Raw genomic sequence first — 144179 nt, 5'->3', positions numbered from 1 at the left:
GAAGTCTTACCGCCAATCCATGTTGGCGGCAAGCCCAAAAATACCATCAGGGTGACGGTCTTTTACACGTCAAACTTAGATATATTGCAGCTGAGCACATCACTCACTACACTTCCCTCTACCTCACAATGCCAAACGCAGCACACACATACTGACTCACACACACACCTCAAGGCACAGCATGACATGTACAAGTTCCCATCAGCACAGTTGACAAGCGTGAATGTACCATCATTGCGGTGTCAGCATTCATTTGGCAATGAATACTGATGCCATAATGACAGTTGTGTATGTGTTTGATTTGTGTTGTGTACCACTGTGTCCACACCCATGTCTGACCTACCCTGGTCCCAAGCATATGCATGTCACAGTAAAAAAAATAGAATTCCTGTAATGACATGTATATGTCTCCAGTGGTCCCTTGCCCGTGTACAGTGACCCCCCAAAGAAAACAGTTGAAAGCCAACTCCAGCCTGTATTCATCTATTCCACGCATGTCCTCATGCTACTCTTGTCTCCCTTGCAATATCCTCTTGCAGGTGCACTCCAAAGAGCCTTCTTTGTGTCCCGGCACCCCAGTGGTGAGTTCAGTCATTTACGAGTGGCTGACATTTTAATAGCGCGCCACTTATTTCATTAAATTCCTGCTGACAGAGAAAGCTGCAGTAGGGACAGGACAAAGATATCATTGGAAATATGCCCTCGGACTTACTGAACTGTACTGCTTTATTTTAACACTGTGGAAGCCTCTTTCTTTACCAGCACAGTGACTGTGTTAGAAATGGGGTTTTTGGTTGGCAGTCAGGTTGCCCTCTGTCCAAGCAAGAACCCTCACTCTAGTCAGGGTAAGTCACACACAATCCAAAATCAGCCTGTGCTCACCCTCCGGTAGCTTGGCACGAGCAGTCAGGCTTAACTTAGAAGGCAATGTGTAAAGTATTTGTGCAATAAATCATACAATACCACCATATAGCACCACAAAAATACACCACACAGTGTTTAGAAAAATATATAATATTTATCAGGATAATTGTAGGTCAAAAAGAATAAAGTTGCAATGGGAAATTGTAGAGATATCACTGAAAAGTGATATAAAGTGTCTTAAGTCTTTAGAATATAAACAAAGTCTCTTTCAAGCACAAGTACCTGGTTTAGAGTGGAAAAATCTCCTCAGAGGGCCACAAAAGGAGAGGTGCGTGGAAAAAGAGTGTGTGCGTCGATTTCTCCCCAGCACACATGGACTTGCGTCGTTATTTTCCATGCGGGGAAGTCGTGCGTCGTTTTCCGGCGCGCGGACAGTCTCTTTCTGTGGATCGCGGGGATTACCAGATGTCCCGGGTCTGTGCGTGGATTTTCCTGCTTGTTTTCCCGCTGCGCGTCGTTCTGCGGGGCTGCGCATTGAAATTACGATCTCACGGCAGGCGTCGCGTCGATTTCTCCTCTAGAGGTCGGGCGGCGTTGTCCTTGCGAAGCCGTGCGTCGGATTTCCGGTCGTCCCCCAAGCGTCGCGTTGCTCAGCGTCGGTGTGCGGCGTTTTTCTCGCTGCGGAACAAGCTGTGCGTCAAAATTTTCAGCGCACGGAGCGTCCAAGTAAAAAAGGGAAGTCTTTTTGGTCCTGAGACTTCAGGGAACAGGAGGCAAGCTCTATCCAAGCCCTTGGAGAGCACTTTCACAGCCAGACAAGAGTTCAGCAAGGCAGCGGGCCAACAGCAAGGCAGCAGTCCTTTGTAGAAAGCAGACAGGTGAGTCCTTTGAGCAGCCAGGCAGTTCGTCTTGGCAGGATGTAGTTTCTGGTTCAGGTTTCTTCTCCAGCAAGTGTCTGATGAGGTAGGGCAGAGGTCCTGTTTTATACCCAAATGTGCCTTTGAAGTGGGGGAGACTTCAAAGAGTGGCTAAGAAGTGCACCAGGTCCCCTTTCAGTTCAATCCTGTCTGCCAGGGTCCCAGTAGGGGGTGTGGCAGTCCTTTGTGTGAAAGCAGGCCCTCCACCCTCCCAGCGCAGGAAGACCCATTCAAAATGCAGATGTATGCAAGTGAGGCTGAGTACCCTGTGTTTGGGGTGTGTCTGAGTGAATGCACAAGGAGCTGTCAAGCAAGCCCAGCCAGACGTGGATTGTAAGGCACAGAAAGATTTAAGTGCAAAGAAATGCTCACTTTCTAAAAGTGGCATTTCTAGAATAGTAATATTAAGTCCGACTTCACCAGTCAGCAGGATTTTGTAATACCATTCTGGCCATACTAAATATGACTTTCCTGCTCCTTTCAGATCAGCAGCTGCCACTTCAACAATGTATGAGGGCAGCCCCAATGTTAGCCTATGAAGGGAGCAGGCCTCACAGTAGTGTAAAAACGAATTTAGGAGTTTTACACTACCAGGACATACAATTACACAGGTACATGTCCTGCCTTTTACCTACACAGCACCCTGCTCTAGGGGTTACCTAGGGCACACATTAAGGGTGACTTATATGTAGAAAAAGGGGAGTTCTAGGCTTGGCAAGTACTTTTAAATGCCAAGTCGAGGTGGCAGTGAAACTGCACACACAGGCCTTGCAATGGCAAGCCTGAGACAAGGTTAAGGGGGCTACTTAAGTGGGTGGCACAACCAGTGCTGCAGGTCCACTAGTAGCATTTAATCTACCAGCCCTATGCACACAGGGTGCACCTTACTAGGGACTTATAAGTAAATTAATAGTCCAATCAGGTATGATTCAAGGTTACCATGTTTTAAGGGAGAGAGCATATGCACTTTAGCACTGGTTAGCAGTGGTAAAGTGCGCAGAGTCTAAAAACCAGCAAAACTGAGGTCAGAAAAAGAAAAGGAGGAAGGCAAAAAGTTTGGGGATGACCCTGTCAAAAAGCCAGGTCCAACACTGTGACTTATAATACCTCAAGAGCGGCTGCCATTTTGTTAGCACGCTGCTCATACTTCCATTTTGGGCACAGATTCAAGCTTTTTCTGAGAAATTAACATGAACAAAAATCTTAAGCCTGCATTTCTAATGCCAATATATATATCACTTTGGTAGACCTAAGATTGAAGACAATGATGTGATTCTGTTCTGCTATTCTGTTCCTATATCCGTCACCGTATACTTTGCATTTTTGGTACAGAATTTTGGGAGTTTTCCCTCAAGAATGGTCTGCGGCATACTTGGAATTTGGAGGATTTGACTCTCCTTTCTCATTTACCAGTCAGGCTTTAAAGATAACTTAATACTGATTTCCTATTGCTCTCTACATTTAGAGGTCACTATCCTACATTCAATTGCCCTTATATTCTTTTTTACGTCATTACTGCATTGTATGGGCAGGACCAAATACTTCCAGAAGGTTCCTCATCATAATGTTCACTACGTCAAAATGGCTAGTGACCTACCTGCCACTGTTGAAGCTGCATCTTCTTGCACAAAGTCTAAAAGGGTAAAAAATTATCCTCTGTCACTTGTTATGTCACCTCACAATCCTGTCTTAGACAACATCCTTGATGAGGTGAGGGGTCTAAAACCTTTCATGTATGCCACTAATGACAAGTTTCAACAAACTGAAGACCAATAGATCTTTATGGAATGTAAAATGACCGAACATGTTAGCAATCTTCAGGATGTGGCTACTGAAATTCTTGAACAGGAAATCCTAAAACTCAAATTACATACAGAGGACCTTCAAAACAGGACTAGATGGAATAACCTTTGTTTATATGGATTGCCCGAAGCTGTCGAAGGCCCTGACCTTCTTAGATTCCTGAAGAAATTCCTCCCAGATCTTCTTGGACTTCCAAACTCTCCTTCTCTTAATATTCAATGTGCAAACCATCGGGGTCATCCTCATACTCACTCTTCAAAGCCAAGAGGCATCACTTTGCTATTTTTGGATTACACAGATCTTCTATGTGCCCTGAAAGCTGATAAAGAAAAACATTATCTTGTCTGGCCATGGGATATTCATCTCCCAAGATATCTCTAATGTGACTAATGCCAGATGAAAGGAGTTCATTGCCCTTCGACTTCAAATGCGACAGCTCAACATCCGTTATGGCATACTTCACCCTTGCTTATGCAAAATCACCTATGAAGGCTCCTCACGATCCTTTGGTGACCCTGCTAAAATAAAAATGTTTCTTCTAACTTTCCCCTCATACTATGGACACTAATATTCAGCAGCCTTAAATACTTTGATATGCGACTGTTCTCTTGTCACTCCTGATTTTTTCAACTTTATGGCTGTTTCATTATAATTTGTACTTTTCATTTCTCTCCTTTTGTTCTTCTTCTGGTATTGACTAATCCCATGCTACTTCTCAATAGTCTTTTTCTCAGAACTAGATTTCCATCCTTGAACTGTCTCTTTTTTCATTTATCTATACTCCCCTTCCCCTTTCAATCGTCTACTCTTTTTCATTCCAATTAATGGGATAGTTAATTTGTTATACAAAATCATTATGTTACTTCACCCATGCTTTATTTTGCTGATAATATATGCTGTCATTTGTCTCCCTTTCATTTTTTGCAGCTTGTCCTCCATGTACCTGTTCCCTTCTCCTTGTAGACCCAATATGTTTAGCATTGTCTTGTGGAACATCCGTGGTCTGAGTCATCAGATAAAAAGACAAACATTTGTTTCAACTTAATTTCCATAATGGATTCCTATAGGAAACTCATTGTAATGATGTTGAATCGCTCAATTTGAAATGACAATGGGTTGGTCTGGTTTTTCTTTTCCCCTGATATTAATCACAAGGGTGGTGTTGGTATTTATTATCATAAAACATTGAAAATCCAGATTGTAGCAACTGAATGTGATGCTGGTGGATGATGGGTATTGGGCAATGCCATTATTCATAATAAATATGTTTTCCTGTTCAATATCTATGGCCCAATTAAATCTGATTCTGATTTCTGGGACACCAGTCCACTGTTTGATGTTTGGAAAACTTGTATTTCTGATTCAAATGAGTCTAAATTGTTTTCTAATGTACATCATATCAAGTCCATAATTGATTATATTTAGGTTACAAAATCCTTGCTCCCCTCTATCCAATCATCCAAATTAGGTTCCATTTTTATTTCTGACCATGCTTCAGTTCTGGCCTCCATTGATTTATCTCCTACTGACTCCAAAAGTGGTTGTTGGAGATTTAGAAATTCTCTACTATCTGATGAAAACTTTCCAGCTGAAATCTCTGCTTCTATTTTGATTTTTTTTCAAATTAACCAGCCTAGTGATATATCCATTCTTAATAACTGGGATGCTTTTAAAGCTTCTTTTTGGGCCTTTACTATAGATTGTTCTGCTAAAAAGAAACAAAGGTTTAACTCTGAGTATCTTACTTTACTTCAGCAAATTCAGCAACGCTTGAGCATACGTTCTTCAATTCTGAGCCTTTATCTGTTATATATGAATTAATTACATCCAAATCTAATCTCAACAAACTTGCCACCATTGATGCATGTAACATTTTACTTAATATCAAATCTAAATTCCATGGTTGTCTGAATAAGACTTGCTAAAATGTTGGCTAATTATTAAAAAATTAGAACAGAAAGCAAAAATATTGGTCCCATTCACAATTAATTTAATAATACCTCTTCAATCTCCAGCTCTGATATCTCCAATGTATCCAATCCTATTACAAAGCATTATACACAGAATGTACCACACTATTAGAACATAATATAAAGGCACGATGTAGTGGTCTCTCCAAACCTCCTTCCTTCCCTAACATTTCCAAAGAATTAGAAGCTGACATTACCCTTCAAGAAGTTTCAGATGCCTCTTTTTCATCATTTTTTGCCCCTAACTTATTAGGGCTCCTTCTCCTTCATTTCTTTATTTTAAATTATTTTGGATTGTTCTTATTCCCATACCAGATAATGACCCCACTCTCTGTAAAAACTATCGACCTATTTCATTGATTAATTATGATTGCAAAATATTTGCCAAAATTCTAGCAACCCACGAAGAAAACACTGTTCCTTTTCTTGGCAATGCTCATCAATCTGGTTTAATTAAAGGCAGATTTGCTGCAGATAATGCCAGGATGTTTTCTAACATTCTTGTGTTGTCTGGGAAGTCTTATCTCTAGATGCTAAAAAAGCATTTGACCACATTAACTGGCCATTCATGTTCACCACTCTTCAGTGGTTTGGATTTGGTAAAAAATTGATCTCATTCATAAAAGTATTATACTCGGCCCCTTGTGACAGTGTTTTTCTCTATAGTCATTTTTCCCCTTGATTTATTTTACATAGAGGTAGTAGGCAGGGTTGCCCTCAAAACCTTTGATTTTTGTTCTTTGTTTAGAACCATTCCTTAAATGCATTGGTTGCAATCCCCTTATCTCCGGGTTTAAACACAACACTCTAGAGATTAAGCTATCAGCGTATGCTGATGATGTTCTTATTTTCATTTCCAATACTTTGACCTCTTTGGATCCTTTTTTATTTTACAAGAAACTGAAATCTTACTAATAAATTCCTTTTGTTACCAATACATGTTGGCCAACACTTATTTTACATGGTGCCCCTCCAAAATGAAATACCTTGGTGTCCGGTTTTCTCCTACCTTCCCCAACACACTCAACCATAACTTTACTACTTTAAAATTGAAATAACAAACATTATTCTTCTAGTGATCTCCTCTACATTTATGTTGGTGGGGAAGACTGGATACTATTGAAATTATAATTGTACAGCATGTCCATTATACAATTTCCATGTTACCCTTCAAGAGCCCTAATTACTACTTTACACAAATTAACTCTATTTGTACAAACTTTCTCTTGAACAATAAACATTCCTGTATTGCCCTATCCAAACTTTTATGCCCAAAAAGTGAAAGGAGAGTTCGATTTTCTGATTTTAAGCTTCACCATTTTGATTCTTTAATTCGACAATTTTATGCTCTTATTATTGATTGTCAAGATCCACCCGTACACCGATGGATTATTTTTTAACAATCCTTACTAAATGACTGCACATTCAAGGATATAATTCATATGTCTAATTGTACTTTTATATCCAAAAATCTATTTTTTTTTATATTCTCAGCATTTGTTATTTATCATATCTTTGGCTGATCTAGATTTCCAATAATGCTTTCTAACCTTTTGGTATAATAAATTCCTCGAATGTCACCACAAATATTTTTATTTTAAACACACGAAGGAGAAGGGCATTATGCTTGTTCACCAAATGGTAACAGATAATTCTGTTATACCTTTTCCCCAATTACAAATAAAATATTGTTTACCTAATTCTCTTTAAAGAACTATTAGCAAATATCCTCTGCTGTAGGTTTAGTTTTACTTATTCATAATTTACCTACTTCCCCAGTTCCAATGAACCCTTTGACACCTTTAGATATTTTTTACCATTATTCTATTCCTAAAGCTGCTTGTATATATAAAACATTATTATCACCAACCTCTGTGCATACCAAAAACTCCATTGAACTACTGAAGGAGAATGACCTTTCCTCATCATTCTCTGTTGATTTCTGGGACACACCTTGGCTTAGAATATTCAACACACCCAAAGCTACACGCATTACACAATCTCTATCTTTTATGTACAACAGGGTTGTTATCACACTATAATGTATTTTTAAATTTGACGTATCTGCTTTTCCACTTTGTTGGTCATGTTCCGAATATAATGGTACTTTAAGTCATTTATTATATTACTGTGCTCATGTGTCTGATTTCTGGAAAGTTATTTGGTCTAAATGTTTAAAGATCTTCAAATGTGATACAGTGTTATTATTCCAAAATATTTTCTCAAGAGCTTTGTCCTCTGACTTCCATAATTTGTACCCCAATTTTTTACTGTTTGACATTTTTATTGCACTTGCTTTTAAAGTTATAATTTCTGGTTGGAAAGATACATCTAAATTATCAGACTTAACATGTCGGAACTTTATATGTGATGAACACAAAATTCACACTGTATCCTCACTCTCATTACAACAGAAGATCAAAGCGGATTTGTATTGGCTACTTTTTACTTCCTATCTCTCTTCACACTTAAAATTACCTTGATTGGATATTTTTCCCTTTCTCTCTATCCGCCTTCCCTTTTTCTTTCCCCTTGCTTTTTTCTGGTCTGCCTCTTACTTACCCACTACTTCTCTGTCTTTTTATATAAAATAATAACCATTTTTTACTTTATATAAGTTTTTCTTCTTCTAAATAATTACAGTAACTTTGATGTATAGTTCTTTTGTAATATTACTTTTCCATTTTGTTATTGCTGTGTGATTCTTCAATACAAAAAATACTTAACTCAACAAATAGCTTGTTTCAGGATATGTTTAAATAACCTCTTAAATAACATCCTTGGCATAGCACATTGTAAGTACACTCCTTAAATGTTTTTCTTATTCATGCTTCACTTTACTAGGTACGGGCAACCAGAACAATAAAACAAAAATGTCTACAGGTGCTTTGCAGGACATTACTGTGGGGTGATGTCAGATATAGAAGAAAGCATACAATAAGGATTACCAGCAAATTATCTTACCTACAATCCCCCATCTATTCTTCGCCACATTGCTGGGCATTTTTGTGGTTATTCGGGGTATTGGCTGTCTATATGATACAATAGTTTGCAACAGCTTCATATTTCATTACTTGAGCTACTTTATCTCACTGTTTACCTTATTCTGTAACTGTTCAAGTAATATAGTACTGTGTTTGCTTTCAATAATAACCTGAGGAAGGCTTTTATTCAGATACTTGTGACCCAAGCTGGATTCGGGACCATGTTGCCACTCTGTTGGCAAATCCAAACCCAATTCTCTTAGTTTTCTTCTATGCATTTAATCATGCTGGTTCTAAACTAATTATGGGAAAGGAGTGTAGGTATATCAGAGTGCACTGCCATAACCTAAAATACCAAGCTCACCACATGAGACACACCACAGAAAGCAGTCTCTTGTTTTTATAACTATTGTTCTATTTTAAACTCATACTCTATAACTGCTTGATAATGCATGACATCCCGTTCATTTGTGGTCATTTCATATTTACAGATAATGTTTCCATAGCAGCAGAAACATGAGATGCTGTTCCTTGAACGTTAAGGTATATGTTGTCATGTAGAGACTCGATTAAAGCAACTGAGACATGATGGGAGTATAGTGGGAGTATAGTGGCATATATATATATATATAAATTCCATTTATATGTTCAGTAACATCCAAAACCCAAAAACGCATTTCAAGTAGGTTAGTTCCGTGTTCTCAGGTTCTTTCCACATACCTGAATTTAATTTCTGTCATGGCATTCTGGGGCTTGTAGGTCTCTGTATGCCCCACCAGGGCTTTTCACTGGACTGTGACATAATTGATTAAATACTCACTCTCATGAGTGTCTGTCTGGGTGTAAGACTGGGAGCATCAGTGTCTTAGTGGGTGCGTCAGTGTCTGTGAGTAAGTGCTTGAGGGTTTCAGTGGGTCTGTGTGTGAGAAGCTGAGGGGTCTGTGAGTGGGTGCATGAGTGTCTGAGTGGATCTGTGAGTGAGTGCATAAGATTCTGAGTGGGCATGTGAATGGGAAAAAGCTTGAAAAAGAGAAATTGAGAGAAGGAGACAGAAAGTGAGCGGGAGAGAAAGGGAGTTTTTTAGGCTTTGGTGAATTATATACTTAGAATGAGATATTTCTGGACAAATAGAAAAGAAAACTGTACTTGTCAATTATAAAGAGTGAGATCACCTTTCAGTATGAACCCTCCACTTTCTGCAAGGGAGAGCAGTTTGACAGCCCTCTCTTGCAGAAACCGGACATTGTTTTGAGCTATCAGCTCCTGCCAAGCAAAACCAAACATCTGTGTCATGGGGGTGGGCACCCTGGGATATAGCAGGAGCCAGCCCTGGGCAGTGGTGGTCCCCAGGGCCACACAGCCCCCCTCCAAAAAGCCTAGCCATGAGGAAGTGGTGGTCCCCGGGCATGCGGGAGTCCAAAATGGACCTCCATCACTGTTTTATTATAGCCCCTGGGAGGTCACTGTCCCGGGGCAGTGGGGGGGCTGTGCGGCCCCCGGGATCATATTTGTTATGTGCCCCGGGGAGGTGCTGGTCCCCAGGGCAGCTGGGGGTCACGCAGCCACCCACATTAAATTTAATAAAATCCCCAGGGAGGTGGTGGTCCCAGGGGCCGTGGGGGCGTGGGGCACAGGGGACCTCACGTCATATTATTTAAAAGCCCTGGGGAGGTGGCCGCTGCCCTCGGAACCACAACCTCCCTGGGGCTGGATGAGGCAGGCATCCCCCTGCATTGAATTTGTTTGTAGCCACAGGGAAGGTGGTGGTTCCTAGGGCACCGTGAGGGCTGGATGGCCTCTGCATTAAAATAACAATGTCCCCAGGACCTGGCCCACCCCAAGGCTTATTAAAAAAACAAGCTTGGGAGCCTGTGCTTGTTTTTATTGGGAAATTTTCAGCAGATCCATGGATCCACAGCGACGTCCGCTGACATTTGTTTAAGAAAATGCTTTTTTGCCCTGGGGGCTCCTCTAGGACTCCACCACCAGAGCTAACGGGTCAGGGTGTCCCTACCCCGGACCCTTTTCTTATTTTGTAAACTTTTTTCTGGACTTGGCTAAAGACGAGTCCGAACATGGCTGCCAACACTTCCTTGTTCAACTGTTAGCAGCCAATCAGATCTCAGCATGAGAATGGAAGGGTTCGCAGAGCCATTGCGTCCCTATAAATACAAATTTGGATTTTCTTTAATTTCTCTAAAGCTACTGAATGGCTTTACGCCAAATCAGAAAAAGGTCACTTTCTGGACCAGGCCCTAGCATTCTGCCAAATTTGGTGTAATTCCGTCGAATGGTTTCTGCTCTATCGCTGTTCAAAATCCTTATGAAAAGTGAATGGGTAATAGTGTTTTGGGACCCCCCCCTTTTTTTCCGCTTCTGCTTGACGGATCACCCCAAAGCTTTCCAGACAGATCTGAAGTGAGTGTCCTATTCTCTTTGAATGTTTCGTGAAGATTCATCAAACAGTGCAAACGTTATTAGCAAAACAAAACAATGATTTTTTTATAGAAACTAGGTCCTAACTATAACTACCTACTGGCAACCACCACTAGGCAATATATATATATGATAAAGAGATTTATTTATAATTTCTTATTTTTATCACGTACCGAATATGGGGTTTGCACCCTGGGTGGCAACTTCTAACCAATAATTTTAATATTAGACTCCATTTAAAATGTACTTTATTTTAAATCTCAAGATGATTCATTGCAAAGAAACATTTTTCATGAACATCTTATTAATGCATTTATTTATTTTGATAATCTTTTTATTAAACACCTGCACAGTGCATCTTACATAATACTGGTACATTAGCAATAGTATCAACAGAATTGGAGGCTCAATATTAAGCGATACATCAGAAGTGAACACAATAAACATATAAACATTGCAGTACCTATACTGTTGAGTAGGTTCTCATTATCCTAATGAGGCTACTGGATTTGGGATGCAGAATCCCCTGAATTTGCCACACCATGTGACATCTGACGGCCTAATCTGGGCTTTCTGGCTTACTAGCAGCGCCTCATCTCTGCCTAAGAGCAGGGATGATTGTGGCAGCTGGACACATGACAAGAAAGACTGCTCAGGGGAATAGTGGTCGATCTATTTTCTCAGTCACATTAGCCTCACACAGGCAAAGACAGAGGCACAATGTAGTTCAATAAGGATTTATTGAAGTAACTGCATCTTAGATGAAATGGCATGTATTGCAATAACTAGGATGATAAAGCACACTAAAAGCAAAATGGTGACAAGGAGTGTGAAACACAAAAACAGTCCCACCATTCTGTTGCTAGCAGTGATATATACCTTTCCTACCTATGCTATGTTAGAGCACAGCATAATAAGTCCTAATCCACCCTTCAGGTTTCCCCCCTGGGAAGAAATCATCCCCCATACCTGAGCAAGGAAGCCTGTAGTCTAGCAAGACACTGCCTCCATATAGGCCAGGGATTCTGTAGTCTAAGCAAACAGGTGTAGCGAAGGCAATCCACATGCAGTCGTTGTCATTTGGCTGGAATCTCCCTCTAAAGTGCATGGGACAGAGACGTGTTTTTTATAATAAAATAATGGATGTTTTAGGAAAAATGTCCCCATGTAAGGATATGTATGTTACTGTGAATGTCAGAGACAGTGTACCACTTTTGCCGGCAACCCTATCTGACTGCAGCCTTCAGGAAAGCACAAAGTGCAATGCTAAGAGCATGATGCTTTCCTAGGCGAAGGAACAAATAGATAGAGAAAATAAAACAACAACGCAAATGTGGCTAATGCTAGAAAAATAAAGCAATGCTGATTACAATGTGGGCTAAAGTGCACAACAACAGGCCCAGTTTGCTAAAATAACTTGCCTAAAATATGGCTAAAATAGCTATACAACACCCTCCCCTTGCGGTTCAAAGGTGGATCAAAAGCCTAAAGTGAATAAAAGCTACTAAGAACTATAAATAAAACATATAAACATTAATGTCAATAATGAAAAGTTGGAAGACACTTGAGCAGGAGTTAAAAAGGATAATGTAAAACTTTAGTAGTAGCGCCAAAAAAAAGCCAAATTCAAAAGTCAGTGTCATTTTTAAAATCACCAATTATGTTCGGAACAATTGAAGCCACGAAATGTTCCACTTCGGCAGGTGGTAAAATATCCACATCATTGCCAAGGAAAATCATAGAGCACTCGTGTTCCAAAGACTGAGCTGCAGCTGAGGCAGCAGACTTCCATGTTGTGACCAATGTTGAGTTAAGAGTTGCATTGTCCACAAACGGCAAGTCATAGACTGCTTCCCGTAGCAAACGCACCCTCAACGCACATGTCTGGTAATGTGCCCTCATTGAGAACATCAACAGATCAGTGTCCAATGAAAGTTTGCACCACGTAGAAAGACAGACTTTCAATGCACATTCAAAGAGACACCAAAGGCATCGAAACACGAGCTGCACACACTCCAAAACCAGTCGGAATGACAGAGACCAATCACATTCCAGTAGTTCCAGGAGTGGTGCTTCGAAGTACTTCATCATGCGTTCATGATACAGTTGCACTGGTGGAAGCGCTTTCAATACTCCTTGTTGTGAAGGGACAGCCGTTGTGCAGAAAAAGTAGCAACAGCAAGATGCCACCTACTATAGCCAAAGTAGTCAGAAATCCCCTGAATACACTTGAAAATATTGAGTGTATGGAAAAAAGGTATTAAGCCAAATATAGAGGAGAAGCAGTGAATGGACCCAGAACCAACAGCCCTAAAGAAATGCGTGATTCCTTTAGTTCTGGACGTGTTGAATATCCGTCCCATGAGTTCACCAAAGTTTCTCAGAAAGTTTGTATTTAAAAGTGACTGCAGATTACTTTGCAACTTGAAGGACAGATCTTGTGTGCAGATGTAAGTGTCACATGTTTTTGAAACAATAAAACCTTGAGTCAGCTCAACTTGTCAAAATTCACATCTGAAGTAGCAATATGAGGCCAAATCTGTGGTAATTTTCATTGTTGTTTGGGGGCATAAGGACATTCCCACACCATGTGACAATTTGGGAGACCGAAACAACATAAGGTTTTCCGGCTTGCATTCCACAACAGCTCTCACTGTTAAGGAGCACATAGCTACCATTTGAGAGCACCTGGAACGCAGGTCTAATCAAGGGGATTGGAACTCCATTCAGATAACAAGCCAAGTTTGCTGTTGAGGCATTATATGCCACATGCAAGGTTACCTGTTTACAAACCATCGAATGACTCACAGAAGTCTTGCATTCACTACCGCTGAGAAAGACCTCTTTCAAGGCATTGAAACAATTGTACGAAAAGGGAAGCGCCTGTGATGTTCTCAGTAAATGATTCCGTTCTTGAATGGAATCATTTACTATGGTAACAGAACATGGAATATAGGGATCAGGAATTGAAGAAAGCTGAGGGTGACAGTTGAGAGACTTACATGTCAAAATCATTGAGTGAAGCAGAGAAAAACTATTCTGTTATTGAAAGAGTCTTTAGCTATTTTCTGGGCTCTAAGACATTTTATTTGGGGAAAAGACTTTGTGGTTTTGTCTGATCATAAACCCCTAGTTGAAGTCTTTGACAGCAAAGGTTTGAATTGCATTTCTGCCAGCATAAGAAGATGGATTATTGGATTGCAAGAATTTAAGTTCAAAGTTCTATATTTACCTGGGGAATCGAATGTGGGTGCAGATTGTTTATCAAGATTGGTTGATGCTGAGAAAACTGGAGGAAGTGGTGATACGCCAGTGGTGGAAGAAGATGTGTGTGAAATTTATGGTAATGTGAGTGAAATTACTTCTGGTACTATAACAGAACAAGAGTGGAAAGATGCTCTCGAGAATGATGCAGAATTAGTCAAGGTTATGGAAGCAATACAAAATGGGAATTTCTGTGGCTTAAGAAAAAACTTGAAATTGATAAAAAAAAAGAATTGGCAATGGATAGGTCTATGTTATTGAGGGGAACTAGATTCAATTCCACCATTTTCCTTGCGAAAGAAAATTATGAATCAAGCTCATGATGGTCATCTTGGGATTGTGAAAACGAAAGAAAATATAAGAGTTTGTGTAGTGACAACATATTGAAAACTCATAACATACCTATAGTTTGTAGAAAGTTACCAAAACAAACCATGGGATGAAGTGGCAATTGATATTGTGGGACCTTTGCAAAATTAACATTTTACTCCGTATCTAATTGTGTTAATGGATTTGTATTCAAAATGGGTTGAGGTTAAAAGTGTGCGAGACATTTCATCTTCAAGTGTGAAAACATTTTTAGAAGTTTTTAGGAAATAAGGTTTCCCTAAATCTATATTATCTGATAATGGCCCTCAATTTTGTTCAAAGGAGTTTGAAGATAATTTGAAAAGTTGCGGCATAATACACAAAAAATCTGCAATTTATCATCTGCAGTTATCATCTGCAATTTATCATCCTGTGGAAAGGTTAAATAGATATATAAAGGAAAGCATAACAGCTGGCAAGGGTAAATTGTATGAATTGGATAAGGAGCTTTTGAGAAGAATAACAGCTTATTGTTTTTCTCCACACATGTCAACTGGGAAATCACCGTTTGAACTTTTCAGAAGAAGGGTGCCCAATACCAAGTTTTGTCCAGGATGGATGGACTGGGTAAAGAAAAGTTTTGATATGGATGAAATGAACTGGAGGAGATGAGAGGAAAATACAATGATTAAAAGAAAACAGGATTTTGACATAAGAAAGAAGGTTTGTGAATTGGAAGTGAAGGCGGGTGATGTAGTAAAGATCAAGGCTCCAGTTGGTTGTGCGAATTGGTCAAAATATACCAGACCTTTGATGATTATCAAATGTTTTAGGAATGCAGTAAAAACGTCTGATGGGAAAATATGGAATTTGAACAGAGTGGTTCCTGTGAAAGCGATGGTTGAGAAAAACTTGATCTCTTCAGAACAAAGTGAAAATGTAGAGAATAAACGATCAGTAGGGTCTAATTGTAGGCTTATGAGAGGAGCTGTGCATGAAGGAAGAAAGAGTAATAGAAGGAAATTTACTCCTGAATATTTTAAAGATTATATTTTGGATTGGTGGGCATAAAATGAAGTCTTACTGTTGATGGCTTAAAGTGGGAAATGCTGTTTTCTTTTATTAGTAATTTTCATTTAGTTTTCATGTCTATAGTATTCTATTGTTAATTATCATTTAGTTACTTATGTCTCAATATGTTGATGTTTGTATTTGTTTAAATGTCGAAGAGAGATGTGTGATGTTCTCAGTAAATTATTCAGTTCTTGAATGGAATCATTTACTATGGTAACAGAACATGGAATACGGGGATCGGGAATTGAAGAAAGCTGAGGGTGACAGTTGAGAGATTTACATGAAGGTGCTTATGGATGGGGAGTTATACATATTAAAACCTACGTGAAGCATTACTACGTCTATGTTTTTCTGAACTCCAACTTTATAGCGCCCACACCTCGTATATGTAACTATCTCCCAGCCTTTCATATCTGCCTATGTGAATGCGTTTCAAGCAGGATGTGCATTGAAGTGTTGAAATAGGCAGATTTATAACTCCTTGTATTTGTCATTCAGCAGATGGTATTTCACCACAGTAAAAGGCAACTTTTCTAATTTCTCAATGTTTAGCATGACATAAGTCTCTTCCTTCTTAGCCATTATTTGTTGTTGTTACGTTAAATTAAATGTTGAAAATATATCCCTTGGGCTAAGGTGCTGCAAGGGAACGCAACCTGCTTTCAGTGTTTGTAATGTCCAACCTAACTTGCATAATGGACCTTAGCTGACTCTGTCCATAATGAAAAGATGACATGTCACTCTGTACTGTGTCTATCGCAGAAGAAACAATGTTATTTAAAGTGTATATCGAGTCAGACAGGGTGTTAATCCCATATCTACAATGGCTAATGCTTTCTGTAAGTTTTCTTGATCTATTTGCCTTAACCAGGGCAGCTGCTTGTTGTTGGGAAAGTTTCCAAATCTCACTATATATTGCATATGAGAAGCATTTTCGGCGTTGTCTTCTGGGGCCTAACAGGAAGTCCTGTAAATCTGCATCATTAGACAGGAGACTGAGGTGTTCTTTAACAGCATCTAGTGAGGAACTTTTCAACCATTGCTGGCATAATTTCCCTACTATGGTGGTCATTATGACATTTAAGGTGTACTGACTGCCACTGTTAAAGTGACGGTAATACCGCCAAGAGCCTGGCGGTAATTACAGTCAAATTAAGACAATAGCGGTGAGACTTCCTATAGACAGCCAATGTACCACACCAACCGCCAAGGCGTTAACACCACCGACCACGGAGGTAGCCACCTACAGCCGGGTGGAATTCAAGGTACCACCCACCATATTATGACATAGCAACCCGCCAGGATTTCTGGGGCGGTAGCAACGCCATCAAAAGCCTGGTGGAAATACATCACAGAAAACAAAAGACGCACCTTCAGCGACACAGAAGACTCAGCAGCCGCCATGGAACCGGAACTCCAAGTCTTCCTGATGACATGGCCGTCCTGCAGCACCAACTCCGAAGAAGACGACAACAGTGAGCACAGCCACCTAGCATACAAGGGAGGGAGGGAGGAAAAGGACAGTGACACACACACACACACACAACACACACCATACACACACACCAGACACACATAACCAGCTGCAGAGTAAATCGACTGTTATAAGACCCACAACCAAATAATGCATGGACAAAAATCTGAAGTATGAACACTGTAATTTGCTGCCAACAGCCACCATAATGAATAATAAAATCAGAATGTAGATGTCAATGTACAGATTGGGTCAATGGCCAGTCCAAAGTACCAAAGAGCCACATGGCCACAGGGCATCGTCCAAGCCCCAAGTTCACTCCTGCCATCATCCGGATTCCACTGTTCACGGGCATCATGTTGGAAATGGGCAGGCACCTCAGGAGGAATGGAGGTTGGGAGGTGGCACCTCAGCTAGAGTGGGTATCATGTCCACTGGTTCTGGAGGGGTCTCCTTGCCCAATAGTCTCTGGAGGGGAGTGTTAGGCCACAGTCACTGGAGTGGGTATCACGCCCAATGGTTATGGAGGGGGCTCCTTGCCCAGTAGTCTCTGGAGGGGAGTGTTAAGCCACAGTCTCTGGAGTGGGTATCATGTCCACTGGTTCTGGAGGGGGGCTTCTTGCCCATTAGTCTCTGGAGGGGAGTGTTAGGCCACAGTCTCTGGACTGGGTATCATGCCCACTGGTTCTGGAGGGGGCTCCTTGTCTAATAGTCTCTGGAGGGGAACGATAGGCCACAGTCTCTGGAGTGGGTACATGCCCACTGGTTCTGGAGGGGGCTCCTTGCCCAATAGTCTCTAGAGGGGAATGTTGATCATAGTCTGGAGGGTGGGCTACATGCCCTCAGGTGGTGGAGGGGGCTCCTTGACGTCAGGTGGTGGAGGGGGCTCCTTGACCTCAGGTGGTAGAGGTGGCTCATTGCCCTCAGGTGGTGGAGGGGGCTCCTTGCCCTCAGATGGTGGAGGGGGCTCCTTGCCCTCAGGTGGTGGAAGGGCCTCCTTGCCCTCAGGTGGAGGAGGGGACTCCTTGCTCTCAGGTCGTGGATGGGGCTCCTTGACCTCAGGTGGTGGAGGGGGCTCCTTGATGTCAGGTGGTAGAGGGGGCTCCTTGACGTCAGGTGGTGGAGGGGGCTCCTTGACCTCAGGTGGTAGAGGTGACTCCTTGACCTCAGGTGGTAGAGGTGACTCATTGCCCTCAAGTGGTGGAGGGGGCTCCTTGCCCTCAGTTGGTGGAAGGGCCTCCTTTCCCTCAGGTGGAGGAGGGGGCTCCTTGCTTTCAGGTGGTGGAGGGGGCTCCTTTCTCTCAGGTCGTGGAGGGGGCTCCTTGCCCTCAGGTGGTGGATGGGGATCCTTGGGTTCTTTCTTGTGACGAGCCCCCTTGGCCTTTGTCATTTGACTTGTGTCCTTGCCTCCAGGTCTAGGAGGTGCCTCCACTGATCCCCCTCCTTTGTCCCTTAGGTTTCGCCCCCTAGATCTCAGTTTTTGAGGCAGAGGTGTGGTCTTACTAGGAGTGGTTGCCGTCCTACTCAGGGGCCCCTTAGTGCCAGCAGCAGATGTCTTGATGGGAGCAGTGGCAGACTGGTTGGCTGAGTTGCTGGCCTGGGTGGTTGGGACCCTTTACTTAGGGGCAGGATGGGAGGGGAGGGAAGAGGTCAAGATGGGTAAGGAAAAGCTTCTTAGTGACTTTGGGGCGGGATGTGGGAGGAGGGATGGGAGGTAGAGGGAGTGGTTGTAGGAGGTATATCTGCTGGACTTGGGTGCATGTGCATGAGCAGTGTGCGTGTGTGAGGTGGATGGCTGTTGTGTGTCTGTGTGCGAGAGTTTGTGTTTCTTAAGGGGGGCAGACTGGGTGGGAGACGACAAACAGGACGTGTGGATGGATGTTGTGGAGGTGCCTGCAAGTGAGGTGAGTGTGCTGCATGAGGTGGTGGTGGTGGCTGTTAATGCAGTGCATGCAGGTGTGAGTGTGGATGTGACTGTGAGAGATGAGGAGGATGAGGGGGAGACAGTGGAGGTAGTGGATGTTGTTGTGTGTACAACTGTCTATTGTTTGTGTGGGTGCTTGTGGCTTGAAGTTTGGTGCCTGTGTTTGTCTGTGACACTCTTGTGTGATGTTTTGTGTGCATGCTTGTCTGTATGTGTCCATGGGATGGGTTGGGGTTGAGGAAATGGACTGGGAAGTGGTAGTTGGAGGGGGAACGGTAGGACCAGGGACACTGGTTGCCATCAGAGAGGAGGCCAGAGCCTGAAAAGTTCTCTGTAGGGCCACCAAGCCACAGTGAATGCCCTCCAGGAAGGCATTGCATTGCTGCATCTGGGATGTCAGCCCCAGGATGGCATTCACTATGGCTGACTGCCCTACAGATATGGATCTCAGGAGGTCAATAGCCTCCTCACTGAGGGCAGCAGGGCTGACCGGGGCAGGGCCTGAGGTGCCTGGGGCAAAGGAGATGCCCACCCTCCTGGGGGAGGGGGCACAGGCAACTAAGTGGGGTCTACAGGGAGGGCGGTGCTGGTACAGGGGGTGGCGGCTGTACCTGTAGCTGGGGTGGTTCCAGAGGTGTCCACCACCACCAGGGAGCTTCCTTCGGAGGAGGTTTCAGAGTCAGTGTTGTAACCTCCTGTCCCCGCCATGGTGCTCCCCTGGCCCTCTGTCCTACTGGTCCCCTCGGCATCAGTGGACTCTGCCTCCTATGTCCTGTGGGCTGCAGCTCCCTCAGTCACCGGTGCGCCTGCTCCTCTGCCAGATTATGCTAATGCACACATGGACAGGATGACGGAAGAAAATGGGGGGGGGAAAGAAAGGGAGCACTGGGTCAACACCACAGATGTCATACACATCACACACACAGGGACCAAGAGTGAGCAGTATGCACGGCACTGTCATTCCACTGGCTAGGTAGCACAGCTGGATGAGAGCCAAACACCGCCCTCTGCACCCCTCCTGGGACCTACCAAGCACTGTCTGACATGGAATGCCATCTAGCTAGCTAACCAGATTTTTCTATTCACCCATTTACCCTGAGCTGGACCATGCAGCAATGAATGAGCTGGCATTAAGGGGCACCCACTGACTTAAACCCACCACCAGGATCCCATGCCAGGCAACAAAGATGGATGTCACACACACTAGACTTACCCCCTTGTGGCTTCTGTGCTCTCCTCAAGCGCCCATCCAGCTCTGAGTAGGCCACCGCCAATATGCGGTCCATCAAGGGGGTCAGGTTCCGACAGGCACCCCTCCCTTGTTTAGAGGCCATCCCCAGCTGGGCCTCCGCAGTCTTCCAGGCCCAGCATATCAGGTCCTCCCACCATTTCCTGCAGTGGGTGCTCTACCTGCTGTAGACCCCCAGAGTCCACACGTCCCGGGCGATGGCACACCACAATCCCTTCTTCTTATGGGTGCTGACCTGCAGAGGAAGCACAGACAGGACGATACCATTAACCATACAGTCCAGCCTGTCACACATATGGCCCACAAAAACCATTTCCCCTCATCAGGCACACACATCACCCGGAACCCTGCATGTACACTACCACCAGCCATACCCCCTCCACCAATAACACACTGCCACCACACACAAATCTCCATGCAGAATTGTTGCATGCAACATCCCCATGGTGTACTCACCTGTTGGTCTGAAGGGCCATACGGCTGTTCATACAGGGGTAGGACCCCATCCACCATGCGCTCTAACTCCTCTAAAGTGAAGGCAGGGGGCCCTTTCCACTGTCACACGGGCCATGGCAGGTTTCAGACAAAGGTCACAGCAGCACACACTGTGGCGGTGTTATTCCATGGAAAGTCAGGAATCAAGTGAAATTATAGTCAGAAAATGGCAGTCACGTCTGTGACGGTGTATACCGTCACCCCTGCCGGTGATCCTCATTGGATACTCCATAGAGACCCATTTTAGCCAATGAGGAATAGCACGGCGGTGCAAGACCGCCTTCCGCCATGGCGCCCAACGCCATGAAGACTGCATCATTGATGTCAATTGTACATACATTGCATTTACATAGTCCAGTTACATACATACTCAATGTTCACTGAAGTGGTGGTTCCATTGTTCAATTTGTCACTCTCTTCTCACTCTTGTGTCCCTTAGGTATTTACCACTACAGAGGAATAGGAGGAGGAGGCAAGCCCCCGTGTGCAGACGCCTTGTGGACGTGGCTACACTGGAGGGCACGCACATAATACTCACCTATAGACTGGACAGGGCCACAATCACAGAGCTGTGTGCTCAATTGGAGCCTGATCTGATATCTGCTATCCGTCATCCCACTGGGATCCCCCTCTTGTGAAGGTCCTATCAGTGCTCTATTTCCTGGCAATTGGCTCTTTCCAAGTGACAGTGGGCTTGGCTGCAGGAATGTCACGGCCAAGTTCTCAATAGTACTGGCAAGGATTTTGTCTGCCTTGCTCAAACACATGTGTAGCTACATCGCTTTCCCTCAAGTAGAAGATTTGGCAACTGTGAAGGTTGGATTCTATGCAATTGGACATTTTCCAAATGGCATTGGGGCCATTGATGGAACACATATAGCATTCTCCCCCCCCCCCACCCCCTGGGCCAATGAACAGGTGTTCAGGAATCAGAAGAGTTTCCACTCACTCAATATCCAAATGGTGTGCCTGGCTGACCAGTACATCTACCACATCACTTTCAAGTATCCTGGGTCGGTGCATGACGCTTCGTCTTGAGGAATAGCAGTATCTCACATGTGATGGAAAACTACAGAGGCACAGGGTGTGGCTTATAGGTGAGCATGAGTCCCCACCTAATGCATGTCAGTGTATGCCTTCAGGAGTCATCCCCGATGCCATTGTGCAAGGCTAATGTTTGTCCCCCACTTCTTGCAGGTGACTCTGGCTTCCCAAACCTGCCCTGGCTCTTGACCCCTGAAAGGAATCTGAGGACAGGGGCTCACAGTAGGTATAATGATGCTCATGGGCATACCAGGAGAATTATTGAAAGGACATTCATTCTCCTAGAGGCCAGGTTCAGATGCCTCTATATGACAGGTGGATCCCTCTGCTACTCCCCTGAGAAGGTCTGCCAGATAGTTGTTGTATTCTGCATGTTGCACAACCTGGCCATCAGACGACATATGCCCTATCTGCAGGAGGAGGGGGGTGAAAATGCTCCTGTGGCAGCAGTGGACCCTGAGGACAGTGAGGATGAGGAGGAAGAGAATGAGGATGTGGACAACAGGACATTAATTATACAGCAGTATTTCCAATGACACACAGGTAACACAGTGGAACTGACCATTCCTCTAATAAATTATTTTTCTGTGTGGCTGTAGCATGATAGCAGTCACTTCCTTAGCATCACAACTGACTGTCATCTATGCCTTCTCATTTTGCAGATGTGGGTGTGGTTACAACTATGTACTGATGTGATGACTACAAACTGCTATGGCCCATTTTTTAGATGTAATCACAAAGTTCTGGACAATTGCACAGGATGATACAGTTCAAAACATTGCACATTTCTGTCAGATAAAGCACTATTACTCAAGTTGTGTTAAAGGATATTTATTGAAGTGAAAATTAAGAAGGAACAGTGCAATGGAATGGGGTGATGGTAGAGGAGAGTCCAGTGTAGTGGTCCAGTCTGTTTGTAGCACAGGTCCAGCATCCAAGGGGCCATTTGAAGGGGAGTTCAAAGTGGAGAAGGTGATTGAGTGGAACACAAGGGGGACATTTAGGAGGGTCTCATTTCCTGGCAGTGGCCTTGGTCTTGGCAAGTGTTGCTGGTGTCTTTCTGGGTCGTAGGGAATGTTTGCGGGATGGTTCACCTTCTGCAGGGGGAGGGGTGCTGGTGGCCTGTGGGTCCTGTGGCAGGGCCTCCTGTCCCCTAGCTACAGCAGATGTGGAGGGCTGTTCAGTTGACTGGCTAGTGGAAGGAGCCCACTGGTGTGATGTGTAGTCCCTCATGATGTTGGCCAGATCACCCAGAACCCCTCCTATGGAGACCATGGTGGTGTTGAGGGCCTGCGATTTTTTTCTTGATCTCCTGGTGGTGTTCCTGCTGCAGCCGCTGGTTCTCCTACATGATGTCTATCACCTGACACATCTTGTCCTGGGATTGTTGGTAAGCCCCCAGGACATTAGTGAGTGCCTCCTGGACAGTCGGTCCCTGGGCCTGTCCTCCCCCCGGCGCACAGCTGTCCTCTGTGTGTCCCTGGCCCCCTGTGCCTGTGTCCCCTGAACAGTGTGCTCACTAACCCCGGGACCCTGATTGTCTTGCCTGTGAGGTGTGGACTGGGGTCCCTGTACAGGTGGGCACACTGCTGATTGACGTGTCCTGGGGACAGAGGTGTGGGGATGTTGAGTGGCTGCTATGGTGTTGGGTACTGAGGGGGGAGGCTCTTTCGTGGAGTGGGTGTAAGCTGGGGTATCCGATTGACCAGTGGTCCCTGATGGGTCAGGGAGTTCATCCAGATCCAGAACTCCAGAGTTGCTGTCATCATGCGGGGCATCCTTCGGTGGGGGACTGGGTAGTCGTAGCATCTCCTCGCCGCTGACATTGGCTTGGGAACCTCTGGGGATGTAAGTGGTGTATTATGTTACATGTCTATGACTTATTCTGCATCCCTAGCTTCCCCTATATTGTTGCTGTTGCCCTGCCTCATTTGTTTTTATATGGTGCTGTGTATGGGATTGTTATTTCTCCATGATGTGCATGAATTGGTGGTGGGTGTACATGCCAGGCTGGAAGGGATGCGCATGCAGTGGGTATGCCATGCAGAGCTTGGCATTCAGGTAAGTTAATTGTGGTGGTGCACTGTGTGGGATGGAGTGGAGTGATTGTTGTCAGGGTGAGGGGTGGTGGTGGCATGCATGTATGTGGGATAGATAGTGAATGTAGACTCACCAGTGTCCAGTCCTCCGGCAACTCCAGTGAGTCCCTCAAGATGCAGTATTGCCAAGACTTGATCCTCCCATGCTGTCAGCTGTTGGGGAGGAGGTTGGGGTCCCCCTCCAGTCCTCTGGATACCGAGCTGGTGCCTTGCTGCTATGGAACATACCTTCCCCCGTAGATCATTCCACCTCTTCCTGATGTGGTCCCTTGTTTGTGGATGCTGTACCACGGTGTTCACCCGGTCCACGATTCTCCGTCATAGCTCCAACTTCCTTGCAATGGAGATTTGCTGTAGCTGTGCTCCAAACAGCTGTGGCTCTACCCTGACTATTTCCTCCACCATGACCCACAATTCCTCATCAGTGAAATGGGGGTGCCTTTGTGGGGACATAGGTGTTGTGTGGTGTGTGTTGTGCAGAGGGTATTGAGTAATGTGGTGGGGTGTGGGGTGCGTGACGGATGTATGGGTGTTTGTGATGTGTGTGTAGTTGTCTCTATGATTTGCGTGGCTATCTCTTGTATTTTTTGGGTGTTAGCAAAGGGTTGTGGGTAATGTGGGTGTGTGTTTTGTAGTGCTGTTGGTGGGTGGGTGTGGTGTGTGTTTCAGTGTCAGGTGTGTGTTTTTGGTATTGCCCAATTTTGTGTTGTTTTGTATTTGGGTGGCCATTCTGACCGCGTGGGTGTATACCGCCAATGATTTACCGCCGTTGAATGTCCGCTGTGGTTATTTGTGGGTCATAATGTGGAAGGCGTTGTTTTGTTGGCATAACAGTATGGGTGTTCATACCGACAGTTTAACACTAACCTTTGGTCTGGCGGATATATATTTGTGGCGGTATTCTGTGGGTTTGGTGTGTGTGTGTCATAATATGGCGAACTGATGTTCGCCTCTGCAATGGTATGTTGGCGGCCGTCACCTTGGCAGTAAGTGGGATTTACCACTATTGTTATAATGAGTGTCTATTTGTTGTCACTGTACAGGAGTGTTCTGAGGACACACAACAAGGGTCTGGCCTATTTGTTCTAAAACCCCCGTGGAGTTTACAAAACGTGTATGGCACCCATTGGTGTCTACAGGCCATGATAATCACCTACCTGGACATGAAAGTGATGTGTCAACTGTTCCATTCTGAACTCATTCATCGAGCTGATCTTCAGATGCATTTATATACTTTTGCCATTTCTAAAATTTTGCGGGCAGTAATGCTGGGCGCATTAAATTCCTTCATTTTAGCCAAGCCTACACAACTAGTTTGTTGTACAGTTTCATTTAAAAATATCATTTGAACATTATATCAGGCATGCACTAAATAAAGCTTCCTTCCCTCTTATTTGCCAATGTTTAGTTGCCTACACACTTTTCAAGTCTACTGACTTCAACCAATATTCATCGCTTTCAATAGGTAACCGGGAAACAAAGGAATCCGAATACATTAATTTTGTGTAGCTCAATAAAACATGTTGACTTTCCATTAATGGCAATTAAAAAAAATACGACTCAGCGTTTTTAACATTGTGGCCAGAAAAATATACAAGCTTTACAGTATACATTTTGGAACTCCCCACTGGTGGAGTTGGACAGTGTTCCCACTGCGTGTAATTAAAAATATTCTTCACTGTTCTTTCTCCGTGAATGAAATGATGTCCATAAAAATTATAACAGAACATATCTCCATAATTTTCTTTAGATTGATAAACATTCTCATTTTCAAATACGGTATAATTTTCAAAATCAGACATCATAGAATCAACTGTTTTCACATCCCAATTATCAGAAACTACTCCGGGTGTAAATACACTATTCTTGGAAAGTTTAAATACATATGGTATTTGAATGACTTCCGCCGGGCCATATACATTGAATACTACTTTATCCCAAACAATCTCTTCAAGAAGTGGTATAGCAGAAATGTTCACTAGGGACAAGTCTCTGCGGTCTTTGTGCAAAGAAAAATATAGTTTTAGGACCTCATCCACCAGTTCAACTGTAGAACTTTCAAACCTAATCCAAAGGACAAATACAAGTACAGTTAATAAGAGCCATGGATAATTCTAAGGAAGAATTAAATAGTTAATTTTGAGACAAATTATCAGCTTACATGCTCTTGATAGTCCTGTTACAGTAGAGGCAGATGAGTCAATGAAAGTGTCTTGATGTAGACAAAACATCCTGAAGCAGTTTGTGGAAAAATTGGAGCCGTGTTTGAAAGAGGAGAACTTGCCAAAGTCTCCCTCATGGTTTAGAGTAGACTGTGCCATCCATTTGTGTTAAATTTGAATAAAATCGATCAATATTATTGGTGTTATTTGTAGTAATAGAAATTAGTGGAATCAATGAAAGCTTATTTTCCACCCTCCCCAAGCTTGGAGAGGTGTCAGTGTTGCTGCTTAAAAACTGTAGAGGAACATCCTGGTTTATAGGGAGAGGGATTTGGGTACTATCCAGGAGTCCCCTAGGTCTGCTGTGCAGAATCGACCATATGGTGTAGCTTGACATTGTCGATAGAGACAAGGCAATTTTATTTGGAAACAGGCAGTGGTGGTACGGTGTATTCCCAGGACTGGAACCGGTGCTTGAGAAGAAGGACCAAACTCCTGTTTCACAGCAATCTTTTCATGCACTACATCCCCAACTGTTGGAATCCAGCCAGTAGATCTTATTGGTACTTCCCCTTTTCCCAAGGAGGTGGCACTGGCAGATGCGTTGTCATCACAGAACTGTTGTAAGTCCTGTAAGACAGTGGCACATTTGTTTATGTTAAAAGGTGTATCTGCCGCCTCCATTCCAGGACCATCAAGATCTGGAACATACATTTCTATTCCAAACAGACATTCGTATGAAGTACCCCCCCGGGACCTTCTGGGCAGATTGTTAAGTGCTCTCTGGACTCCATAAAGGTGTGTAAGTTAACTATGACCTGTGCCTAATACTTTGGCTGTTAAGGATTGCTTTAAATCTTGGTTTCATCGCTCCACAACACTATTTCCGTCAGGATGAAATTGAGATGAGTTATGCATTTGGACCCATAACTAAGCCATGGCGTCCCTGAAACCCCTTGAGGCAAAAGCAGGGCCCTGGTCCAAGTGGAAAACCGCAACAGCAAATGTGCCATAAAGACTTGCAAATCTTTAGTAACAGTTCAAGCATCAGCTGAGGGTTGTGGGCCAAACCCTTAGAAATCTGAAGCATGAGTCAACAGCGACTAAAATGTATTTGTATGAACTATCAGGTGTCAGAGGACCACAATGGTCCAAGTACACACATTGTAATCATTTGTTGGATATTAGGAGGGGTGTCTGCGGTGGCTGTTTGACAGTGGATCCTTTTGTTTGTTGGCAGGTGTCACTACAAAGGACATACTGCTTGGTCTGTTTGTAAAGACTTGGCCACCAGTAAAGTGGTTGTAACAATGATATTGTAGCCACCACACCAGCATGGACAGAAGCAACTCCCTCATGCGCTGCTTTGATCAATTCTGATCTTTGGTCTTTATTGGGAATCACACGATTACCCACCCTGGGTATAACTGATAGGACTGTATTGTGACATGATATGCGGTAGGAATATTTAGCAGGATATGCTTTTGGTAAGGGCATGCCATCAGCCAAAGCTTTCACAGCGGCCAGTGTTTCAACATCTAATTTTGTTCTAGAATGAGTTATGGCAGCAACAGAAGTTGTAGCTACTGCTGATTTGGCTCCCTCATCAGCCAAGGTATTGCCTGCAATGTGTATTGCAAAAAGGTGATGTCCTAGTGTATGTACAAAGACACTAGATAGTGTTTCCTTCAAATCTGCTACTTTCCCCCCACAGAAGTCTCTGTTTAATGGTGTTTGCTTTTTAATCTATGACCCCATTCTAGCGTCTGTAATGCAGATATTCATTGAAGGACTGGACACAATAATACAAACCAGAGACAATCAGCGTCAGCTGTTCAGGATCTGCATGTTCCAGTGCCATCACCAGAGCTCTGAGCTCTGCTGGTTGTGCAGTAGGGTCCCCTAAGGTCTGCGTATAGGTGTGTTATGGATGGAATTCACCATCCTTCATGTAGCCACTCACGACAGCGCAAGCGGCAGAGTTTTGATGTTTTGTGCCGATTGCTGGGACTGGGTATTCAAGTTCATACTGCAAAAATTCTTGAGTTTGTAATTTTGAGTCAAAAATATAGTCATCATCAGAGGCCACCAGAGATGTTGCCTAATGGATCCAACGTGGATGTAATGCATTAGCATTAGGAACTCTAGCTTTAGTAACAGCCTCAAGGGCTGGTATGGGGGAATACAACAATGATGCATTTCCCCTGGGCCAGAGGTCTCTCTTTAATGATAGCCATCTGAACATCAGTGAGAATGTTCTCTGTGGGAGCAAAGCGTTGTTCTGCTGTAGAGTACAAATATGATTTGTATGCTATTGAGACAGTCTCACACTCATTGAACATTACATAGGGTAAACCAATGGTACCAGCAATTACTCTGATGACCAGGTGTTTTTTGTTGTCCCTTGTATGTAAGCGTTTTGCTGCAAGCATGTCTTGGTGTAATGCTCTAAGAATGTGTGTGTGATCGACTGTCGGGTATTTGCTGGAAAAGTCAGGACGTATCAACTCATGTTTTAAAAAAAATCTTTATTGGCGTTTTATCCAAAATCTTAATTTAACATACGCATAGGAGCAGTGTACAGGCATATTACATTATTGGGAGTGTTCACACATAGGGGAATAGTGTGATCACTGTATGTCTGTATAGCCACAGGATAGTCCAATAAACATTAGTACATAACGGAATATTATTACCTAACCTCAACATTACTATGATACAACTAAAGAAACCATCTGGACATTGCAGTGTGTCACATATGCCATAAACGTAACATGATTCTAAGACAGGAAAGAAGGTGGGGAGAGTAAGGTATTCTACGTGCGGGGAGGGGTCTTGTGGCGAAGGAGATATCCCCAGGTGACAGGTCCCCCATATCGGGAAGTTGTGCATATCGGTCTCAATGGCCGTTCCGAAAGCATTAAAGGTGAACGTACATAGTCGTCTATATGTGTGCAATGTCAATTGCATAGTAATATCAGGCATCCACAGGTGGGTGTATGTTCTAATGTAGGCGGAGAGTGTAAAGATCCCATGTCATAATGGCAGTATGCCCACCGTACAATCGACGGTCATTAGTCATGGCTTGGGCTTCCACCAAACCCCATTTATGAGTAACTTGCAGCCAGTTATCTATTGTGGAGGGATGAGGTGCCTTCCAGTGCATGGCAATCAGGCACTTATAGAGGATGTTTGCAAGATCATTGAATTTCAGGTAGTGTTTATTGCGCTTTATACGTGGCAATATTCAAAGAAGGCAAATAAGTGGTGTTGAAGGAATATAGACCTTGACAATCTTGGATATCCGTGTCATGACCTCCGTCCAAGCTTGCAACAGTGGCGGACATTCCCAAACCCTGTGGATAAAAGTGGCTAGTTCGAGGTTGCATCTGGGGCTTCTAAGGCACGTTCCTGGGACCATTTTTCTGAGCTGGTAGGGTGTAAGGTAAGACTGATGTACATAGCTAAATTGTGTATATTTCAGGCATGCGTTACGAGAGACACGTTTGACCTGCATGAGGGCCATATCCCATTATGTAGTGGTGAGCTCTATGTTTAGGGAGTCCTCCCACCGTACCCTACTCTGAGATGGTGGCTTACCCCTCTGAAGAAAACATGCCTTATATGGGGCTGGTACGGCTCTACGAGCCGTGTGTAAGAATGCACTGTAGCCCTGCCGGTAAGTCCCATAAAGGTAATTCCGGTGCATATGGAAGCGGTGCCCGTCTGACGTTTATGTATCATGTCCGGGTGAGTTTGGCCATGCGTAGCAGCAGTCCACGTCTACAATCCCGCCCATCTGAAGAAAACAGCCATTTCAGGAGGCTGTCATTTCTCAGGCTAGCTCTTATCAGGCACACCTCTACCGAACCTGTATCTGCCAGCCAGTGCATAGGCCATTGTGACTGCGCTGCAGCAAAATATAATTCGAAATCAAGAACTCCTAGACCTCCCTCTGAACAAGGCCGTAGTAGGATCGTCAATGAGGTTATCATGTTTGCCGATCCCCACACTAGGGCCGTGTCTAGGCTCCGTAGGGAGTCAAAGAAGGACCTAGGTGGAATCACTGGAAGAGCAGCAAAAAGGTACAACAATCATGGGAATACCAGCATCTTGGTTTTCAATGCCCTGCCCAAGGGAGACAAAGGCAATCGCATCCAGAAGTGCATAAACTGGCATATAGATGCCAATACCCATTCATGGTTGCCCCCCACCAAGTCTCTGGAAGTATGATATACATTGACTCCCACATAACGGAAGGTGTCAAGGGACCAGGGGAGGGGTCCTCTCTGTAACAGGTCACTATGTTCTTGTGCCACCTTCCACAATGGGAATATGCTGGATGTGCCCCAAATTATCTTAGGGCCCAAAACCTACCTAAAGTGAGTAAGTAAGTCATATAAATTCAGTAATGTGGTGGCGTGATCCCGTAAATATATGAGAAAGTCGTTGGCATATAATGCAGGCTCTATCGCAATTCCCCATTATGGGCCTTGGGAGCGTAGTGCTATAGCCAATGGTTCCCTGGCCAATGCAAACAGGACAGGCGATAAGGAGAAACCCTGCCGGCCACCCATCCTATGGAAAAGGAACGTGAAATGAACCGGCATGTATGGACGCGCACTCTTGGGTCCCTATATAGGAGCATAACCTATCTGAGGAAGTTGGGTCCCAATCCGAAAGCTTTGAGGGTTTGTAACAGATATTCCCACCCTAGAGTATCAAATGCCTTCTCGAAATCCAATGAGACCCCCACTGGAAGAACCGCCTCCCCGGTCAGGGTATCAACAATATGGCACAGCCGTCTAATATTAGAGTGTATGGCTATCCCCGTTACAAAGCCACTCTGGTCACCATGAATAAGTGTACTTATTATAGGGAGAAGCCTGTTCGTAAGACGTTTGCTTAAGATCTTGTAGTCAAGGTTTAGCATTGACAGCGGCCTATAAGAGCTCACTTCTAAGGAATCCTTACCAGGCTTCAACAGCACAATGATCAGGGCTTCCCGAAGCAATTCAGGCAATGTGCCACACTGATGTGCCTCATTGTAGACCTCAAGGAGGCAAGGGACTAAAGAGGACCCGAAGGTCACATAGTACTCGACAGGGAACCAATCCGTGCCTGGTGTTTTGCCCCATGCCATCTGCTGAATCGCCAATGTGATTTCTTCTTGCTGTAGGGGCTGTTCCAGCTCCTGCTGTTGTGCTAGGGACAAGGTGGGAAGCAACCCCGCACAGAGCCACGTAGATAGTGAGGAAGGGGAAGGTGCCTCTGGGGCAGTGTATGGTTGTTTGTAGTATTTAGTGAATACTTAATTAATGCCCACCTGCGGGTTCTGGACAGTCCCTGTATGATCGAGTATGGCTCCTGTCAGGGTCCTAGATGTCTCTGTTTTCAGCAGCTATGCTAATATACACCCTGGCTTGTCTCCGTCTGCGTATTGGCAGGCCACAGAGGATTTATAATCTAGGTCATCTACCTTATTGTGCTTCCCCCAGTAATGGCGGCACTGGGCTGCTGGTTTCAGACATGCACATGGTAGGGTGATCGCCTCCATTTGCAACAAACGCAAAAGCCGCTCAGATTCAAGTACACTATGGGTGAGAGTAAAGCAGACACCCCATGTCATGGAGATACAGGCCCATATTTATACTTTTTGACGCTAAACTGCGCTAACGCAGTTTAGCGTAAAAAAATTTAGCGCCGTCTAACGCCATTCTGAAGCGCCATGCGGGCGCCGTATTTATGGAATGGCGTTAGCTGGCGCTAGCAGACCGGCGCTGCCTGGTGTGCGTGGAAAAAAAACACGTAGACCAGGCAGCGCCGGTGTAGGGGGAAAATGGCGTTAGGGCGTCTTAAAATGGGGAAAGTCAGGTTGAGGCAAAAAAATCGCCTCAACCCGATTTGCGCCATTTTTTTCGACGCCCAGACGCCATTTAAATGACTCCTGTCTTAGTAAAGACAGGAGTCATGCCCCCTTGCCCAATGGCCATGCCCAGGGGACATATGTCCCCTGGGCATGGTCATTGGGCATAGTGGCATGTAGGGGGGCACAAATAAGGCCCCCCTATGCCACCAAAAAAAAATAAAAAAAATAAAAAATTATACTTACCTGAACTTACCTGAATGTCCCTGGGATGGGTCCCTCCATCCTTGGGTGTCCTCCTGGGGTGGGCAAGGGTGGCAGGGGGGTCCCTGGGGGCATGGGAGGGCACCTGTGGGCTCATTTTGAGCCCACACGCCCCTTAACGCCTACCCTGGCCCAGGCGTTAAAAAGTGGCGCAAATGCGGGGTTTTTTGACCCGACCACTCCCGGGCGTGATTTTTGCCCAGGAGTATAAATACGACGCATTTGCGTCGCCGTCATTTTTTTAGACGGGAACGCCTTCCTTGCATCTCATTAACGCAAGGAAGGCGTTCACGCAAAAAAATGACGCTATTTGCCCATACTTTGGCGCTAGACGCGTCTAACGCCAAAGTATAAATATGGCGTTAGTTTTGCGCCAAATTTGCGTTGAAAAAAACGACGCTAATTCGGCGCAAACGGAGTATAAATACGGGCCACAATGTCCCCGCATAACCACCTTCAGGGCCTCCCCCAACCCCCTAGACGTCCCTGTTCCTGCATTTTCCTGAAAATAAGCAGAGATGGCTGTAGCTAGTGTGGTGCAATATACCGTGTCCTGTAGAGCTTTGACCCGTAGGCGCCAGGAGGGGATTGCTGGACGTGTCTTCCCCCACTGAAATGTGACTATAAGCGGGTTATGACCTGATAGAGTTCTGCTGAGATATTCAGAACTGCACATTAATGGCCAGCTTTCCGAATTGCAGAGGAGATAATTCAGACGCTTTTGTCAGGGTGACCTAGTCTCCATTCGTCATGTAAGTCTAAGCTCTTAGTCCACTGTTGGAAATGATTTGTTGCAGAGACACCCACTGTGCCCTGCTTTGGGGGCAGTGATCAATCCCAATCTGAGTTGTGGGTACAGTTAATGGCACCCCCCTAACCTGGGGCCTGCGGCTGTGACAACATAGTGGAGGATAACGTATCCAGTAAGGTGGCTTGGGCAGTGTTAGGGGCATATAAGGTGACCAATTATAAAGGGCGGCCATCTAGGGTACCCTCTACCATTATATATCTACCTTGAGGGTCTGACAATATCTTATTGGATATAAATGGAACCTCAGGTGCAACCCAGATTAAGGCACCGCTGGCATAGGATGAATAGCCTGTTCCATAAGTTTATCAACCCCATTGCTTACAAACCCTGGCTAACTCACCTTTGGTAAGGTGGGTCTCTTGAATACAAGCACAGCGAATATGGCAGCAGTGGAGATACGCATATATTTTATGTCTTCGGTTTGGTGTAGCTACACCCCAAACATTCCATGTGAGTACAATATGTGTTGCAGTCATAAGAACCATGTAGAAATATCTAAATACATGTCAATGTTATTGACCCCCATTCCGGTGACCCTTCCATTGCCCGCATACCAACATTGCATAGTCAAGGCAGTAATACGAAACATTATAACACGAACATCATAAACAACTCCCAGTCCCCCGGCCTGGGTGCTTAACAACACCATTCAACCCTTAGTAAAGAAAAACAGCAAATACCTAATCAACGCCTTACGACATGTAGGTCCTTACAGAACAGATCTCCGGGGGCAGAGTCAAGAAAGGAGCCAAAGTGTGCCCAGTGTGGGCCCGTGTTGAATAACAAGATACAGTTGCTGGGTCCTTGGCTTCACTGATCATCTTTCCCTACTAGACTGATTTGGGATCTTCCTGCATGTGTACAATATGGCAGAGGAACAGTTTCACAGGTCGTCTGCGGATCTTGGAGTAAACTGTGGCTCCATGTGGAGCGGAGTGCCAGATAACTCTGAGCTACTTGTATCAGAACCTGAGTCAGCCGCCCGCTCAGCTTCCAGGGCCACGTAGGAGTTTGTGTTGGAGAGAGAGGCCTCTGAGACGGCTTGTACATGATCCGCAGCTGCTTGATCTTCAGTTGGTTTAGCCCTGGGCGGCCTTTCCTTCCGATTCCTGGATGTGGACGTTAGCCAGTCGCTGGGTTCCAGAGTCTCCGATGGTGCGCTTACTAGGTTCTTGGCATGGAGCCAGGTCCATACATCTTCCTGGGAGTGGAAGACATGACTTACCTCACCGTCTATCACTCGAAGCTTAGCCGGGAACAGCAGGGCATATTTCAAATTTGCCTCTCGTAGACGTTGTTTCACTTTAAGGTAAGAGATTTGTTGATGCTATACCGCCATGATGAAGTAAGGATACGCTGTAATCAGAGCATTGTCCTAATGACAGGGTCCTTTGGTTCAGAGCCTCTGCAGAAGCAGGTTTTGGTCCCTGTAATTAAGCAGCAGTGGTATTATTGGCCATGGCGGAGCACCAGGCACCGGAATGGCGACCCGGTATGAGGTGCGCTCTCTCAATGGAAAATAATTTTGGTGTCTTGACTACCAACATCGTCTTTGTGAGGCAGGTTTCAAGGAAAAGCTTTATGCTAGGGACCTTGGCGCACTCTGGGAAACCCAAGAGGTAATATTATTGCATTTGGAGTGCCCCTCCGCATCCTCTGCCCTACGCTGCAGTGTAGCCATGTCATCTACCTTCTGTTGCAGCCGGGTGTGAACATCCTCCACCATTGGCCACATCGTGGCAAGAGTGGATTCCGCTTCCTCCACACATTCCACTAATTTGCGATGATCAGCGTAAAGTAGATTCAATTCTATAGACATTGCGTCGATCCAGGACACAAGAGAAGTTTTTGTAACTAGGATAGCTTGTAGCACCTTATCAAACTTCAGAGATTGTGTTTAAAGCACAGTTGCGAGGTGATGGAGACTCTCCTAGGTAGTATCTGATGAATTAGTAAAGTGCGCCACCTCACCTGTCCCTGCAACTGGTGGTTTGAGGGGTTTAGACTTTCCCATCTTGATGTGCATCCGCCTGGAGCAAGGCAGGGTGGCAAAACACTAGGACCATTGAAGCGCCTTTCCTAGGTCAATCGCAAGGTGACAACATCCATAGCAGTATGTAGGTATTCACAACATTACAGCAGATGGCCCAAGGTGTGATGCAGTGCCATCAATAATATATTTTTATCTTTTAAGTCACCAGTGATGGCCAACAGTCTCTGATCCTCTCACTCAGCCTCTTTGTTCTGTTGAGCGACCTCCAATCGCTGCATCCAGAGGCTTATTGATGCCCCACACCGTAACAGGGCCAAATCACGCACACACATGGCTTTACTAGAGCGTGAGATGTTGTCTCCTCATGTCCGGGACTGTCCTATCGAATAGTGTCCGAGCGCCCAAACTCAAGTGGGTGGTCTATCTCCAGGCGTCTAGGCACTGTGGCGAGTATAGCGCTGAGGATGGATCATGTCCACCGGCACCTCCTTCATCCTAACACCGCCCCCTGCTTCCTTTCTCTCCTCCAGCTCCAGGCAAGGGGGGAGATCATTGAGGGGGTGTTGGCGGCCTCTGCGCAGTCGCGTCCTCACCCGGTGAATCCAGTCGGCTTGGTGTCCCTCTGGCCTTGCCCCTTGATTAGGCCGTGGGCGCCCTAGGTGTCACCATAGAGTCATAGGGGTCAGGGCCGAGATTCCTGCTTTCAGTGGGGGTGCAGCTGGGGCCCACCTCTTCCGCCTGTCTCTCTACAGCCCCGGGCTCCACCGCCACACATGTTTCCCGGCTGCGACCCGCAAGCAGGCCCAGTGGCCCCTCAGTTTGCGGCTCAGTAGCCGCTCTTGTTGCTGACTCTCAAGCGACTGGGATTGGCTCGCTCAGCTCCACAGAGGCTCCCGCAGCTAGCTGCACTGATCAAAGGGCCTCAGGAATGTGGACACCAGCCTATACAGTAGGATGATTGCCAGGCCCACTTGGAGCTCCGGACTTACATGACCAGAGAGGTCGTCATCTTGGCCACCACATATCAAATCATATAAAGGTTTAGGGCCTGATTTATACCTTTTTAGCGCCACATTTGCAAACTGAAAAATGCGGTGCTAAAAAAGTATAAATCAGGCCCTAAATGTGCTGTGCATAGTCTGGAAATTAGTTTCTGCCAAAATGTAAAAAGCCCAATGAAGACTGGAGATTTTTGATGGTGTTTGGAGGTTGTAGTTGTTTCATTTTTTAGAAGGCTCTTGCCTTCATCTGTTAATTCGTATAAAAAGAGCAGGACAATAAGGAAGGCTATTTTTGCTTTTTTTAAATTACATTTGAGCCGAATTTGGCAAATCCCACAACAATGCGGGCTACCTGTCTTATATGTTGCAATAGGTCGTTGTCAATAGGGTAGATATCATCCACGTATGACAACGTCTCAGGGTCAATATTGTGTAAAATAGATGTAACATGAGCTGTTCTTGTACCCTTGTGGGATTCAACAGATTTTTTTCTGAGAACCTAAAGTGCTGATACTTGTTAATTCCCTACTTCAGGCGATATATTTTGGCAGAAAAACCCGTTGAAATTATCCAGGGTCGTTTTGTATTTTTTGTGCACTATGTTGTTCATAAGTGCTGTGCTGTGTGCATTTTGTATAGCAAATGGTGTGTGCGGCTGTTAGAAGGTCTGTAGTCTAAAACTATTCTGTACAAATTGTGGGGTTTAGCTACGGGGAACAATGAATTGATCTTTGGTCAGATACAGGGTTCAATTACGCCCTGGTACTTTTACTGTGTGAGGATTTCCCTCACGGGTGCTTTTGCTTCATGCTTTATTGGGTATTGGGTATTGGGGTTGAGGTTGGGATTTAATTGGTATTACATGATAGGGAAATATTGTATCCCTCCCTATGTGGTTGTGAAATAACGCAGGTGCCAGTGCCACTGCCCAATCAATGGCATGTATTTCTATGAGCTATCTAGGAACAAGGGGCGAGAAAGATTTTTCAATAATCTCTTCTCCGTAGGGGAGATCACTGACAAAATTTGGTCACCAATCCTTTTCGGCCAGTAAATTATCATAAATAGTGGCAACGCAGTCCCAAAAGATAGCATAGATTGTGCTTTCAATGTCTCCTTCTAATTGTATACTTACTTTACACACCTTCGGGTGTGGAGACACGTATGCCCGCAGTCTCAACTTGTAAGACGTCATCAGTTGCTTTCACCTCCAGATGCTCTTGAAGATCCCGGCCAACTGTTGTGACCTCTGCTGCACTTCTAGCAGTGCCAGTGCCCACTTCCTGTTCTTCAGTAAAGCTCTCTTCCTGAATGGCATGTCGTATTGCAACTGCTGCCCCTTTTTCCTTTTTGAACTGGGGTTTTTAGTGGGGAAGTTTCTCTTCTATCTTAACAGAAACTTCGGACGAGTGTTGTGAGTCCTTTCTCGGTTTCACATACTCTGTTCGCTGCTCTGACTGCCCACCTCCTCTCACTGTGTTTTTCCGGTGAGTCCTGAAAGGAACGTGATTGGCGTGTATCAGCATATTGATATCTGTCAGGCATTTTTATATTGTCTCTATTACTAAGATTATATCTATTTTGAGGTGTCTTCGAATACAGAGATTCTCTCTTTCTTTATTTAGGTGTTTGTTGTTTTTTATCCCAGCACTTTTTAGAATCCTCAGGCTCTTGCTTGGTAGAGTCTTTATTAGATCTACCCTGTAATTGTGGTTTAATTGGTCTGGCCCCCAGGCTATCTCAACTAATTATAGAGTAGGTCTCAGCGATAATCTTTGGCAGCTCACGTTCTTGATCCTGTGCAGGAACGTCCAAGAGCCGCATCCGTACAGCTAGTGCAACTGCTTCCCCTTATAGGTTACTTAATATTATTGAAGTCACAGTGGCAAAATTGCCCATTAATTGAACCCCAAGACCACGGCTGGGGCAGCCCCGTGTTCATCTTGAATTTGTTTTAACACCTCCGAAATATTGCCAAGTGTTGGTTTACCAAGTGCAGTTGTATAGAGCATGGCAAATACCATGCCCCATGTGTTGCAATTATCTACTGTGGGAACCAACCCAAATGGCATGCACATAGTGAGGATTCTATGTTTCTCCTGAGGATGCGTATGGGGAAAGACTGCTTCCAGCACATTTATTGTTTGAGCTAATCAAAATGGAATTTCTCCCGAATGGCAGGTACTTTACCCATGATCGAATGTACAGTTGCAGGGTTAATGCCTGGCGTAACTGTGTGTGGTTACACTGGGGCAGCGCTTCTAGGTTAGTATTTAATGTTTGCATTACAAAATGTACAGTCTGTATATTGCAGTGAGCTCTCTATATAAGCGGCAAACCTCAACTACCGCCATGGTTGCTGTTTCAGGGTTCGGTGTATATGTGGCCTATAAAGGCCAGGTCGGACCATCATTGCTCAGAGGACCTAACGTGTACCGTTGTATGTGGTAGGGCACCATCAAGACAATTATTATGGTCTTGATAAGATAGTGGTATTTTTAAATATCCATAGGCTCTGTATTTTTCAGTTATGTTTGCTTGTGTGAAGTGATGAAACGTGTTTGTGTTCCCATCAACTGCTGGAAAAGTGACCCAACATGTTTCTGTTCTGTAGGCTGAATGAGCCTCAACAACTAATATAACTTGTGTCTTAGGTAAAGTAACATGAAATGCAATAATTAGAACGATAAAACATACTAGAAGCAGAATTGTGACAAGAAAAGTGAAACACAAAAAAAGTCTCACCACACTGTCACTATGCAAGATGTGTGATTCCTACCTATGCTACTAATGTTCTATGTTAGAGCACAACAGGATAAGCCCTAATCTGCCCTTCAGGATCCCCCGGGAGGACATCTTCCCCCATACCTGAGTATCACAGTAGTGGAGAAGCCTGTTGTCTATAGAGACACCATCCCCATGTAGGCCAGGGAACCGGTAGTCTCAGTGAGCAGCTGTAACAAAGTCAGACAGCATGTGATAATGGTAATATGGCTGGAACCTCCCTCTAACATGTAGGGGACAGAGAGATGTTCTGAAAAAGTTGTCCCCACGTAAAAATAAAAATGTTTCTGTGAAATCTTAGAAATGTGGTGTACCACTTGTGTCAGAAATCCTATTTTGTTGCAGCCTTGAAGAAAGCACAGAGTGAAAGAATGTTGTGCTAAGAAATGGAAATGCGTTCCTAGGTGAAAGGACAGCAAGATAAAGGAAAATAAAGCATCACCACAAATGTGATTGTTTCTAAAAGAATAAAATAAAATGAAACAATACTAGGCTAAAGGGCACAGGTATCAGGCCTAGTTGCTCAAATAATGTGCCCACAGGCATCAGTAAAATGGCTCCACAGCACTAATGCCTTAGTAAGCACCTGCGTTTCCACATAGAGTAGCAATATAGGCCAGTATGAGCCACAGTCATCTAGGGGTTTATTTTTCTTCAGGACCACAACTACTGTTGCTAGTCTTTGGTCCTCCAGCACTTACCCTTCTCCGTAGCTGTACGGAACATGTCCAGCATGAGGCCAGCTACCAGGTCAGCAGTGCATTTGCATAGCTCCACTGGTAGGTCGTTTGGCCCAGCCACCTTTCTGGGCTACAAAGCTCTAATGGTACTTTGTATTTTGTCGGCCGTGAGATCTTGCTCAAGGGCTTGCTTATCATTATCCGCCAGGACTGGGAGGGAGATGGCTTTCAATAGGTCAGCAAATTCGGCCTCGATCTAGTAGTCTGAGAGTTAAATAGTTTTTTCATAATAGGTCACAAATGTGAATGGCAGCACCAGTGGTGAATGTTGCCCCAGTAGCATCTTGAATTTTTAGTACCCAGTTTCGTGCCTGTCTCGTTTGACTAGCCAGGCAATTAATTTTCCAGCTTTATCACCCACATCATATAGGCATTGTTGAGTCGCCAGCACATAGGCATGTGCCTTCTGTTTGGCCAGATCTCTCAATTCTTGCTGCTTAAGATGGAGCTGAAGTCTTTGATGGGAGTTATCTGCCCCTTCCTCCCGATGAAGGCATCAACAGTGATGATCTCGAGCTCCAGCACCTTAATTTGGAGTTTACATTCATTTTTCTTCCCTCCAGTTTAGGCATGGACATAGCCACAGATCACCACCTTAAAGGCTTCCCAGAGGACACAGGGAGATGTCACCGTGCCCTTGTTCTTTAAAAAGTATAGGTCCGTCTGATCTCTAACTTCATCCCTGGTGGATTTATCTAGGTCAAGCTGTGCGGGCAACTGGGGCAATCCATAGGGGCCAACCAGGACCACCTCAACAGGGGCGAGATCAGAGATACCCCACGACATGAGGTGGGTGCCTCTAAACTACAGGACATGGAGATTAGTCGTGTAGACATGGGGAAGGTCATTAATTGTTTGGCGGTCTCATGACCGCCAAACCTGCGATGGGGGTAGGACCACCACAACCCTGGCGGTCTGACCACCAGATTATATCCCTGGCGGTCGGACCACCAGGTGACCACTGCCACCGCCAGGATCAAAGATCTTGATGGGTTGATGGCGGTTGTAGTCATGGTCAGCCACTGTGGAGCTGAGTTCAGCACCACTGTGCCGATCACAACCTCCCTTTCTGCTGGCCTTTTCATGGCAGGGTCCCCGCCATGGAAAGGTTGGCATAATAGCAGTGCTGGGGGAAAACAGGGATGCCCCTGCACTGCCTACAAACATGTTGTGGGCACTGTAGGGCCCCCCTATGGCCTGCACCCTCGGAATGTGCACTGTCTGCTGTAGCAGACAGTGCACATTCCGAGGGTGCAGGTAGCACCCTCTGTGCGATGGCATTGGCCTCGGCTCCCTGAGAAACAGGCCAATGCCACTGCATGGTTTCCACTGGGATGACCGTCGGAAACCTCCTGATTTGGAAGTTTGCGAGGTCAGCCCAGTAGAAACCTTGCAATGGGGCTGGGGGAGACCTCCAGCTCTGGGGGTTCTCCTTCCCACAGGTCTGGCGGTAAGACTTCCAAACTCATAATGAGGCCCATAGTCTAGTCTCAGTGGGACTGTGTGCCTGCCATAAGTCAAGTAACCCCAGGGCTTCCACAAAGGTCTTAAGAGGTCCATGGTCTCCTCCATTTGCGGGTCTCGATTCCCTATCCAGTGCCGGGTCCATATGTGCGTTCATGTCTCCCCCAAGAATTAGTATACCTGATGACATTTGCAGCTGTGTGGCACTAAGGGCAGGGAGGGTCTCGCTGTGCAGGCGTGGCTGTACATATACCAAGCAAATGTTGAAAGTGAATCCCTCCCATGTGCCTGTATGTGCCACAAACCTCCCAAGTGGGTCGTGCCATGTGTTGCATGGGATATAAGGAACATAAGTTTTGAGTAGAATCCCCCCTGCCCCCTGCAGAGCTTGAGGTGAACCCTTAGTGGGCCACTAATTTGTGACCAAATGTATCTAATGCTTTACAAAGTTTTCCCTTAAGGTGTGCCTCTTGTAGGAGAACCAAGTCAGGGGCCTGCTTGCAGAGGTATTGCATCACTACCGGCTCTTTTGATTTTACTACACAGTCGTTGACACTCCAGGTCAGGATTTTCAAGGTTGAGTCGAAACTTGTAATCACGTCACCCCTGAGGCACAGAGAGGCCCTCCGAGTGACCTCTGCAGGACCGATTGGAAACAGGATCGAGTGTGAAGTCACCACCCACTGTTGAGCCTGTCAAGTAGCACTGAGTCAGCAGGGCAAATATAAAACGTACACAAATCGATCACAAAAACAGGTAAACCCCTGTAGAACAAGCAAAGAAGGCTGACCCCCCACAACCTCCCCACTCTCTGCTACTCTACAAAGTAGGCTCAGAACTGCCCACCTCCCCAATCTACAGAGTGCATATTGTCCCACCTGTGGAATATTGAGCATAGGGGTTAGACCACTTTGCTCAGCCAAGGCAGATGAGATTGAAGTGTCAATACATGCATCCCCGTATAGCATCCATTTTGCTTACCATCAGTCACAACCACTAGAGTGTATAATTATACGGCCCCCAAGAATAGGAGGTACGTTCATTTTCACTCTCGGGCGGAAGTCAATCAACAGCAACCCGTTGTAGTTACCACTCTATAGCCATGCATCTTCCCGGAGTTCACCCTCTGCAGAAGGTTCCTTCTCAGTGGCAGAGGGACTCGGGGGAAACCCATGCTGGGTCTCGTCGGGGTCCCTGAGGGGAAGTGAAATGCCAGGAATTGCCCTCCACCACTACCCGCAGCCGTGCTGGGTACAGCATCATGTGTTTTGGCTCCCTTGTTCACAAAGCCATCTTAGCCTTATCAAAACTGCAGTACACTTGTAAAGTGAAGTTAGGGAAAAGTCGCACTACCCCATTTTCATAATGGAGGTCTCCACCTACAAAATTGCATCTCTGTCTCGATAATTGAATACTCTGGAGATGTGTGCCCTCCCAATGGTGAAACATTTTGAAAGACACTTAGGTTTAAGAGTGTTGAGGATGAAGTCTTCCAGGAAGAGTTCAAGACTCGGGCCCTCTGCCCCTTCAGGCACCCCCACTACCCTGATACTGTTCCTGCGTGCCCTCCCCTCTTGATCTACAAGTTTGGAAGTCACCATATCCGTCTGCTTGGTCAGGTACTACGTTGTTCCTCTAGCCACTTGTTGATGGACTGCAAAACAGCAACACAACTCCGCTGCAGTGACCTTCTCAGAGAGCTTCCTGACATCAGCCCTCAAGAGTGTGACATTGATCATCACTGCATATAGCTTTGGATCTAGAGTGCCCTTAAGATCACATATGGCAGCCATTATTTCTCCAAGCGAAGGCTCAGCGTCGCCCGGGGGAAACAAGGACACCCCTAGCTTCAGTGGTCAGCCGGGCCACTGGATACTTGTCCAATTTGTTGGACTGGGATGGGTTTAGTTGTGCACCATCTCTCCCCCAGGAATTATTCCTCTGTAGCGTGTGTTCTGTAGTGTTGCCGCCTAGGGGAGAGGGGCCCCAGTATGGTAATCCCCCAGCACAACTGTGGAGTCCAAGAAGGGGCCCCAGAAACAGGAGACAAGAGCAGAGTCATTACTGAGCAGCCGCCCAGGACCCCTACTCAACCAGCTGTTGTGCACCCCTCGGGGGGGCCCTCCAGACTACCCCCAATATGTCACTATTAGTATTCTTGGGCCACAGGAACTAAGCATTAGCTTGGAAGCAGGGGAGCATCCAGTCTCACACCCAGGCTGTAGAGGTGATGATGATGGTAGGCAACGACAGTGGCACTGTCACTTACTGAACACTGTGGCCTCTCTGATTCAGGCAGCCGCCATGCGGGCCCTGCTGGCCGACTTGTACAGTCCCCCAGCCTGATCTTCCGCCACCGCTCCACGGCACCATTCTCCTCACATGTGGTGCGGGAGCAGCTTGAGATGGAGGTGGTGGTGAAAAAGGAGAGGTGGCTGCACCCCTTTGCAGCCGTGCCAGGTCCGGATCTCGCAGCTCGGCCACTACTCAAAACTGGGCTCTGGCAGCCAACAGCATCACTCAATTTGGAGGAGTTGGGCCAGGAGTGTCTTGCGCTGCCCACCCTGACCTCAAGTGTGTAGGCTGAGGCCCAACAGGCTCCACGTAGTGCACCCAGCAGCACAAGCCAACCGGGGAGAGATAGCGTTCGACTCGGGTGGAGCTCTTCAAATTCTTCCAGCATCACTGCCAGTGAAGCACTTGTTGTTGCAGCAATGATGGCTCGCAGAGAACAGGATTTTAGGACAGATGGCGGGGATTTTCATGTCGCCCATGTGGAGCCCCACTAAAGTGCGGCCATCTTGGGTAGAATTCGGCCACGCCCCTCCATGAACATCATTTTAATGTCAGGTTTATTTTTGCATATAATGTATTGTTTGCTGAACACCACTCAAAACTTTAGAGGCACAGATTAATTTTATTTCCATATTTTCAGGAAAAGATATATTATGAAATGCTTACAATAAATGCATTCTGATGAAAGCTATGCTGTACATTGTCATTTTTCACATATAAACGTCATGCGCAATGAGGAACTTACTTGTCCGTATCTTGTGTTGAAATTCATTGTTCGTCTTATGTTTAAATGTGTTTAATCATTTATATATACACTTGAAAGAGCTTGTATATATTAGCATCACATTCCAGAAAAAAACATAAAATATATTAAAGCTGTATACTTTCTTTTCTATTGTATTTTTTGTTCTACCAAAAATAAGCATTCTTTCAACGATAGCAAAACAAATATTTATGACCTGCTTACCATATGTAAAATGGACCAATATAAACTATGATTGCATTGCGAGGGTATAAAATATAATTTAGTAGTCCATAAACAGTATTGCTTTTTTACTGACCTTGCTTGGATGCCTGCAAGCCCGTGACATATATCATGGCTTTATTAAGTCTTCCAATAGAAAGAATTGGGAGCCAGAGGGAGTGCGCTTGTGATCACTGTTGTATGATGGGCGATGTTTTTCCTAGTGTGAGGTGCATCCATTTTGACATTTATGGGCTACCCTGACTTTGATATGAATTGACAATGCCGACGGCCATAATTTATATAGAGCCTTGGCATTATTCTCGACATGAAGTCAGTTATTCGAAACACATGGGATACTTTGACTCAGCATATTGTAGGCAAGTAAAGGTGTTTCCGATATTGATGGTATAATGGCCTCTTCAATACGCAGTGGTGAAGGAACTTTAAAGAAAAATTGAAAAGCCACCCGGCCAGGTGAAGATGCTAGAAGATAAGGCACTGTTTAAATCGAAATCATCATTAGCACTCTTCAAATACGTTTTAAATGTGTTTTCGTTTTTTTTATGAGATATTTTTGTCATTGTACTTGTGAGTCACTTGCAAAAGAAACAGAAGGTTGAGTGATGGGGAACTAAAGCATCTAATTTAGTGTAAACGTGTTCATGACACCTACCATTACTTTACACTAGCCTTTGTGGCAATTATTGCTGCCAGGAGTTTATAATAGCTTCTTGGAACTGGTTGTTGGTGTCTAATGTTGTTGGATTTTAGTGCTATTGTCTCATCAGTATATTTTACCTTGTTGTATTTCTAGTGGACACACCCAACTCATTGTCCAAAACTCCAAATTCCAGAACAGAACAAGCCAATTATTTGCAGCTGGCCACCAAGAATTGTCACCAGGGAATGCTAGCAAGTTGCCTCTCGAAAGGTCTCATCTGTGGCCTTGGGCTGGAGAATATCTCCAGTTGCAGAATACCACATTGACATTGGAGAAAGGGACAGCAATCACAAAGAAGAGCTGTGGTGATCAAAACAGGAGTGATAGCCGATGCAGACTGACGTGACCGAAGTCAAAACACGTCAGAAGCAATACAACTCGAAGGAAAGATGCTAATGTTAAAGTAGCGCAAACAGCAATTGCTCCCTCCCGATAATTCTTAATTATACATACACGGTTAATTAGCTTTATTGTATTCCTAGCCTCACTAGATAATCACTATATATGCCCTTTCACTACCACGACACTAGACTGAACATCTTAATAATATTTTCTGTAAAAATGTGCGATGTATATTTTGTGCATTTTTGTAGTATATGATGCCTCGTAAGTGCCACCATATACTGTTAGTTTCACATTGTCCTTGCCTGAAACATTTAACCTCAAATGTTGTCGCGGCTGGAGGGGTTGGTTGTGTGCTTGGCGGTGTGTGTATATGCATGTGCTCATGTTCAATTACCCCTAATGAAGTCGTCAGTTACATTGATGAACACAACAAACTGCTAAGGCATTTGCTCATAAACAAAGTACTGCAGGGTTACCATATATGTGCAGTCCTCAAAACATTACACTGTTACTGTACATGATGTCACTGACTTCTAAGCACCACAATATTAATTGATGTTTTTTTAAGTGCTATTCTGAAAAATTAGACACTTAGCCCTGAACGAAAACAAAGATACTTTCCTTTCTGCTATTCGTTACAAGTATTTCTGGGCTTTCGCCCGCCATTTGCCTAACAAATACTGATCCGTTGTTTATTTGCGTTTTGAGAGTTAGGTAAACGTGCGCTCCTAACATTATTCCTCATAGGTCCTCGTGGTGATGTTTTTCGCTATCAGCAACTATGAGCTTAGTTTAGGGCACGGATGCGGCCTCAAGAGCCCTGGTAAGCAGCAGAAAGGATCGCGGGCACCGGGAGTTCACGGTGCCAGTAATTTGCAGCAAATGCGAGAGGGATGGGTCTGGGCAAGGCTGCTCACGGCCCCTTTAGGATCAGTGCAGTGCTACAGTGCCAGTGAAGGAGCAGAAATGACTCCAATACACATGGTGGAAAATAAACAAGAGGTCACTCTTCAAGCTACAAATTTGTTGTGTCAGTGCCTGCTGCTACACAGACACAACTCTCCGAAAACACATTTTTGTCACATGCAAGGCAAACTAAATTCCACCTACAGTCTCGCACTGCACTTTCTAGTAGTAGGCATCGGAATAACAACTATCATAAACACAAGGGATGCTTCTTTTCTCGCATATATCCTAATAAAGTGCATGTAGTAGCGTATCCGTTGTATTTCTTGGTTAACAGCAATGTGCTTTTTTTTCCTCTTTGTGGTAATCAGTGTGCCGCAACCACTCGATGCTGAGTGAATCCTAAAAGCAGTGTTCTCGTTGAGAGGAAACCTGATACTTTTAAGCCTAAAACAGAAAATATATTCCTCGTATTTTGTATGTATCGAGTTGGTGGTGAAACGAATTGTAATATCACAAAGAACCATCATTCTATGTTGTTGATTGTGTTGCTCATAAGTGGGGAAATAACGTTGGCCGTAACATAACAAAGATGGAAATTCAGTGGGCAAAACACTTCCTGTCTGCTGCTATGCTATGAATGATGGAATCATAGTTAATTTCATTTGAGCCAAATATGATTCGGGGCATGTGGTCATTAGATTGATTTAAAATGGGTCAATCCATCTTGGGCCAGGCTTCTAATGGCTTTGCCATCCTCAAAGTGGGTCCAGGTGGGCTCCAAAACTTTCTCGTTGTCTTTGCCTCCGAAACATTAACAGTGTTTGCGTGAAATAGAAAATGTTTGGGCTTTTTTTCTTGTGAACGTTTTTCAGATCAGAAATTCAAATTAGATTTACCACCCAGTAAATGAAATGTCAGCTTGTGGGAGCCAAACTGGTTTTTGCAGTAGCAGATTTGACACTTTCCTAAAACATTTTCACAGCTGGGGTCAAGGGTCTGAACACAGGAAACCAACTGATTGACAGGTTTCCTTGGTGGAAGTTCCAGTTGACTATTTGCAGTTCATTTCCATTGGATCCAGTTGCAGCATGTATTCGCCTTTTTTCAGATAAGTTGCTCTGGAGAAAATTCTAATTGGTTCCAATTGAATTTAAAATTTGAAATATTGGTGAATATTGATTTCAGCAAGAACATTTTTCATCACCTGTAGATCTCTTTTTTCTGATATAGACATAAATGGGTCAATGTCGAAGAGACCACAGGCCAAGCTCCAAGCATTAGTTATCTATTTACAATGGGTCAGCTGAAAATTCCACCAAAGCGTGAGTACCTAAAACAGTAAATGATTCATTCAATTATATTCACTTAACTTTCAATTATACTGACCTCTTCATCAGTTTTCAGCATTTTACAAATTAATATTTAAGACTAAAATCTGCATGACCATTTTATTACTAAAAGGTCAGCAGCCTTAAAAAAAAAAAATCATAACTATTCAAGCATTTCACAATTAAAAGTAGAATTGGGTCTTAGTGCCTGTCCTACAAACAATGCTGTGACGAAGATTTGATGAGACTGTTAGAGCAATAGCCTAGGCCTATCTGCATGCACTATTGTGGTAGTTTGCGTCATGCTAGAGGTTAATACATGTAGTCAATGGTGAGCCAAAGTTTGCCAGTTGCACAACATTGGTAACTGAAGCTTTGGCTTTTTTTAATACAATTTTGAGCACGCTCAGATCTTACAGTGCCAAAACCTGCACAGGAAAAACGTGAGTTTATCTGTTTGCGGAAGGTTTTCCACACTTTGTGAGGTGTGGCTAGGATTGTTCTTCAGTCACTATCACTTGTTGATGCAGGCAATTAATGCATATATACTGCTTGTCCCGCCTTTATTCTTGTTGCTGCTTGCATGAATAATTTCACAACTGTTTTTTTAGTCTAAATTGTGCTAGCTGCTTTAAGGAATATATCGTTTCTGCCACTGAGACTTGGTTTAAACATGGGATGTGAAAAAAAAAATCAAAGAAAAGATTCTCACGAAGACTGTCATCTATTTGGGTTTTTTAATTGTTTTTTTCTTCTGTGCAGAAGACCACAAACCTTAAGTGTTTTTTAAAGGTTTGCTTTTTTAAAGTTGTTCGACATTTCTGTCCGTACTATATGACTACTTTCCATCAGGGATATTTTAAATGGCATGCTGATTCTGTGTCCTTAAACGCTACACAGCGTGTTTCTGCCAGGCAGATGACACTGTGATTTTCTTATCCAATCTCGTTTTCACATGACCACACATTTGCCTTTCAGCTTCTCTTTCCTTTTCTGCTGCTTGCTCTTTTTGCCGTCGATCTGTAGACTCACAGTCCTGCGTTTCTCCAGGTTCAGCAGCTCCTGAAAAAGCTCCTTGACATTGTGGTTCATTTTGGCCGAGGTCTCCATGAAGGCACACTTCCACTTCTTGGCCATGGCCTCCCCCTCGCTACTCTCCAGTTCCCTGTTTTGGTTCTCGTCACTCTTGTTGCCAACCAGCATGATGGGAATACTCTCCACGTCACCTTTGATTTGGCAGATCTGCTCATAGATTGGCTTGAGTTCTTCCAAAGACTGCCGACTGGTTACTGAATACACTAGAATGAAAGCATGTCCTTTGGATATTGACAAGCGCTGCATGGCCGGAAACTGGTGGCTCCCTGTAGTGTCCGTGATCTGCAAAGTACATATGCTTTTATCACAGCTGATCACCTGCCGGTAGGTGTCTTCTATAGTAGGGATGTAACTTTCTCTAAAGGTGCCCTTCACAAACCTCAACACCAGGGAACTTTTTCCAACGCCGCCAGCTCCAAACACCACCACTCTGTAGTCATTGCTTTGCTCAGGCATGGTCTTCAAACTGTCAAAGCCTTAGCCTGGGAAATCCTAAGAAAAATAATGGGAACAACAATTAATAGAGTAGCTCATTGTTTTTTAGAAGCAACAAATTCTCTTAATTACTCCTCTCTATTTTCATTTTATTTAATAAAAAGTACAGAACAATAACTTTAACGCAGTGATGTGCGATTAAAAGCATGGAGGTTAGAATTATGGTTGGATCATATGCAAAAATGAACCAGTTGTCTGGAAGTCAGTCAGTCACAGCCGTGTCATTCACAATCTCCCACGGATTAGTAAACACTGAGAAATAGTCACCCATGTGCAGCAACTTGGTCATAGAGACGCTTTTATCTTCATCATCCAAGCCATAGTATCTTCTCTAGGTCTCCATAGGTTCACAAACGTCCTTGGACATCCCCTGCTTTTCTTGAATTACCCTCTCCACCTTCATGCATCGGTCCATATCCATGCACAATTTTGCCATTGTCATCAGCAGTGCATTCCCTCATTGCCTTGCTATGTGTCTTTTTATGTGTCTTTTTCTACTATAAATGTCAAGAAACTGTTTTTTCGCTCCTACTACTCCTGAACAGATCTACATCATTCAGAACTGCGAAATGCTGCCTTGGGTGTATGTGTTTACTGATGATTCCAGAAGACTGATCCCACATTTATTTCTAGAATGTCTGGCATTCCATTATCCTGCGTAGGAAGGTGCATTGGCCCACTCTACAGTTCAGGCATCTAGCAACTGCCACCTGGACTGTCTTGTGCAATTTTACTCCTGTCATATTAGGCTGTATGCAGTATTTTCATTTGAAAAAGCGATAGGCCAGCTCCGATTGCTATTCCCATCAGCTGCATTAGAGCTGTCTCTCAATCACTATCTTCAGGTGACCATAAATCACAGATGAATTTACTCCTAAGGTGATGTAGACCCACAGGAGTTGTGTTTATTATTATCACCACACCTATGGTGAATCTCTCTAAAAGGAACCTGCTAGGAAGGGGTTAGAATCCAGCACTTTGCACCAATCTAATGAGTGAATTGTATAACATGACTGAACTTTAAAACACTCAGTGATAAATTCTGATCTCTCCGCAAACATGAAATTGCAGATTTTTGAGTCACAACCCAGATACCTCTCCTATCACTCACTGAATTTATGATTGTCTTTGACCTTGTACAATGCTCTTCTGACTTTTTGCTAGATTCACACTATAGAAATACCATATGCATACATACAAGTTCGGTGATAATGATCAAACCCTCACAGTATTCCTCTAATAGACTCTGGCAGGTCAAACATAGTAAGGTATCAGGAGAAAAAGCCCAAAGAAAAATGCAAAAAATAGTGCAGAGTGTATTAAAAACGATTCTTCATCTTAGGCCTACTTTCCATTTTGCAAGCTCAAAATAGGAGGAATTTACAATGTTTGGTAAAAACCTCACCCTGGGGGTAAGATATTTTATGCATGTGGAACATACCCCCCATATTCCACACAACATGTAATGAGGATCTTAGTATTTAAACTCTTCATCAGAGTCTAGGTCATAATCAGACTGAAACTGAGGAAGCATTTTCATGTTATCCTCCAACCCCTGCTATGTCTCCTACCAAGGAAATATCAGTAAGGTCCCATATCCTGAACTCTTTCAGTCCCAAAAATTCCTTCATCCTGTGCCCTACCCAGAGGTAGGTTTCAAGAGCCTATTCACTAAAATGTTTGGCAATAATCTGACTTTGATGTAGAGAAGTGAAATTTGAGAGTATGAGGAGCTCTTAGCCCAAGATGTTCATCTTAATGCATAATAATTAGGATGCTATATCAGAGGTATTTTGGCAGTTTTCCCTTTTATCTACCTTTTTTAAACATGTTCAGCAGATGTAGCACCACACTAAGTGACAAACTCTTTAATACTTCAGCCAGGTAGTCATTGGGTCATGCCATTTTCTCAATCTATAGCTGATAAATTGCATGTGCTACTTCCTCTAGCACTCATCCTGTCTAATTTGGCTCTTCTTTTTATTGATAGGCTTCACACTGCTATTCATTCAAGAAATTTAGCCATCTCTGTTTTCTCCTTGGTTGCACAAGCTTGTTCAACCATGTTCAAGACTCACTCCAAGAGAAGCCACTAGTAGGGTCCAGGGTGGTCCAGTTGAATCAAGCCAGCTGGGCTCTTACTGGAAAGTGGGCTTCTTACAGTTTGCCATGTCCCTGTAGCCACATAGGAGGTCAGCTAAATGTCCCTTGGAGTTGACTTCTTTTTCCTAGGTACAAGTGAGAGCAGGTCCAGCCCCTAGCATTCTCCACACAGATCTGAACAGCCTGTGCAGTCCTTCTTTTGTCTTTCACAGATCCAACAGTGTTCTGAAAAGAGTGCCCAGTAGTGCCACATTTATGCCCGGCACTAGTTTGTTGGAGGAGGTGACTCCTGACCCCTCCCTAATGAAAAGGGTAAAAGTTCTCAGGGGTAACCCTTCCCGGCGTTGCAGCAGTTCCTGTGTGCCCTATTGCAAACAATCCTACAGCAACCCTCTCTACCTAAAACTAAGATTTCAGAGCATGTCTTCCCTTGTGCAGAGCTCCAGTGCCTACCCCAAATGTGTGGCCAGGGAAATGAGAAACCCCACCCTTTAGTCATTCAAAACCAGTTCTGGAGGGTAGCTCCACCCCCATTTGGATTGGTGCCTGACTGGCTAACTAAAAGGGGGGCAGGCTCAGATGTGAGCTACATCTGCTAGAGACAGGGGAGCCCCAAGTCATCCTGTCATGGGAAGGTAAACTTCTCTCACACCCAAGGCCTTTTTCTCAGTCCTGGGAGCCAAATTCCTAGAACTCATTGGCATTGCCAGTGCTAGTTAGAATGAGTGCTGCTTCAAACAATCATGGACCTCAAGACTTTCAATAGTGAAAGGCAGCTTTAGAATCATTCACCTCCTGTGCAGAAGGCTAAACATGTACAGAAAATTGTTTCTTACCACTTCTACTACATGTACAAAGTAGGAAGATGGGTTCTGCCCATCTAATCGGCTCAGATTTTTTGTTTTTTGATCACTTGGTTTTGGAGCTTTTCCTATGGAGGAGCCTCTTAACCTGTCACTCACCCACAGTACTCTCATGGCAAATGGACTGCGCTGTGTCTGCCGCCTATGTCCACCTTTTAAGATAAGCTCAAAGAAAAGGGGCATCCCGTAACCCTAGGACAAGGGCAAGACAGTGTATAATGAGAAACCACAGTATGAAACCATCAACAAATTGGTTTGAACAGAGATCAAATCAAAAGTTGATCAATGCTTTTGTTTTCAGTAACAAAATATATATATATTCTTTTTTTGTGAAAAGTTGTTCAAGAAAAATTTCTGCACATTGGAAGTGAAAAACAGTGAAGCAAAAATGCGTAAGTGCTATGCAAAGAGCATATATACAGGTGACTGATATGGATACAATTGTTAGTAAATGCTAGACTATGTCAGAGTGTCATCATCACTTTAACAACAGTCCACTAATATTTTGTTTTCGATGTTTCGACCCCATAAATAGCAAATATTTATATTAGGGTCATTATCACAACAGAAAGGAAGCACCAAAATATTTGTGGCAATGGCTCAGCACAATGTCATCACGTAGAGAAGTGAGGGAAAAATCACAACCACTGTATCCAGCGGTACAAATCAAACATGCCCATCTAAGAGTGGAGCAGATTAGCACAGCCCATATATCATCCTCGTGGGACTGATATGTCAGCAAGGGTCAGAAAATAAATTATCTGATCAAAGGAGGTTATTGAAGGACTCATCCAGAGATAAGGAAAAATGAATGCCTATCAATAGTCAAAAAAAGCCACCATCATGTGAGCGATGCAGCAAATTAGACGCTGTGCTCAGCCATCTCTCGTACTGGCTGTGGAATATTGATCCTGTGATGATGATATATGGGCTGTGCTAATCTGTTACACTCCTAGATGCGCTAGTTTGATTGGTACGCGCTGGATACAGTGGTTGTGATTTTCTTCCTCTTCTATACATGACACATCTTATGGGTCATCCAGGAATGTCATTTTTCTCTGGCTCAGCTCAGGATCAGAGTTCAGGCCTTTTGTTACCCTGCTGGGCTAGGTTAACTACTTTTCTCTTCAGTGGCAGGTACAAAGGCCTTTCCCCACAAAGAGAGTAATTAACAGTGCTTAAGTCAGCTCCTGAGGAGGAAGGGGTTAGGGCTTACTACTCTGCATCAATCAGCCAGCTGTTACCCTGTGCCAGTAAGAGAGCCTGTCCAAGCCTACTAAACAAAGAAGGGAGCCCAGACCTCTAAAGCCAAACCAGGAGGGAGGCTTCTTTAAAGTTTTGTTGGGAAAGGCCCTGACAGTGATGTCAGCGAGGGGTGGAGCTGAGACCCCCAGAGCAGATGTGGCAAGTGACTCCTGGGTGACGCCGTTTTTACAAATCCCAGCAGGCTTTTCAGGGAGGTTGGGACAGGGGCGGAGAGGTGATGTGGCAGATCAGGATAGGTCAGAGGTGCATCCCTGCCGGAACCTCCCACCCCCACTTAAAAGGTCCTGCAGAGGGGAGAGAGCTCTCTTGCTTGTGCTTTTCTGCTGGACACCGGAACTGGAGGCAGATGCCATGGACAATTGTAAGAAAAAATCCCTGATGTCCATCTGGGCTAAGGCCTCTGACTCTAATTGACCCTAGGGCCAATGAGGCACTCACTAGGACCAGGAAGCTAGTCCCCTTAGAGCCTTTGAGGACTAGTTGGGGGAAAGACTGGGCTTCTGGGCCAAGGAGGAGAGAGGCTCAGAGGAGAAACAAGGAGAAAGTGTGGCACAAGGAGCGGGTGAAACCAGCTCCCTGCAAAGGATGTCACTTTTGAGGCCAGGAAGCCTAAAGAAAGTGCTCCAGGTGGCTAGGGATTACCACCAGGAGCAAAACAAGACCAAAAGCAAGTAAAACCACCCAACGGGGTCTGAGATATCTGTCTAAGGAGGATTTTGACCTTTGACCCCTTTTTACCAGGGACAAAGCACGTGGGGCTCTGACGTCTTTTACTGTTCAATCAATCAATCAGTTTTTACACAGCGCAACTACTCAACCGTGAGGGTCTCAAGGTGGTGGAGGGAAGGGGGCTTGAGGGGCAGGGGGGGCCAGAGCCTCATTCGAAGAGCAATGTGTTGAGGTTTTTCCTGAAAATAGTGAGTGATGGGCTTTGTCTGAGGTGCAGGGGTAGGTTGTGCCAGTTCTTTGCTGTGAGGTAGGTGAAAGACCTTCCTCTGGCGGTGGTTTTCCATATGCGTGGGATGGTGGGCAGTACTTGCAGAGTGGAGTGGAGGGGTCTGGCGGGGTTCTGGAAGGAGTCTTGGTGGTTTAGGTAGGCCGGTCCCATGTTGTGAATGGCTTTGCAGGTGTGGGTGAGTAGCTTGAAGATGATTAGTTTCTTCACTGGGAGCCAGTAGAGGGTCCTCAGGTGCTGGGAGATATCTTCCTAATGGGGGAGATTCAGGACGAGTATGGCGGCAGCGTTTTGGATGAGTTGCAGCTTTCTGATGTTTTTTGTTGTGGTGCCGGCGTAGAGTGTGTTGCTGTAGTCAAGCTTGCTTGTGACCTCGGTCTTGTCCGAGATGAGCTTTAGACAGCTTTCTCACATCCAGGCGGTGATGCCTTCCATTCCTGTGTGGAAGTTCCTCTTGGCCTCGTCCGGGTTTTCTGTGAGGGATATGATGACTTGTGTGTCATCGGCGTATGACGATGCTCATTCCGTGGCCTCTGACAATGGCTGATAGTGGGGCCATGTATATGCTGAAGAGTGTTAGGCTCAGGGAGGATCCCTGAGGAACTCTGCAGCTGACTTCTGTAGGTTTGGATGTGTATGGTGGGAGCCTGACTCTCTGTGTTCTTCTGGAGATGAACAAGTGGATCCATTTTAGGACTTTTCAGTGGATTTTGCCCCTGGCGTGAGCCAGGGCCCAAGGGCTGCCCCCAGTAGAAAGAAACTACAGGGAAGTGCTATCACACTTTCCCTGTGAGAGGAAGAAGCCCAGAACCCAGTTCCTGGGCCTCGAGAGACAGTCTGCTGCGAGGGAGCACCATCGCGCTTCCTCTCTTAAGAGGGAAGGGGCTCCTTAATCATTCATGGGGCCTGAGAAGACATACTGGTGAGAGAGCACCATCGCACTACCCCTGCGATGGTAGGAGAGGATGCAGGATCCCATTCCTGGGCCTGATCACAATCGAAATAGAGGTGAGTCCTCCCCCCACATGGCGGACACACCTCGCTCACCTTGTCCATGACTGAGGGTAGCGGAAGGGCAGCCACAAGCAACACTCCTGCCCACTGGAGCAGGCAGGCCAGAAGACTGCTACTGGCTCCCTCAGCAGCACGCTGGCATGCTTTCCGCACGGGGAGCCTGTGGGGACAGTCAGGGGTGGGCTCCCTGGGCTGTCTGTCCCCCAGCATGGGATACTGAACACATGGTGCCCAGGTAGGACCAGCACCCCAAAGTAAAAAGAGAGTGGCACAAGGCTGCAAGAGAAAAAAGAAACATAAGGAGAATCAAGACTCAGCTCTACCTGGCTCCGTGGGAGAGCTGCTGATAAAAAATGCAGGCTCTCGCTGAGGAGTGCCCATAATGCCCTGTGGGGCTCACCCATATTTTGTTGGAAAAATCAGTTACTTTTGGCTTGTGGTGGCCCCAGGAGGGTGGAGTCACCTCACCAATCTCCAAAAGTGCGAGGAGAGCTGCAGGAGTAGTGCAGTCTCCCCTCAAACAGATTTTCATAGTCCCCATCCTAAGTTGGGTCGGACTCCAAAAGCATCACTTCCAAGGATCTTCCCAGGATGCAGCATGAGCTCTTCAGCTGGGGGTGCAAAGCCCTCTAGAGGCAAAGTCTATGGCTGCATCATGTGGCCTGATGGTGTTCGACATGAGTTTTCATGCTGCGCAATGCCCTATAGGAGCATAGGTAATTGCACATGTTGTGATTATAAATGTACTGTCCTTTAGGGGCTACATTTTAATTGTGTATTTCATGCAAAAATATGTTGAGTGAACAAATCATTCTAATTGTTTTACTGAAATAAGGATGCTGACAGCCACGTGTGATCAAAGTTTGCAGGCTTTGTTGCCAGTATTAAGTGCGGTCATTCAATGTTATTGTCAATCATTGCATTTTAAGCACAGGTGACTTTTTTGACCTGTGATTTGTGAACTAGACCACCTTTGGGAGGACTAAGAATGATTATGCAATGCCATCTAGAAGTATTTCCAACAGCCTATGTGTATTTGTAAATTACTGCATAGTATTGAGTAGTATGTGTGTAATAAATGTAGAGATTGGAAAATCATTTATTGAGTGTTATTATTGTGCTCCTGTGAATGGTGATTACTAACCCACACCACCTCTTTGAGTAGACCTTTGATTGCTCTGCTTTGCTCCCCGCTGAGAGTCAAGTGCTACAACATGGTGTTAGGTTCCCAATAGAGGACAAATGCGCATCCATTGCTTGTGCAGGCCATACAGCTAATGACCCGTTTTCTTACATTCATTCATGAAATAAATGAGTCACCAAAAACATAGCTTTCTATTTGTTATTACTTTGACCTTCCAAGTCCGAAAATTGTGTAGTCCATGACAGTATTCACTTTGTTTGGAAACAGCAGACTCATTGTTCTGTCTGATCTTCAATGTTATTTATTTTAAAATATGTTTTAAATAAATACCAATGAAAGCATTCATATATAACGAATGGAGAGGAATATTTTTTATAGGCAGATATATATTTTTGAGATTTGTAAAATCATTTTATTTTAGTAAAATCACAATAAAAATATTTTGGAGCCAGTGCAAATTAATGCAGAAATATGAAAAAGGGAGTGTGGAAAAGTAAAAAGAAAATAAATGTTTAAACCGCAACACACTAGAAGCACCATTCTATTCAATTTTAATTATGAGATCTCTCTGTGAATAGCTTCCTGTACCTCTAAAATAATCTACTCACATACATTTAAATGAAAGATTAAAACATCTTCAATGTCTACCAAATTGTTACTATTTTTAAAATTAGAGAGATATTAAGTGACAGAGCAGATGGGTAGCTTACGTAAGAAAATAGAGGAGGGTGATGCTTGACGTAGGTAGGGATCTCTATTTTAGCCTCTTTTAAAATATATTATGCATCAAATTACTAAAACTCATGTTTATCTTCACATTTACTTTAACCAATTGATTTTATACCTGCATTAACTCCTCAATGTTCATTTGCTTCAGAAGAAAGATTTTCAATTCAGAGGGTCCTATTTCAAAAAGTAGCTTTCAGTTGGGTGTGACCCCTGAATATTGAATCAACAATACTGACAGGACATAATATGGAGAACAGAAGATCAAAAATATTGACAGGGAAGTCTAGGTTTTCTATACCTAACTCCATATATATGTACCTATGTGCTACATTCATTTTCGAGGAACAAAGATTTGGAGTTAGGAATAGTAAATCTATATTTTGCCATATGCACATATCTTTGATATATTGTCCCTTGATAATGTATCCTTGATATTAGCAAGCCACAATATTGTTGGTGTAGATATTCAGTAGAACAATCATCCAGGAGTATTTAACTTTTATGCTGAACACAGACTGGAGCTTTAAATTACCACTTGCTGTTTGTAATGCGACTACACACTTCTCTCAGCATGCCACTTTTTTTTTCTGACAAAGACAAGGAAGCCATTTGTATTATAGGAAATGTGTTCTCATTTAGTTTTGTAGAGCACAAACCATAATTTCAATGACAAAATAAAACTCTATGTTTTGTTCAGTTATTGCAGTCTCCTCCATTAGAAATGCTTTCAATGCTGCAGTGCTAATCATAGCAACATGGTGTTCTCAAATGACTGAGAAAAATATTTGTAAACTTACAGAAAATGTGTCCTCAGCTTCGCTGCTGGGCACACAAAATAATTTCCATCCAGCAAATGATCTATGTTTTTCACAGGTTAAAATCACCTTAGAACTCACTATGGTTCCTGAAAGTAGTATGGCACCACCAACAAATGAGTCATACTGTGACTAAAATCTGCTATCAATCTTTCTTTTTGCTCCTTTTTGTGCCCTCAAATGTCCCTATGGATACAGGGAAGTAGTTCCAGATCATTGGTGCATAGATGGAAAAGGCCCGCTGCCTTGTTTTTTTTAACACTTCTTAGTCTGCAGTGTGATGGTGTCCTGGCTGCAGGTGTGCCTAGGAAGACAGTGATTGGCTGGGTTCAAGCCCTGTTAGATATAATATCTTTTGTGACAGCGTGTATTTGTGATGTCTTAGATGGGAAATAAAAATGATTGTAATTGCTGAAGCCTAATTTTGAAATTTCTTCCCCTATGTAAGAAGAACTCTATTATAATCTCTTGCACCTCTGAAAAATGCAAAAGACTTGTTTCGTTTACATCTCTGTTTTCAACTGAAGTTTAAAGGTAAAGTAGTCTGAAACACAGGGGCGGCAGTGTTGCCCACCTGGATAAGAACCAGCAGCTGTAAAATAAAATTATATTTCATTATCGTTTTATTTTACAGCTGACGGTTCAGCCAACAGCATGTGCAGGGAGGGGCGGGGCTGGGCCATGGGAGGGGGAATAGAGTCTGTGCACTGTGTGCATGTGTGTTTGGCAGGCCGTCTTAGGCCGGCCAAACACACATGTGCACTTAGTTTTCTCCAACCCGGCTGTGAAAGTACACAGGCTCTAGTGTGCTGTCTGAGCGGCAGACCAAGCCACTCAGACCAATCGTAGTTCTGATCTCATGATAGCTTTAGCACGAAAGCAGTGCCAGGACTGCTGGGGGCCTGTGCTGGTGTCCCAGGAAATGCTGCACACCAGAAGAGAAGAAGAGCGAGGCAGTGGCGTTGGGAATGGTACATTTTTTAAAATTATGTATTTCCCCTGTACCTGTCATCCAGTCCAACGTCCCCCTAGAGGTTTGTGGCAGCCACCGCTGCTGAAACATATAACGTCACACATGAGCTCTGTAAACTTTTTAATTAAAACACATAACCAATACTGTGTCGCTGGGTAAAAAGCACAAACTACTTCTAGCTAATGTTAAAAAAGTATTAAATGCACCAATAATGATAAATTCATGTACCTATTTTGCCATTTTTCAGAAACATAGAGCAGGCTAAGGGAGTTCTATGATTTTATTATGCAAGAAACAATTCTGTTTTTTGGCTACCTATGATCTGTGGAGTTTGAAGCTTTTGTCACATTTGGACCGTTGTAATTTTCCCTCAAATAGCAATATTTCCTCACATGTGTTGGTTGGTGCCGAAAACGTCCACAGAGTTTTCTCACACTATTAACTTTAAAATGAGTTTCTTGACTATGCATTAGGTAACTGTTTGTCATCTTTTTTTCTCAGAACATCTCAAAAAGGCTTCAAAATCCATAGGTGAAGAATGTAATTTATGACCATTAGAGGTGTTTACGAGGATTACCAGAGGTCTGCCATAAAAAACAGTTACATTTTTCTAGACCAGGCCAAAGCAGGCATCGTCAAAGTGTGCAATGATCTAAGGGGTCATTGAGAAATAATGAAGAAGAGACAATACAACTTAGGCCAATAAGTGGGGAAAAGGGGTGGGGCAGCGCTTGGCAGGTGGTAAACGGAAAAAACAAAAAACAGTTTTAAAACTCACCTTTCTCACTGTGTCGCGCCATTCTGATCTGCTTCTCTGGCTGCTAGAAGTTGCAGGCACAGGCCCCAGCCTGGCCTGTGGCCAATGCTAAAGCTGCTTTCATGCTGCTAACAGCATGAAAGCAGCACTAGGATTGGACAGAGCACCACGACTGGGCACTCCAAGGCAGAGTAGAAGTCTCTGCCTGCTGTCTCCAACCTGGCAACACAGTGCTGGGTTGGAGAGAGCCTAGTGTGAATATTTGTTTGGCTCGCCCGAGACGGGCGTCCAAATATACATGCGCACTGAGGGGAGTGCTCTGCACTCCCCCTAGGTCCCTGTCACACCCCATGGCCCTGTCCCTTTTACAACAAAACAATAATAAACACACTTTATTATGGTTTTGTTGTGAAAGTTTTGCAGCTAATGCTGCTGGCGGGGGGAGGGGTGTGACGTCCCTTGTGATACAGGTAAGGGTAACGAACAGGTTAACTGGGTGCGTGATGGCTTTGGAAATGTGGAGGTGGAGCAATTTTACGTTGACTAAATTGTCTTGAAGAGATAGATTTTATATATATATATATATACATATATATATATATATATATATATATATATATATATATATATATATATACATACACTAGATATACATAGGTTAGATATACATAGGTTGTGCAAGGGGAGATAGGCAGAGTTTTCAGTGCAAATGTTTGCTGGAGAACAAGCTGCTCAGCGTCTTGCTCTTAGTGAAGTCTCCAAGGTGTACATAAACTGCCTGGTTGAATCATTTGATTATATCTTCTTTTACTTTGAAACGTATGGATAACAATAAAACAAAATGCTGGGCCCTACTGAGAGTGGATATTATAAATCAATCAATTCACATACATAGTCACTGTTAGAAATGGCGTCTCTAGTTGCCAGGGGTGTACACCCTTGTCCAGATAGGGACCACAATCCTAGTCAGGGTAAGTCACACACAATCCAAATTATCCAGTGCACACCATCTGGTAGCTTGGCACTGAGCAATCAGGCTTAACTTAGAAGGCAATGTGTAAAGTATTTGAGGAATGAATCATACAGTAACACAGTGAAAACACCACAAATATACACCACACAGGGTTAGAAAAATATATTATATTTATCTGGTTAAATAATGTCAAAATGATAAAGATTCAATAAGCACAAGTAGAGATATCACTTGTGCAAGATTAAAAAGAGTCTTAAATCTTAGAAATCAACAGTTGTCTCTTGTTTGCACAAAGTATTTGGTTTGCGTAAAAAATAACACACATGGAGACCGCAGAGGAGGAGATGCGTGAAAAAATAGGGTGTACGTCAGATTTTCCGACGCGGTACAGATGATGCATCGTTTCTTTCCACGCTGCAAGGGGCTTCGCGTCGATTTCTGGCACGCAATCTTGGTTCCTCACTGCGATGCAGGGATCTTTTTGATGCCCAGTGACAATGCAGGGAAAATCACGGGTGTGCAGGAAGAAGTCACAGGTGTTGCGTGGTTACGGTAGGCGCTGTGTCAAATTTTCTGTCGCACGCCAAGCGATGCATCGATTCTTCACTCAGGAAGTCAGGCTGCGTTGTTCCGGTTTGGCTGTGCGTCAATCCGGTAGGCTGTGTGTTGAATTTCCAGCCGCAAGGCAGGCGCTGCGACTCAGGAAGTTGGGCTGCGTCATTCTGGCTTGGCTGTGCGGTGATTTCGCACAATCACTGTGCGTAGTTTCCAGCAGGCTGTGTGTCAATTTTCAGCACACAAGGAGTTTCCTGAAGAGATTAAGAGGGTCATTCTGACCCTGGCGGCCGGTGGCCGCCAGGGCCACCGACCACGGGAGCACCGCCAACAGGCTGGCGGTGCTCCAACGAGCATTCTGACCGCGGCGGTTCAGCCGCAGTCAGAAGCGGAAAGTCAGCGGTCTCCCGCTGACTTTCCGCTGCTCGTTTGAATCCTCCATGGCTGCGGAGCGCGCTCCGCAGCCATGAGGATTCTGACCCCCCCTACCGCCATCCTGTTCATGGCGGGAAAGCCGCCATGAACAGGATGGCGGTAGGGGGGGTCGCGGGGCCCCTGGGGGCCCCTGCCGTGCCCATGCCAATGCCATGGGCACGGCAGGGGCCCCCGTAAGAGGGCCCCGCAAAGTATTTCAGTGTCTGCCTTGCAGACACTGAAATACGCGACGGGTGCCACTGCACCCGTCGCACCTTCCCACTCCGCCGGCTCGATTACGAGCCGGCATCCTCGTGGGAAGGTCGTTTTCCCCTGGGCTGGCGGGCGGTTTTTCAGCAACCGCCCGCCAGCCCAGGGGAAAACTCGTAATACCCGCCGCGGTCTTTTGACCGCGGCGCGGTATTTTGGAGGGCGGCATCCTGGCGGGCGGCCTCCGCCGCCCGCCAGGGTCATAATGAGGCCCTAAGTCTTTTTGGCACTGAGACTTCAGAAACAGGAGGCAAGCTCAACCCAAGCCCTTGGAGAGCACTTCTCAGCAAAGTGAGATGGCAGCAAGGCAGCAGGGCACAGCAGGGCAGCAGTCCTACTCAGCAAAGCAGTCCAGATGAGTCCTCTGGGCAGCCAGACAGTTCCTCTTGACAGGTTGCAGGTTCAGGTCGAGAAATGTTTGATTTGGTGGGGTCAGAGACCCAGTTTATATACCCCAAAATGCCTTTGAAGTGGCTGAGACTTCAAAGAGTGGTTTTGAAGTGCACAAGCTCCCCTTTCAGTACAGTTCTGTCTGCCAGGGTCCCAGTAGGGGGTTTGGCAGTCCATTGTGTGAGGGCAGGCCACTAGCCTTTGAAATGTAAGTCTCAGGCCCTCCACCCTTCCAGCCCAGGAAGACTCATTCAGTATGCAGATGAGTGCAGGCGTGACTGAGTATCATGTGTTTGTGGTTGTCTGGGTGAAATGCACAAGGCTGCCAACCAGCCCAGCCCAGACGTTGATTGGAGACAGGCTGTAAGGCACAGATGGATGTTAAGTGCAGCGAAATGCCCACTTTCTAAAAGTGGCATGTCTAAAATAGTAATATAAAATCCAATCTCACCCATAAACAGGATTTTCTATTACCATTCTGACCATACTAAATATGACCTGGTTACCCATTTCTGATCAGAATCTACCACTCAAACAGTATATGAGGGCAGCCCTAATGCTATCCTATGAAATGATTAGGCCTTCTAGTAGTGGGAAACTAATTTAGATGTTTTCCACTACCAGGACATATAAAAAAAACACATGTCCATGTCCTGCCTTTTATCTACGTAGCACCCTGCAATATGGGTTACCCTGGCCCTACCTTAGGGGTGACGTAATATGTAGAAAAAAGGGAGTTTGAGTCTTGGTAAGTACGTTTAAATGCCAAGTCAAAGTGGCAGTGAAACTGCACACCCAGTCCTTACAATGGCAGGCCTGAGACATGGTTAAGGGACTACTTATGTGGGTGGCACAACCAGTGCTGCAGGCCCACTAGTAGCATTCAATTTACAGGCCCTGGGCAAATGTAGTGCACTTTACTAGAGACTTACAAGTAAATCAAATATGCCAATTGGGAATGAGCCAATGTTACCATCTTTAAGGGAGAGAGCATATCCACTTTAGCACTGGTTATCCATGGTAAAGTGTGCAGAGTCCTAAAACCAGCAAAAAACAGTCAGAAAAGTGGAGGGAGGCAGGCAAAAAGTTGGGGGATGACGTCCTAAAGGCTGTCAGGTCTGACAGTCACTGATAGTCTTAGTATGCTTTTAGGGATATTAACACTGTTCTAAGGTGTTTAATTATTGCACGAAATAGAGCAATTATTGTTGAACTTTATCTTTGGTGAGTTAACTATGCTTTAACTTGTCACCTCATTTAGAGAGGCGTCAGTGCAAGCTGCCCAAAGCTAATAAAATAGTTTTCTGTAATTCCAGAGAAAGTAAATGATTATAGGACGTAATATTTTCCCAACTACAGGGACCACATGGGCATTATCACATCATTTCCTCAATCCTTTAAAAAAATATTTTCTCTCAATAACCAGATGCATAAGTTTCTTATTCTTTCTTCTGAATCCCAGTACGTTTGCCTCTCTTTTATTCAATTTCATGCAGCTAGGATCCAGATTCATAAACCTATTATACCTCTAAGTGGCACTAGCATAGTGAAAATTCTGGTTAGTGATTTTTAAGTGTAAGTGTTAGAAATGGGGTCTTTGGTTGGTAGTCAGGTTACCCCCTGTCCAAGCAAGGACCCTCACTCTAGTCAGAGTAACTCACACACAATCCAAATTATCCTGTGCCCACCCTCTGGTAGCTTGGCACTGAGCAGTCAGGCTTAACTTAGAAGGCAATGTGTAAAGTATTTGTGCAATAAATCATACAATAACACAATATAGCACCACAAAAATACACCACACAGTGTTTAGAAAAATATATAATATTTATCTGATTATTTGCATGTCAAAACGATAAAAGATGCAATATGAAATTGTAGAGATATCACTGAAAAGTGATATAAAGTGTCTTGAGTCTTTAAAAAGCAAACAAAGTCTCTTTCAAGCACAAAGTACCTGGTTTGGAGTGGAAAATCTCCGCAAAGGGACGCAGAGGAGGAGTTGCGTGGAAAAATGGTGTGTGCGTCGGTTTCTCCCCTTCACACACGGACTTGCGTTGTTATTTTTCACGCAGGGAAGACGTGCGTCGTTTTCCAGCGCGCGGACAGGTCCCCTCTGTGGGTCGCGGGATTCCCAGATGTCCTGGGGTCTGTGCGTGGAATCCTGGACTTGTTATCCGGCTGCGCGTCGTTCCGGTGGGCTGTGCATGGAATTTTCTTCCTCACGGCAGGCGTTGCGTAGATTTCCTCTCTGGAAGTTGGGCGGCGTTGTCCAGGCGGGCCGTGCGTCGAAGTTCCGGTCGCACCGCAGGCGTCGCGTCGATCTTTTCCTTGCGGGTCGAGCGGCGTCTTTACGGATCGGCATGCGTGAATTTGTCACCGCTGAGAAAGCTGTGCGTCGAATTTTTCGGTGCACAAGGAGTCCAGTTGAAAGATGGAAGTCTTTTTGGTCCTGAGACTTCAGGGAACAGGAGGCTAGCTCTATCCAAGCCCTTGGAGAGCACTTCTGCAGCAAGGCAAGAGTTCAGCAAGGCAGCAGGCCAACAGCAAGGGAGCAGTCCTTTGTAGAAAGCAGTCAGGTGAGTCCTTTGAGCAGCCAGCAGTTCTTCTTGGCAGGATGCAGGTTCTGGTTCTGGTTTCTTCTCCAGCAAGTGTCTGAGGTAGTAGGGCAGAGGCCCTGTTGTATACCCAAATGTGCCTTTGAAGTGTGGAAGACATCAAAGAGTGGCTTAGAAGTGCACCAGGTCCCCTTTCAGTTCAATCCTGTCTGCCAGGGTCCCAGTAGGGGGTGTGGCAGTCCTTTGTGTCAGAACAGGCCCTCCACCCTCCCAGTCCAGGAAGACCCATTCAAAATGCAGATGTATGCAAGTGAGGCTGAGTACCCTGTGCTTGAGGTGTGTCTGAGTGAATGCACAAGGAGCTGTCAACTAAACCTAGCCAGACGTGGATTGTAAGGCACAGAAAGATTTAAGTGCAGAGAAATGCTCACTTTCTAAAAGTGGCATTTCTAAAATAGTAATATTAAATCCAACTTCACCAGTCAGCAGGATTTTGTATTACCATTCTGGCCATACTAAATATGACCTTCCTACTCCCTTCAGATCAGCAGCTACCACTTCAACAATGTATGAGGCAGCCCCAATGTTAGCCTATGAAGGGAGCAGGCCTCACAGTGGTGTAAAAACTAATTCAGGAGTTTTACACTACCAGGACATGTAAACTACACCGGTACATGTCCTGCCTTTCACCCACACAGCACCCTGCCCTAGGGGTTACCTAGGGCACCCATTAGAGGTGACTTATATGTAGAAAAAGGGGAGGTTTAGGCTTGGCAAGTACTTTTAAATGCCAAGTCGAGGTGACAGTGAAACTGCACAAACAGGCCTTGCAATGGCAGGCGTGAGACAAGGTAAAGGGGCTACTTAAGTGGGTGGCACAACCAGTGCTGCAGGCCCACTAGTAGCATTTAATCTACAGGCCCTAGGCACATATAGTGCACATTACTAGGGACTTGTAAGTAGATTAAATAGTCCAATTGGGTATGATCCAAAGTTACCATGTTTAAAGGGAGAGAGCATATGCACTTTAGCACTGGTAACAGTGGTAAAGTGCGCAGAGTCTAAAAGCCAGCAAAAACAGTGTCCAAAAAGTGGAGGGAGGCCGGTAAAAAGTTAGGGGTGACCACCCTAAGGCATGTCAGGTCTAACAGTAAGTAAATCTCACCAGAGGGGTGTTTGTAGGTGTTTTGTGTGCGGACATTCAGAAAACGTGGTCAATACTTACGTGGCTACCAGTTTGTCAGAATGCACAAACCTTTAAAACCTTTTGTAGCTGGTGTCCCTACCGAACAGGTCAACAAATTAACATAGGAAAGCTTGTGAAAATGGATGATTCACAACACTTACCCAAGCCGTGCACTTTCCTGGGGCCTGATTAACAACTGTCTATCTTTTCATGTGGGGGACTCTCCACCACAAGAGACTCCGCAGTTGCATGTATATTACTGGTAAAAATGTTTTGTGAATTGCAAAAAAAAAAAAAAATACTTACACAAGAGTGTAAGTTTACCTTTGGGAATAAGCCCCTGGTGTCTTAGTGTTGCATCTAGTGTGCAATATGGATATTTATGAATAAGTGAAAGCAAATTTACCATGATGTGTGAATTAGCCACTTTGAAGGTATAAACTGACACTATGACATATATTGGCTCACACAAGAGCTGTAGATGATTCACTTTCAGGAACTTAATTCAGTTGGTTATAGGAAATGTCTTTAAGAAGTAGGAAATCTGACTCCATACTTTCTTTATACAGGTCCTATGAAGAAGAGACACAGGGGGTCATTCCAACCCTGGCGGCCGGTGATAAAGCGGCGGCCAACCCGCCAACAGGCAGGCGGTCAAAAGAAAGGTATTCTGACCCTGGCGGGAACCGCCAACACAGCCCGCCACTTTAACACTCCGCCTGCCACGGCGGGACAGACAAACAGCTCGGCGGTCACCGCCAACAGCCAGGCGGCAGACAATGTACCGCCCACCCTATCACAACTCACCAATCCGCCACCTTTTCCGGGGCGGGAGCCCCGCCGATAACAACACGGCGGAAACAGACTACCAACGGGAAAACGCTCACCTATACACACTCCACGAGGAAGGAGGACAGCATGGAGCCCGAATTACACATCCTACCGGCTATTGTCTACCTGCTCATCTACCACGAGTACGAACGCCGGCGCAGACGACAACGGTGAGTACTGCACCTACGACACAGGGGAGGGGGGAGGAGGAAAGCTTACGGGCACACACATATGCGACCCCCCCCCCAACTATCTACACACCAATGCAGAGCACCAAGTCACAGTGACACCACCCAAACCCCCCGGAATAATGCAAAGACATAATTAAAGTGAGAAACAAAATTTATGTATATAAGAGGTTCTTTGAAGTCATGGTAAAATAGCAATATGAATAATAAAAAAACAAGTAAGAAAATTTCGAAAACAATAAACATAGGCAATAAGTCCTGCCCAGTCACCTAAATTTCCACTGTCCGTGGGCCAAAGTGTATCAACACATGGGCAAAGCCCACACAGGAGACCTGAGTCCGTTGGAGAGAACACTGCTGGGGCATCAGATGACAAAACTACAGGCACCTCAGGGGGAAGGGAAGGGGGGGCACCTCAGCCACATGAGTCCACGACGCCAGATCCACGAAGGGTCCACCATGCCCACTGTGCCATCCTGGGGAGTGCAAAGCCACAGTCTCACAAGTCTCTACAGTGGGTGGATTGCCCACTGTGCCATCCTGGGGAGTGCAAAGCCACAGTCTCACAAGTCTCTACAGTGGGTGGATTGCCCACTGTGCCATCCTGGGGAGTGCAAAGCCACAGTCTCACAAGTCTCTACAGTGGGTGGATTGCCCACTGTTACATCCTGGGGAGTGCAAAGCCACAGTCCATCAGGTGGATTACAGAGACCACTGGTCATGGAGGAGGCATGGTGGGCCCAGCGGAGCGGTGCTTGAGACGGCGGGCACCAGCGGAGCGGTGCTTGACAGGAAGGACCCAGCGGAGCGGTGCTTGAGACGGCGGGGCCCAGCGGAGCGGTGCCTGACAGGAAGGGGCCCAGCGGAGCGGTGCTTGACAGGAAGGGCCCAGCGGAGCGGTGCTTGAGACGGCGGGGCCCAGCGGAGCGGTGCTTGAGACGGTGGTGCCCAGCGGAGCGGTGCCTGACAGGAAGGGGCCCAGCGGAGCGGTGCTTGACAGAAAGGGCCCAGCGGAACGGTGCTTGAGACGGCGGGGCCCAGCGGAGCGGTGCTTGACAGGAAGGGCCCAGCGGAGCGGTGCTTGAGACGGCGGGGCCCAGCGGAGCGGTGCCTGACAGGAAGGGGCCCAGCGGAGCGGTGCTTGACAGGAAGGGCCCAGCGGAGCGGTGCTTGAGACGGCGGGGCCCAGCGGAGTGGTGCCTGACAGGAAGGGGCCCAGCGGGGCGGTGCTTGACAGGAAGGGCCCAGCGGAGCGGTGCTTGAGACGGCGGGGCCCAGTGGAGCGGTGCTTGACAGGAAGGGCCCAGCGGAGCGGTGCTTGAGACGGCGGGGCCCAGCGGAGCGGTGCCTGACAGGAAGGGGCCCAGCGGAGCGGTGCTTGACAGGAAGGGCCCAGCGGAGCGGTGCTTGAGACGGCGGGGCCCAGTGGAGCGGTGCTTGACAGGAAGGGGCCCAGCGGAGCGGTGCTTGACAGGAAGGGCCCAGCGGAGCGGTGCTTGAGACGGCGGGGCCCAGCGGAGCGGTGCCTGACAGGAAGGGGCCCAGCGGAGCGGTGCTTGACAGGAAGGGCCCAGCGGAGCGGTGCTTGAGACGGCGGGGCCCAGCAGAGCGGTGCCTGACAGGAAGGGGCCCAGCGGAGCGGTGCCTGACAGGAAGGGGCGGAGCGGTGCTTGACAGGAAGGGCCCAGCGGAGCGGTGCTTGAGACGGCGGGGCCCAGCGGAGCGGTGCTTGACAGGAAGGGCCCAGCGGAGCGGTGCTTGAAACGGCGGGCCCAGCGGAGCGGTGCCTGACAGGAAGGGGCCCAGCGGAGCGGTGCTTGACAGGAAGGGCCCAGCGGAGCGGTGCTTGAGACGGCGGGGCCCAGCGGAGCGGTGCTTGACAGGAAGGGCCAAGCGGAGCGGTGCTTCAGACGGCGGGGCCCAGCGGAGCGGTGCTTGACAGGAAGGGCCCAGCGGAGCGGTGCTTGAGATGGCGGGGCCCAGCGGAGCGGTGCTTGACAGGAAGGGCCCAGCGGAGCGGTGCTTGAGACGGCGGGGCCCTCTTCAGCGGTGCCTTTCTGCACGGCGGGGCCCTCTTCAGCGGTGTCTTTCTGCACGGCGGGGCCCTCTTCAGCGGTGTCTTTCTGCACGGCGGGGCCCTCTTCAGCGGTGCTTGTCCAGTCATCCAAGGGAGCCAGACCTGGCCAGGACTCCCTGCTTAGTCGCCCTCCGACCGTGCAGTTGCTGGACCCTTCTGTGACGGAGTCCTGGGCCCGTGGGTGTCCTCCCTCACACCCGGGATGGGGCTTGTGGGGCCCTCCTGGTCGGCGCCCCTGCTGGCTGACTTCTCCGCCCTGCTGCCCTTGCCCTCCTTCGATGAGGCTCTCTGGCCCTTGCCTCCCCTGGATGTTGTGGCAGGTGACGGCCCAGGACTTTGCTCCTTGGGGGCAGCTGTGTCATTCTTCTCGCGGCAGCCCCTGATTTTCCGGGTCCTCTTCCCAGGGGGGGGGCTGGCTGTTCCCTTGCTGCTGGCCGATGTATCTGTGCTGGGAAAGGGTGGACTCCAAAACCCGTGCACAATGGTGACACTTGAAGCAGGGCTGGTGGTGGCTGAGGTGCTCTTGGGACTCTTAGCAGATGGAGGGGGTGGGTCAGGTGGGGCAAAGAGGTTAAGTTTGGAGAGGTAAAGTTTTTTAGGACCAATGTAAACGGTAGGTGTAGTGGGTATGGGAGTGGAGGAAGAGGATGTGGTTGTAGGAGAGTCAGGTGTGCTGTCTTTGGGTGCAGGTGCTTGTGACGTAGGCTGTCGTGAGGTGGTTGGCTGTTGGGTGGGTGGCTGCCTGCGTTTGTGTGTCTTGGAAGAGGGGGTGACAGACACAGTGGGAGAGGACACAGGGGACGTGTAAATGGCAGTGGGGGTGGTGACTGCACGTGTGCGGACTGTACTGGAGGGTGTGCTGGTGATGGAAGTACTGGCTGATGGTGGTGTGCATGCAGGTGTGAGTGGAGACGTCACAGGGAGGGAGGAGGGAGACGAGGAGGAGGGGGACACAGGGGTGGTAGTGACTGTTGGCATGTCTGCATCTGGGTGTTGCTTGGGTGAATGCTTGTGTGATCTGTGGTGCTTATGTCTGGATGAGCTGCCCTTGGGTGTTGGGGTGTGTGCAGGCTGGTCTGATGGTGTGGATGGGATAGGCTGAGGAACAGGAGACAGAGACAGGGTGGAGGCAGTTAGAAGAGGGAGGCTGGAAACAGGGACAATGGCTGCCGTCAGTGCTGAGGCCAGAGCATTGAACGATCGTTGATGGGCAGCCTGACCCGAATGAATGCCCTCCAGGTATGCATTGCTCCGATGCACCTCCCTCTCTACCCCCTGGATGGCATTCAAAAGGGTAGACTGCCCAACAATGATGGTCTGTAGGAGGTCAATGACCTCCGCACTGAGGGCAGCAGGGGTAACAGGGTCAGGGCCTGAGGTGCCTGGGGCGAAGGAGATGCCCGCCTTCTTGGGCGAGCGGGCACGGAGCGAAGGCTGAGGGGCTGCTGGGAGGGCGGAGCTGGTGCGCTGGGTGGCGGCTGTACCTGTAGAGGCGGGGGGCCCGGATGTTGCCGCCACCGCTAGGGAGCTCCCTTCCGAGGACGTGTCTGTGTCGCTGGTGTCACCACGGGTCCCCGTTGTGGTGCTCCCCTCGCCCTCTGTATCACTGGTGACCTCGGTGTCTGTACCATGGCCCACCGGGGCCTTGTGAGTTGCAGCTCCCTCGTGCTCCGATGCCAATTCTCCTCCGCCTGATGATGCTAATGCACACATGCACAAGAAGACAAAGAAAAAGGGTGGGGGGAGAAATAAAAACAGGTTGAGTGCATGCATTGTCAACACCGTTGGCGGAGAGGACAGACACAGGAGCCTCATGCACTACGCCGCGCAATCGGGGTACACTACTCAGTACTTGTGACTAGGCCAACAGGTCTATGGACAACATATGCGCACATGGGTGATGCTGGACCATGGATTGCTGTACTTGGCACCCTACAGAGGTGGGGGGCGGGGGCACAGGGCCATGCCTAAAGGAGGGGACTACACTACAGAAAGCGCCCTGGCCTAATGTCACCCACAGCCCTCCTCCCCCACCCAGGCACCTCCACTGCGCGTAAAGATAGCAGTATGTGCTGGTACTCACCCCCTTGTGTCTGCTGTGATGTCCTCAAGCGCCCATCCAATTCGGGGTAGGCCACCGCCAGGATCCGGGACATCAGGGGGGTCAAGGTACGACTGGCACCCCTCCTACGTTGGGAGGCCATCCCCAGCAGTGACTCGGCAGTCTTCCTGGTCCCGCGGCGGATGTCCTCCCACCTCTTTCGGCAGTGGGTGCCCCGTCTTGTGTGGACCCCCAGGGCCTGGACTTCCTTGGCGATGGCACGCCAAATGTCGACTTTCTGATGGGCGCTGACCTATTTGACATGTACAGGGTGGGAAAGGAAATTTCAACATTTGTCTGCATGTTAGATGTGATTGCCCCCCCTCCCCAACCCTGCCATGTGGCACATGCTCTCATCTGTCGTGCCTTGCACTCCTCATTCGCTCCCCACCCCACCATCTTACATCCACCATACACAACCCAGGCATAGCCCATTCAACGTGCACCCAGTGTACTTACCTGTTGGTCTGGAGGACCGTAGAGTAGCGCATACTGGGGGAGGACCCCATCCACGAGTTTCTCCAACTCTTCTGAAGTGAATGCAGGGGCCCTTTCCCCAGTCGCAGCAGCCATTGTCTCTTCCAGACCGAGGTCACAGCAGCACTTGCAGTATAGGTCCTCTCCTGTGGATGATGAGGTCTCGAGTGATTAAGCAGATAGAAAATGGTGGTCACGCCCGCGGCGATGCGTACCGCGGCGGTGCGTACCGCGACCGCCGGCGCACATCGTCATTGGTTCCTGAGACCCATAGGGTTCAATGTTAACCAGTGCTGCTTTGCGCCGCGGTCTTCGACCGCCTACCGCCACGGTGAGCCACGCCAGCGCAGTGACCTCACATCCCACTGTCACACTTCACAAGTCAGGCAGCCGCCATTTCAAGGGCCCACATGGCATGGTTTCTACTGCGTCACACAGGCCTAGGCCTTGCATTGCCACTCATACAAGCCTTTCAATGCATAGCGATTGGTGTACTGTGCAAGCTGTGGGAACGAACCTGAGGGTTGCTTGACTCTGTGCTCCATGTTGTCCTTCCTAGGCACCGTCCGCTGGGACTTGCGAGGAGAAGGATGAATCCTCCCGTGTACCGACCGCTGGTGGACCTGTCGACAATGGAAGAACGACATATTATACTTCGATACCGACTTGACCGAGCCACTATACATGAACTGTGTGCCCAGCTGGAGCCAGACCTGATGTCCCCCATCCGCCAACCCACAGGGATTCCCCCTCTGGTGCAGGTGCTGTCAGTGCTCCATTTTTTGGCAAGTGGGTCTTTTCAGACAACAGTGGCCATGTCATCAGGGATGTCTCAGCCTATGTTTTCTAAGGATTTGTCCAGAGTGTTGTCTGCCCTGATGAAATACATGCGGAGATACATTGTTTTCCCTGAGGAGGGTGATTTGGCCACTGTGAAGGGTGATTTCTATGCCCTTGGACATATCCTCAACATCATTGGTGCCATTGATGGGACCCATGTGGCTTTAGTACCCCCAAAAGACAATGAGCAGGTGTACAGAAATAGAAAAAGTTACCATTCGATGAATGTCCAGGTGGTCTGTTTGGCTGACCAGTACATCTCCCATCTAAATGCCAAGTTCCCTGGGTCAGTGCATGACGCGTATGTCATGCGAAATAGCAGCATCCCTTATGTGATGGAACAACTACAGAGACACCGTGTGTGGCTAATAGGTGACTCTGGTTACCCCAACCTGCCTTGGCTATTGACCCCAGTGAGGAATTCCCGGACCAGGGCAGAGGAACGGTACAATGAGGCACATGGGCGAACTAGGAGGATTATAGAACGGACGTTCGGGGTCCTGAAGGCCAGGTTTAGGTGCCTGCATATGACAGGGGGATCCCTCATGTACTCACCAAAGAAGGTGTGTCATATCATCGTGGCCTGCTGTATGCTTCACAATCTTGCATTGCGACGCCAGGTGCCTTTCCTGCAGGAGGATGGTCCAGATGGTGGTGTTGTAGCAGCTGTGGAGCCTGCGGAGAGTGAAGAGGAGGAAGACGACGGGGACGACACGGACAACAGGGACACAGTTATACAACAGTATTTTCAGTAGCACCCAGGTAAGAATCACCCACGCCATTTTACATTTACTTCTGGCCTCCTGCATCTCTACTTTCTGTGTTTCCCCCCAGTTCCTTTTCACTGATTTTTGACTTTCCCTTCCCTTTTCAGAGCTGTATGACCCACAGCGTGACTTCTGCTTTGTTTGCCCATGGACTAATGCTTATTGACACTGGTATGTTGTCATCACAATGTAAATGAACATTATTGCACCGTTATGTGTAATACATTTGTAAAGAATACAAGCAGACTCCTGACATTTGAAGTGCAATTGGTGATTTATTTTAAGTGCTGCGTATAGGTCCCTGATAGTAAAACGGTGATGGGTGGGGGTGGAGTAATGTCCATGGCAGAGTCCAGTTCTCAGTAGCACAGGTGCAATGTCCATATGCCTGTGGAAGGATGGAGCAGGGGCAGTTCAAGGTTGGACAGGGTGACAATGTGGGACAGTGGGATGACATCAGGGGGTATTTTAGGCTGACGGGGGTCTTGGCATCCTACTCTGTCTTCTTGTGTGATCTCAGGTTCCGCTTGCGGGGTGGTTGATCTTCAGCAGGAGGTGGGGTTCTGGTGGCCTGTCGTGGTGTGGGGGCCTCCTGTCCACTAGCGCCGGCGGAGGTGGTAGGCTGTTCGTCGTCCGGGCTGGTGACAGGGGCCCTTTCGGGTGCCACATGGTCCCGCAATGTGGTGACTATCTGGTTGAGGGCCAGGACGATGGTCCCCATTGCGGTACCGATGTGCCGGAGTTCGTCTCTGAACCCCATGTACCGTTCCTCCTGCTGTGCCTGGATCTCCTGGAACCTGGCCAGTACCGTCGCCATCGTCTCCTGGGAGCGGTGGTATGCTCCCATGATGGTGGTGAGGGCCTCTTGGAGAGTGGGTTCCCTGGGCCGGTCAACCCCCACTCGCACAGCAGCCCTCCCAGTTGCCCTGTTTCCCCGGGCCTCTGTCCCCTGGACGGTGTGCCCACTACCACTGCCCCCAGGTCCCTGTTGTTGTTGGGGTGGTGGGTCAGCCTGGGTGCCCTGTAGTGGCGGACACACCGCTGATTGACGCGTCCTGGAGACAGAGGCATGGGCCCGCTGGGTGGGAGCTGTGCTGGTATTCCCAGAGGGGGTTGGGTCTGCTGTGGCCTGTGTCTGTGTGTGGGGAACCGACTGTCCAGAGGTCCCCGATGGTCATCAGGTTCTAGGTCGACAGAGCTGCTGTCATCACTGGGCGCCTGTTCTGGGGGCGGGATGGACAAATCAGGACCCTCCTGGCCGGTGTGTTGGCGTTCGGGCCCTGCAGGGGTAAAAGAGTATGGTTATTGCTTCTGTGTGTGCCATGGCGTGCGATTTGTGGGTGCCCTTGTCCCCCAGTGCTGGCATTCCCTTGTGGGAGGAGTTGTGAGGGTGGTTTGTGGGGGGGGATGGGTATGTGCAATGGTCATGCTTGGGTGATGGGTGTCCATGGTTTGTGTTGGCATTCAGGGATTGGTGTTGTGTTGGGTGGGTTGTGCTGGTGAGACATTGGCAGGGAGGATGTGTGCTGGGGGGTTGGGGGTAAGGGTGAGGGTGCGGGTTGGCATGCTGGTGGTTGGGGGTGGTGAAGTATTTGGGATTAGACTTACCAGAGTCCATTCCTCCGCCTACTCCAGCGAGGCCCGCAGGATGCAGGATGTTCAAGACCTCTTGCTCCCATGATGTGAATTCGGGTGGAGTGGGTGGGGGTCCGCCGCCAGTCTTCTGCACAGCGATGTTGTGTCTTGACACCATCGACCGCACCTTCCCCTGTAGGTCGTTCCAGCGCTTTCGGATGTCTTCCCGGTTTCTGGGATGCTGTCCCACAGCGTTGACCCTGTCGACGATCCTTTGCCATAGCTCCGCCTTCCTGGCTATTGTGGTGTGCTGCACCTGTGTGCCGAATAACTGGGGCTCTACCCTGATTATTTCCTCCACCATGAACCTGAGTTCTTGGTCCGAGAACCTGGGGTGTCTTTGGGGTGCCATGGGGTGGTGTGGGGTGGGGTGGTGTTTGTGGTGATGAGTGTGGTGTGTGTGGTGGTGTGTGGTGTTTTGTGCGTGGATGTAATGTGGGTGATGATGTTGTGTTCCTCTGTGTGTTGGGGTTTGCGATAGCTGTGCTCTCTCTCTCTCTCTCTCTCGCCTTCTCTCTGAATTTCTAGTAGTGGGGGTTTGTGGGTGATGTGGGTGTGTGTTTTATAGTTGATTGGATGTGTGGGTGTGGTGTGTGTATGTGTATCAGGTGTGTGTATTTCGAATTGTCCAATGTGGCTGTGTTTTGTAAAGGTGTGTGCATTTTGAGCGCGGCGGTGTGTACCGCCAATGGAATACCGCTGTTGAAAGACCGCCGCGTGGATTCGTGGGTCGTAATGGCATGGGCGTATTTGTGTTGGCGTCACGGTGGAGGTTTGGTCATCTCCAGTTTATCGCTGACCGCTGATGAGGCGGCCTTCCGTGGATGTCGGGTTTTTGGCGGTTTGGAAGTTGTGGGTCAGAATGACCGTGGCGGTTTACCGCGGCCGCGGCGGTAGAATGGCGGACTTCTGACCGGCGGTAAAAGCCTTTTACCGCCGAGGTCAGAATGACCCCCACAGTGTCTATGTCTGGAAGGTAAAAATCAAGGTACTAGCCCTACATGCCGCAATTTTGACTTATCTTGCATAGTGGCTTTCGATAATAGTCACATGTAAGAGTGTTATTTGAGTGATCCTGATAACTGCACATGACTCCTTTTGGGCTTTCAAAAGTGCAAAAATATAATGTAGCACTTACATGGAGCTTTTATACATTATAAGGCTTATATGTTATGGCCCTGTAGATGATTAGACAGGTCACAATAATGTCAGATAATAATCTCTTACAAATGTTTAGTTAAGGATTCTTTGCTGAGGTTACAAATTCACTGGAAAAGAATAAAGGCAGGACCAGCAAAAGTAGTTGGTTAACAAACCCCTAGATGTGTGGCATCATACAATTTCCTGCCATTACACAAGTATAAACTGCATTAGTCACACAGTTTCAGTGGCTGTTCATTCCTACTCTGGAAAGATGCAAGAATAGGTCAAACCTGTTTGGGTGAAGGTCAGTCATCCTTAAACAACATCTTTCAGTCACACCACACCAGTGTCTGAATATAGTCATACATGGTGTCTATATTTCTTCCCTAGTTTGGGAAAATCACTGAAGCAGTAGGTTCATTTTGGGGGGCTTATCCCTGGTTGGCAAGGTATACTGTTACTTCTTTAAACTTCCCTCTCACTCATCACACAAAAAGAATGCCTTGCTTGAATGTTGATGGAACATTCCAGCCATTGAAAATGATGGAAAGTTGTACTAAGCTATTTAACAGTCACAAACATTGTGATTCTCTAAATCACAAAGACATTGATTTGTGCTATGTACTAAATACATTTTTGATTCAGTAAATGGTTACCTAATCACAAATTGGGTTGAGAAATGCAGAACAATTTGCAATTTGGAAGTGGCAGGTTTAAGGCATACTTTCTAAACTGCCATTTACAATGCAATCTATCAAGTTACTGACTCTTCAAAGGAGATAGTACCCCATTTGCATAGGTAAAGAGGTCCACTCAGGACCCCTTTCTGTTTATGAATGTTAAAAATAAGTTTGATGGGAAGCAGTCGGTGGTCCAATGCACCAATGTCAAACTTAAAACAACCTTTTTTTTAAATTAAATGCAACACCATTTCCTTTAAGGAAAATGGGCTGAATATAAAAAAAAAAGTTTCTTTAAGTGTGATCACAGACATGGTGGTCTGCTGACCCCAGCAGGCCACCATCCTTGTGAGGAATGGCACTGAATCAGTACAAGTTAAAAATTGTGACCTACTCCATTAATTTTCATGCAGTAGGTCAGATTGGGACCTACTCCAACTAATGATTTTATGAATCAACGTAATAGTACATAGGTCAGTTCACAAAATCTCATAGGATTTGCAAAACTTCAATGCAACCACTTTTTGTGAATCCTATGTTAGTACATGTAAGAAACTGGGTTATTGGGCAAGGGGCTGAAACCCTTCTCAAGCAGCAACCACATGTCTTCTCAAGGTGAAGTCACAAGCCCACTCTAAATCAACCTGTGCCCAACCCTCTGGCAGCTTGGCACAGAGCAGTCAGGCTTAACTTAGTGGCAATGTGTAAAGTATTTGTGCACCACTTCAAGCAGTAATAAAGTTAAAATACCACACAAAAAGGATCCCACACCAAGTTTGAAAAATAGAACTTTCTTTAATTAATAAAACAAGACCAAAACAACAAAAATCTAATCAGAAGGACTGGAGATATTCAGTTTTAAAGATTTAAGTAAAAATAGTGATAAAAAGCACAACATGCCAACTGTGGACATCTAGTCGCACAGTACAGGGACACAGTCACAAATTCAGGCCAATTGGGAAGGTGTGTGGGCAGGCCAAAGGGACCCAGTTAGGCCTGCTGAACAAAGTAACCTAAATCCTGGTTTGCCGCAAAGTGATGCGTTCTTTCCGAGATGCGCTGAGGCTGCGATGTGAAGGCCTGTGTCATCATCGAGAATAATGTTGACGGATTCTCAGCATTGATGAGGTGGCACGCAGTCAGGGCAATGCATTGGTTCAGAAGAGCTGTGAGGCTGTGATGCAGAGTCTGGTGTCGTCACTGAGGCTGCCGTCGATAAGGGATGCAACGGCCTGCACCAAGTATGTATTGTACAGTCAGGGCGATGTGGTGGGTCCGAAGAGCTGTGATGTGATGCAGGTCTTTGCAACGGGACCCAATCCACGCAGCAACAGCGATGCTTGGATTTGTGTTGAGCTGCAGAAGAGATGCACCGGCTCTGATGGGTGCACACAGGCTAGCAAAGCATGTTAAGCATACTTCCAAGGGCCCACAACTGGGGTGGCACCTCTTGGCAAGGTAGACTCAAAGGTAGCAGAGTCTAGGTGCAGATGCAAGGTTGTTGGAAGTCTGTTATGTCCCTAAAGTTTCAGATCAGGAGACTAGCCCCTGGAGTCACTCTGGGTCCTGGGTGTAAGAGATGTAGGTTCAGTCCTTCTCACTGAGGCAGGAGGGCAGCAGGCAGCAAGTCAAAACGACAGGGCAGCAGTTCCTTCAGAGCAGCAGTCCAGCTGTGTAGCAGTCTTGTCAGCAGCACAGCAAACCTTTTTCCTAAGAGTATCCACAGGCCCAGAAGTCTACTGAAGTGGCAGAGTCTGAGGTCCAGTATTTATAGCTAGTTGTGCCTTTGAAGTGGGGGGAAGCTTCTAGAGGTTTCCCTTTGAAGTTCCAGGCATCCTACCTTCCCTGTTCTCGCTCCTAGCTACAGAGTGTCTGAAGTCCTTTGTATTGAGGCAGGGCACAGCCTATTCAGGTGTAAGCTCTGCCCTCCCATACTGCCAGAGATGGTCAATCCAGGCACACCTAAGCCCCTATTGTGTGTGTCTGTCTAGGAGGAATACACACAGCCCAGCTGTCAGCTACACCTAGTCATTTGACCAAAATCAAGCTACAGGCAATAAATGGATAAGGCAGGGAAATGCCAACTTTCTACAAGTGGCATTTTTTCAGAGTTGTAATTTAAAATCCAACTCCACCATACGTTAGGATGTTAAATTGTGATTTCAGAGACACCAAACATGAACTGATGATCTCTTCCCATTTGGAAATTACACCACTGGGAGAGATACCCTTGCAGTACTGAAAAACTAATTTAAGGGTTTTTCACTACCAGGACATGAAAAACTTAAAAGTATGTGCCCTACATTTTAAATACATTGCACCCTGCCCTCTGGGTGGTCAAGGGCCTATCCTAGGGATTACTTATATGTACCTAAAAGTAAGGTTTGGGCCTGGGAAAAGATTTATCTTGTCAGGTCAAAACCTCAGTTTAAAACTGCACACACACAGTCTGCAATGGAAAGCCGGAGACATGTTTAAAGGGCTACTAATGTGGGCGGCACAATCAGGGCTGCAGGCTCACTAGTAGCATTTAATTTACAGGCTGTAGGCACATCTAGAGCCACGTTATTGAGGACCTATAAGTAAATTAAGAGTGCCTATTGAGGACAAGCCAATATTACCATGTTTTGAGGAGTGAGCACATGCAATTTAGCACTGGTAAGCAGTGGAAAGGTGCTCAGAGTACTAAGGCAATCAAAAACAAGGTCAGAAAAAATGGAGGAGGAAGGCAAAATGTTTGGGAGTAAGACTACCCTAAGGCTAACAGATATAACAGTGCATCTGGCTGAAATGATGTAGTGCAGCCAAAGCTGGGGTAAGGTCTAGTCAGTAAACATTAAACAAATCACTGGTGATTCTGTCACTGCCAGATGACTTGCCTGACAGAAAATATCAACTTGCAGGGATTTTCCCACTATAGTAATGTATTTTAACAATGCTCCTTTTGCCTCACGATTGTTTTGAGAGAAAAAGCTAGAACAAACTAGCATTCTTCCTTGTTCAAGTTATATAAATGGCCACTGACCCATAGTTTTTCTTTGGTGCTTGTCAGTGGCACTGCCAAATAACAGTGTTTGCAAACTGCAAGGCTTCCTACTCTTGATTCCACCTCAGACCTTACCTCTTTCGACACCATCCTGCTGTTGTTGCGCCTTCATCTCAGTATGGCATGCTCAAATCAATCTCTCTACTTTCTCTCTATATCATTGGTTTCCTATCATCATCAGCCCGATTTCTTAATGTTATTCCTTTCTCTCTTGCTATTGGTCAAAGTCTGATGAAGCAAAATATATTCTGGTCCCCGAAAATGAGTGTCAGTGTCCATCACCTGTAAACATCAGCACAAGTTAAGCACTGGCCTTCTTTACACTTATTTCAGTAGCTTTGTTTTTGCTGTATAGATGTTGATAGAATGCCTTTAGGTGTTCCCTGTTTTTGCTTCTTTGTGTAGAACCCAATGGTAAACAAAATGTTTAATCTGATTTATTGCATTTTCCACCATCTGGCCCCTACTCTGTTAATTATTTGGAGGTTTAGAATGCAGATTCCAATGTTGCTTTCGTTATATCGAACTTGCATTTATTTACCTGCCACGTGTTTGGCCCTGGTAAATGCATCCTTGAATGTTACCGTTAATCCAAGAAGGATACTGCTTTGCATAAACCTTTTCTTTCTTACTTCTATTCGCTTTGTCACTACCAGACCATGGAAAACATACTTAAAAGCATTTCAGACTAAATGAATACAGACAGTGCCATTGTTAATGTCAATAATGCTCAATTCCTAGGCATTTCTTTAAAGACTCTAATAACTGGAAGGTACTTAAATAGATTGTGCTTGTTTTCTGTAGTAAAGGGAAGCAGGTCAATAGGTTTTAAAAAATCCATGGCGTGGTCAGAAACGCAATGAATGTATTCTTCAGCAGCAGTACTGGAAGAGAGTTGGATATAAAAAACATAATTTAGAGAAGACCTGCAACAAAATCTATCACTGATATAAGACGTCAGATTCAAATGTCAATTACGCCAAATGTAAACTAGGAGAAAACACATTACTATCTATTCTTAATAACTTGCATTTTTAGGTTAGTGTGAAAGGGGACCCTCGGCATTTGTGAGGTGCAACTAAGTCTATCTATTTTAGAAACGGGATAGTTAAAGTCCTTGACTATCACACTTGGTTGAGGACAAATGAATCTATATCGCATTTTCCATGTTGCAACCAATAGAATTTATAATGTTTTATTGCATTGTTTAGAAAATATATGTTTGTGAAAGCTTTTAAGGCTTCTTGCACCCACTGGAATTTCTCAAGACCTGGAATTAACTTAGGGGCAAGACGAGTTTCCTGAAACAAGTTGACAAATGCCGTTTCATCGTCTTCAATGGTGATTACAAAATTCGCATAACAATGCATATTTAAGCCATTTACAGTAACTGAAGTAGCACTGAATTATTTGTTAGTTAATTCCAAACACTGACTACTACAACATTCCGGGGTTTGACTCAAAGATTTTTCTTTTTTATCATCCTTCACCATACATCTCTCAAATTCTGTATGGTTTCGTATGATGGCCCAGCTAAATAGAGGAAAATATACTTGGCCCCCTAACCATCCAGCTGATGTTACATAGAGGCGTTACCGAAGAATCAATCAAGAATGATGACAATCATCATTATGAGCTTTAAACCAGCTTAATACTTTCATGGTAGTTTGACTGCTACTTCTTACTTATGAAGAGTTGACCTCCCGGCATATAGAAGACATTTCAGGGTGCTCAACAAAACTCCCACCAGTAAACTGGCCTGCCAAGGGCCATGACTGACTTTAATGCACTGAGATATGACTATGTATTGATACCCACTTCATCTATGTTACAGCTGTGAGACACCTATTATACTTTCCAATACTGGGTACAAAATAATGTCCTAGCAGGGCAAATGAAAACAATGTTAAGTGGATAACCCTTATTTCTGCAATGTGTGTGATGAAAGACAACCAAGGCAATTTCCATTATGTTTCCTGAGGAGGATGGAGTCCTGAAATGTTATATATGTATTTTTGTGTTGGTCATGTTACATTTATGGATCTAAAATACACCACAGATTGATGTTGCTGTCACTATGATGTCACTTTTGAGCTAGTAGCTTAGAATTAAGACATGCCAAGAACTGATAAGACATTTCATGAAGGTTACTTAACTGTAGCAATAATATTTTCTCAGATGTGGGCATCCTTCCAAGATGCACAACCCTACTGTGCTCACTGAATACCGGGCTAGATCTTGAGGTCACTCAACTTCTTTTTCTAAACAGATGCTTTGTTGAAGTATTAAATCTATTTTTGAAACAAACTAGTCAATACAGTTATTTTAAACCGTGTCAACCATAACAAAGTTGCCTCTTGTTATTTTTTTCTGCTGGACGTTCATGTTTTTTTAAGCCAGGTAGGTCTGTAGCCGGTAAGCCATTTCATCTCAGTTTTTTCAACAGCACGATATATCAGCAGACATTCGATGGATAACAAAAAAACATTCACAAAGAAGGAATCATCCTCAGACTCTTAAACTTAGAGTGCATTTTGCCAGCAGTATGTCACCCAACGGAGTAGATGGGAATTGGAGGTGTCTATCAAAATAGTTTCTTAGCCTAACCTAATGCCAGACCTCGCATCATAGTCTAGGTAATAATGGGAACAGAAAGTGTGCATAGCACCGCTGCACAGCATAGCACAGTTGCTGCTGTATTTGTATCTCTTTTAGAAATTGGACATTAGAGGAGCCCTGCTGGGTACCACAGCTTCATGCACTCAAAAATATCAGGAATTAGTCCACGTGAGGCATAGGAACCTATATATTTTGAAGATAGTATCTTAGAAACCATCTTTATTTCTGATGGATATCTTCGAGTTTCAGAAGACAGCTTTGATTATTATGGTTCGGTGAAATGGCATTTCTCTTTGGTGTTGATTTTATAGTCCATTGGTTGGTTTTGTGGCTTCATGTTCTCACTTTGGTTCCCAGGCAACAGCTGTTCCTATCAGTTACTGGTAGGTTAAAAACAGTATACCGCAACAATGTTCCAAGTGCACAAAACAAAGGCCCTTATTTGTAGAAAAGTTCCTAATAAAAAATCTGAATTGTACTGCAACAGATTTAGACTCAAATCCCGGATTTTCTCAACTACCACAGAACCCCGCACACTGCCACAACCTGAATTAGAACCTGAATTTGCAAAAAACCTCTGTGAATGTTAATTTCAACAGGAAGTATAAATAATTAACTAAACCAAACTCTGGAGTGTTGCAGAAATATGACATTCTCAGATTTCCAGGAGCTTCCGTTATGCAAAATGTCACATACAGACATTCTTCCAAGTAAGAAAATCCAATATACATAAATGATGCATACATGGAGCATACATTAGATCAAGGAAATGTTTTAATCCATGTGGGAATTATTTCTCCTCTTTGAGAATACACCAAACCAACACCCACTTTCACAACATCAGTTATTCATTGATTTTGAGTGTTGGAAAATGCTAACAAGGTGTATGTGAAACTGAGTACCCACAAGCTTACAATTGTCTCTAGGATGCCACAGACGGTACCACCTACCATGCCCACCCTAACCCTAAAGCTTACTAACAATGAAAATTCATCATATAAGAAGGCTTCATCCTTTTATGTGCACAATAGGATCATAAAATTCCACTAAATGCTGGGTTTATAATTAGGCAGTTGAATTAAGTTGAGAAAGTGACTTTATTTGTTTACCCATTTAATTGCAGTGCATACGTGCAGAACCACCGATGAATCATTCAGAAACAAGAAAAAAACCAAGATAAAACCTTAGAAATACATCCCCTGTATCTTTGTGTCCATATATGGTACAAATAGAACTTTTACGAATAAATCTGTCTACAAGTGCAGATAAACTAGACAATAAAATGCAGATGGTATTGAATGTAAACCATTCATGCTGCATTATAATGGAGTTAATAAGAATTCATCCTAATGTCACATACTTGAAGAGATATCACTTTTCTCATATAGCTTACTATTCGGAGCAGTATGAAAAGCATGCAAAGCAATGGTGTGTGAGAGATCAGTAAATGATTATGCTAAATCACGGATAAAATCTGCCACTCACCATGTTGGTTCTCTGGGCAGATGACTTGTAATGAAACTGATTTACCATTGAGTTACTGAAAGATCATGCTGTAGATACTTGAAAAAAACGCAGCTTTCCCTTTTGAGGCAGGACAAAGCACATTTTCATATGGTTTGCCATAAAGATACTGACAATCTAAAATATAATAGAATGGAATGTGAAATTGTAATTACCCGTTTTAGATGAGACAAAGGGCCAGATGTATCAAAAAAGCCTTTTGCAAATTGGTAATAGCGAATTTTAAGAAATCGCTATTTCTGATTCGCAAAACGCTATGCATCATATTTGCGATTCGGTAATAGCATTTCTTAAAAATCGCAAATGCTATTACCGAATTGCAAATAGTGATACAGACTCCATTCGCACCTATGGGCCTGTAGGAAATGCAAAACCCCAGGGTGCTGGGGGCCTAAGGCCCCCTCAGCTGCACCCCAAAAAGTTTTTGGGACATGTAAGGCACACACATGCCAAAGGGGCATGTGTGCGTTACATGCCAATTTTAAAAATGCATTTTTAATGCATTTTTTAAATTTGCACATGGTTACCACCAAGTTTTACTTGGAGGTAATTGCAATTCCTTAATGCCAAATTCGCATTAAGGAATTGCTTGATACATGTGGTTTAGAAATCGCAAATAAGGATTCCTTATTTGCGATTTGTTATTTAGAGAATCACAATTTGCGATTCTCTAAACGGGCTCGCAAATTTAAGGAATCGCTATTTTAGCGATTCCTTAAATTTGCGTTGCGAACGCCTTTCATAAATACTGAAAGGCATTTTTGCATTCACAAACGGGCATTGATACATCTGGCCCAAAGTGACCTATTTCAATACATATGATATAAATATTATATATTCAAAAGGAAAGGGAGAAAAACAAAAATGTTGAAAACAATTCATGAGAAAAAAATGATTGGTGTAGGAGGCTGGCTGTCTATATAGTGTACAAAAACAATGTGCACTGTGCAGAGAGTCAGGGCAACTCCTACGTTGGTTCACAGAGGTGAAAACTAGACCACCTAATGCTTTACTTTTTGTGGTAGCTTGGTTGAGCAATTAGGCCAATCTTAGAGAAGTGCCCAGTATGTTTAAGTACTCGATGTATCAATAAATGTGGACACACTCAAAAGAATAACTTGAGACCAATTTACAAAAATACTTCAGATTCTTGTAAATTTTTTATGGCATAGATCATCTCAATTGGATAAGTATTTTTTTAAATCTTATTTTTCAAAGTTTAGCAAAAATAGTTTTTTGTGCGTGATTACGCACCATAGAATCAATGGGAGAAAACTTTAAAAACGCATATGAAATAAGACAATGATTTCACAAGTCTCCCTCTGGTTTTAGGTTGAGATCCTATGGGCCAGTCCGGTGGGCTCCTTGGAGTGTAGCGGTCGCAATGGGTTGGAGACCCCTGGAGCACAGCTGGTTATCTGGTGCAAAAGCCAGGGAGGCTGGGTGCAGAGCAGAAATGTCAGCCAAGAGCTGTGTGCAAAGGAGCCTTTGGAAGCAGGGGGCAGGTCACATGAAAGGTTGATTGCAGGTCAGCCAGGCCACTTTGGGGGGTGGCTCTTGGGTGTCCTGACGTCCCTCTGCTGGTACTTGCTTCGGGTTCTCAGAGAGTCTGGAGAGACTTTCTTTCCAGGTGTCCGATGCTGGGGTTCCAGTACTACTGTCTATTGCACAGTTGAGCCACTGGAGGTCCCAGTGGCACAAAACATGGCACACTTGCAAGGTTTGTCTTCTGGGTCCATCAGGAAAAATGTGGTCTGGCTGTTTTGTCCGATTTCTTGATCAGCAGCCGGTCAGTTGACTGGACTTCACTGGATCTTGCTTGCTGGTTGCAGGGAGTGATGCCTTCACTCTAGAGGGAGGTTTTTGAAAAATTTCAAAAGGTTGGAGTTCCTCTGGGGCTTCTTAAAGTCCCCCTGATGTCCCGTTAACCCCTTCAGCGGTGACTGTCAAGTCCTGAGTGCAGCAGGCAGGGTTTGGCACCTTTTTGTCTTCTTGCAGCAGGACTATTCTCGAGCCTTGGGTCTTCTGGTGTCCATCAAATCTGATCTGCAGGTCTAGGGAGGCCCACTAAATACTGCATTTAGGGGGATTTTATGGGAGTACCTGTTAGTGGCTGGTGGGCCATCTATTTCAGGATAGTTAACCTACTATGTGACCACTTCCAGAGGGGAGCGGTCACATCTCTAACACTGATTGGCAATTTTCCTATCATGCAAGATGGAGGAAATAGAAATGGAGAGTTCGCCTCGCCTGCTCGACTTGAGGGGTGGTGTAGGCAGAGGGTGACCACTCCTCCTAGTCTTTGTGCATTTTCCTGCAGTTTCTCCCACCAAAAGTGGGGGTTTGCAATGGAGGCAGCCATCTGCTCCTAGCAGCAGGGCTAGGGTCGAGTTTCAAGGGTGGCAAGCCCTTTGAAGCTCACAGACAGGGCAGTGCACATTCCTGGGGTAGGAGGTGTAACACCCCTGCCCAGGAAGGGCTTTGTTTTTTGGTTGTAACACAACTGGAGAGTAAGGGAAAGTTGAGGATATAAAAATATATATATATTTCCAAAGGGAACAACAACGTACTGATCTCCCTAAATACAAAACCAAAATCACACAAGTACGGGGTTCAACAATAGCTATAAGCTGTGGAAAGTTTCCTAGTAGCTCTTAGACCATATTAGGTAAGTTGATGCTGGTGAATACTGTGGAGAGTTGAGGTTAGGAGGTGGAGGAGGGGGAGGGAAAGTTTCCTTTACGGACTAGGTGGTCTCACACACTATATAGTGTCATGCTTCATCATATGACCACCTAGCCCCACCCAGGTAGGACAATGCCACCTGGGCGGACTCAACCTCACTGTTAAAGGAACAGGAGGGAGTGCGTAAATTATCACTGTTCTGGAAAAGTGTGGGATCCAGCTAACCTAGGGGTATACTTAAAAACACCTAAGCAGTCACCTATGTGAAAGTACACTTTAATGGTGGAGACTGTTGGTGTGGATAAAAACAAAAATGGGGACACCTATGTGAGAGCAAGGACTCACAGCGTCACCTATCTAAGAGTCAATGGCTAACATGTTTCTGCCCTCTCTGTTGAGCCAAGGAAGGTCTCGGGCATTCGTCAGGGCCTAGGATCCCTATGTCTCATATAATATGAGGGAACAAGAAAATACTCCATGCAATGAGAGAGTAGGTGGAAGAAGGTGCAATGAATGTAAGGGGCCTACCTTAAGCAAGGAATTATCTTGTGTAGGCCCTAAACCTGAAGGCAACTAGCTCCAGGTGTCCAGGAGGGGGAGAGTCCCCTTATTGTCACACAAACTCCAAAGGGGGCGCTCACTGTGCACTTATACCTTCCCTCGCTTGACAAGGCTGCTAGAGACCGGCCAGCAACCATGCCAGAGCTAGTTAGCTTTGCAGGGGTCACCTCTAAGGTGGCCCATGGGTACATTGTGCAATAAATATAATAGTTTGGATTTGTTGCTCTGGGTTGTTTGATACCAAACATTCCAGGGTTCAGAGTGGCCTTCATGGAGCTGAGAAACTCGTACTGACCAGTGTCTAGCACATGCATTTATAGAGGCCGCTCTTTACACTTACTATGTCCCAGGTTTGGCAAGGATACAGTAGGGGCATATTGCTCAGGCACCTATGCCACAATTGTGCATTATAGTGCACCCTGTTGTAGGCTATAAGGCCTGCCAAAGGGGTGGCTTACCAATATTGCATGCAGTGTTAGGTGGACAGGTCACACAGGCTGTGTGCTTACATTTTAGGATTTCACCCAGCCTCCAAATGGCAGGGCTGAGTGCACTTGGATGCAGGGTCGCAGATGGTGGCACAATTTGTGCTGCTGACTTCAGGGGCCTACCCTTAGGACCTGATGCCCTGGGCAAATAAGTACCATTTATGAGGGATTTATAGTGGCCACTAAAGGTGTTGCTAATTGTGCTAATGCATCACAACAATTGTGAGAAAGAGATCTGGCCCTGTGAACCTGTTTAGCAGGGGCCCAGGGCACTCTCAATATTGAAACCACATCATATACCAGCCAAAACATAGGGGGCTAATTATGTCAAAAGTGGCACTTTCTCACAAATAGTATTTGTTTGCAAATGCTTCTGTTTTCCTAATGTTTTGGTTTTAATAGTATGAATTAGTATTTTCATAAAATAGCTGTTGGTACAAAAGTTAATAAAGAAGGAGGCTGATCTATAAAGGATACCATTTAAGTACATCAAGTTTTTTTCAAATAGTTTTAGATAGTGTATACTTTGTAACTCTTTCATTTAAAACTGAGACTGAAGTTATTATATTTGGGATCATGATAGCCCTTTTTCTAATAAATTATTAACAAAAACCCATTTCCAAATTGAATGTTTTTCAAAGGATTTGGTTTCAAACCAACTGTGTTAACGTTTTGGAATATTTTTGGCCAACAATATTTGCTGAAACATGCTAATTTTAAAATATAGTAATCTGATTTCTTTTAAATAGGAAAAAGCCTTAGTGTAATGGCCTGAGCTGCTGACTTCAAAGCTGGTGGGAACCAGGTTTGAAAGTCAGCATTGGGTGAACACTATGTGATTCTGAGCAAATCACTTAATCTCCCCATGCCTACTATTCAGCTCTGTTAGAAATGGGGTCTTTGGTTGGCAGTCAGAAATCAGGTTGCACAGTGTTAGAAAACTGTGCTGCTTGGTATTTGCATCGGTATCAGCAGCCGCAAGCGGGTGCATCTTCATTTCTCCAGCGGTGATGTGTCTATATCCCAGCCGCGATGCAGGTGGAGTATCGATTTCAGCAGCAAAGTGGGTGGCGCATTGTTTATCAGCCTCTCTGCAGACAGTGCATCGAAAATGTCCCTGCATGGCGTTCTGTGAGTGGTTTTTAGTCCTTGTTCTGCCAACTTCACCTTTCAAGAGCCCAGGGACTGGTTAGGGCACCACTTGACAGCGCGGGAGTTCAGCAGAGAGTCCATGCTGGCAGAGGAAGTCTTTGTTGGCCCTCAGACTTCAAGACAGGAGGTAAGCTCAGTTCAAGCCCTAGGAGATTCTTCTCAAGCAGGAATGCACAACAAGGTCTAGTCTTTGTCCCCTTTCACAGACAGAAGTAGCAGCTGTAGGATAGCCCAACAAAGCATAGTCACAGGCAGGGGCAGCACTTCTCCTTAGCTCTTCTCCTTGGCACAGGTTCCTCTTGTTCCAGACGTGATCTTGAAGAAATCTAAAGTCTGGGGTTTTGGGTCCACTATGTATACCCTTTTCTGCCTTTGAAGTAGGCAAACTTCAAAGGAAAGTCTCTGTTGTTTACAGGATCCTGCCTTGCCCAGGCCAGGCATCAGACACACACCAGGGGGGTTGGAGACTACATTGTGTGGGGGCAGGCACAGCCCAATCAAGTGACATCTCCTTCCTTCACTCTAGCTCAGATGGCTCATCAGGCTATGCGGGCTACACCACAGCTCCCTTAGTGTCACTGTCTAGAAGAGATTCACAAACAGCCCAACTGTCAGTCTGATCCAGACAGGGAATCTACAAACAGGCAGAGTAACAGTATGGTTTAAACAAGAAAATGCCTTACGACTCTGTTCATTCTACCACTGCTACCTGTGCTCAAGTGTGTTGGCTCACTCCATAAAAGGTACCCAGGGCTGAAAATGAAATGCTACTAGTGAGCCTGTAGCACTGATTGTGCCACCCACTTAGGAAGCCTTTTAAATATGCCTCAGGCCTGCCACTGCAGCCTGTGTGTGCAGTTTTAAACTGCCACTTCAACATTTTGCTAGGCTTAAAAGGTCTGCTAAAGACATCTTGGGGACATTCAGAAAGTTGACCTAGGAATGCATTCTGCCCTTTGCTTGCCATTGGCTTTGTGGTTTGTAAGTCACACTTTCCTGCTTTCCATTTGCTGATTACTTATTTTCAGCTGTCCAGCTTGAGTTTGGTCCTTCTCTTGCTAAATCCTTATTTACAGTATCCTTCCAAATGCTCCCTTTCTGTACACAGGCATGTAAATCTTGGTTTTATCTTGTCACATTTGCTGTTCATTCAAAGACCAAGGTCAAATGGAAGGTGCTGTCTTCTGAGGGCATTTGTTAACTTTTCTTTGTCTGGCTTCAAAATGAGAGGATTAATGTGAAAAGTTTGCTGGACACTGTGGGTAGGAAAGAGTTTTTTCCTAGCACCTGACAACATTTAAATGCACTATGTAAGTATTTCAGAATATATCAGAATTATGAAGGTACAAATGAAGCACATTTTTTGTTATTTCTGAAGTGTGTTGGAAACAAATACTTTAATATGACCAAATAAATCATTAAACTAGGTGATGCCAATTCTACACATTTTCATCTGTGCTTTGTATAGTTTTATCAGTAAAACTGTATGTCTGTGCAAATGTAATAGTCATTTTAATTGAAAATGTATTGTCTGTAACGGCAGTGTCCTACCACAGCAAGAATACTCCACGCCACTGCACTCTACTCTGCACCACTCCACTCCACACCACTGCACTCTATTCTGCACCACTCTACTTTACACCACTCCATGCCATTGCATTCTGCACCACGCCACTCAATGTTGCTGCACTCCATGCCACTTCACACTACACCTCTCTAAACCACTGTGTACCATTCTTCTCTATGCTAATGCGCTTTCTGCAGCTGCACTCTACACCACTCCAGTCTAGGCCATATCAATCTAGTCTGTACAACTCCATTCTATGCTGCTATACTCTACTGCACTCTGCAACAATGCACTTTACTCCGTAATACTGAACTCCATGACCCTGCACTCTAGACCAATCCACTGTATGCCACTCTCATCTACTCTGTACCACTGCATTCTACACCACTTTTCTCTATGCCATTATACTCTATTCCACTCTACACAACTGCACTCTACCCTGCACCACTCCACTCTATGCCACTTTACTCTGAAACAATCTACTCTGTGCAACTACACTCCATGTCACTGTACTCCACTCTGCACCCCTCCACTCTATGCTGCTGCACTTTATGCTACTCTATCCTTAACCACCGCACTCTCCAAAACTGCACTCTACACCACTGCACTCAACTCTGCGCCACTGTGCTCTATGCCACTCTACCTCAGTCTTCTCCACTGCACTCTGACACTCTACTCTGCAACACTGCACTTTCTGATACTCAACTCTGCCCTACTCCACTCTAAACCACTGCACTCTATGACACTGCACTGTAAGGCACTATACTGTACTCTGCACCACTCTACGCCACCTCACTCTGTGCCACTAGAACTCTACTCTGCGCTCCTGTGCTCCTTTTGCCACTCTATGCCACTTGACTCAACTCTGTACCGCTGCCCTTCTGCATCACTCAGCTCTGCCCCACTCCGCTCTGCACCACTCTACACCACTCTACTCTATGCCACTGCATTCTATGCCATTGCACTCTACGCCACTCTACTGTACGCCACTTTATTCTGTGCCACTCTGCCCTGTGCCACTCTACTCTGTGCCACTTTAATCTGTGCCACTCTACTCTGTGCCACTCTACTCTGCGCTTCTCACACTCTACACCTCTCCACTCTACTATGCATCACTCTAAACTATGCTGCTGCATTCTATGATGCTGCATTGTATGGGCTGAATTCAATGTCACTGCACTCTACGCCACTACACTCTGCAACACTCTGCCAATGCACTCTCCACCAGCCCACTCTACTCTATGACACTCTAGTGTATGTCACCCCAATACACAACACTCTCTGCCACTACACTCCTTTCCAGTTCCACTCTACGACACTCCATACCACTGTTTTCCATGCCAACTCCAACTTTCAGCCATGCTGAACAGCAGCCATGTGGATGTACAACATGGCTAAAACACATTGGCAAAGCCAATAGCTCTTGCATAGGCGAGACCTATTAGCTTTGCCAATGCTTGTAATACATACATATTAATACATAGATGTCACTCCTAGGTGAGGCCCTTAATAGCCCAGAGGGCAGGGTGCAGAGTATTTAAAATGTAGGACCTGTACATTTAAGTTTTACATGTCTTGTGCAAGCCCTACCACTCCCATAGGATAACATGGGGTTACCTTATTATATATACTGAGTGCTAAATTTCAATGGAGAGCCAGTAGGAATGTTGAGTCTGGTGTTTAAAGAATTGCCATTTAAAACCACCTTCAATGGTAAAGTCGGATTTCCATTCACAGCTCTGAAAATGCAACGTTTAGAAAGCTGCCATTTTTTTGTCCTAACCATTTGGTGCCTTTAGCCTATATCTTGGCTCACGTGACAAGGTGCAGTTAGCAGTTGGTCTTTGTGTATTGCTCCCAGACAGTGAGACAAAGGTGATGGCAGGATGGGCCATATCTGGCTTGCAGTAAAGTCACCCATCCGCCATATGTTTGGATCATAAACCTTTCAATTTATAAAGAAAACAAAATTCTAGCACCATGGAAGTCTATCAAATGCACTCCTATAATGTGCCTAAGAATCTTGATTTATCCCATCAGCAAACAGAGTGTGTGTAAAGTGGTCAAGGTGAAGCAAGGAACAGTGGGCGCTTCCTTGTTTTCATAGCAGTGAGGTGCCATGCAAAGAAAAAACTGCCTTTTGCAGGGCTGCCTGTGCTGTATTATAGGAGCAATCAATCAATCAATCAGTTTTTGTAAAGCGCGGCTACTCACCCATGAGGGTCTCAAGGCGCTGGGAGAGGGCCTCATCCGAAGAGCCTCATCTGAAGAGCCACGTATAGAGGTTCTTCCTGAAAGACTGTGAGCAATGAGCTTTATCTGAGGTGCAGGAGGAGTTTGTCCCAGCTCTTTGCTGCAATGTAGGTCAAGGATCGTCCTCCGGCAGTGGTTTTCCGAATGCGAGGGATGGTGGCCAGGGCCAGCTGGGTGGAGTGGTGGGATCTGGCGGGGTGTGGAAGGAGACGCAGTGGTTCAGGTAGGCTGGTCCTGCGTTGCGTATGGCCTTGTACATGTGGGTGAATTTCTTGAAGGTGATTTGTTTCTCGATCGGGAGCCAGTGGAGGGTCCTCAGGTGTTGGGAGATATGTTCTTGGCGTGCGATGTCCAGGATGAGTCTGGCGGTGTCGTTCTGGATGAGTTGCAGTTTCTTGATGCTTCTCGTCGAGGTGCCGGCGTAGAGGGCATTGCCCTAGTCGAGCTTGCTTGTGACTAAGGTGTGGGTAACTGTCCTGCGGCATTCTTCTGGGATCCTCCTGAAGATTTTCCAAAGTTTGCAGAGTGTGTGCCAGCAGGAGGAGGTGACTGAATTTACCTGGCCCGTCATGGATAGGGAGGAGTCGAAGATGATGCCTAGGTTGTGAGCGTGCTCAGTCAGTGCAGGGGGGATGCTGAGGGATGTGGGCCACCAGAGCGATAGTTAAAGGCCCTTGTGGGATGTGTCATTTGTGTGCCACACCCTTCAGTGATACCACCAGGCAGTCTGGTGTATCCCTGGAGAGAAAATTGTCAGTGTGGCTATGTTGGCACTATCACTCTTACACAATGGCACCTGTTAAGGGACCTAAAACGCATCTAGGTCTGAGGTAACAGATAGAGAAATTCAGGGGACACTCAAAGGCTAAGATGGGGGTATCTGCACATAAACCCATTTCTTGCTTGGTTTTTCCAATCTTGTGCTGTCGCAATAATGTACACAAACTCTCTGAGTTAGTACATCTTGCATAGTGCTTTTTTCTTGATGATGCGGAACAATGACTCAGCCCTGTCTTCTCTTTTTGCACTTAAGTGTGTGACTGAATTGGTACAAACTACAGCACTGTGAGACTCATTTGTAATTCAAGACTAAGATGGCTGAAAAGCATGTAATTATCAGCTATTTGAACCCATACTAAATATTTTAAGTGGTAGTTTATGCAATGGATGCATTGTAAAACTTTTGGGTAGGTGTCAATGCAAATGCTTCTTAATTAGCAAACATTTCATACCTTACAAATATGAGTAGGCAAAAAATATGTTTTGTCATGATCTTGCTATTAATGACTCCAAAACGAAATGAAGCTAAAAACAACAATCAGAAGAGAAACTGGCTGGCTCTCGAAGCTTTGAAACTTTTCTGCAAATCTAAAAATCCAATATGTTAGCAGCAACCAGAACACCAGTATTCCGCATGAAGTCTGGTACCTTCCTAAACATCTGTTTTGCTCTTGCCGATCACTGATTACCACAAATCTGTGAAATACAGATGGCAGTGTACTTCTCATCATCAAAGAGGGTGATGAATTACTGGCATCACTAATTACAAGCTTTAATTATGCTACATTTAAAGAGGTTCATTCGCAATATGTTATTCAGTGCTGACTTCCACAGGTACCACTTAAGAAAAATGTTAGACCTTTGTTAAACCTCTATATGTAACCCAGTATGTCAACAAAATACATTTTCATGGACATAGTGGCTGGTTTACAGAAAATTGGCCACATTGGAAACTGTTCTTCTTACTAATAGTTCTAAACACAACTGAAACGTAAAAATAATCCCAATGCATTTCTGGATTTCTGGTTGTTGCCCTTCGTCAGGGGATGTATAATCCTCCATATGCACTGGGGTGCTCTCTGCAATCATTTGCCAGGCCTCAACCTTCCTTTCACCCCTATGTTAGGTCCTAAATACTCAAGTGGCAGCATGCATTGTGTTTAAAACGTAGGATATTTGTACTTAAGTTTTACATGTCCTGAGAGTGGAAAATTTCAAAAGGCTTTTTTAACTGTTGTAAGACTATCTCGCCCATAGACTAACACTGCATTACCTTATTGCACCAAATAAGTGATAACATCCACTCAAATGAATTTTAATTTAAAATCCTTGTTAATGCTAACGTCAGATTTTAAGTTACTATTATGAAAATGTCACTGTTGGAAAGTTGCCTTTTTTCTGCCTAAACCAAATGTTCCTTTTTGCCAGTGAGAGTGAATGGCTCTTCTGTGGTATTTTGTGTCTTCCTTCCAGGTGTTGGGCAGGTTGTTGCTTACCTGAGCAGGATGTCCTGGGAGGGGTTTGTTGACAGCACTTCCTGAGCTTCAATGCATAGCCTTAGGGCTTGCCCAGCCACTTTCTGACTTTGAAGGGCTGCCTGCTCTGCCATTGACAAAGGTAGTTCACACATAGGTCTGCCTGCCCTTTGTTACCCTAGAAAGTTTGGATCCAAACCCATGATAGGAGGAAGGCTACATAAAGGGAGCATGCCCCACCCACCGGCTGGCACTTTGAGTTAAAGTGGTACTTTCAGAACCTCTCATCAGAACACTCCTGAACGTGTGGAAGATTCTGAAGAAGAGCTGCACTGTTGTCTGATGAAGGAAGAATGGACCTGCTTGCCTTGAACCCAGGTTCCCCATAAGTGACTCCAAGGTTGAGGTGGCTGATCTCCTGTTACCGGGACACAACAAGCTTCCAGAGGCCTCTCTGCAACTGCCCAGCTGGTTAGCACCATCTGGACCTGCCTGGACCTGCTGCTGGCCTCTGCTGGAGTGAACCTCTATCCCAATAGGATCCCTCCCATGTCCTGGGTCCCTGACTACCATCAGCATGTACTCCTCCTAAACTCAAGGTGAAGATAGACGTTTTGGGCTCCTTCTGGACGCAAAGCAATCTATTCACTAGAGATCACTGATGTGAGGCTCCAGCGAGACATGCACTTCATGTAGACAGCACGCGTTGCCGCCAATGGAAAGCTTTAGATACGACCGGCTCTCCAGGTTAAAACAGTGTCTGCCCGCAATACCCGACCTGTGCCTCACACCGAAAATGACCTCCTTGCAGCCAACACGAATGGCAGTTCCTCACAGAGATTTGAGAAGGTAACTCTTCAGTGGAACAAACTTAGCCCCTGTATCTGGCCCATGCTCTATCGCCTTAACTTTTGACTTTATCATAGACAAGGGCGACCAGGCAACCAAGTGGCACTTTGTGCTTCCTGCCACTATTCTCAGCTAAAACTTTAAAAATTCATATCTCCGGAGCTAGTGATTTGTCATTTTAGTGTCATTTTATTTATTAAAATGTTTCCTATTTTTCGAAATTGGTTTAGGATTTTTCCTGTGGTGTGGTTTTACATTATTACTCTTTGAGAGCTTCATAAATACTTTACACATTTCCTCTAAATCAAGCCTGTCTTTGTGTCAAGCTACCGGAGGATTAAGCACATGTGTATTTAGCAAGATTTGTGGTTCACAATTCCAAAGACTCTCTCTTCATTATTTGAGTCGGGCTTCTATCTGCAAATTAGTTTTTGCTTTAAGAAGCCAGGAAGATGAAACAGGTGATCATTATATGACTTGTGCTGTGCTGCAACTCAATCTGTGCACAATGCATCGGTCTATAACTCATGAACAGAGATATAAGGGCAAGTCATTGCATGGCATGTCTTTCCCCAGCTTTCCCCAAAGCCCTGCTGACAAGGCAGGTACATCACCTTTGGGAATATTTGACAGTAGGGTAAGGTTACAATGAATTACTTGTTTCACTTCTTCCACAAGCTCAATATGTTCATTTCAGCTCATACATGGAAGTGCAAAGAGACTGGTATGAACTGCTACACTTGCACACAATTAAGCTGCAAGGATTTCTATTATGCACTTAAGAAAGGTTTTCTGTTATTCATGCTTCTGCTCCTTCAATGTATTTTTGTATTCCAAGTCCTCACTTATTCCTTACTGCAGAGCTAATGTAGATCAATGTTGTACTGCAATCATATCGTAGATAAAGATGAAACGTCTGTGGCATGCAAGTCAATTTTCTCTCTACTCAATCACTGAATACCCATTGATGATAGTCAATAAGTGAGCATGTAATTGTCAACTAGATAGCTCTGCAAGTTTTAAACTGTTCAGCACTGCCCCTAGCTTGAGTCAAACCAATACCAGTAGTAATAGTCATTACATTTAGCAGATGTATAATGCACCATGTGAAACTGTGTTTTCTTCTTTCAATGCAAGTGTAATGTCCTTGATTCTCACTCCATCCAGGAAAACACCACCACAATGCAGTGCTAATGGAAATAGTCTGTGAGGGTAAGGATAAACCCTTGAATCTGAAGCTTCACTTCTCTAACAATTATGCATTTCCAGAAAGTTCATTACCAGGGCAAAGTGAGAATTCACAGACACAAACTTCCTGATCAGTGCCATACCAAATATGCATTTAATGTACATGTATTAAAATATAGAAAGGATGTTAAATGCCAAAAAGGTGCTAAAACAGGAATGGTGATACAGTGGAAGCAGTTTAAGTGCAATAAAAAGAGGTACCATGATTTTATGCAGTGTTGTTGAGGCAAGAATGTCCAATGCATGGCATGTGGATGTGTTCCCCTGCCCTGAGTGACCTGACTGCAAGTGAAACTGGTCCCTTTACATTTTTTACTACCACAGTAAACTCTTTAATCCAGCATGTGAGCTAAGACTTAGGCCATCCCATGACAATGCCAAGGTCTAGAATCCATTCTGTAACCTAGAGGGGCACAATAAGCATGCACTCTTTTGTCCACATGACAAAAAACAATAAATATGAGATGCAGGCTGCAGGTCACCATACAAAAAGCCAATATCATTACCATATTGGAAAAGTTCACAAGCTATGTTAAACAGTCTTCTTATGCCAACCATCTAGGCATCTCTGCTCAGTCAGACTCCTACTTACACACACACGTTATGCATACACAAGAACAGAACTGGAGGTCAAGCCTTTTCTTTAATTGCTCCTAATTCATGGAATGACCTCCCACTTCACATTAGAGCCTCCTCCTTGCTTCTTGAAGTAGCTAGAGAACTAGTTCTTTGACAAGCGCGCAGCCTCCACCCTGGGGTCAAGCTCCTACACCTGCTTAGCACCAGAATACCTTTGTAGGTGATTGTGCGCTTTACAAATACTCACAACATAACATAGCAACAATATTGCACTGTAGAAAAACAAAAAACAATGTTGTAATGCAAGCAAATAATCATCGCCCACATGTATGAAGCCTTTTTGAGGTTGCAAATGGGCCTATTTGCAGAATTGGACCTTTTGCGAAGGCAGAAAGGTATGTTTACATGTACCAAGCTCAAATTTCAGTGTGGTAAACTGTTACTAAATTGCAATTGGGGTTTGCAATGCTGTATTAGGAAGGGGAGTGTTGAGGGAGCCCCTTCCTAATACTTTAATTACAGTAGTAGGCAGGAATGTTTTTTAGCAAAATACAGTCACAAAACAATTGCATTTTACCGCCTACTTCAAGTAGGTAACAACCCTATGCACAAATGGAAAGGGGTCCCGTTTGTGAATGTTTGTAAAAACACTTTTAAAAGCAGGCAGTGGTCCCACAAACCACAGCCTATTATTAAAGAATGAAAAGAAACCTTTTCATTTTTTTTTTAACACTTCCTCTTTTGCATTTTTTAAAATATTGCTTTATTTAAAATCAATCACAGATATGGTGGTCTGCTAACCCCAACAAACCACCATCCCAGTGATTTTAACAATTCCCCATGGGTCCCAAAGCAAGACCTTCCTCATTAATATTCATGAGGTAGGTCCATTTGCGACCCACTGAGAATCGCAAAATGTGTCAAAGACACATTTGCACACTGGTGTTTGCAATTACCAAATAGCGAATTGCTAAAATTTACTATTTGGTAATCACAAATGTTTCCCTTTATACAAGTGGCCCCTTAATTCTGTTGAAATTGCAAGATGACAATCGCCCCACATAACTCTTGTGATGGATTATCTAGAACAGATTCCTCTCTTGTGGAAGACTAATCTTGAGTAGCATAAGTAAAGCATTGGCAAATGTTGATGTATGCACTTGAAGGAAAAATAAATTATATTGTTTTAGGTTTAAAAAAACGAAAGGCAAAAATGATTTAGCAGAGACATGGAGGCCTCAAAGCAATTTTAAAATATATCTTTTTTATTGAGAGTGGTTTTCCAACAAGGATGGGGGATACAAAAGGGAACCTGAAGTGTATGGTAAAGACAGTAAAAACATTGTGGAAAAATAAGTGTGGAAAATAGAAGATGCCAGTATTTGTGTGTTTTTGTGATTATTTCTCAGCACTCAACTGTTTCTTTATGAAAGGTATTAGCTTAGACAGAAAATAACCATTATGGGATAGACCTCACCATATAAACATGATCATAAAGCATAAAGACCATTGAAAGTTGAACACAAAAAGAGTCACAATAGAAATTTGAAAGAACTACCCGTCACTGTGAAATGTGTTGTCATATAAGAGTACTTGTTTGCTAAAACACCCTTCCTGGCACTGAATGAAAAACAAACAAATAATGCTATAAAAGCAAGCTGATGGAAACAAATGGAAGGCGGGTCATGCTGTAAAGTGCTAAAATGTCAGATATTCCAGAAGGCAATAAGACATTCAATCTTTCTCAGGTCATTTGATTGTGCATTCTAGACCCAGAAATCTGAGGAATTAAACTGTGGGCCACTGAGTACATACAGCCTGGGGTAGTTCATGTCACTCAAATGTTTCAGTATAGATCAGAGCACCAGTGTGAGGGACAGGTTTAAGGAAAATGCATACTACTTTAAAATGAACTCTTCTCTCAGTGGGCAACCAGATTATCTGAGCAAGAATCAAGGTGATTTGTTTACTTAAGTAGATCAGGGAGGCGAGTGTGCCAACCTTTATTTTGTTTATCAGACTTTAGGAGCAACTTAGATAGTCCCAAACAGAGCTTTCCATCTAAATGGGGCCGAGTTGAAAGTGGGGGACATCTGCTGATCAAGTAGGCTTATGAAGAACTTCAGTCACAACGTTTAATTGTAGACAATGGAAGTTCACAATTACTTTGGCCTATTGATGGAAAGGCAAATCTTCATTAGTCCAGACATGCCACAGTTTGAGCTCAGAAATGGTCCAGACAATCAGGGAGGAGACCAGAGGTCTAAATATGTTGCATGACCAAAGATGTGTTGTTATTGAATGTGTTTTTTACCCACTGATTTACTGATTAATCAGTATAATACAATCTTTGAGGGAGGTGCAAATAGAAGGGTTATCATAATAACGATGAAAGAAACGTTAATTGAAAAAAACACAGACAGAAATGGCAGCTAGGGCTGCTAATGGATAAACATATATACTTGATTAATGGGAATCTATTCAGCTTCATAGGCCATTGACTTAGGAGCAGAGGCAGAAAAGATTGAAGACTCACTTCCTGGGTTCAGTCACTCAAGAAAAAGCAATCCAGTTGATTGTTGTGCCGCTGGTGTTAGCTTCTGCCAAGTTCTGCATTAATATTATATAGTATCAAGTAACTCTGAAATTCAAGAAAAATCCGAGCACTGATGATGTTGATACCTGCAGCCCTGCTGAGTTATTTGATCAGACCTTGTATCACCATCTCTTATGCTTCCAGCCAAAAACAGATCTAAACTGATAAAAAGGTTGCTGATCTCCTTCAAAGCTTGCAATTGGGCATGTAATGACGTTTCCACTTTCTTGACCAGACAAGAGCAGTTGCAAAATGGGTGGTAAGTGCCCAGGAGTGAACAATCAAGATGTATCAAGAGATACAGGGGGTGATTCTGACCCCGGCGGTTCACTACCGCCGGGGCCAGGGTCGGCGGGAGCACCGCCAACAGGCTGGCGGTGCCCCGCAGGGCATTCTGACCGCGGCGGTTTGGCCGCGGTCAGAAAGGGAAAACCGGCGGTCTCCCGCCGGTTTTCCGCTGCCCTGGGAATCCCCCATGGCGGCGCAGCTTGCTGCGCCGCCATGGGGGATTCTGACAGCCCATACCGCCATCCTGTTCCTGGCGGTTCTCCCGCCAGGAACAGGATGGCGGTATGGGTTGTCGTGGGGCCCCTGGGGGCCCCTACAGTGCCCATGCCAATGGCATGGGCACTGGAGGGGCCCCCGTAAGAGGGCCCCACATTGTATTTCAGTGTCTGCATTGCAGACACTGAAATACGCGACGGGTGCCACTGCACCCGTCGCACCTTCCCACTCCGCCGGCTCAATTCTGAGCCGGCGTCCTCGTGGGAAGGCTCTTTTGCACTGGGCTGGCGGGCGGCCTTTTGGCGGCCGCCCGCCAGCCCAGTGCAAAAGCCAGAATCACCGCAGCGGTCTTATGACCGCGGAGCGGTGTTCTGGAGGGGGGAACTCTGGCGGGCGGCCTCCGCCACCCGTCAGGGTCAGAATGACCCCCACATTCTTTAATGACGAAGTAGCCTATTGCCATGTACAGGGCCACTGAAACAGTGAGTGAACTCAGTCATCAGTGACACAATAACTAGAGCTTGAAGAAGATGAACTATAGACTTACCACACCAGTCACTATTCCATAACAACATTAAGAGAATCTGAGTCCAAACACTGTCATATATAGTCAGCTGCAGGGATAATGGAGTGAAGTCTGATGTAGATTTTACTGTCATGACCACTGAGTTATGACTCCCAGACCTATGTATCTGACAGCTCTGCAACCTTATCCACTGTGGAAATACTCATGTTACCTTGGGAAATAGTATGGTGTCTTGCCTAATAGTACATTTAATTTTCAGTGAAATAAGAAGACAAGTCAATAAACAATTTTGGTGATGGGGATAACTGGGCTGCCAAGTACTACCACATTATTGATTCCATTAGATAATCTGAAAATGGACTTATATTTATTTAAATAGAGGAAATACAGGATTAAAAAAAGGATTGTTTTCCCAGTTGGCTAACTAATTTCAATATTTGGCTAGTACCCTCTACTGAGCAAGGCATATGGGTGGTAATACATCCAGGATGACTTTTGTTAAAGGATAGAGTTGTTCTATTAAATTTACTGTTCAGGAGTAAACCAGTTGTTCTTATGATGACTAATCAATACCTTAGATCTCAAAACAACAAACAGAAATGAGGCTAAACCTATTCAAGTGGTCTGTAGGTGCAAAAATTGTCCCTGATTTTACATTAACCGTCAGCCTTGGAAGAGAACACAAAAAGGCCATAATCGTGGTGTCTCATTGCAAATCACAGTTTGATCTAGACTGAACGTGTTGGCCTTTGGAGCCGTACACTCAAAAGAGCAACCAAATGTAAACTTTAAAAGGCATGGCCATATGCTCTCAGGAGAGTAGTGAATCGAATATGACTATTAAATTAGGATTCGGACCTAAAGTTCAGTTTATCGAAATGTCTATTTTTGTGAGAAAAGTGTACCATATTTTTTCCAGCCCCAGGGAGAGCAGTAAGCGGGTAAATTCCTGCACGGTCAACTTTTTTGCACTAAATGTGCAATTCCTCTAATTGCATTACTACAATAAAAAACTGACATGACAACAAATGTAGGTACAAATACGGAACAACGCTTGTAAATGCCTTTTTTCACATGTTACCTCCTCTATTGGTACGAAAATCAGATTTTTGCTTGCGATGACAACGGTTATCCCTTGCAGATAAGTGGTATTAAAAATGTTGATCCATTAACACTACTTTTTTCTAAATACAAAAATATTGTTAAATGGACATAAAACTACTTTCTGCACATTTTGCAAATTCATATACACTTGCCGACCTTCCCTAAATTAGGAACAGAATATTGCCTTTTTCTAACTACAGTATGCAAAATCTAAATTTCACTTGCATAGATTTGCGATATTAAAAACTCTCACTTTGCACACTTTACTAAGCATGCCACCTTGGCAAAACTTCACCTGCAGGTAAGTCACATAAAAAACGTTTGCAAAATAATTAATTTTTACCAGGATAATATTCCTGTTAAAAGTCGATTTTGATAATATTTTCCTCAGAAAACCTACTTTAGAGGAAAGATTTAACACACTTTTTATATCTTTGCATCTTTTGTGAAATTCAGATCGTTTTTTTCAATTTGGACAAAACTTTTTTACAAAGTGTTGAGAAAACCATGACAATTTAACAATAGCCTCATTTGGTTCAACTTCTTAAAACGATAGATTGGGTCACTGCTTTTATTGGCAACTCATTTTTTTAGATTGCATACTGATTCCCATTTGCGGTACTGCGGTAGAAACGTATTAGAAAATATGACATTTTTCTTTATTTTCGGCCAGGCTTAAAGTCTAACAGTTGTACTTCTCTAAACTTTTCTGCAACGTCAAATACTACAAAAAATCAAAATACTGAAATGAGCAGAGAGCCTTGCTTAGTCTATTGCTAAACAACATATGAGCATGCAAGAACTTATCCTCAAATTTCATTCTTAATATGTATTTGCAGGCCTACAATTGACAAATGCATTTTTAATTGATTAGTGTTGAATAATAGTAAGATTGTTAAACTCCTTCAGTTAAATTGCCTACTTTTTTCTTTATTTTGGCTGGCTTTTTCAGTGATTTGACCACAGACATTAGCTAGCGTTTTTATTTCTCTATTTACAGTGTAGTTTTCAGAATTATTTCACATGTTATTGCACATCTAAGGTACACCTCCTACTGATTAAGTCTAATTATAATGCATGGAAATCCTAACTATCCATATGTTTCACCAAATATATGACCTAAAATCGGTGATAAAGATTATAAAAAAAGACTTCTCATTGGGTAAACTCAAAGTATCCACTCACAAAAGCATAATGTATTTGACCTTTTGTTCTGTTTAATATTTTTAGCTCAAAATGCTGATCAGTAGGCAGGACAGATTACGACATGCCACATTGCTTTTGTGAATCCCATGCCCAGCAGTTATTCACATTATTTCCAATCATAAGATTGTAAGTTTGCTTTTTGCCTAGAAAAAACTATGTGAATTGTGCTCCAATTCTACTTAACCAAGAATTTACTGGGTTAGCTGCTAAAAAGCAAAAGGGTCGCTTTTCATTCAATGCATGTGATACATCAGCCTACTGACAACAATAGAGCATCCTTACCATTTCACATCAAGTTCTACATAATGAATTTACTTCCCATAAACGTATTCTTTCTACGAGGTTCATGGATGATGCCTTGCAGAACATCGTGCATTTTAAGAGCTATAGTAAAGTTGAAATATAAATTTCTGCTCTGTGCACAAGCTTTTGCAACACTCTTTGCACGAACATTCACTGAAAGGATAAGTACCTTAGGCGGAAGTCCATAAATTCTCACCAATATCTTATGTGGATTTGTTTTACTAGTGATTAGCTTTCAACTAGTGATAGATAGTTCAGCATACAGAAGTCAGTTAATATGGCTGTTGCTGCACTAATACTCATAATGGACTAAATAAAAACAAAGCATATCTGAAAGCACATAAAGGCCCTCATTACGACCTCAGTGGTCTTTTCGCAAGACTGCCGAGGTACCACCGTGCTGAAGACCGCCAGTGGTGGCGGTCTTCCGCGCCGCGTATTATGACTGCTGGCAGCCCTCCGTCGTTTTCCGTATGGAAAGCCGCCAGCAGCCATACTGGCGGTCAGAGGGAAAGTGGAGGCTGCTCAACCTCCACCGCCACGTCAACAGAACACTGCCCACAGAATCATGCCCCATGATTCGGTGTGGCGGTGTTCTGGTGACGGTGTGCTGGTGGCAGAGCTGCCCCCATGGATCCCGTCCCCTCTCGGAGGGCCAACGGACAAGGTAAGTTGATCGTCCGTTAGGGGAGGGGGTTGGGGTGGCGATGTGTGTTGTGTGCGTGCATGGGGGTATGCGTGTGAGTGTGTAGAGGGGATGTGTGAGTGCGTGTATACGTGCGGGGTGCTGTGTGTACGGGAAATGTGTGTGGGTCGGTCGGTGTGCATGTCTGTATCTGTGCAGGTATGTGTTGTTGTGATGTATGTGTGCGTGTAGGGGTGCATGTATGTGCATGTTGGGGGTGTGTGCGTGTAGGGGTGTGTATATGTGTATATGTGCAAGTTGGGGTGAGGGTGGGGAGGGGGGTTGTGCCACCTTTGGGGTGGCAGGGGGGCAGGGGTGTGGGGAGAGGGCTCGTGGGAGGTAGAGGGGGTGGGGGAGACCCCTATCAGTGCCAGGGAAAGAATTCCCTGGCACTGATAGTGCCTACCGCCATGGAACTCATGGCGGTTCCCAATCACCCGAAATCAATGGCAGTATGCAGGGTCCTGATACTGTTGGCAGTCTAGTGACGGCCGCCGGGCTGAAGATCGAAATCTCCAGCCCAGCGGTCATCACCGCCATGGAGGTCGGACTGGTGAATTGGCGGTGTCATAATTCCATTTTTTTTTCCCAACGGCCTGTTTGCGGTCTTACTGCCGCTTTACCACCGACCGCCAGGGTCATAATGAGGGCCATAGTCTAATGTAGTTATTGCACAAACTGTTTCCAGGTCATCATCGTGATCGTTCTTTTCGCCTCCAGGCCAAAAGTGTAAGAAAACTCTAGGTTCAGAAACCTTTTTTTGGCTACAAAAAAGATATTCCCTAATACATATTCTCAACTATAGTACAAAGCAATGGCCATATGAAATTACGGGTGTTTCAAGGAAACTTTCTCTGCCATGGAGGCAGCAATACTCAAAATTCTAAGGTCCATTCCACCACTCGAGAACAAGAATTTCAAGATGCAATAATTTGGCAAATTTGCTATTTCTCTGCCTGACGGTATGACATTACTCATATTAGAGACCACACTGGTATTAACATTTACTTACAAAAAATGCCAGGGGTTGCGTAAGTGACATCATGCATATTTATTCCTTGTCACAATCGTATCCCCCAACAGTGTTCTATTTGCTGCTAAGCAGCTAGGGGTGTTAAATGGATCTAAATGATTAGAAATGAAAGAAAGTAAACAATGAACTAAGAGGCTTCTTCGCTTTTGTTTCTGCTGCTGCCTTCATGACCCCATCACCACATAGCAGAATTAACGATGAACAAATGACAGTACAGATACTTAGAAGAGCCATTAGAGAAGTGGCATTATCAAACTGCAAGATTTGATGGGCAGCAGTGTTTGCATAGTCCCAAGAGCAGAGCATTTCAGGAGCAGGAAGGCAACTGCTGTAAGATAAATTCCATCCTCCACGAAATGAAGGCATTATCTAAAGTGGTTGCACTTCTTAATAGTATATATTTACAGGCTAATTAGACTTCTGCCTACTTCAATAGGAATTGTACAAAAACAATATGTGCTTTTGTCTGACGTTTTTTAATTGAATTTAGCAAACAGATATGAACATTGAAATTCAAATCTATTTTCAAACCCAGAAACACATTCTGGCCAGTCTAATTTTTTACTGATTACTGCTCCTGTTATATTCACATTTCTTCTATCTTAGTTTTCTACGAGCAGTTACTTTATGAGCCTTTTATTCTGAAAAATATTGTTTTACTTCAGTAAAGCTAGCCTGATCATTCAAGTGCTTATAGACAATAACACGTATGTTCTGTCTACGAACAGACACAGAGACCAACACTTTTTCAGAATAGAGCAAAAAATTACATAAATTAGCTTAGATTCGTGGACATAACATAAACATTCTGCATGGTTCCCTTACTCTGGTCCAATCTTAGTCAGGTCTTTGAGAAGTTTCTCTCCGTTTTTATCTATAAAAGAAATCGATATCGTTTTTCTATGGATTTAATGGAAACCAGTTCTGAAATTGTGCAGTCAATGTCATGATTCATGCAACGGACATACATTTCGGTTGCCAATACAATACCTCTATACTGAACTAGGCTCTCATCTGAAATTATTGACAAGAGGTAGTTCCCACCATTGGGACGCTCCGTAGTACTTTGGTTCTACATCTGGAGTGAAGAAGTCTTGGGGGAGCGGGAGCGGGCCATCATCATCATGATCAACATCTCTTGTGGGCATGTGTTCAGTCTCTCACCCTGATGTCCAATGTTCAAGACAAGCAGACCAGGCTCGGGAGAGCCAACTACCATATAATGCATGCAGGAAGAACATGGTCAGTGAGACGACGTCCACAGTAGCTCACACTTTTGACATGTTATGTTATTTTAATTTACAGAGAGCAACATTTGCAGTGGAGGTATCTTGCCACTGAAATGCAAGCTTAAGTGCAAAACGTATACTTTCTATGAGTACCATGTTATTAAAGTATAACTGAATCCAAGCTGTTCATCCAAACCATCACTCTCAATGTGTCTTGAGCATGGAAGTGGGTAAAAGGCTAACACCGTTGATTACAACAACTGTTGTATCGTGCCACCAAAAGAAACTGAAAGTCTGAATAAAAGACGTCTCACTTGATAAGGTATGACTTTTTAATACAAAAAACGGGTCTATCCATGAGTCAGGTCGCAAGGATGTCAGGCCTCAGAATCAGTGCTTCTCTACTTGCTCTCAGTCGCCCTCAAAGTCCCAAGGATAGCATAACAATTTAGAGGTAGTCAAATAAAGAGATTGTTGGCAGCTACATGGTGTATTGATAATATCACTTAGTAAACCTGTCAGCAGGGGAAAACGCACAACTAGTGCAATGTCTCCCACTTTAGGATTCAGATTTCTTGTCTGAATACTAAACTGTCTTGATGGGTAGGCCGTCCATGCTTAGTTGTTACGTTGCACAGCATGAAGCTTTGAATATTAACATATATATGAACAGTGCAGGAAAGTCACGAGGGTTGTCAAAGATTACTCTTACTCTTAAGTGAATATTAACTTTAATTACACATGATATTAGATCCAACTAATTATTAACGCCAGGGCTCCTACAAAAAAATAAAATCTGGAGGCCAAGGTTTTATTTATGAGCCCGCTACTGATGCTTTCAAATGCTGGGGATGCCAAATATTGATCCTGCCTAGGATTGATTCCGCCTGTTGCCCCTTTCTTCCACTACCCCAAACTTTCTGTATCTTTATCTCACTCGTGCAAATTCTTTTTCATCCGTGCTTTTTCTCTTTGTCACTGGTTTCCTATATTTCTGGTCATCCTCTTTGCTCTCCTAGTCTGGGTGAAAATCTCATTATGAAAAATAAATCCTGACTCACAGATGTGAGTGCTGTTGCCCACCCACCTGGAACCCCTGTACATAGTTAGCACAGTCTGTTTCCTCACAAAGTTTCACATAGCTTCGTTACTCTACGTGATCATTGTAAGAATAAATCAGGTACTTTTAATAACCTTAAAATCATTGTCGACAGGTCGACCCACAATTAACATTTGACTTCCTTATTCAATATAATAACAAAACATTATCCACATGGGTTTTTAAAATACGCCTTCAGTGATTCTAAACATATGGATAATACATAAGCAATGTTATGTTCATGCGGTACAACAACAGAAACATTGCTTCTTGTAATAAATACATTGAGAAACAGAAGTGTATGTCAGGCTCTACAATGCGTTACACTAAATATTGCCCAGTCAGTAACAGACTGCAAGCACATCACAGTCCATTGTCTGAAGCCACTTAGAGTCGGAGATACCAAGAAAGCCTTCCATAAAAGTACCTGTAACAGACGCAATAATGCTAGCAGGAAGGCACAGCTGATTAGGACAGCAATTCACATACTAGTTACATGAAGCATCCATATTCAAAGCGCTGCGTGTTTTGAGCAGGGTTTGCGTTCAATTAGAAAAAACATATTTCCAATCAAAGTGGCAAAATGCCAACAAAATGAATAAATAAAAATATCGCTGCAAATTGAATGGAACTCCGAATAACTTCAGATAATGCAAGGGCGGCTATCAAGTCCTGCAGTCATAGCTAGACCTTAGTTGTTGTTTTTTCGTCCTGGCATTGTGAAATTGCGTGTGATGCCTTTACAGCAGCCATATAACTGACAAATTAAAAAAAACAAAAAAAATAATATGCCATAGATATTTCTTCTTTTCAATATGCAATGCATTTCTTATATAAAATATATTGCTGCACAAATTCATAGCCAACTCTTTGCCAACCAACCCAGCAGACCACTTGTGCCCGACGTGTGGCAGAGCTTTCTGAGCCCGCATTGGACTGATCAGCCACAGCAGGACTCACGGTACCCAGTCAACCTCCTCAACGTGATGTCCTTGGTCATGGTCAAAAACGATGGATGAACACCACTATATATATATATATATATAAATATATATATACACACATATATATATACATACATATCTACATATACATATATAGAGAGAGCGAGAGAGAGAGAGATGGAGCGACATATATAATTTAAGCATTTAAAACGCGTTCTGATTGCTCACAGCATTTTGTCCCACTCCCTCCACTCTGAATGGCTTTTCCTCGAATCCGGATTAAAGTACATTAACTGAAAATACCCTTCACAGCTCAGAAATGGATGTTCCTCTTTTCCGATGCTGCCCGCTGCATATCCGTCTCACCAGCAGAAAAAAGTCAGTCCCTACCAGTTTTTACGGCACACACTATACTTCATCAGAAAACGGTGCCACATAACCTCATCTGCCGGGAAAAAAAATCCGAAGCAGGTGCTTGGAATGACAGAACATACGTAACATGGGCTTGCAAACGAACGCCGCCCTATCAGTAAAACGCTAAACGCTGCTTTTCATTGCTTTTGTACATGCAGAATATTTCATGTAATTTTTTTGCAGTATTGCTTATGCCTATGAATTATCATTTTGCATATTACCAAATTAAGTAACGCAATTATGCAGTACGACGCTAAACTAGAAGTAGTCGCTCCTCAGTCTTGCAGAAGCATTCCCTCTTGTAAGCGTTCTTTGTAACGACGTCTGCTCTGCAAATCGAATGCATGGATCCTGTGCTCATACACACGTCATACTATCAGGTAAAATGCACAACATACGTTACCTACACGGGATATATCTGTGAGCGAGGGTCCTCAGTTTGTTGCGGTCATATTCGCTGCTGTGCTGTTTTTTGTAATGGAGGGCGTTTTGTGAGTGGGAGAGCCCTCTTGGTTGTCCGGTTTCTGCGGTTGCTGCTGCTTGCCCTGCCTGTACGACTGTTGCTGTTTCTTTCTGGCTCGGTCGCTCTAACGCTGGGCTCTGCAGTCCGACGTTCAGCCGCCCTCCCTCCTTTGCTTTCCCGTCTTTGTCTCGGTTCCTCCCCCTCTATGCTCTCGCGTCTCTCTCTTGCTCCCTGCTTTCTGTTGTCAGCGCCCTGCTTTCTGCTCCTACCCTCCTTGGCTGCCTGTTATCCCCCGTCCAGATTCGCACTGAGCGCAGAGGGATGCACTGGCTCCAGCCTCCCCTGCTGCTGCTGCATAAATGGCGACTGAAAATTCATCTAAGCTTTGAAGTGCCACCTACTGAAAATTTCTGGAATACTTTTTCGAAAGAGTGGGAATTTTTGATTATCGGCGCTGGCGGGCCCAATGGCATCATGCAAAAGACAGCTATCTCTGCATTACTTTATTCTGAAAGCCTGGCCATATTTACCTCTCTAGGATGGAATGTTTTTGACAGTACAGCTTTAACAATTCATTGAAATATGCATGGCGGGGGCTGGGTAATGTGCTCGTCTTTTGTCCTTAAAAAGGTAATTCCATGTTACCTATGTCCACTACCCAATTACCACATCATTGAACGTCCTCTACTTTTGCTTCTCTCCTATTTCTATTACACTTTACAGCATGGCAACGCCTGCTCCAATTTTATAATTCACAGCTTTCACACAGTGCCCACTGATAGCGGACTTTTCTATTCTCTTTGGCCTGGATACCTAAGCTTGCAAATTCTGTCCAAGCCATTAAAAACACCACTTTCATTTCCTTGTTCCAATTCCAAGTCTCTTTCACGATATCATATCACTACACCCTCAGATAGACAGCTTTAATCCCTGGACCTGTTTAAAGAAATTGCGAAATTGCGTCCTTTGACCAAATTAAGGTACAAACCGGAACAGGGGCCTGCCCAGTTACTCTATCTTTAAAGGGAATTGTTGTCATATATAAATGGTGGCAGACTGATACAGTATGTAATATGTATATTTGTTGTTCGTATGTGGTTATTTTGGTTCAGGTTACACCTATCTACTATTTTCTATTGACAAAGGCAAGTGAATGTGCAAAATGGTGCTTTGGGTGAAATGAGCCCCAGACAGACCACTATCCATTTTGTGTGTGCAAAAGGTTGCTTTATTGAAACTGTGCGTATCACAATTCATGCCCTTGGCTTCCTCCCTTACAAAACTAAGTACCTGACTATACAAACAGCATCTACCTACCTCCTACCCCCACCCCTAAAACAAAACCCTCCCCTTTAACCTTGCAAACTACCAAATGTCCAACTACCCTCTGTTATTCATAACACTTGAACTTACCCTCTTAAGTTTTAACTCGTGCCTATACGTAAGTGCCAACTTGCTGCGTAAATAACCCTAATCCCTGCTCTCGTTCTGTTTCAAATTTGTTGCCTCCTGTTTTAGGTCCTGGTTCCCCTCTGTAAACTCCACTGACCTTCTGTAAAGGCCCCTCCAACCTTCTGGGCATCCGCCACCAGAAAAACGGACATCCTTGACCTTTTTCTGCCCCCTCCTACACTACTCCTTTCAGTGTCCTCGCTAGGAACTCCCTAATCTCCAGCAAATACAGCCTCATGCCATATCTGGACAGATGCACCCCATCTGCATGAAAAAATTCGAATGCATCATATCAGATATCAGAGTGCACAATGCAACCTATCTCCTGCTCCCTACAAAAACGCCTCATCTCCCTGTTAAGTTTCCTGCAGGCCCTATCTATTGCTGCCAGCCTGTGCACCCCTCTCCAACGTCTTGGTATAAATTCCAACCACACTGGAAAACAACATGCCCACTGCTGCTTTATCTCCAACAAGTCTTGTTTTATCCATTTTACCAGGGCTAAGCCTTTCTCTTGAACTAAGTCATTTTCACCTAAATGCACAATCAAGACATCTGGGCCCACCATCCCCTTCTGTAACTTTACTAACATTGGCAGTAATTCTATCCACCTCATACCCCCTTTTCCATGCCTTTCCACCCCCCACATGGTTTACTCAGTCTCAAATTGACTGTATCCAATTTCTTGGCTTCTTGTTCCACCCTCCTGATGAATGAATGGCCTACAATCCACACGCTCAACTTTGCTGACAGGGGACCCGGCACTGAACTGAAAAGAAACAGATGTTAACTACAAGCCCGATTGGAAGACCATCTTCCCAACTGCTTTATACCTTCCCTGGGCCATCCCCGCCTCCCTGCTTCCATTGCTGCTCCCATATGAAAGGAATGGGTCCCAACTTCCAAAGGTTGCATTCCCATCCCGCTATCGCCTTTCTCAATATGCTCAACAGTTGAAAGGCTGTTACTGTCTTACTGCCCATATGTACGAAAACTGCCCTGCCTTCTGTACTTGAAGCCACCCCACTTCAAACCCCACAGCCAGGGGCAAACCTTACTATGCTCCTGCTCAGGAAGCAGTACATGTACTCCGTGCACCCTCTGGTCTGTCTTAGAGGACCTCAGAAAAATCACCACCCCTCGATATTGAATGAATACCTCCTCCCATAGCAGCCCCTTGCTCCATGTGGAAACCAGCATTTCTGACACACAAAGTGCTCCAAAAAACATCCACACCATCGATGTTGCAAAAATTGCATGTTCCTGCTCTGAATAACAAATCTGTGGCAATTCACGCAGAACCCTTTTCAAGATTGCCAAAGTCACTGGCGTCCTTGCCTGCTTGACCTGCCCCTGTTCCCTTGTGTGAGAAAGTAGCCTCTTTCTAGCATGGGTACACACACTTTTGGCCTGTTTGTGAGTGTGTATCAGTGTGTTTTTACTGTGTCTCTGGGATCCTGCTAGCCAGGACCCCAGTGCTCATAATGAAAACCCTATATGTCAGTGTGTTTTGCCTGTCTCACTGGAATGCTGCTAGCCAGGACCAAAGTGCTCATAGTTTGTGACCTATGTGTATGTTGTAAGTAGTGCTTAACTGTGTCACTGTACGTTCTGTCAACAAGAACTTCAGTGCTTATGCTCTCTCTGCTTCCAAAATAGTCACTATAGTTTAGTGACTTCATTTACCAATTCCAATTGGCACACTGGACCCCCTTATAAGTCCCTAGTATATGGTACCTAGGTGCCCAGGGCATTGGGGTTCCAGGAGACCCTTATAGGCTGCAGCATTTCTTTTGCCACCCATAAGGAACTCAGACAAACCCTTTCACAGGACTGCCACTACAGCCTGCGTGAAATAGTGCACACACTATTTCACAGCCATTTTCACAGCACTTAAGTAACTTCTAAGTCACCTATATGTCTAACCCTCATTTACTGAAGGCTAGGTGCAAAGTTACTAAGTATTAGGGCACCCTTGCACTAGCAAAGGTGCCCCCACGCTGTCCAGGGGCAAATCCCCAGATTTCGTGGGTGTGGAGACACCATTACACGCGCGCACTACATGTAGGTTAATACCTATATGTAGCTTCTCAATGGTAACTTTGAATATGGCCATGTAAGGTGTCTAAGATCATGGAATTGTCCCCCTGTCCCAAATTTGGAATTGGCGGGCCAGTCCCATGCATCCTGTGGCCTCCACCATGGACCCCCAGTACTGCTAAACCAGCTCTCTGAGGCTTGCACTCCAGCTACAGCTGCTGCCACCTCACACACAGGGTCTGCCCTCCTGGGGTCTGAGCAGCTCAGTCCCAGGAAGGCAGAACAAAGCATTTTCTTTGGGAGGAGGGTGTTACACCCTCTCCCTTTGGAAATAGGTGTTACAGGCTTAGTAGGGGTAGCCTCCCAGAGCCTCTGGAAATGCTTTGAAGGGCACCATCTGTGCCCTCCTTGCATAAGCTAGTCTACACCGGTTCAGGGACTCCCAGTCCCCGCTCTGGCGCAAAACTGGACGAAGGAAAGGGGAGTGACCATTCCCCTGTCCATCACCACCCCAGGGGTGGTGCCCAGAGCTCCTCCAGTGTGTCCCAGACCTCAGCCATCTTGTTTTCCAAAGTGTGAGGACACTCTGGAGGCCTCTGAGTGGCCAGTGCCAGCAGGTGACGTCAGAGACCCCTCCTGGTGGGTCCATACCTGATAAGGTAGCCAATCCCCCTCTCAGGGCTATTTAGGGTCTCTCCTGTGGGTTTCTCTTCAGATTCTGCTTACAAGTTTCCATCAGGAACCCTCTGCAACTATTATATCATCCGCTGACCTCGGATCGACCACAGACTGCTCCAGGAACCGCTGTAATTGCAACAAAGTTTCCAGAAGGGCTACTTCAACTCTGCAACTTCAACTCCAGCCAGCAACTGCAACAGTTTCCATGGTGTGCACACTCTGGGGACTCCCAGTCTTCACCCTGCACCAGAAGGACTGAAGAAATCTCCTGTGGAATGATGGAGTCACTTGCCTGCTCCAGCAGGCACCTTCTAAGACGATGACCGGTTCTCTTGGACTCCTCTCCTGGCGACGAGCGTGCTCCTTGGAACACAGGTAGTGGACCCCTTTGACAGACTGTCCTAAGGTCCTGCTGTCCAAATTTGGAGAAGGTAAGAGCTTGCCTTCTCCGTTTGTGACAGTACCCCTGTGCACCGCGTCATCTTCACCTCCTGAGGCCTCTGTGCACTATTTGCAAGAATCCTTTGTGTACAGCCTGGCCCAGGTCCCCAGCACTCCATCCTGTGACGCTCAACTCGCTGAGTTGTTCACCAGTGGCGTGGGTCCTTCTTTTGTAGTGCTGCAGCAACCGCAATTAGCACCTTCTTTGTCCCGGTGTTCTGGGACTCTGTGGGTGCTGCCTGGTCATCTGTGGTTTCCCTCCAGTGTTGGGAGCCCCCTCTGCCTCCTCAGTCCGAGTTGAGGCCCCCAGGACCCTCCTGGGTCCAGGCAGCGACATCTTGATGCAATCCACGACATTGCTTGAACCAAGGCTTGTTGGAGGAATCCAGCACTGCAACTCGCCTGCATCCAACAGCTCCACGTGGGACATCCTTTGCATCACACAGGAACTCGCAAACATCTTCCTTGGTGCTCTTCTGCAGTTTTCTTCCAACGGGAGACTCCTCTTTTGCACCTTCTTCTAGGTTGGCAGGGGCTTCGGTCCTTCCTGGAATCTTCTGTGACTTCTGGACTTGGTCTCCTCTCTTTACAGGTCTTCAGGTCCAGGAATCCACCATTTGTTGTCTGCAGTCTTGCTTGGGTCTTGCAATAACTCTAATCACAACTTGTAGTGTGTCCTAAGGAAACTTGCAGTACTTTACTCCTACTTTCCTGGGATCTGGGGTGGGGTATTTTACTCATATTTGTGGTTTTCTTACTCTCCCAGCAATTCTCCACACACTACACTTGTCTAGGGGGGCATTCGTGATTCGCATTCCACTTTCTTAGTAAATGGTTTGTGCTGCCCCTGGACCTATTTTCTCCTATTGCATTCTGTAGCATTTCCTATTATTTGCACTATCCTTTGACTATTTACTTACCTTATTTTGGTGTCTGGCGTATATATTGTGTATAATACTTACCTCCAGAAGGAGTATTGTCTCTAAGATATTTTTGGCCTTGTGTCACTAAAATAAACTACCTTTATTTTTGGTAACACTAAGTATTGTCTTTTCTTGTGTATAAGTACTGTGTAACTATAGTGGTATTGCAGGAGCTTTGCATGTCTCCTAGTTCAGCCTAAGCTGCTCTGCTATAGCTACCTCTAAAAGCCTTAGCTGTTAGAACACTACTACATTTCACTAATAAGGGATAACTGGACCTGGTATAAGGTGTAAGTACCCAAGGTACCCACTACAAACCAGACCAGCCTCCTATACCTTGTCCATCCCTGTAGCATGCGCGCACCCAACTCTCCGGCTGATGGTGCATATCCCCACAACAATTTCACCATAAAAGCGACTCCTTCTAGTTTCCCTGCAATAGACACTTTCGACTGCCCCTTCCCTATTAACTCCAAAATGTACTGACTACATCTTCTAATCTGTCCCTACCACTCTCCTTTCTGATCGCCCCTGACCTGATGAATTCCTTTCAGGCCAGCTCATAGGCCCTCCTTGTCGACCATGCCACTGACTCCACCACCAACTGCAGCATTCTTTCTCCAAAGCTGCATGTGACTACGTTGCCTGTCTGCATCCGTGGAAAGCCAATGGAACCTCTCCCACAGTGAATGAGACAAAGCATCTGTAATGTAATTGTACACCCCAAGCATGTGCTTTGCTTTAAACATGATATCATAACGCAGACATGCCAGCACAAACACCCTCAACAATTTCAGGACCTGTGGATCCCTTGCTCACTGCCTACTCACCACTTGTACTACTGCCATGTTATCTACATGACAAAGCACCTTCTTATGCTACAATAAGTGGTTCCACAAGTACACTGTGACTACCAGAGGAACGAGCTCCAGGAAGGCAATACTCCATCCTCCCCTCTTCCAACTAGCTGGTCACTCCTCCGTGCACCATTTGCTTTGCCAGTAGATACCAAGCCAATGCCCCCTGCGGCATCCAAAAATATCTGTGCCTCCCATCCCATTTCCAGCGGCATAGCCATCGGAATACCATTGAAGGTGTCCAAAAAAAATGCTACATGCGCAAATCCTCCTTCACACCTGCAGATAGCCTCAAATGGTGATGAGGCAAAGACAGTCCTGACAACACCAGTCCCAATTGCCTACGAAAGGTTCTGCCTGCTTTAACTTCTCTACATGCAAAATTCAAATGGCCCATTGTAGCTTGCACTTCTTTCACTGTGACTTTTTGTTTGTCCAACATCCCGTCCAACAAGAACCGCATCGCCACTTTCTTATCCAGGGGCAATCAGGCTTCCATTGCCGTGGAGTTCAACTTGATCCTCAAAAAACTAAATAGAAGTTGCAGGACCTACTGTCTTTTCCGGTGCCGAAGGCACTTCAACATCTTCCATGAGCTCTTTAAAGCTGTCCAGCAATTTCTGACAGCCCTTCGAACCGGAAGGTATGACAAAAAAAAAGTCATCTAAGCAATGAGTGACTTCTTTGTGTCCTGTGTTATATGTAAACAGCCATTCCAAAAAGGAACTGAATCACTCAAGGCACAGGATATCGCACAGCCAATAGGAAGGGCCTTATCCACGTACCACCTGCCTTTAAACTGCATACCCAACAATTGGAAATCCTCTGCACCAATGCGTGTCTGCCGCCACACCTGGAGCACTCATGCCAAAACCTGCAGTACTCTCTTGTGCAAAGTCCATTATTGAAATCCCAGCACGCCCCCAAAATCCCTCCGTGTGTTTTTGTTCCTACCCCTACCTCACCTTGGCTGGGACGCTGCTGAAAGGGCTTATACTGTATCAGGAGGCCACTGGCTGTAAAGACTGTCTTATCAAACTTTGCTGTCCCCATCGTCTGCTGCCAGAGATCTGTATCAAGCTCTCCTCAGTTTGCTTCTGGGTCAGCTGCCATCCGTGCCCTGAACTCCTCATCATACTGAGCCCATGCATTGCCTCCAAGGGAAATCTGCACCTTCCTAATGACGTCCATGTATTTTAGCAGGGCCACAATTCTCTCTGGATATATTTCACAATACACGCTTGCGTATTTAAGAAAGGCTGATGTCTACTTTTCTATGGTAACTGGCACCTGTGGGTGCTTTGCCAGTTCAAATTCTTCTTCCTTCGACCCTTCTTTTGCTCTTACCTCCCTGTGCAGCAACATCAGTACCTCTACAAACTTCTCTTTGCAAATCTTTTCTTTCATCGCTGGCATCAAGTGTGCCCCCAAAGGTTTTGTAACCTCCATGTATGGGAGCTTTTGTCTCTTTATCTTCTTACTTTCTTTCCCGCCAGTGCCCTGCTCTGCACTCTCGCCCCGCCTTTTGTTCCTTCCATGGCATCCCCCCATCCTTCTGACCCCCTGTCTGTGCCTTCAACTCCTGTACCTGTAAACACTCCTCTTCACCCTTGTTATCAGGACCAACACCTGTGTCTTTCACGTATGTCCCGTGCCTGAGCCATATCTCATCCAGGCTCCCCCACATCCAACCTCACTTCTTTCATGCTGATCATTTCCGACCTGCCTTGTCTTACCTGGCATCAAGTTTGGCACCCGCCCTGAAGCCTGCCGCCCTACCAGTGTCCGTGAGGACGTCCACTCTGTTGCTTCACCTTGCCCTGCAACATACTACGACAAACAATGTTGGCAATGCCCCCGTGCTTCCCCCTGTTCTCCCTCCTTGTCGCTCTCTCCTTCTATTATCTCCCCTTCTTCTGGGCTATCCTTCAAATAGTCCAGCTCCATTTCTTTGCCTTTGCACCCTTGTGCTTCAAGCTCATATTCTCTTGTGGGCACCTCCTTGCCTGTGCCAAGTCCCCCTTACCTAGTAAAACTCGTACCCGCCATTGGGGTGTGACGCCCCACTTCTCCTTACTAACCAGGCCTACTCTTTTTTTGTAATCCTGTCCTGCGCCACTGTCGATGCTCCTCACGCCAGCAGAGCAAACACGCACACGTCTAGTCACACCCCCCTGCGCAGATGTCGCCAGCCTACAAGGGGTGCTCACCTCCGGATCCCACAATGTTGCCCGGCTGGTCACTCTGCACCAAACGGGCCCTTCACATTGGGGATGCCAAGCCGACCGATGCTCTCCCCGACTCTGCACCATTCTGCGTACATTGTACCTGCAAAAAAGGACTGTATGACTGAACTGTAGCCCTGTACCTCTCCCACCTGCCAGGAACAACCCTCCCATAGACCCAACGCTAGCCCCCTCTTCCCCCGCCTCACTACCCCAGCCAGTCTGTTCCTGGCGTATACATACTTTGGGGGCCCTCTGCTGCCTATCCCAGTGCTCCCATCCTCCTCATCCTCATTCCACTGAAGCGCACCTACCTGCTCTGCCAGTGATGGGGCCACCCTGCTTGCATCCCAACCCTTGGCCCCCTCCCACAGATCATCCTCCTGCCCACCCCATGGTGCCCTGCCTCACCCTCTCCCAGATGCCACTCAGCCCCTCTTTCTCACCCCTCTTCTAACTCCAGCTCGCTCTCAGACCACCCTACACTGTCAGGGCTCTGCCGCCTTAAAACTAAGTCGACCTCCTGCCCCTCCCCCGCCTGGCCACCTCCTGGCCCCACATGACAACCCCCTACAGGCCCGGCTACAATCTCCGCCTCCTGCAGAAAACCGCCCCCTCCTCAACCTGGACTTCTTATGCCTTGGGCACTCTTCCTGTTTATCCAGGGCTGCGGGACCTGTTGCATTGCCCCGTGTCTCCCCCTTTCCCTGCTTTCCTCCCCCCTCCTTGCAGTCTGCTCGTGCACACTTCCCTGCCCCTCCCCTCGCCCTGACTCCCCTGTACCTCCCATGCTCTCGTGCCCATCCAGCTCTCTTGCCGCTTATACCCCGTGGCCCCTCCCTGTCCCCCCTCCATTCTGTTTCCTGCCCTGGCTGATTTGCGTGGGAGGCCCAACTGCTCACCTGTGTTATTTGGCAACCTTTGCGAGCTCAGTGGGGCGAGCACGCGATGACCTCGTCTGCCACCCTTTCTGATGTGTGCCTCGTCTGTCGAGGCCGCGCCTCCCCACCAACCACGAGGTCCAGGTGGCCGGCTTCAGCTAACAGTTGCATGGTCTCCTGAACCTTCTCCCTTGCATACAACATCACCTGCCTACTGCAACAACTTATTCTCGGCTGCATGAACTATCCCTGGACTCCTACACAGGGCTGCCACTGTGTGCTCATACACAAAATGGTGGCTAGCCCAGTGACATGGTGGCTATATATCCCTAGGGCTACATCCTTTAATGGATGTAGCCCAAACACAGCCCAGACGTCTGGCTGTGCTTCCCCCCCCCCCCATGCCCCTGGGGGACAGACTGCCTGCCGGAAGCTGTCCCCGAAAGCCCTATTTTACAGTATAGAGTCTTACATATTTCAGATGGTCATTGCCTCAAAAGAACCACTGTTCCCACTGCCAGTCATTCATGCCCTCTTCCTTACTGTTTTAAAGATCATAGTGAGAATTGAAACCGTTACTGGTAAACTTCATTACCTTGAACTAGGTCCCCATTGTCCCAGTCAAACACACCATGAGGCAGTCCCCACTGATCACAAACCTATGCTGCACAGAGTCCTATCTTTATATCCATGAATGTAATGGTTTGATGTCTCCTCCCCATGCCTACCCTGTGAGTATCAAGATAAACAACTAAAAGGAATGCAGAGGAAATACTGTACAGGAGGGAGGGAGGATTTCTGACTTAGGCAAGGGGGATATATTTCTGGATAGTGAAGTTTACTAGCAATTAATGGTTTCTTTACCCACTCATTCCCCTAATCCCACTCAAACACGTCATGAGGATTTCCCAACCTTTCAATAAAGGTAACTGCACCAACTTTTAATGCTACCATAATTTATTATAAACACAACAATTACTGCATTGTCATTTTGACCACATTTAAACCAATGCTTAAATATGTGATGGGACTTTACAGACACTCCACCCACCTCTGCCCATGAGGTTGAAACAGACCTTGTAGAATGACCCTGAATCTGAGACGGAGGGGGTTCCTCAACTGATTTATATACCTGGGGAATAAAGGTTACCAGAAAATAACAGTTCCTGAGTCTAAGCAACCCATGTTTTGGTGGTCCCCCAGAGCTACAGGGCCTTCCTATTGGGACTGTCTCATGACAAACCCCTGGCAGGACATCTGGGGCAGGACAAGAACTTTGCCAGGCTTATTACCCGCTTCTATTGGCCCTGCATGAAGACAGCCTCAAATGCATTCAATAGGCCATGTCCCACCTGCAAGCCATTGGAAAAAGTATGAAAAAACCCAAGGATCCGCTTTCCCTTACCTGCCATTGGCACACCCTTAGAAAAGGTAGGTATTAGACCTGGCATCCCTGGCATGGTCTCCGCTGTCTTTTTTGCCTCTGCTTCCCATGTTTTGACTGTGTGCTGGACTCTGTTTTTTCTGGTTTTGGTACTCTGAGCACTTTACCACAGCTGACCAGTGCTAAAGTGCAAGTGATCCCTCTGTAAATTGTATGTGTAATTGGCTTTTCCATGATTGGCATATTTGATTTACAAGTAAGTCCCTAAGAAGTGCAGTAGAGGTGCCCAGGGCCTGTAAATCAAATGCTACTAGTGGGCCTGCAGCACTGATTGTGCCATCCACATGAGTAGCCCTGTAAACATGGCTCAGACCAGCCACTGCAATGTCTGTGTGTGCAGTTTCAACCTGCCAATTTGACCTGGTGAGTGTACACACTTGCCAGGCACAAACCTTTTCTTTTTATACATGTAAGGCCCCTCTACTGTAGGACCTAGGTAGCCCCATGGGCAGGGTGCAGTTTATGTTACAGGTGAGACTTGTACGCATGTGTTTTACATGTTCTGACAGTGAAATACTGCCAAATTCATTTTTCATTGTTGCAAGGCCTATCTCTCTCATAGGTTAACATGGGGGCTGCCTTTAAATATATTTTAAGTGCATTTTCCCATTGGGAGCAGATGGAGATGTGGAGTTTGGGGTCTCTGAACTCATAATTTAAAAATACATCTTTTGGTAAAGTTGTTTTTTAGATTGTCAGTTTGAATATGCCACTTTTAGAACGTGGGAATTTTCTTGCTTAAACCATTCTGTGACTGTGCCTGCTTGTGTATACCCTGTCTGGGTCAGACTGACAGTCCGGCTGTTAGTGAATCTCCACTAGACAGTGACAAAAAGGGAGCTGGGGTATAGCCTGCAGATCCTGATGGGCCATCTTGGCTAGAGTGAAGGGAGGAGTGGTCACTTACACCTGAATGGGCTGTGTCTGCCCTCACACAATGTAGTCTCCACGCCCCTGGTGTGAGTCTGGAGTCAGGCCTGGGCAAGATAGGATCTTGTGAAAAACAGAGACTTTATTTAGAAATTTGCCTACTTCAAAGGCAGAAAAGCGTATAGGTAGTGGACCCCAACCCCCAGATTTTCAGATTACTTCTGGGACCAAGAGGAACTTCTGCCAAGGAGAAGAGCTGAAGAGCTGGAGGAGGAATACTGCATTTTTGCCTGTGACTGTGCTTTTTGGGGTTGGCCTGCAGTTTCTGCTTCTGCGTGAAAAAGGACAAAGACTGGACTTTGTGGTATATTCCTGCTTATGAAGAATATCCAAAGGCTTGGACTGAGCTTGCCTCCTGTTTTGAAGTCTCAGGGCCATCAAAGACTTCCTCTGCCAGCACCTGGACTCTCTGCCCTGCCAAGTGGTGCCCTTTCCATCCCCTGGGCCCTTGAAAGGTGAAGCTGGTAGATCAAGGACTGAAATCCATGCACAGGAAGCCATGCAGGGAATATTTTGAAGCACCACCTGCATCTTAGCTGGGAAATCGGCACATCACCTGCATCGCGGCTGGAGAAATGATGCAACACCAGCCTGCGGCTGCTGAAAACAATGCAGACCCCACACAGGGCGGTTTTCAATAATTGTGCGGCCAGATTTTTCAAGCATCCTCACTAGGCATAAAAAATCATAGTGAACCTGCAAAGACCCAATGTGCCCTGTCTGGAAAACAATGTATGGCCTCACTTGTGAGTGAGAAAATTACGCAATGCTGACTTTTTCAAACTATTCTCATTCTGGTTGCTTTATTTTTGACGCAAACCAGGTACTTTGTTGAACAACAACGTCCATTTTGTAGTGTTTTCACTGTATTACTGTGTGTGTTTACACATTGCCTTTGAGATAAGCCTGACTGCTTGTGCTAAACTACCCAGGGGGTGAGCAGGAGTTATCTAAGTGTGTATCTCCATTGCCCTGACTAGAGTGAGGCTCCCTGCTTGGACAGAGTGCAAACTGACTGCCAGCCAGAGACCCCATTTCTAACAATAGGTATCAACATTGTGGTCCCCATGGACTCAAAATGGCCTTCGGCAACATGTTTATCCTGCTTTTGATGGACCACACCAAACAGATATTCAGAGGACATACCCCTGAGATCTATGTCTGCGCCTGCAGTGGATAGGGCCCTGATGGGGATTTTTACACAAGTGGGTTTTCAAGGAAGTGGCGTCTCACAGGGGCACCAACTTCATGTTTGTGTACATGAAGTCCATTTGAGAATAGTGTGGGGTAACATATACATTTTCCACACCATATCATCTCACATAAATGGGGTTGTTGACAGGTTCAACAAGACCCTCAAGGGCATGATTATGGGCCTACATGACGAACTGGGACAATCTCCTTCCCAAGTGCTGGAGTGGCCAATCATTACGTCTGCTCACCAGTGGGGGGCTGTGCTGTCTTGGGTCACTTTGCATCCCCTTTTAAGTTCCATTCTTGCACGTAGGGACAAACTTAACCGTCTTGTCAAAGAAGCCATTTTTCTTTTGTTCAGATTAGAGGTGGGCCTCCTTGAACTGAGAACTGTTTTGGGGGCCTTGTGACAACTCCTTGTTTTTATTTGTATCTTCCATCTATTTCTTCTGGTGTGAACCCTAACCACCCATTTAGGAATTCCCCCACGTGCCTTTTTTGACACGCGGTGCTTTCTTTGTAAGCTCCCATTTGTCTGTTAGCTTACCATCGAGCAGGTGTTGTTTCAAATCTATGAAACAAATACTGAGAGTGTGCTCTGTCAAAATCAGATTGTACAGTCCAGTAAAATTATCAACTTCGCTGCCCCTCACCCAACCACTCAGTTTCTTGCTGGAGTAGTCAAAAACATCTACTCAAAACTGATTTGACGGTTTCTGGCTGTCTCTGAAACTGATGCAGTACTTCTCAGAGATCAGCCCAAACTTTGATCAGTAAATTGGCTCTCGAAGGAGCATACTTCATATGATCTCCCACCTCTAGTGTTAGGAGATGTCACTTCCCACTCTAGGCATGTGTTTCCCCAAGCGTGCTCCCCAGTCCCCTCTGGGACCCTGTGCATTCTAAGGGCTACCTCAGAGGTAAAAGAACATTTGTGTGTCATCTCCCACCACATAGCTGGGCATCAGGACATGAGGTATGCAGACTCTCAACTCTCCAATGGACACAGAATGCATGTTTCTGCTGGATTCTTCTTGCTTGGCCTGAAGATCCAGCATCTCAGATTCTTCTCATGAGACATTCTCTTTTCCTCCAGGGCTAGCTTATTTTCCTCTAGGGCCCTTCTGGCAGCATCCTCCTCCTTGGCTGCCTGCAATTTCAATCTGGCTATCTGCAGCCTAAATGTTCTCTCAGCTCTCCTATCTGCAGTTCCTCAATGCTCAGGTTGAGGGTGGACATACTTCCCCCTTCCCTGGCAGGTGGTTCCTCTCTTCTAGGCAAGTTGTCCTCCTCGTCCTTAGGGAGCTGTGGCTCAGGATCTCTCCTCCACCTCCTGCTGTAAGTTCAACTCCTCCTCCTCAGTGTTGTCATTCTCTAGTTCCTCCAGGGTGGACTGCATCCTCTTGACCTCCTCCTAGGCACCTAGGGCTACCTGGAGGTCCACCTTTGTAGCCTTCTTTCCTGCGTTCTGCCTTCTCTCCTTGCAGAGGCTGTGCAGCTCAGCTGTGCTGACTGAGGTCATCTATTTTTATCAGCTCCATCTACATTGCAGCAAAAAGGAGGTGAGGTAAAATTAAGTTTGCAAAAAGGAAATATAGCCAAATCTAAAACAAAGGAGAATTTAAAAAGGGGTCCAATCTGGTGTCAAATTATTTATCCAGGATTTTATTGTTACACCAATCACAGTATGGGACTGCATAAACACAAGTATTGGATCTCACCACTGAGCACCAGTGTGAGAAAATCGATTGTTAGTTGAGGGGGGTGTGAGCACTTCTCAAGGAACAGCTACAAATTTGTCAGGGTGAACCACACAAAGTTACCAAATTAAGCTATGCGTAACCTGCAGGTTGCTTGGCATAAAAGCAAATAGGCTTAACTTAGAGGCAATGTTTAAAGTATTTATGTACCACACAAACAGTAATAAAGTGAGAATACAGCACAAAATAAATTCCACATCAATTTAGAAAAAATAGAGTAAAATGTAATAAGTTATTACACACCAAAATAACAAAAATATAATCAGTAGAACCACAGTTATAATTTCTTAAAGTTTAAAGTGAAAAATGGTGCCTAAAAGATCAAAGAACCAACTGAAGGCATCTAGTCACGCAATACTGGATTGAATTTGAACGTTATGGCTGACGCGGGGAACTGTGGTTCAGATACACAAATTGGATTAGGCCTGGCCTCCACTTAACTTCGGACTTAAAAGTATTTCTGTGGAAAAATGTCTGAGAGGGTGAATTTCAAGTTCAGCAGGGAAGGCAGCTGGTACAGTCCCAGGAGGAGGCAGTGTCATTGGGAAGTCTCTGGACAAAGTTCAGGTGAAGATTTCTACATTCATACTTAGTTTCTTGTTTGAAGGAAATAATCTTCAGGGGCACGAAACTGCAGACGAGAGCTCCACGAGGCAGAATACCCCTTCTGCCAGGAGCCGCTAAAAAAGATTTGCTTCTGCAGAGAAGAACATAACAGGAGTTATCACTAAGTCATGCTTGCCGGTGAGGCACCTTGGGTGGTTAGGCAAGCATGAAGGGCTCATTCTTCTCTCCGTTCTCAGAAGATTTGGGATATTTGGGCTGCTTTAGCACCATTTTCAAACACCCAGGCCTAGAGTGGCACCACATGGAGGATCAGGATTCACTCAGTATGAGTCCCAGTGTGAGTTTGAGATGGTTGGAGCCTTTTCTGTCCTTGAAGTTCTGATCATGAGGCCAGCCAACTAGCCCTTAGAATCACCCTGGTAGTCCTGGGATCTAGCAGAAAATCAGGTCTCAAGCAGCAGGGCAATCCTCTGAGGGCACAAGGCAGGCTTCAGGCAGCATGGTAGTCCTCTGAAGTGCACAGCAGTCCCGTGAGAGTCATCTGAACTGTAGAGAGGGTCTGAGGGTCCTAATTTTATACCTGGTACCAGTTTCAAGTGAAAGAAACTTCTAGATATCTCCTCCTACCGATGATGTTGGAATTTCCCTCCTCCCTGCCCTCATGCCAGGATGTCTGTGGGCATTAAAGGTGGGTGTGAAATTATTTCTATGTGTGCTGAGAAAGCTTCTTGGAACTGTAATTGGGGCTGTGCACAGTACTGCCTCTCCCACCCTATCAGGTTGGCCCATCATGCAAACACACCACTTTTGTGTGACTGTTTGGGGCGAATACAGGCCATCTGAAACCTTCTCCTAGTCATGTGTCCCAAGAAACAGACTGCAGGCACCAAATGGGAAGGATAAAAAGTGCTAACTTTCTAAAAGTGGCATTTTCAGAATTGTGACTTAAAATCACACTTTACCATAGAGGAGGATTTTAAAGTGCAATTCCTTAGGACACCAAACATGATATTTCCACTTACTTCCAAACGAAAGTTATTATTTATTAAATGTAATAAGGTACCCCAATTTTACTGTGTGGGAGAGGTAGGCGGCAAAGTACCAAAAATGTCCTTGTGATTTTGTCACTACTAGGACAGGTAAAACCTAAAAGTATATCTCCAATTTTTTTAATGCAATGCACCCTGCCTTATGGTTTGTTTAGGTCTTACCTTGGGGTGATTTATATGCATTGAAAATGGAGTTGTAGGCCTGGAAAATGGTTTATTTTGCTGGGTCGAATTGGCAGTTAAAACTGCAGACAGGCCACAGTGACAGGCCTGAGACATGATTTAAGGACTTCCTTAAGTGGGTTAAACAATAAGTGCTGCAGGCCCACTAGCAGCATTTACTTTACTAGCGCAGGACATGTGGTATACCACTTTACCAGGGACATATACATACATTAATTATGACAGTCATATGTCAACCAATGTTACCATTTACTAGGGAGTGAGCACAATCACTTTAGCATTGGCTAGCAATGGTAAAGTGCAGGGATCTGTAAGGCCAACAAAACAAATTTAGCAAAACAAGAGGGGAGGAGGTAAAACATTTTGGAAAGACATCCTTAAGGCTGACAGGTCTTACTGCCCCCTTCTGGCATTGAGGGGGTGGGGTGTCTGTCATATGCAACAGAGCCCACAGAAGAGTCCCCTTCTTTTCTGTAGTTGTGTCTGAATTTGCTGCTAAGGTAAAACTGTTCTTTTTATTTATTCGTTTTTGTCATTTGAAACTATTTCGTTTTTAATATTGTCTTCTGTCTGGTTACTCCTTTCACCTGTGCAGTGCCGAACAGCAAGTGATTCATAGCCGTTATAGTCCCTGGTGTTAGCAGTCACACGCTGTTACACAAAACTGAAAAAAATCTGCATGTGTCCAAAGGATCGGTTTTCATTTCATTCTTATTTTCTTCTTGCAGGCAGCAGGTCCACACCATCGTTGGCAAAGGTTCATGCCACTGATGGAAAAGAGACGTTGATTGTTCATTGCTGTCTTACTTCTCTAAAAACTTCCATTTATTAGAAACCGCTCTTGCTTTACCACTGTGCTGGAATTTAAGAAGAATCCAGGTTGAATCGCCCATTCGAATACAGTAAACTTTTCTTATGCCATTGTGTCCGTTACAGGACACATCTGTTAAGGTGGTTTGCTGTCGGCTGAGCGGAGCCCTCGTTGCACAGGAATGTGCAAGACACAACGTACTCCACAGTATTTACATTCGATCCATCATTGGAATTACTCTTCAAACACGTCTCGCGAATTGGCAGCTTGTCACACATCTATAGCACCTTCTCTTAACTCTCAATATATTCCAGTGTTTCAGCTGACTTCAGTCGGTCTTTCCACTCATAATCATTTACATTACATATGATTTGTAACGCTGAACCTTCACTGTTGTAGATTTCTGAACATTGAGGACTTTGTAGTTCTACAAAAAAACACAATAGCCACAAACTAGTGTTAGTGCTGAATTGTGCAAATGAATATTCATGTATTCTGAGTGTTGAAGTTACGTAGAAAATGAATTAGCATAAAGAAAAATAATGCACGCATTTGAAAGTGCACCCACCTGAGTGGCCGTCAATGTTCAGAAAGTGTACTTATTAATGGCTTATTAATATGAAATGTGGAGCTTGTGGTTTATTAATGTAGTAATATGTCATATTAAGGGTTATGTATTATGTATTAACTTTATTAATCGTAGGCCTTAGCTTAGTGAGGTCTTCGGCCTAGTTGCACGGCCTCTTGTCAAGCTGCGTTTCTTAATAGACTTATAAAATGGCTACTTAGAGAATTAAATTGTGATTTTCCACTGTGCTGACCAAGTGCTTGTAGCTAAAAGTCTTTCTCATGGGAACTGCTTGCTAGAAGATGATGTACTAGCTAGGATACAATGTTTAATGTAGTATGTGTGAGACTGACCTTCCCAGAAGAAGACAATGGATGCACTGACTGCATCCATATTGATACCTGACAAGCCAAGCGATGGGAACAGGAGATAAGGAGCCAATCATCGAGATGTGAACCATATGCTGGTAAAAGTATAAATTAAGGATTTTATTTGCATTGGACTAAATGCAAACATGCAATTCTTTGACCAATAAGGATATGGGAAGCAGTTTTAGGAAATCTAACTTAGCTGGATAGCACTGAGAGGAAACCACCATTTTTGTCCAGTTTTAATGCTTAACTTTCTTACTTAATGAGACTTTGCTTTTTCTGAACTTTGATGCTGAATCCTGGTGCCTTGCCGATCAAACTAATGTCCTATTGACAAAGACTGCCACAGCTTGCTAAACCATATTGAGGACAGGTATAAAGAGAATGTTACTGATTGTTATGACTATTTGCTTTTGTTTCTAGGTACCAACCATTACTTTTGATAGAACCATAGTTAGATGTTTTTTCAAATTTGTGTTGACAAAATTGTTTTGCATAAAACATTCTATTCTAATCTGATGTTAGTTAGGGTTTTCACTAATTATGCTCACTACATGTAATAACAGTTGTTGTCTTTTCTTTGCTGAATCCTAAATGTATGTTATTTCATTTGTGCAGTTATTTTTGCTATTAATTTGTACTGTAACCGTAGAATGTGCAGGGGGTCAAGCTTTGATTAGATTGCGGTTCTTTCGCCACTTTGGTCAGCCAGTGTTGTTTCTGTATGTTTATCATTTGATTTTGAGACTAAGGGCCAGATGTAGCAAAGTTTTGCGAGTCGCAAATGGGCCGATTCGCTATTTGCGACAGTGCAAAATCGGAAATGGGATGCAAAAACCCCATTTCCGACTTGCAAAAAGCGATGGGACCCGTTTGCGAGTCGCATCAGTTGCGACCCCATTTTGCGACCCGCAAATTGCAAGTCGCAAAACGTATGCAATTGCAACTCGCAAATTGCGACTAGTCGCAAAAAGCCCATTTTGCACTTGCAATTTACCACTAACTCAGAGCAGGTGGTAACCATAACCAAGGTATAAAAGGAGACCCAGAAGGCATCTGGGTTACTCAACATGGCGGAGATATACCTGATAGCAGTGAGAAGGAGAGTCCACGCAGCCCAGCAGAGGAGGAGGAGGGGCCACAGACAGGAGAAGATATATAGAACAAGGCAGACTCTTTTTCAGCAAACTGAGGATGAGATATACGATAAATACCGCCTTAGCAGCGCAGCCATACTAGAATTAATTGATTTACTGAAACCACAGCTAGAACACCAGACTCTGCGTGGCTGCGCCATCTCTACGCATGTGCAAGTGCTATGCTCACTGCACCTCTTGGCCTCAGGGAGCTATCAGGGGGTAATTGGTGTGGCAGGTGGGGTATCCCAAAGTTCAGTGTCAAGGTTCCTCAGGGCATTCCTAGATGCCATACTCACACACAGGTCTCACTTCATATACCTACCCAGGAATGAGGCAGAAATTAACAGCACCAAGCTGGACTTTTACCGCATTGCCCACTTTCCCCATGTCATAGGGTGTGTAGATGGGACACACATTCAAATATGCCCCCCTGCAAATCTGGAACATCTTTTCCGCAACAGAAAGTGTACCCACTCACTGAATATTCAGATTGTTTGTGACGCCCATTATGTCATCACGGACATTGTAGCTAAGTTTCCAGGCAGTACCCATGACTCATACATGTTTAGGCATAGCGGGATACATCAACGCCTGGAACGTGGGGAATTTGGAGACGGATACCTCCTAGGTAGAGCAACAGACACCTTGCAGACATACACACAGGTCACTGTGCACAACAATCAGGACTTCCTAACAGTGTACTTTTTGTGCCCAACAGGTGACAGTGCATATGCTCTAAGGCCATGGATCATGACTCCGTTTTTAACACCCAGCAATGAATGTGAGAGGTGATACAACAATGCACATAAGAGGACCAGGAACCTTATCGAGCGCACCTTCGGACTCCTGAAAGCAAGATTCAGATGCCTCCACCGCAGTGGAGGTGCCCTCCAGTATACCCCCATTACAGCATTCAAAATTGTGGTCGCATGCGCCATCCTCCACAACATAGCCACCCGACGTGGGCTACCTCTCACCCCTGCAGACCCAGATCCTGATGATGAAGAGCAAGAACAACCACATCGCCATCATGGGGATAGGAGTATAGCTAATCAAGGCAGACTGAGACGGGAACACATCGCAACACAATACTTTGGAAGGTACGTGTCAACTCCAACCATACTCACCTATTGACTAAAAACTCCATTTGTTAAGTGGAACAAAAATAAATATTTTATTAGTGCAGAAATGAAACTATTTACAAGTAATGAATGTCCATGGGCATGAAAATGCACACCAGGCATGTGGCACATTGACGTCATGTGCCACTTCTAATGGTCCAGGGTGATCTCTATGACCTTCTGCCCCTCCTGCCAGCCTGGCTGGTCCCTGGTGCTTCCGTGGTGCTCTGCCTGCTACTCCTGAGCACCCTGCTGTCAGTGACAGAGACACTGCTCACTGTAGAGCCCTCCTCACTGTCCTGGGGTGTTTCCCCGGTGCCCCTAGACATATTCTGTGTCTCCATCAAGTCAATGATGTGGGTCAGACGTCCCAGGCCCCTAGCCACATCCCCAGCGAAATGGCCCATTTCCACCTGCAGCCCAACTGTACTCCTCGACAGGCCTGTGGTGTTCATGGCGAGCCTGCCAATGGATGTGGCCATCCTGTCCAGTCTGTGCAGGAGCTGACAGTCCCTGCGCCGCCCACCCTCGGCCTGGGCCAGTAGTCCTCCCGCCAGTTCCCTCATGGCAAGGGCAAGGTCCCCAGTGTTAGTGCAGATCATGTCCATCCTTGAGTTCAGGTGCTGCATGCTGGCATGGTTATTGCGCACAAAGCGGTGCAGCACACCACTAATCCTCCCTAAAATTCGATTTTGTAGGCGCTGACCATGCAGCAGATGTGCCTCACTGGTGCTGGGAGGTAGTTGCCCGGATGCAGACTGCAGCCCTGATGTCCTGGACCTGCGACGCCTGCGCAGCGGTGGCTGCCCTGTGATTTCACCTGTCTCATCCCTGCCTGTTGCTGGGGCAGTCTCTTGGGATACAGTTGCAGCTGGTGTGGCTACTGCAGGGATGCTGTTGACCGTGCAGGTGGGGGTGCTGGCGGGTCCTGAGGTGTCCTCATGGGGCTGGCTGATTGGAGTAGTGGTGGTGTCTTGTTGGAGACCTGTGGGACATGGGGAACAGACTGTCAGTGTCTACTATCTGTTGCACACTTCCTAATAAACATCTGCCTATGAACTGCCTACTTGACTACATTTCCCATAATGCATCATTCTGGCGTTTGCTACCCTGCAATGGAGCTATCTTGGTTGTGCATGCCCCTGTGTACATGGTGGGTGGGGGTATGGCATTGATAGGGGTACAGGCATGTCACATGGTACTCACCGGTTGATGTGCTGGGCTCTGAGGTGTCTCATTCCCCAAATCCAGAAACTGCCTCCTGCTCCAAGGTTTCCTCCACCCTTTCTTCCAGGGGTGTGGGTGGTGGCACAGACGATGGTCGCCCTCCTGTGCCTCTCATCTCCCGGAGCCTTTCAGCCACCCTCTCCTTGGTCCGGGAGCGGAGGTCATACCACCTTTTCTTGATGTTATCTATGCTCCTGTGGCTCACCCCCAGGGAATTTATCTTGTCCTGTATGTCCTGCCACAGCTGTTTCTTGGTGGCTTCAGGAACATTGAGGGCTGATTTTCCAAACAAGTCTTCATAGTGCTGACAGCATTCGTCTGTCAGCACCTCCAGCTCCCTCTCTGAGAATTTCTGCTTCCTCTTCCTTGATGTTCCTTCCATGGCAGCTGCTGTTTGTCCTGTGTGTAGTTCAGCAGTTTTAAAAGGGTGTGGTCCTCCCTCCTCCCAGGTGTATTAGTAAACTTCCTGGCTGTGATGTCATCATCATGTGCCAGGAAGTGTTTCCATAGTGTTCTGGAGTGGTTTCTGGAGTGTTCTGCTGCACCTGTAATCAATTAACAAGCTAATCGCAATTTGCGACATCCACTCGCTAATTGCGAGTTCGTTTTTTACACACTCACAAAAAGTGACCTCGCAATCGGCGGACTCGCACACTGCGTTGCGAGTCCGGTGCGAGTCGCAATTTCGGCACGTTTTTTTTTGCCTGCATTCCAATTTGCGACTCGCATTTTGCGAGTCGCACCAACTCGCAAAATCCGAATCGCAAATTTTTTGTTTGCTACATCTGGCCCTAAGTTACATGACATTAGCATTGTTAATATAGGGCAATAAACATTCTAACGTTTACGTAAAGGTGTGGTTATTCATGGTCGTGAGGTCATGGTGTGTGGAAATGACTGACTCCTATTGAATATTAATGTCATAGATTGTTATTGCTTTTGAGTTGTATTGGTACAGGGTTACATGGTGGAAACTACTAGAAGTGCAGTCAAAAGGTCCATCGGCCTATTCGGGTCTCCTTGTAAGTTTACTTATTAATGTCTGACGCGCTAACACCTGCTGGAGCTTCCCGTTTCATTGGTATTACGTTTGCAGGCTGGAGGTTGATTGCACTTCAAATCCAGAAAATCATGTGTATAATAAAAGTCATTCTTTAGAAGTCAAGCTAAAGGGCACAATCAAAATCAGCACAGGGTTAAGCAACATTCGCACACAGATCAAGCAAGAGTGCAGCAGCTTTCATCAATGTCCACTTGCAAGATCAAAAACAAATCTCCTCACTTGATGATGACCCTGTAGGTTTTGTGAAGGAGTCAAAACTTTGAATGTTCTAAACATGGTGTGAATATAGAACAGACATAAACAGTAGGTCAGCATTAAACATAGAAAAGACCACAGGGCACTGTAAGAGAATGTGAGCTTGAAATGTGAAAAGGGCTTTATTTTGTAGCTGAACGTAAAGTGCTTGGGCATTCACCCTCACATGTATATTATCAATTCTGAAATAAAAAGTGTGGATTTTGATGCCGGGAGTCCATTACCCCTAACTAATTTCTTAAAGAGAATGACTTGTGAAGAATCTTTAATGTGGATGAGCCCCAGTCCAAATTAAGTTGCATCCTCAGTCTGCAGATTGTGTTTGTCAGGCATTACTTGAGACATTATGGGCCAAATTTACAAGGCCCTTGTGCCTCCTTGCACCACATTAGTGTAATTTTGTTTACGTAAGTGTGGCCTTAGGTAGGTATTTCTGATGTGCCATATTTACAAAGTGGTGCAACGCTATCATTGCGCCACTTTGTAACCCCTTGTAATCACTTGCATCACATTATGCCTGCATCGGACATAGGGGCTCATTCCGACTTCGGCGGGCGGCGCCCACCGGTCGGAAACCGCCGAAAGACCGCACCGCGGTCAATAGACCGCGGGGGTCAATTTGACTTTCCCGCTGGGCCGGCGGGCGATCGCCAGCGGGAAAGCCCCTGCAATGAGGAAGCCGGCTCCGAATGGAGCCGGCGGAGTTGCAGGGGTGCGACGGGTGCAGTGGCACCCGTCGCGATTTTCACTGTCTGCAAAGCAGACAGTGAAAATCTGTATGGGGCCCTGTTAGGGGGCCCCTGCACTGCCCATGCCAGTGGCATGGGCAGTGCAGGGGCCCCCAGGGGACCCACGACACCCGTTCCCGCCATCCTGGTTCTGAAAACCGCCAGAAACAGGCTGGTGGGAAGGGGGTCGGAATCCCCATGGCGGCGCTGCAAGCAGCGCCGCCATGGAGGATTCCCTGGGCCAGGGGAAAACTGCTGGGAAACCGCCGGTTCCCCTTTTCTGACCACGGCTTTACCGCCGCAGTCAGCCCAGGAAGCACCGCCAGCCTGTTGCCGGTGCTTCCGCTGCCCTCGGCCCTGGCGGTCAGAGACCGCCAGGGTTGGAATGAGCCCCATAATGTATGCAAGGGGGCATTCCCCCGCAGTGCGGCTGCAAAAAATTACGCAATGTAATCTACAAGATTTCACCGCATCATTTTTACGTCCCTTTTAATACCTGCACTTTGCAGGCATTAAAGTGACGGACCCATAATAGCCTATGGGCCTCCCTAGTGCTTTGCCGGACTAGCACCATAATTAACGGGGCTAATCCAACACAGCAGCACAATAGTGTCATAAATTCTGATGCTATTGTTCTAACATGCGCCAAGGTGATTTTAGAGGGACGAAGGGTGAAGCAAGAAAAGTGGCATTTTCTTGTAGCTCTGGCCCTACAGGTTTCTAGGGAGATCCCCGATTTCTGCAGGGACAGTGGTAGTGTCTCTATTCACAAGAGAGATCCACAAGAAAACCTCTTTGATACAATTTCATATCATTCTTTCTTGCAGCAAAAATATAATTTCCTAAATAGGTAGATTTCCACCCGCAGTGTTCTTCCTATTAACCAGTCTGTCATTAGTGCAGATATGGGTACGCCAATCAGTCAATGCTTTGAATGTTATCAGTTGCACAATCTATCACAATGGGGGTGAAGGAAATACTTTTTTATTGCTTTTTTGGTTGTTTGATAAGGTGAACAGAGATAAGCAGCATACTAATCTCACTGTCTTGGGACTGGAAACCTGACTAATAGATACTATTTAAGGTCTTCATAACTAGACATGGTCTAAAGGTAGGCTGCACACATATAGGTTAAGCACAGTAAGTATTCTAAGAATTGCCTGAACTATTTTAGTACCAACTAAATGTAGTTATCCTTACCCTTTCTTGCCACATCAGTGCCAGTGCGATGTACACACTGGTTGGTGAATATAAGAGCGAACTGATTAATTTATAATAGACTAAACACAATGCAGTTTTGTAACAGGGACACTGGAAGTAATAAAACAGATGCAACGTTTCAGTGGCAAAAGGGGCAAACGTTGGCTGAAACTTGAAAGGTGATTTTGTTGACCACATGCGTGAGAACAGCTTCCTGTGTGTTACCTTTACTAACTTCCTTTCTTGCAAAGAGCATGTTGACTGGCTTTATTTAAACTCCCATATGTTCAGCTGCTCAGTGCAAATTTTCAGAAGATTTTACGGTACTTTTTTATGGAGCTCTACTCTTGAGAAATGGATATATTTAGGTTCTTCAACTATTTAATGAGATCGGCTGAAATAATACAATGACTTCACATGATAATCTCCATTAAATAGGTACCTCCACTGATGAATTTGTGAAGGCTGCATTTATGCTGCCTTTGTCACACCTATGTTAAAAGAGTACCTTAGAGTACCTTAGAGTTGTTTAATATTATTGTAGAACAAATAAGTAGAGAGATTCAAGACCACCCTTGACAATGCACTCGTACAATTTCACATGGAGCACTTTTTTGCAGGTTTAATGGTGTAAACCCTCACGCAAAATGCATCTGCATTCTAATCTGAATTAAACCAACGGGGGGGGCGGGTAATATATGTACTGGTCAGAAAAGTTTACGGCTGGACCCAAAACATTAGCTCAGTGCCTAGCTCTTTTAGGCAAAAGAAGTTAATGCAGTAGCCATAGGTGGATCATTGTTCAGTCACTTGGGTGAGAAAGGCATGACAGTGTCAAAACACCTTTCAGAGGGCACAGGTCATGTAGGGGCTACTAGGCCCAACTGTGGTTGTTGAGGTCTTTTACTCCTGATGGCCCGGGGCCCAACCAACTATGTTATGTTATGTTAATTGAACTTATAAAGCGCCGGACTACTCGAAGGCCTCTCAGCGCTAAAAGGACAACAGGAGCTATAAGGAGGGGACGGCTAGGCCTAAAAAAGCCAGGTTTTGATTGCCTTTCGGAAATTCATGGCTAGTTAGTCGGATGCTGAGGGGAAGGGAATTCCACAGTTTGGCCCCCAGGTATGCCATCGTAGCACCACCCCATCTGGCTTTTTTAATTTTGGGTAGTATAGCCAGTGCTGTTGATGCAGATCTGAGGACTCTGGCTGGCTTATAAAAAGTAGCCAGTGTCTTTAGCAAATAAGGTCCCCCATTATATAATGATCTGTGGATGATGCATAGGGTTTAAATATTATACGCTGTTCCACTGGAAGCCAGTGGAGAGAAGACAAGGCCGGTTTTGCCGAGGTATGCCTTGGGATGTCTAGTAAGAGGCGTGCCGCAGCATTCTGGACCACCTGTAATTTCCTAATCACATATCTGGGGGAACCAAGAAATTGACTATTACCGTAGTTGAGTCGTGACATGATAATTGATGAACAACAAGCCTTTTCGCAAAATGAGGGAGTATTGGAAATACCTTTCTTAAAAGTCTTAGTGATCCAAAGCACGCAGCATGATGTTCTAAAGTAAGATGGGGATCTAACCAGATTCCTAAACTTTTAATGTGCTTCCTGGGGAGAGGCAATTCCCCCAAAGGAGAAAGAGATAGGGGATTGTTACCTGGATCCGGGTGGTGGCCTAAAACCATTATTTCTGTGTTGTAACCATTAAGTTGGAGCATACTACTTGTCATCCAACCTGATTTTGCCTGTAAACATGAGGACAAGGAGGATCCTTCTGACCTTCCATTCGTGGAAAATGAGACCACTAGCTGGGTATCATCTGCATAGGAGACCAGTGAAAGTTTAAAAGACTCCACCAGCTACGCCAGGGGGACCATATATATATTAAATAGCGTAGGGCTAAGCGACGATCCCTGTGGCACCCCACAGCTCCAGTTGAACCTATCGGGAAAGTAAGATCAGTCCAGAACTTGGAATGTTCTGTCCTCAAGAAATGAGGTAAGCCAACTGAGTGCTAATCCCTTCATTCCAATCTCCTTCATCCTTTGTGCAAGCAGATGATGATCTGCTGTGTCGAAAGCAGCATAACAGCTGTCATGTGGCCCTGACCCATCCGCTCTCTCGCTTCTTTCATGACAGCTATTAGTGCTGATACAGTATTGTGGAGAGGCCTGAACTCCATCTGGGTGGGATGGAGGTTATTGTTACCTTCCAAGAACATGGATAATTGGGAATTGATGTATTTATCCAATATTTTAGCTATTGCAGGAAGTAGTGATATGGGCCTATAGTTTTTAAGATCCGTGGTGTCCAAGTTAGATTTCTTCAACAGGGGCTTATCTATGGCATGTTTCCACTGTTCAGGGACAATGCCTCTGGCGAGGGAGGAGTTCAGCAACTCAGTTAGAGCAGAGACGATAGCCGGAGCCCCAAGAGCTAGTACGGAAGGGGGAGCTGGATCAAGAGGGAAGCCTGACTTCAATGCAGTAAGGAGAGAGACAGCCTGGTCCTGAGAGAGAGGGGTGAAGTGTGACATGCTGGCTATACCATTATGAGAATGTTTAGCCTGAACTTCCAGCTTGGCCTTATCCCTTTAGAGATTCAACACAGATTTTTTGTTAACCTGGCTAGATTGTTACTGTTTTCTTCTGAGGATTCAATTAGGTTCCCCTCTAAAGAGGGGTGAAGAATTTCTTTGAGCACCTGAAAAACCTCTTTAGGGGAGCCAGAGGCCTGTACGGTTCTACTAGAATAGTGTGCGCCTTGTGCTGATCTTATTTCTGCCTGATAAAGTCTGATTGACTTCCTGTATTCCTCCCTTGCAACTGGGTCTAAAGATTTTCTCCACTTTCTTTGAAGACCTCTACACTTTCTTTTAAGCAGTAACAAATGTGGGGTAACCCACTCACCACCAACTTTCCAACGTATCCCGGTTATTGTCCTATGGGGGAGAAGGGTGTCTAAACAGTTGGTAATCCAGCCACTGAATGGATCGGTTTCTGTCTCATTATCCTTGAGAAAGATGGATTTTCGGCTATCCAGCAGCCTGATCCATTCATCTGTATTGAGGTTATGCCAACGCCTGCAAGACCGAACTGTGGGCTGGAGGGAACCCCTTACAGTAGATATGGCTAGTTTTAGTGGAATTAGGAAATGATCAGACCATACCAGTGGGAGAGGAGTACTACAGGATAGAGCTGCTAGGTTGCTGAAAACTAGGTCGATGGTATGCCCCTTATCATTTGTTGGGCCTTCAATCAGTTGTCTTAAACCAAGGGCTTCTATGTCCGCCAGAAGGCGTTTGGCCGCTGCCTGATCTAGATTGTCTCCCTGAATATTAAAATCACCTAGGATACTCAGATTGGGTCTATTCCATATTAAATTGGTGAGTTGGTCAGGGAGAGAATTTAAGGAGTTATCTGGTGGTCCCAGAGGCCGGTAAAGCAAGACTCCTGCAAAAGTAAAATGAGGATTAAGGGTCACAGAGAAAAACATACTTTCCCCGTCTGTTAACTGAAGGGGGCGAAAGGTAAGCTTAAAATCTTCTTTATAAATGATAGTGACTCCTCCCCCTCATGAGGTAGTTCTATCCATCCTTGCTATTAGATATCTTAGGGGTAATGCCAAGGCTATGTCAGGCCAAGACTCCTCGTGCAGCCATGTCTATGAATCTTAAGCAACTAGGCAAGCACCACTTCTGCACTTGTATTTCAGCAGTAGCTGCAGTACAGCAGTCAAGGCTCTCTAGGGAAGAGATATAGATACAGGTCAGTGATAACGACCTGTCACTCAAAGTGCAGAGCTTCCTCTTCTCACCCATTCTCTCTGGCTGCTTGGCAGATGGCAAAGTTGAGGGTCTCATCGCCCATTTCTGTAGTCCATTTCCAGACACTAAAATGTAAATTACCCTCTGAGTCATTGGTGTTTTCTGTTTGGGTTCTGCTTCTTTTGAAGTATACACTTCTCTTTTTCTTCTTCCCTCATGAAAGACTGCCTGCCACAGCAGGCAAGACTCTGCACCTTATTGTCCCACAACACAATTCGTGAGAATGTCCAGAGTTCATACCTGGATGTCAGCTGCAGTGATATATGCATCTAAAGGTTAATCCCATACTCCCAGCCCTACTCTTATCAGCCCCATCTCCTTTCCTGAGATATTTCCAGCACCCCTACTTGTGATCTTCTTTGATCTTCTGCTCTTCTGTGATCTTCTGGTCTCCTGTTCTTCTGTTCTTCCGGTCTTCTGTCCGTCTGTTCTTCTGTTCTTCTGTTCTTCCGGTCTTCTGTTCTTCTGTCTTCTGTCTTTTATCTTCTGTCTTCGGCTCTTCTGCCTCCTCCGTCTTCTTCTCCCCGCGCCTGCCCTCCTGCCTCATCCCCCTCCCTCACTCGCCTCCCTCTCTCTATCACCCCTATATACCCCGTTCGCTATCTACCTCCCTCACTCCTCCTATCTACCTATCTCTCTATCTATCTATTTCTCTATCTATCTATTTCTCTATCTATTTCTCTATCTCTCCCCCCCTTCCCGCCACCCCCTCTATTACCTATCTTCCTATCCTCTCACTCTACCTCTCACCCTCACCCACCTCTACAACCCCCCCTCCCCTATCTTCACAACCCTACTCCTATCTCTCTCCCTAATCTCCTAAACCTCCTAACACTCACCCCCCTCCACCCTTAAACCCCTCTCCCCCAGCTCTTCTCACTCTACCTGTGCCCCCTCCCTCGCGCTTTCCCGCCGCGACCTACTGCACACCCCCGCCCCCCAGCTCCCATTCGCCCCCAGCTGACCCCTCCCCCCCCCCCTCCTACCTCATATGGCGGGCGCAGCACGACCGCGCAGCGGGCACGCCGCTGGCGTGCCGGAGGCGCGCCAGAGGCAAGCCCGTCTGCACCCGTCCGCGCCTGGCCCGCGCCCAGTGCCACGACCCCTGGTCCCCAGCTCTCCCAAGCCCCGCTGATCCGCTACGACCCCACCACCCTCCACGCCCTCAACCCAGGGCGCACCAACACCTGCTTCCAAGCTCACCCCAAACGCACCCATGGACCCTTCGCCTGCAACTCCTGCAAACGCATCTTCCACCACGCAACTACCACGACCGCAAGCCCACGCGCCATCAACCACCTCAAGTGTATCCTGGTCAACGCTCGTTCCATCCACAAGCACGCCGTTGAACTCTGGGACCTCCTGGACTCCACAGCACCGGACGTCGCCTTCATCACGGAGACCTGGATGAACGCCTCCTCTGCTCCAGACATCGCCACTGCCATCCCCGGAGGCTACAAGATCTCCAGAAAAGACCGCACCAACCAAGTAGGAGGAGGTATCGCCATCGTCTTCAAAGATTCCATCAGCGTCACCACCTCCACCGAAGACACCCCTCTCGCCGCTGAACACCTGCATTTTCAGATTCGCACCGACCCCAGGACCACCCTCAGAGGATCCCTCGTCTACCGTCCTCCCGGACCGCGCGCCTCTTTCAGCGACGCCATCGCCGACTTCATCTCCCCGCACGCCCTCGCCTCGCCGGACTACATCCTCCTAGGCGACCTCAACTTCCATCTGGAACAAAACAACGACCCCAACACCACCACCCTGCTCGACAACCTCGCCAACCTCGGCCTCAAGCAACTGGTGAACACCGCCACCCACATCGCCGGACACACGCTTGACCATATCTTCTCCGCCAGCAAACACGTCTTCTTCAACCACACCTCCGCTCCACACTGGACCGACCACAGCTGTGTACATTCACATTCCGACGCGAGACCCGCCACCTCCGCACTCAACCCATCCCTCGTCGACAGTGGAACAAAATCCCCAAAGAGCAACTCTTTTCCGCACTCGCCGACAACCAACCCACCCTCACCACCGACCCCAACGACGCAGCCCTCAGCCTCACGAACTGGATCTCCAACTGCGCAGACAACCTTGCTCCCCTCAAACGCACGCATCGACAGGCCAACACCAAAAAACCTCTCTGGTTCTCTGACACCTTCAAAGGATCGAAGAAAACTTGTCGCGCCCTCGAGAAGGCCTGGCGCAAGGACCACACCGCTGACATCATGACCGCCCTCAAGAACGCTACCCGCGAACACCACCACCTGATCCGCACTGCCAAAAGGAACTTTTCTACCGACAGACTGGACAAAAACAGCCACAACAGCAGAGAACTTTTTAGCATCGTCAAGGAGTTCTCCAACCCCAACGCCAACGCCGTCACGCCCTCACAAGATCTGTGCAACTCCCTCGCCACCTTCTTCCATCGCAAGATCAGCGACCTCCACGACAGCTTCGGACACCAGACCCAACCAAGCATCACGAACCCACACCTCCGACCATCACCCTCAACGACTGGACCCACATCAACACCGAAGAAACCAAAACCACCATGAACTCGATCCACTCCGGCGCTCCATCGGACCCCTGCCCTCACTTCATCTTCAATAAAGCCGACGACATCCTCGCCCCGCACCCCCAGGCCGTCATCAACTCCTCTTTTTCTTCTGCTACCTTCCCCGAATGCTGGAAACACGCCGAAGTCAACGCACTACTAAAGGAACCTACGGCTGACCCGAGCGACCTGAAAAACTTCCGCCCCATCTCGCTCCTCCCCTTCCCCGCCAAGGTAATAGAGAAGACCGTCAACAAACAGCTGACCACCTTCCTAGAAGACAACAACCTGCTCGACCCTTCACAAACCGGATTCCGAACCAACCACAGCACTGAAACCGCCCTCATCTCAGTCACAGACGACATCAGAACCCTGATGGACAACGGTGAAACAGTCGCCCTCATCCTCCTCGACCTCTCAGCTGCCTTCGACACCGTCTGTCACCGCACCCTAATCACCCGCCTACGCTCCACCGGGATCCAAGGCCAGGCCCTGGACTGGATCGCCTCCTTCCTCTCAAACCGATCCCAAAGAGTCCACCTCCCTCCGTTTCGCTCAGACCCCACCGAGATCATCTGCGGCGTACCTCAAGGGTCATCGCTCAGCCCGACTCTCTTCAATGTCTACATGAGCCCCCTCGCCGACATCGTACGCAAGCACGACATCATCATCACCTCCTACGCCGACGACACCCAACTTATACTCTCCCTCACCAAGGACCCCGCCAGCGCCAAGACCAACCTACAAGAGGGCATGAAGGACTTCGCAGATTGGATGAGGCTCAGCCGCCTAAAGGTGAACTCTGACAAAACGGAAGTCCTCATCCTCGGCAAAACCCTATCTGCTTGGGATGAGTCCTGGTGGCCCACGGCCCTCGGCACCGCACCGACCCCCGCAGACCACGCCCGCAACCTCGGCTTCATCTTGGACCCTCTTCTCACCATGACCAAGCAAGTCAACGCCGTGTCCTCCGCCTGCTTCCTCACCCTCCGCATGCTCCGCAAGATCTTCTGCTGGATCCCTGCCGACACTAGAAAAAATTGTGACCCACGCCCTCGTCACGAGCCGCCTGGACTACGGCAACACCCTCTATGCTGGGACCACCGCCAAGCTCCAAAAACGTCTGCAACGTATTCAAAACGCCTCGGCCCGACTCATCCTCGACGTACCCCGCAACAGCCACATCTCCGCACACCTGAGACACCTGCATTGGCTCCCAGTCAGCAAAAGGATCACCTTCCGACTTCTCACCCACGCACACAAAGCCCTCCACAACAAGGGACCGGATTACCTCAACCGTCACCTCAGCTTCTACGCCCCCACCCGTCTCCTCCGTTCCTCGGGCCTCGCGCTCGCTGCCGTCCCTCGCATCCGCCGCTCCACTGCGGGTGGGAGGTCTTTCTCCTTCCTGGAAGCCAAGACCTGGAACTCCCTCCCCACCAGCCTCAGGACCACCCAGGACCACTCTGCATTCTGGAGACTCCTAAAAACCTGGCTTTTCGAGCAGCAGTAACCCCCTCCGCCCTTTTCCCCTAGCACCTTGAGACCCGCACGGGTGAGTAGCGCGCTTTATAAATGTTAATGATTTGATTTGATTTGATCTATCACTGAATCAAAGAGCAGTCTATCGAGTTGTAAAGGGGGTATCTTCCTTTCCTCCTCCAGCGTGTGTCCCACCCAGCTCACAGGAATGTATCTATATGAAATCTGTTTGTGGGAATTCCTCTCCTCCTCAAGTCTTCACCAGACAGACCTAAGCTTCCTAGAATGGAAACTAGGGTCCCATATGTAATTTACCATTGAAGGCCCACTTTCTCAGTGTGCTTTCACAGCACACTTACTGTCCAGCACTCTTACCTCCATGCATTGTACCATTACAAGTGCACATATATACAGCACACACATTCCATCTGTGCACACTATTTAGCACAGAATCGTTTCTATATTTAGCCAGGGTGTGCTGCTCACTAACACACTCATTGCCAGCATACACCCTCACTATGTGCACGCTGCACAATACTTCACACTTTATATATTGTACCTCACGCAAGCACCCATACATCCAGCATGTACTTTCATTGCTCACGCACTGCACAGCACAACATCTCTCATGTAATATATTTGGAGAAGTGTGGCACAATGGTGGAGAAGTGTGGCACAATGGTTAGGACGGCAGACCCTGATGCAGAGATCTGGCCCAGGACCAGGGTTCAATTCCCACCTCAGCGGGTCTTGGGCTCAATTCCCTTGGACCAGATAATTTTTGCCTCTGTGTCTAATCTAATTAATGAGTGCCACTCTTTAACTCTGGGCAATAGCTTGCTTGATCTCCACAATGGCCCTCACAGTGCTTGGATGCCTGGCTTCACCCTGGGGCTGTCCAGGAGTGGGCACCTCACAGGGAAAAACCAGAAGGGGTTCCACAGCGGTATGTGTACAGTACCTTGAGACCCTAACAGGTGAGTAGTGCGCTATACAAGTGCGAAGTTTACAGTTTATATTTCTCATAGGCATACTATCACCCAGTACATGCACAAACCACACATACATGGCACAGTAGTGCTCTGTCCCTGTACTCTACCCTTCCAAGACACACATACATCCAGCACAAAGTCACTACACCTGCAGTGTGAAGACCTCCACTTCAACCCTGATGCATGCCAAGGGATGAGTGCTGGCCTCTCACCAGTGACACCGGGTAAAACGGTTCTGTTCACTACTACTGATCAGTAAACAGTATGCTGCCACCATTGCACTTGGGCTGCTTAACTCCTGTGAAGGTGGTAGCCTTCCATTACTTTAAGGGTAGACTTTTGGGCACCCCTCCTGATTCAACAAGACCGCAATCTGTGAAAAAGGCCTCTCATGGCACACATGCATAGTAAAA

At 45.7% G+C, this 144179-nt stretch overlaps 1 protein-coding gene across 2 annotated transcripts; it reads right to left on the bottom strand.

Moving 5' to 3' along the window:
* Positions 1 to 43891: 43891 nt before the first annotated feature.
* On the bottom strand, positions 43892 to 110279 carry DIRAS2 (DIRAS family GTPase 2). Of its 2 annotated transcripts, none has more exons than XM_069227480.1 (2): positions 109724 to 110279; positions 43892 to 49143 (listed from the first exon to the last, which is right to left on the bottom strand). In XM_069227480.1, the coding sequence occupies exon 2, from the start codon at positions 49105 to 49107 to the stop codon at positions 48508 to 48510; it is 600 nt and encodes a 199-aa protein (XP_069083581.1). In that variant the 5' UTR covers positions 49108 to 49143; positions 109724 to 110279; the 3' UTR covers positions 43892 to 48507. The 2 variants fall into 2 exon arrangements, with proteins under 2 accessions (XP_069083581.1, XP_069083588.1); XM_069227487.1 differs by having other exon boundaries at positions 43898 to 49143; positions 109720 to 109964.
* Between the last annotated feature and the right edge of the window lie 33900 nt (positions 110280 to 144179).

Source organism: Pleurodeles waltl, chromosome 1_1 (assembly GCF_031143425.1).
Source record: "Pleurodeles waltl isolate 20211129_DDA chromosome 1_1, aPleWal1.hap1.20221129, whole genome shotgun sequence".
Taxonomy (NCBI): domain Eukaryota; kingdom Metazoa; phylum Chordata; class Amphibia; order Caudata; family Salamandridae; genus Pleurodeles; species Pleurodeles waltl.
The sequence above is the reverse complement of the archived record's forward strand: the minus strand, read 5'-3'. Positions and strand labels throughout refer to the sequence as shown.

Excerpts from the sequence above, each read along its gene's own strand:
- DIRAS2 (XM_069227480.1), bottom strand. The coding sequence starts at position 49,107 with ATGCCTGAGCAAAGCAATGACTACAGAGTGGTGGTGTTTGGAGCTGGC.